This window comes from Tetrao urogallus (genome assembly GCF_951394365.1).
Source record: "Tetrao urogallus genome assembly, chromosome: 7".
Lineage (NCBI taxonomy): Eukaryota > Metazoa > Chordata > Aves > Galliformes > Phasianidae > Tetrao > Tetrao urogallus.
Genome location: NC_136820.1, coordinates 48368046 through 48512224, shown reverse-complemented (window position 1 = coordinate 48512224; position 144179 = coordinate 48368046). Strand labels below are relative to the sequence as shown.

Sequence of the window (144179 nt, the reverse complement as noted above, 5' to 3'; positions counted from 1 at the left end):
ATGCACATCAGGGTGCCCTGCTTAGTTTAGACACTAAGCTTGGAATGAGCCAGTATGGAGTTTGTTGACTCTGGCTGGTACCTGGCTTGATCATTAGCCATAATTTCTGTTTGTCTGTGGCCAGCTGTCTCACTTAACCACCTGGCTCTTCCACAAAGACATCCATCCATCTCTTTATTTCTTTCTGTGACAGCGTGTCCTGCTTTGTGGATATGTTGCCAGCAATAGAATGAAGAATAAGTCTTAACAATTTGAGATTAATAAAGCTCTTTCTTATCCAAACCAGGCAGTCTCCAGTCTGCTGCTTTAAAGACAGACAACATAGGCATCCAAACAATGAAATGGTCAAACTGAAGGATCATAAACAAATCCTTGCTGAACTGCAGTCCACTATGTAACCCATTGTCCAGCAATGTTCTATTTGACCTATTGCTATCACTGCTGCAGCTATGAGCTCATTAAACACTGTACTCATTCACCTCAGATACAGATAAGAGCTTACTTATAAGATTTAGTTCTTTGGATATGACTCCCAGACTAAATTCATTACAAAAAAAAAAAAAAAAAAAAAAAAAGAGGATGTAATATATATCCCAAGTTCAATGGAAAAACTTAAAGAGATTTTTTCATCTCAATGAATGTAGCTGTCTATAATGCTAGAACACTTTGCACAAAGGCTCTGGAGAATTTTTCCAAGTCTACTTTTCTGGAAGTTTTCAGTGGATAATTTACTGGTATTCAGTTAAACTCCAGGCTTTTCTTTTGCCTGGAAGGATTTTGGAAATGCAAAGACAAATATCTGATAAGAGTAGTCAGGCAGACGTACCCAAAAACCAAAGACAAAATAATCTGATCAGTTGGAGACACAATGTGCCATAGATCTTCCCAAAACAGTGCTATAGGGGTTTCTGTTTACCATAAAATTGCCCCAGCACTTGTTGCTACCAGTGTCAATAAAGAGGCATGCTCTTCTCTGAACAGTTAGGAAACATTATCAATTATCGTTCATGAAAGTGGAATTGGGAGTCAGGAATGCTGAATTCATTGAATTATAGATGTCAACCATAGATCAGCCTAAATCATCCTGGAAATATAATCCAGAGTGGTTCAGATGTATTTCACCAATGTAGAAACAAAGAGGCCTGCAAAATTATGGCCTGTTTAATGAGTACTTACTTGATGTCATCAGAATCAATGGGAGAGAACAGCGAGAATACTGGATTGAGGATTGAGGATGTCTGCCACCTCTCATTGCTCTCTTTGGTATATCTGGTTCCCATCCTTCCTGCATTTTCCCTTACTCAGGAAGCTTAGGCACAAGAAGATGATCTGCCCAAGGCCACACAAGAAATAGAGTTGAGTTAATAAATAATTGCCCAGCCTCCTCTCACTGGCCACATAACTGTCACAGTCAGAAATATATTCAGGCTGAAGACAGTGCATGGAGAATCACTTGAACCAGTGCACATGGTTTTCTTTTTGTTTCCCTTGACACTACCTTCTGCAAGAGCAGTTTTGCTACCCGTAGCAAGTGCTCAGGAATGTATTTAGCACTGTAGTGTTATCAATCAGAGCTCTTGCTGGTGAGGACAAGGCAATTCAACCACTGAACTCTAACTAATGCAATAGCTATTGCACTCAGGAACCCTCTCCCCTTTCCCTTACTCCTCCCTGCTCAAACATGCCCACTCTGACAAGAGCTGGGATTTCTCAGCCTGCTGTAGAAAGCAAATGAAAATCCATCAGTACTTAACTGCTTCTTTCCAACCTCAGTTCTCTTAACTTTTGGATAAGATATATTATGTTACAGCCACATATAGATTCTCCTATTTTATACATTCAGGCGTATACACTCCTCTCATGATATCTAATGCACTGCTGAAAGGGGCCTATAAATCCATTTTGAAATCCATCATGTGCTGCTTATTCAGCCCACAGCAGAGCAATGTTTTCCTTGTACCAGCCACAAGGCATCCACACAGACATCCTCCTTCTTTCACATCCAGATGGGGACATTGGCCATAGCCAGCAATGGAGAGATAAATAGAGGTGGACTGTTTTTACTTAGGGGAAACATCCACTGCTTGATATATAGAAATTGTGTCCCAACAGACAGTGCTAGACATGCTCAGAAAAGTTCCAGATCACATGTATCTCTTTACAGAAGCAGCCAGATATTTTGGTCCTACTGATCCCCACCTGGTAAAGGGCTGGGAGAATTATTTATTGGTCCTCCATGTTCTCAGTTCTCTTATTTTGGGCCGGCTGTTGGCTAGTCTGCCTGCTGAGTACCCCTCTGCCTGCAGATCTATTGCCTACAGCAGCCTTGACCAGGCTACAAGAGAAGAAAACTATGATCAAGGGCATCGCTCACTCTGGATATATGCTCTGACCAAGATTTGAATTGTAAAAGCTTTTTTTTAGAGAAGTCCTTTGCTTGACTATGAGGACAAAGCAAGGACAGCTCTTCAAGGGTATCTGTTGGAGTTAAATATTTGTAAAATGCATGAGTGTTTGTGGCTTTACACAGCTGGAAATCATATATCGCCTCACCACTGCTGCCATGTGTTTTGAGTGGAGGGGAAAGGGATGCATTATAATCGTTCAACCCTTTCATTATCCATCCATTCCTTCCTCCATCCTTTACCCTCTTCCTTCCTGACATCTTTTTATTTCTTTCTCTCTTTCAAGAGCTGGCCTGTGAGAGAGCAGAAATGAATATGTAGGATCTTTTGTTTCTCATCCCAGTGTTCAGTCCTCTTGGTTTGTCAGCATCTGTCTACCTACTCATCTGTCCTGAAGAAAACTTTTTTACAGTTTTATCTGCAGTTTCTTTCTCCCTTCATTTTTAATTCACCCCTCCCCATCATAATTTTTGTGTGAAGGAGTTGATTTTGGAACAAGTGTTTTCCATTGCATCTGTCATTATTAGATAACCTTGCATGATCGGGTTCTGCTTTTGACAATGAATTCAAAGCATAACTGTAAAAATAACAGTAATGTCAGCAATAAGAACACAGACAAAAGTTACCACATTTCATTGTGAGGTTCCCAAACATGTATGAGTAATTGAAACCTGTCTGCAGTTAAAAATATAATGAAAGCTTCCAATTCTCTGGCATCCTTTGGGAGCAAATCCACTATATATCTATTGCTTTCTCCTTTCGTCTTATTTTCTCATGCTTCAGCTGTTGCCTTTGTTTAAACCAATGCGTACACTTCTTAGCTTTTTCTTTTTTTCCCCAGTTATCCCAAATCTTAAGACAAAGCCACACTTTGCAAATCCTTACACCAAATGTCATGTTGATTGAAAACTCTCTGATTTCATTTGCAAGTATGCAAATGTTTCAGTTTTATGTGATGGTTGCTCTTACCACTTTTATTTACAACACAGCTTAAGATGCAGAAATGTCATTTCAGGCAGTGTTTCTTCCAGACAGTGGAAGGAAGTATTCACGTCCCTCTCCAAATCTCTTCCAAATTGGTAATGACCTTGCTTAATTCCTTAAGGTCACAATGCCTGGTTATGTGATGCAAAGGACACGATGCAGTGGGATTTAATGTTCTCTCTAATGACCAGCAGCCTTTTGACTGAGATATGAGATTTTGAGATATGAGATGTCCTCTGGCTGCATAAAGTGCCTGTCACCCACTACAGCTCACAACACTTGGTAAGTCATACTCTCCAAACCATGTTTAAATGGGATTGAGGTAGGAAGGAAGAAGCAGAGAGAAAACCCCTTTCCACTACAGCTCACAGCACTTGGTCAGTCATACTCTCCAAACCATGTTTAAATGGGATTGAGGTAGGAAGGAAGAAGCAGAGAGAAGACCCCTTTCCTGTTCTCTCCCAGGCACTTTGTGGAACTGGCTTCGTAATACATCCTTCCAGTTAAACTCTCTTAGAAACACAGAGCAGTGGTAAATATCTCAAAATGAATACTGGGAATGGTCCCTGCCTTGTCCTAACCTCAAATTGTGTATAAGGATTTTATTTGGAAGGCTGACAACTGGCCCAGTATAAAACTGTGCCAGAGGACGTGCTAACAATTCAGACATATAGACCTAGCCATCTTCTGGTTTTTAGGAATATTCCCTAGCATTTTTCACTCAGCAACACGACCACAGGCTCCGTGTGCACGTTGCTCCCTTGTCACACTTGCACCACCAGGTTACATTGCTCATATCTGAATGCACCAGCAAGTCTTTCATCTAGTCAACTTCCCTGCTTTCCTACAACTGAAAGATTAATTGCATCATTCCAGCCTTGATCAATTTGCTCCAGCCTTTGTCTTTTTCTCTGGTTTGAGGAGCCAACCTCTCTGTTGGTGACAACCAGCACAGTCCCATAGATGTCATGGAAGTGATGCTGAGTTATACTTCCTGAGGGTCTGGCCCGAAGTGATCAAACTTCCTCCACAAACTTAGCTTAGTTTTCCTTTACTGGAAAGAAGGTGTCTAAAGAATGTGATGATCTCAGTCACATTCACGCTTCTTGAAGTGGAAGTCTACCCGCATCATCTGATCTCTCCACAGTGTTATAACAGCCTCATGCTGTGCTTTTCAAGATCCTGTGGGCAAACTCACCATCCATGTGGCAAATTAAAGTCTCCAGACACCTGATCCTGAGGATGGAGCAGAGCCAGGGGGCTGTCAGCAGAAACAATATTGTTCAAAGGGTGGGCTCAAAGCAATGAGGTCAGCTGGTGTGCCACAGCCATGAGTTGGCATTTAGTGGAGTGAACACTTCACTCACTCGCTGCCTCTCTCCTAGCCCCACGTCTGCTCTGCAGATGGGAAAGCACATTCCTCTGCAAATACCGATTCGTTCTGCCCTGTCACGCCAACATCAGTGCTGGTGCCTGAGGTTGCTGCTGAGGGATGCAGCCTCCATCTGATTCCTTGATAACCCCTGCTGCTAATGCTCTCTTGGGACTGGGGGCTGCATACTCAGTTCCCTGTGATATTAGAAGCCAGAAAGATATCTTTTTTTGCATCTGGTTTTAATGTGATCCTGACATGAAGGGACTGGAATGCAAATGGCTTTGGGGGGTTATTGCTTTGAATGAATCTCGAACTCTGGTTCTGGGTCTTTGATCCTGGACCACAGTTCTTCACTTCAGTGCTTTCCCAGGAATGGATGACATTTGTTTTCTAATTCCCTGATGAAGAAATAGCCTTCTGCTGTACAGATTGGTCTGAGGCAGTCCGGTCATGCTACATTTTGATCCCTTTTGAAGGAAAAAGCCAGAGCCACTTTTAATCTCCCATTATTGAAGTATAAACCTGGGTTATCTACACCAACACTCAAGTGGTTTCAAACAAATCTCCCTTGATGGATAAAGTTCTCAGTTAGATGGCCAGCCTGTCTCTAGGTAATCAAAATTATCCAAACTCCCTGCTTGAGTTACTTAAAGCAGATCTCTCACTTCATGGCTATTTACTTATAATTTCATCATGGCTGAGGGGCATATGTGTCTCTGTTCTGTCATACAGATAAAGACATCTACAGGGCCACTTGGAGTGCTTTACAGTGATATCTGAATTAGATTGCCACACTATGTTGCCAAGATGGCTATACTAATCACTAGAGCTTTAAACTGGATGGGATGAGGGATGGGGATGTATTGCTGAATGACAGAGAAAAGACAAGAAACACTGTCACTTCGGGAAGCAGCAGGGGAAATCCTCAGATTTGTCCCAAAGGAACTTAGGAGGGCTCCTCCAAGAAGGTAACAGAGCCACTAGCCCAGATGTATATCAATGCATGCAGCATGGGAAATAAGCAGGAGGAGATGGAAACCACAGTGCAATTAGAAAACTGTGACCAAACTTCTATCATGGAAACACAGTGAGATGAATAATCACACAACTGGAATAATACAGTTGAAGGCTAAAAGCTTTTTAGAAGGGACAGGCAAGGTAGGGAGGGGTGGGAGGAGAGGCCAGAAGGGCAAAGGAGATAATTGTCCCCCTCTGCTCTGCCCTTGTGAGGCCACGTCTGTGTACAGGCTTGGAGTCTCCAGTACAAGAAGGATGAAGATGCTTAGAGGGCTGGAGCACCTCTCCTAAGACTAAGAAGACAGGCTGAGGGAGTTGGGCTTCTTCAACCTGCAGAAGAGAAGGCCTTGGGGAGATGTTATTGTGGCCTTCCAGTACTTGAGGGGAGGTTATAAGCAGGAAGGAGTTTGAATTTTCTGTGGACAGATAGTGACAATGGGCCTTTAAACTAAAAAGAGATTAGATTTAGGTTTGATGTTAGGAAGAAGTTCTTCCTGAGAACCCTCCTAAGCACCCGGTAAGTCAGCTGCTCTAGAAAGCTTTGAAAAAGTTTTGCATTCTGCACTAAATGAGAAGAGTTGACACCTTGCCCAAAGGTATCATACTGATGGAAGTATCTCAGAGCTCTGGTTTGGATGGGTGTTAGGAACAATTTCTTCTCGAAAAGAGTGGTGATGTACTTGCACAGGCTGCCCAGGAAGGTAATGGGATCACCATCCCTGGAGATGTTCCAGAACTGTGGAGATGTGGCACTGAGGGAATGTGGTCAGTGGGCATGGCGGGGGTTGGGTTGGACTTGGTGATCTCAGAGGTCTTTTCCAACCTTAATGATTCTGTGTTTCTATGATAATGAGGATACCATCCCTGTATTGACTGGAATCATTTCCTTCTTTCAGTCCCTACCCAACCAGCTAGCTCTTTAGTAGCTGCTTGTCTGATATGAAATCCACTCTTTCCTTGGAAGACAGACTCTTTATCATCTCCAGCCCTGATTTTGCAAGGTGTGTCTTTGCTCTCCCCCATTCGCATCCCCAGCTGCTGGCAGGAAAACAAGCCCAGGAAACCCACCCTTCTCCATGTCAGCCTGCATGGAAGGTTGAGAGGTGATTCATGTCGCCTAACCTCATATAGTCATGGACAAGTGTCAGGCTTATGTAAATGGACATGTGAAATGAGCTAAAATATTCATGGCTATAAATGAGAGCGAGCTCCTCAATTTCCAAATGCAAGCTCAGAGACACTGGGAGCTCAGAGTCACTTTGGAGCCCAGCAGCTTTTCTCCATTCCTTCATGCGAGAAGCCCCTTCCTGTCAGCATGCTGTGCCTTTCCTGCTTTCTCAGACACTGTCCTAAAAACCACCCCTTCAGCCCTCAAAGGGACACTGCTTGCCTGTGTTGCATTTCAGTACAGCTCCTGTCAGAAACACATCTATTGAGTGTAGTGCTTACTTAGTCCTAGCCCTGTTTAATTGGGAAATATTTGTATTTTATAGACTACAAGAAAAAAAAATATTTGTATTACTTAATAAATAGCTTAAATAAATAAATTATGACAGGGACTTGCATCCCCATTTAGCAGATGGTTTGAACTATTCCCAACTTGTGAGCACAATACACTTCTTATGAGCAAGAAATTCTACCCTTTCTGATCACATCTGCTAGTAAGTGACTTCTGCAAGTGGTCTCTTGCCTGCAAGGGAGGGAGATAACAAAGTGTGACATTCAAGCTGAAGACATACAGGAGACTTTGTCAGATTTTTCCACTTTGGTGGGAGGTTGTCATCAAGTTGCTTCCCTTTGTTTTGCTGCATGACAATAATCCTGACCTCTCCCAAAATGCAGTCCCTTCTTTCAGCTCTACCAGGTGGTCAAAGAGAAGATAAAATAGATTATCTGCTCTCATTTCTCTCTTCCTGATACAATATTGCTTTTGTATAGACCTGTTGGAGCGCATCCAGAGGAGGGCCACAAAAATGATCCAAGGGATGGAACACTTCTCCTGTGAGAACAGGTTGAGAGAGCTGGGGCTGTGCAGCCTGGAGAAGAGAAGGCTGCAAGGTGATCTGATAGCAGTCTGTCAGTACCTAAAGGGGATCTACAGGAAAGGAGGCAGACTCTAGCAGGGTCTGTGGTGATAGAACAAGGGGAAATGGCTTCAAGCTTAAAGAGGGGAGATTTATGTTGGATATAAGGAAAAGGTATTTTACAGTGAGGGTGGTGAGGCACTGGAACAGGTTTCCCAGAGACATGATGGATGCTCTGACCCTGGAGACTTTCAAAGTGAGGCTGGATCAGACCCTGGGCAACCTGATCGAGGTGTGGGTGTCCCTGTTGATTGCAGGTGAGTTGGACTAGTTGGCCTTTACAGGTCTGTTTCAACTCTAAGGATTCTATGATTCTGTGATTCTATAAAACATGCTTTGTAAGATCTATGTGATGCTATTAGATTATAGAAAGCCACTGTGAATGTAGATCTGCACTGTAAATTAATATTCATCAGCGATTTGACTCCACGTGACTAGAAAGAATGAATTTGTCTGCACTGAGGAAAGCTGCCGGCAAGATGGAACACAGAAAAAAAGAGACTGAACAAATGCATTTCAGAATTGGAAGTTGTTAAAACAAGAATGTTAAATATAACCATAGAATCATTAAAGTTCAAAAAGACCATCAAAGATTATCTCATCTAACCATCCACCACCAGTTTTGCTCACTAAACCATGCTCTTAAGTACTGCACCTACCCTTTCCATACACACCTCCAGGGACAGTGACTCCAACACTTCCCTGGGCAGCCTGGCCTGATATGTGGTCAGTCTTCTGGAGAAGTTTTTCCTTATATCTTACCTGAATCTCCCCTGGTGCAGCTTGAAGCCATCATCTCTCATCATACCACTATTACCTGGGAGCAGAGGCCAACCCCCCGCCTTGCCACAGCTTCCCTTCAGGCAGAGAGTGATGAGATCTCCCCTAAGCCTTCTCTTCTCCAGACTGAACAATCCCAGCTCCCTCAGCTGCTCACCATCACACTTGTGCTTCAGACCCTTCATCTCTTTACTGCCTTTCTCAGGACAAGCTCCAGGGCCTCCATGTCTTTCCTTAGTGAGAAGCCCAAAACTGAACACAGTACTTGAGGTGCAGCCTCACCAGTTCTGCAGGGCGATGATCACCTACCTCCCTTACAGTTAAATGGAATCATAGAATATGATTATACCTGTAAAAAAATAATACTGTTTAAAAAAAAATTGTTTTCATAAAAACCAAGATGACTTGCAGATGAAAGAAACACTGCAAGAAGTAAAATACATAAACAAGATCATTTTTTGCTTATAGCAGCACTGCAGCATTATCAGTAGTGCTAAGAAAGCAGCTTCACATACTTGGGTTCTGCACTCTATCCCCACCTCACTGTGGTGTCCCAGCTCTTTCCATACTTGTAGAATTCTCTTCCTTCCCCTGCTACCCATCTCCTCCTCTTCACTCTTTGTGCTGCTCCAGATGGTGAGCCAGGAAGACCATCTTTGCTGACTGCCTAGCTTTCATCTCAGGAGAGATGAAGGACTGAAATGTAACCGCCTGCATCTTGTTCTTAACTCCTTTAATCAATCATCGGCATCTATAAGCCCTGCAGATATCTAATCCCCTTCTGTCTGGTATGGCCAGCAAGTTCAACCAGCAACAGGGAGAAGCAGGTAGGCAAATGGAAAATAAGCATGATTCTATCAGCCCAGCTTCAAGCAGAATCCAGGTTAAGATCTAATGAGAGGAAGGGGAAGAAGGCAGGGGGCCAATAATTTTGAAGGCATTAAATGGATAAAGATGATGAGAGAAGCTACATTCCGCAGCTGTCAGGACCCTAGGAATTTGTTTTGAGTATTTTTAGAAAAGACAGACATCGTAATAAAAATAAATGCCCATTTCCAGACATAGATGATCAAGCCTTGAGGAATGATGGCGGGACATTCAATACATATTTGCGTTCTGTAGTTAGCAAGGAGCAGGAAGCTGGATTCATATCACGAGAAACAACTTTCCACCCCACCTGTAATGAAAAATTGTGTTTAGTATTATCTCCTAGAGATATACATTTGCAAGTCAGTAGGCCCAGATAGCTCTCCAGAGAGCTGGCTGGCTGCAGGACTAATGCCTTGGCAGTTTCCTAAGCAAAGCAAGCCGTTCCCCAGACATGTGCAACTGATTTCAGAGGTCATAAATAGACTCCTGACCTCCTGCCTTTTTGCCTGGGCCTGAACCCTAGAAAATCAGACTGGGTGATACTTTTGCCGAGGAAGAGAATGAGGATGATATTGCATATCACAGAGAAGACAAATATAGGACATGTATTAGTGAATCATTATTGTATGTTTGCCCTATTCATACAGTCTTGCCTACGTAAGTGCTGCTGGCCACAGTTGCAGATAGGATATCGTGACCGGGGTAACTTTAGACAAGATCTAGAATGGCAAGTCTTTGGTTTTTATATTAAACCTGGTTTTCTGGATCTCTTTCCTTGTTCATGATGGAAAAATGGCATAACTGACATAGCTATGCATTAATTCATCTGACATTAATTCAGGAAGGCTTAGGGAAGAGACAGTGCAGAATCCAACCAATAAGGAATTCATACATAAAATTACCACTGGTGCCCGTCAGCATGGTTTTAAAGAACGAGAGAAAATGTAATGAGATGAGATCATACCGTGTTTTGATTGAATGAGTCTGGTTGCCAAAAGTAAACGTGCAGATTAATCTGCACATAAAGGTGCCCTTCTGGAAGACAGAGTTGAGAAGAAGAGAAGTTAAGGGACTTTGTGCAAAGACCACTGGATGAAATGATAAGATTAGTGATGTACAAAGAGTTAGAAGAGATGTTCTGCAGCAACTTGCTTGCATTAAAATCAGACATTAGAGTAATTATATTTCTGGATGTCTCTCACCAGGTATTGTATAATTATACAATAATCAGATGCCCACTTCAACTTTTCTGTGTTTACTAATGTGTTATTTTTAACATGATTAATTCAAGGCCTATTTTTCCTTTTTCCTGTAATTCTCCACTGAAATAAATATTGAAAGCTGCCATTGAAAGCCTTCTCCAGTGTCTATTTGTGTTGAAAATACTTCTCCTCAGGATGTTGAGGGATGTGTGTACTTAACCCCATCTGAAAGTCAAATGAGTCCTTGACTATTCTGTTGGTCTAATTTGATTCGCTTTGTTTATTAAATAAGAGCCAGATGGCAAATGGCCTTTGGGCCACTTAGTGATGTAAAAACATGTGTATATTTTATTCATCATTGCTGATCTCCACGGTGCTGCAGAAAAACTGTGGATCAACTTTCGTTCAAAAACAGTAACATGCAGCACAGCAGATCGCATCAGAATCTCTGCTCTGAAAGTCTCCTCTTCTAATAATGTTCATAAGTGCTATTACAAGGATTTTATTAGGATTTGCAGCTACTTCATCAGACTAAAATCTGCCTGGTGTGTTTTACAAGCTCAGACATTGACAACTCCCTCAAATAGCAGCTTCATCTTTGCACCAGTGCCATAACCCCAGATACTGGGTGTTCTGAGTGTCTATCACCCAATCCCAGAGAAAACTTCTGATCCTCTAGGCCAAAGATTTCTGCTCATCCCTTCATCCAAAATAAATTCTCAACAAATTAAAAAGGAACACCACCCACACCGTAACCCTCAACATCGCAGCTCAGTACCTTCCTGACATGGAGGTGTTCAAAGATTTACTCTTCTCAAGCTGAGCAGAGACTTGAATCCCTATTTTTCATTTGTTGGGTCTGCACCCTAGAGACGTGGCTCTCACGACAAAGTGTCACCTCCTTCCCCACCCATTTCCCACAGAGAAATGACTAATGGAATCATCTTCTCAAATGCTTGGGTTAGATGTCAAAGCCCAGGAACTGGGAGTTTTCTTTCTACGATTGTTAACGCTGGGCACGGTGAGGACTCAGTCTGAGCCTGGCTTTTCCAAGTGGCCTAAGAGCCACATAGCAACATCCATGCTATTAAATCAACCAGTACCAAATGTGTATGGAGCCTGGCATGGTTTTGGAGCAGCCTGACCTCTATTCTCCAGACATAGTCTGGGCTCTAGACTGAAGAGCAGTCCCCATATGTGGTAAGAATTGGGCCTTGTTGTTTTGGCAAGGAAAGAGTGCAACACAGGGGCTGTGACAAGCAACTTGGTGTTGGACACAGCCACTTTGTTTTGGAGGACAGTGAGTTAGTGAGCATAAATTCAAGTTGTCCCATGCCAGTTAACCTCCAAGGCAAAGAATATCTCTGTTTGTTTAATGTATAATCCAGACATACCTTTCATAAGCCTTTGTCAAGAAGGTAGATTCTACAAATCCCATCTAATCCCTATAGGGCCAAGGTCCCACAGGCCCTTGAATTATGGGTGCTAAAGTGTTCAGAAAGCACCGTAGGGTACACAGACTTAGAAAAACATCATCTTTTAAGTGCAAACACACCTAATCTTTCACAAAGCAGCATTAGCAGAAACTGTAACAATGCCAATTTTACAGCCCAGTGCCAAACTATTTGACAAAATGCAGAAACCCTGTGTTCACATCCCTTCTTTGCTTATTTGGGACAGAATATGAAGTCCCCATCTTCATTAGAGTGGCCCTGTGCCTCCTGAGAGACTTTTATTATCTGCCATCAAATCTGTTCTTTACGGTTAGAACAATTAACTGCTCATTAATGCAGGGACTGCATCCCAGTCCAACACATGAAACCTTTAGCTGTTATCTCTCTCACCTGTAATTTGCCTGGTTTTTGTATTTTGTTGGGTTTTGTGTGTGCAAACTTCTGTTTGCTTTGGTTTTATTTATTTATTTCCTTATTTATATTTTCCAGCTATGCAAACTTGACTAACGAATGCTGTTCTACAGTTCTAGTGTCGGGACTCAGCCTGGAGCAGGTGCAGAGAATGGTTGTTTGGACACTAAGAATAAAGACTCTGAGTGTTCCGAGGACAACAAAGTACTCTGATATTTCCAGGGCAGCCAAGCCAAGACTGAAAATTGATAAAATTGCTCACGAGAAATACGTGATAGAAAATAAGAAAAAGAGAGGCAAAAATTACTGTTTACTCAGCTTTAGTCACAGCAAATGATCTTTGAGGATTTCATAGGGGTGTGTAGATCTGAAAAGAAAAAAAAAAGAGAGAGAGAGAGCAAAAATATGTTGTTCATCTGAATATCAAGTCTGCAACACAAGTGTCAGTTACGCAGTGTTCTGAGTCTGCTTCTAAATGATAAATCCCGGGTGGGCAGAAGTGTTGGCTGGGTAGGACGCACAATGTTTTAAGACTAGAGGCTGTGGTCACAGCTACATGGTCTGTTAACCTCCTCCAAACAGATCAGAGCACTCTGTCTGTTTTCTTTAAATGGCTTAAAAAATTACCACTGAAAGTGAAGCTGCTTTGCCTTGTATTTTTCTTTTTATAGTCCAGGAAATACATTTATTCTTTGTAATAAAAATGTTTAGACGCGGGCAAAAAAGTTCTCTTTTCAATAACCTCTTCCAATTTTCCAGTAGGAAAAGTCAGACCAAAAAGCCTCAATTGTAAATACTGCTTTCATTTGCTCTTTTTCTTTGTTTTCTTAATTAAAAGCATCAATTTTGGTGCTGTTTCCAAGAAGACTTTGTTAAAAGGTTTTGTTCCCTGAAATGAATGAATAAAGGGGTTGTGATCAGACTGTTGGAACACAAATGTTGCCAAAATGTCCCACATCTGGCACAATTAGGCTTTTATTTGTTAACCACTTGCAATTTCCTTAAGACCCAGATAGACACCACGGGGCAGACTGATGCCAGCCAAAACCAGCAAAATGAAATGGTGTTTAGTGAATTGCTGTTCTAGGCCAACTAATTTTCAAAATTTTGATGAAAATTGTGGAGGGAAAAGTATTGAGAAAATATTGTCCATCACTGTTGGTACGTGGAATGGTTTTCTTTTGGATTTGTCCATGATGATGCACAGAAATGCAAAACAGATTGCAGAGGTATTTGAATATTCTTGCTTCCTTCTCTCCTTTGATTTTCATTTTTGTTTCCATTCAGAGCTTCACAAGACACCTTTTAATGGATCTTCCTGTGAATACACCACTTTCCATCTCCCCATGCCCTCTTTTCTTGTTCTTCTATCAACACATCAAAAGAATTTAAGTTTCCTAACACAACTGGCCATTTCAAGTACATCAGTTATAATTTCCCACAGTTTTTCCTAAAGTCATTGGATGCTAGATAGAGCTGCTATAAAAATGATTTGAATCTCTTGTGGATCTGATGGTGCTGCATCCTCTTGTTCAGGCAGAGTTCACCCACATGGTTGCCACTGAGGTGATGCCATTTTGCCCCACTGAGGGTACAACGCATGGCCATAAATGGTTGCAAATTCTTCTGGATCTTGCAGAATGCAAACTCTGGACAACGTTTTTAAGCTGTTTCAAAGATTAATCAAAGTGAGGAGAGGAGGTAAAATAGACACACAATCCCCAGTCCAAAATTGCAATTCTTAATTATCTACTGTTTGGATTTGCAAATCTGGAGAAAAAAAAAATGTCCAGGGATACTGCAAGGAACACAACTATACAGTTGGAGGAGCGCTGCCAGGAATTCCTTCCTTCAGAAGCCAGTTCTGAATGTAAACCACTGGTGAAAAGCTCATTTCTAGCAATAACAGCTATGTCATGTTTCCTGGAACATAGGCAATGTGGAGTATCATACGAAAAGGAAAACAAACACCGGTTCACTTTCTGAATCACCAGTCATAAATTCTCAGCGAGGAAAAAACACACACACACAACTCAGAGGAAGTTCTTACAGTACCAGAAGAGTTTTCTGTCCCCCTCAATCAGAGCATCAACTGGAGTTACTGTCCCCCTTTTCTGAGCAGGAACAAATCAAGGGCACTGGGAGAGCAGAATAAAACAAAGACAAACCACATCCACCTTCACTTTTCAAAGTGGGACATGTCATAAAGCAAGTCATCACACCCAATTTCTGTTTTTAAAACTCAAGCCTTGCCACTTTGATGGGTCCTTTTTCCTGTTCTGTCTTTTCTATTTTAAGTTGCTTGTGTTGGAAAAAGGATCACAAATCACATGCAACCTCGTGGCAATTTCACACTCTACAAGGTGGCCAAAATTTCACCTAATGTTTTCAAAATACATGGAAGTTTAGTCCTGAACTGGTGTAAATAAACAGAACACAGAAGTGTCTCTGCTTCTCTTTACTGCCAAAGCCACAAAATGCTCAAGACCAGCTCACAGACCCAACTGCATGTAGCACTTGGGGTACGAGGCAGGTGTCTGGCCCCAAGCCAGACAGAGTTGGGCTTCAGACTTCAGGTTAACACCCTTCTTTAGAAAGAAGACAGTGTATGTTGCATCAAGTTATTACACATGTCTAAGACCCCATGGAAATCACATAAAGGCCTATTGGAAACTACTGGACTGAAGGGGAGCAGCACATTCTCTATTCTGTCTCTATTTTGACAGTGAATTCATTCTGCCCTAAGTTAGAGGAAGCCAAGCAGTGCAAACCTGGACAATTACGTGATTAATTAAACCTCAAGAGCTCAGTTTGCTCTAGCAAAAATATCTCAGAATTAGGAAGGTTTACTTGGAGAGATTGCTGGGAATACAACCATCCCATGAATCTCAACACCTTTACCCAGTATCTGCATAACTGAACCCCACGAGCCCTGTTTGGAGCCCATAGCCAACAAGATGCTGCTGTGGGGAAGCAGAGAGTCTCCTCATTGCTTTTGACATCAGATGCCCTCTGAAACTGTTCCAGCAGGCTGAAGGAGCCACTGAGGCTGATCCGTATCATTCCTCAGGCAGCTTCATTGGATGGCTCCCTGGAGAGATGGCAAAAGATCTGTATCTGCATGCTTCATAGGGACAAATTGTTAGCCCTGGTATGAGCAACAATAGAGGCTTTGAGGATCCTGATGACCAACTGCGCCGAAGCATTCCTTCCTGCACACTTACCTTCATTATGCCCTCACTAATCACCCCTTTGCCTTTCAGCAGTGAAATTTTATCACCCTTCAGCAAGGCATCAAACCAGAGCTGCAGAGCGATTGCTAACACTGACCTGCCCTTCTCATCAACATGAAAAGAGAAAGCCTCTTCGGGACTGTGTTGCATTGCTGGGAAAGGATGGAGGGCAGACGTTTGCCGACAGCAAAGGCCAGACAAAACATCTTCAAGGATGAGTATGAGGCAAGTCCAAACCATTTTCTCCCTCCTCTCGGTGTTTCTTTCATGTCCCTTTGCTATTTCTTGCATGCATTTTTTCTTTGCAATAATACCATACGCTCATTCTTTTATCAGTGCAGCTTTGGCAAAACGCTCCATCAAAATCAACTCTTAACAAGAAATCAGGCCTTTGGAGACAGGATTTAAGGCTTGTGAAAAGTGCTTACCTCCTGTGGAAAAATAAAAAAAATAAAATGTGAATCTTAACCTAAAAGTGAGGGAGATGCATTATGGAAATATTTTGGTTAAGACGTACTGCTGTGGTGCCTTTGTTCTTTCCTTATGCTGCTTCTTTCTAATTTGCAAACAGAGAGAGTCAGAAATACTCTCCCTGTGAGAGTGGTTGGGGAATAAAAGCGCAGCTTTTCAAATTAGGAAGTGACTATGTACGTTCCAGAGTGTGATGTACTGATGTGCACCAGGTTTGAGTGCCTTTTTAGCCTTAACTCTTGTTTTCTGTTCTCCCACATGTAAACTGACCACCTCTGAGACCATAGTATCTAGCACAGGTGAAGTCCATCAGGTTAAAGCTCTGATTTTTCCATGTTAACTTTCATTCCAGTCTTTGATATGTCCAGCTACAATATTGACAGCTCCTATTGTCCATTCTTACCCTGAGAGGCAGGTTGAGCTGAAGATCTTCAAAGATTACTTCCAAACAGCACATCCAGATCTGAGAATGTAAAATCACTTATCACTGTTTATTCTCTCAGTGTTTTGGTACCCATATACTAAACAAGCTTAATGATTAATGCAAAAACACCCTCTGCTAAAGACTTCCCTCTTTGACATAAGCACAAGTGAGGCTGATGCATTTTATATATAATTATTGGCAGAATAGATTAGCATCTGCAGGTTCCTCTTTCTTTATCAGCTATAAAGGAAGGTTAAATGATTGAGTCATAGAATAATTTGAGTTGGAGGGGTCCTTAAAGGCCATCTGCTCCAACCACCCTGCAATGATCAGGGACATCTACATCTCCATCAGGTGCTCAGAGCCCTGTCCAGCCTGACCTTGAGTGTCTCCATGGATGGAGCATCCATTGCCTTTCTGAGCAACCTGTGCCAGTGCCTCACCACTCTCATCAGTAGTAGCAATGCTTTCCTATCATAGTGGGAAATGCATATTTCTGCCTATTGGTTATAATCTATTGCCATGAAAGAGATAGGAATTAGGCTGATGTTCCAACAAGCTGTGGATGTTTTTATAGTGGGATTTACAAGCTATAAGGAACTCAAGGAAAATGGCTGAAGTCATAACTTCTTTATTTTACATTCTGAAATATTTAAAATTGTATGGTAAGGAGAACCAAGTTTTTGTTTCATCAATAAATAAAGCAACGTAGCACCAGGATTTTCAGGTAGAGTTTTAAAATGCCTGGTTTCTTCAAGACACACACTATTCAGGGGCTGGATTTAGGTAAAATAAATCCAAAGTAACTATTTTTAAGAAACTCTCATACTTCAGGTGTGGTTGCCCCATCTCTGGAGGTGTCCAAGACAAAGTTGGATGGGGTCCTGTGCAGTCTGAGCTGCTGCCTGACCTTATGGTTGACAACCTTGCCCCTGACAGGGGGTTGGAATAAAATGATCTTTTAGGTTCCTTCCAAACCAAGACATTCTATGTTTCTGTGATTCTAAGAAATTATCATACTACAATGATTAAGTCACATCTGGATTTTATGAAGATGAAGACCTAGAAGTCATATCTAATATTCTAGGTTAAATTTTCGTGCCAGTTGGAAGTGAAACTCTACTTTCCTGCTAGTAATGAGTTAATTCATCTGCTCTTTAGAGCTAGTGCCATACTAGAACATCAAGGAAAAAAAAAAAAAAATTAATTAAACTTTAAAAAAATAACTCAAGATAGGTGCCACTTCACAATGTCTGTTTGCATGATGTCATCCTGATTTGGGAAGTGAGGTATTTTAATAGTCTGGATGCAGCTCATCTTCATACAGCATGCATTCATGACAGCCCCACAGATGTTTAACTGGTATAGGCACCACCAGAGACACAGCAGACCCACTTCTGGTCTACATCACTGTTATGAAGTGGTATTAATTAAAATTTACATCCAACAGATGCTTAATTTATTTTATTTCACTTATTTTCATGGCATATCACAAGGCTTTGAATTCTTCCTTTGCTGGGTTGTCTGGTTTCATATCTGAAGGCAATAAGACCTTAAATTAAGGAATGGACTGTAAGCAAAACAGGGTCAGCTCATGATTCACCCAGACAGACTCACCCTCCTCAGTTCTCACACTTCAGTGTTACAGAACAAGAGTGCCACTGTTTAGCATTCCCCCTAATTCTTTGGCTTCTCACTATTTATACTTTTCAGGATTTATTCCAAGGGTGGAGGTGGTGGTGTTGGGAGATGAAATTGCTCTGTTTTTCATGAAAAGAAGTTCTCGATGGGTAATTTACTACTGTATAATTAAGCTTCAGATTTTGTTTTTACTTGGAAATGTTTTTAAAAGGAAGCCAACTATCTGGTCAGATTTGTGATGCGCAGTTGATGAGAAACAGAAGCCTAAAATGCTGATCAGAGATTCAGAACCAGTTCAATAGAAAGAGGTCTCAGATCCTCTGCAAGAAAGTGAGCAGAGGTTAGTATTTCCAGTAAGCTCCCAGTGTTGTTCCAGTATAAGTACACAACAGTTAAAAGAGAGCTTTTGGCTTGAACAACAGAGGCTTGTGTGTCATAGACAGGGGCTGTGTCTTGCTGGGCCAGGCTCCCTTTTGTGATCCCCAGAGAGAAATAAACTCCAGGGTACAAATCAGTTGTCCTGCTCTGGGCATCTTAAGAAAATCCCACTCCATACACCACTCCCTGAAGGCCATCTTTTGAGATGCTTTGAACCTGGCAGAAATACTTGCATCCTGGAGATGTCTGTTATACTTAGTTAAGCACAGGGAAGGACTGGACAACTACTTGGAGAAAGCATGCTTTGACTGCTTAGGTGACAAGTCTCCTGCATGGAAGGATGCTACTGCTGATTCCAGCAAGATCTTTTAGCTCATTTGTGTTTTCCAGCTTGGAAGGAATAACATAGTAGACTCTGTAAGTGCATTGTTCTGCCTTCATTTCCCTTCCTACAAATCTTAATGCTTTATATTTGTGTCTACTGTAAAGCTAGAGTACTGAAAAACACTGCTCTGTATTGAGTCCCAAATAAACAGAGAGAAAATCTGATAGGTTCAGTACTTTTTCATTTTCAGATCTCCACTGATCTGTCTTTTTTTGTTGTTGTTTGTTTTTGGCCCCATATTTTGCCCAGTTACAGTCTTCCCATTAAATTTAAATATTTAAATCAGAAGTATGAATAACCTCTTGGTGATGAAACACAGTTATCTCTATCTGAACTTCATCTTACACATGCCTAACAAATATGGATTCAAATATGCTGATGTATGATGTAGATGTTAGGGATGAAGCTCTAACCTAGCTTATGGCGACGCCTAGTATCAGCATGAACTACTCTGTGGTCTGATTCAGAAATCACCTTGAAAGTTGGTTATTCCATGTTCATCTCACACAGAGTTATCTTTAAAAACTGTGTAAATGCAGTGCTTTGTGAAGGCCAGAAGAACAAAAAAATCTAAGACATAAACAAACATCTCAATGGTGTGTCTGTAGGCAACGGTATCAGCAAGTCCCTAATTCTTTCATCTTGAAAACATGAACCAAGAAGAAGATTCCTGTAATTCAATTTTTCCTAGATGTTTACTGCTGGTGACACTTAGAGACAAGTTGCTGGGATACATAGGCTTCTATTCTCCTGCATTTCTCTCCAGTGTGTCTGCAAAAGTAAGTGGTTTTGGTTAGCTGGGGCTAGGACTTTTTGTAATGGGAAGTGTTCCATTAGTTGTGTTCCCACAAGCTGCTTCTCAGAAGAGCCCATCAGAGGCTCAGCTGAGGTCTAGGCTTTGCTGGATGAATATCTGACACCTGCCACCCTGTCTAAAAAGACTAAGGAGTATGAAAGAAAGCGTAGCAGAGAGACTTGGTCACGGACAAAGAGCACTGCAGTGCCATAGGGACAACATGACACCTGTCCATCATTCCCAGGTCAGTGTCTCAGTCATGCACATCACTGCATGTGTTGACAGAAGTCCTTTCACCATAACACAGTCCAGCAGCACGGTGTCTGCTCTTTTTCCAAATATGGCTCGAGTAACTTGGGCCCTTGCTAGGTACAAAAATAGCAAAGCAGGCCAGACATCTAGTCAGCAAGATGTTCGTGTTCCTCACCGTGGAACATGGGGCAGCCATTTGTTATGAATCGTCACTGGGAGGATTCTCTTTCAGAAGGTATGTCAGCACGATGGCTTCCCAGGCCACATCTCTTTCCCTGGTATCTGGGGCTTGTTGACCCTGGCACACCACCTGGGAACAGGCAGGAGGCCAGCCTAACAGATTGGCATGTGTGCAGGCAGGGAAGGAAGCTGAGCATCTGGCTTTAAACACCGGGGCTCAGATTTCTTTCTGAGGGTGTTGACAGGAAAATGCATGCCGGGGCTCTGCTGCTGCAAGGATTGCTAAGGGAGTAGGATGGCTCTGAGGGATTTGTTGAGACAATTCTGCTTCTGAGGTCTTGCCTTCCTGCCTCCTGATCATAGAATCATAGAATGGCCTGGATTGGAAAGGACCATAATGATCATCTAGTTTCAACCCCCCTGCTATGTGCATCAAAGAGCCATAAAAAAAGGAACTGAAGGACATCCTTGAAGACAAGGTGGACTTGACCGTGACAAAAGTCATCTACATGAGCTGCAGAAAAGTTTGGATCTGGAAAATGAATTCCAAGACCCTCAGGAAGTGTAATTCTGCACTGACCATTAAGGAGGGTATTACTGCCGGTGGACATCACTCTATGTAACCAAGTGACTTTATCCCCAGGGCTAATAATAGCTGGCCACTGAAAAACCCATCCACTGCATCTTCCCTGAACCAGAAGCAGGGTAAGATAAAAATTGGTAAGATAAAAATTAAATAAAAAAAAAAAAGGAAGGAACAGAAGGGAGGGAAGGAAGGAGGGAAGGAAGGAGGGAAGGAAGGAGGGAAGGAAGGAAGGAAGGAAGGAAGGAAGGAAGGAAGGAAGGAAGGAAGGAAGGAAGGAAGGAAGGAAGGAAGGAAGGAAGGAAGGAAGGAAGGAAGGAAGGAAGGAAGGAAGGAAGGAAGGAAGGAAGGAAGGAAGGAAGGAAGGAAGGAAGGAAGGAAGGAAGGAAGGAAGGAAGTTAGCTAAGATAATGCATTCAACACATCTCTTACACCTTAGACTTGATTTATCTTACCACCTCTCACCAGCTGAAGTCAGGCAGAGCAAACAGTCTGAGCTAGTCCTCTTGGCTAGCAGTCCTCCCACTGTTAGGAAGTCAAAAAGACAAATCCAGAGTTTGATGCATCTTGCATTTACACGAGTGAGGCAAATCATCTCCTGGGGGTGCCTGCACCTTTCACTTGCATACAGAGAGCTCCAATTTAGGTTGCATCTCCTAGGACAACTGACTAGGCAAGCTAGATCCCACTCCATGACTATAATACCCTTTTCCCATGTAGTCAAAAGTAATAATTTTGTAGTGGAATTTGGCAGAATTCAACTTTTTTAAACAGTCTGAGACCCCGAGACAAGAGACGTTAATGGCAATGCATTATCTAGACTTGACTGTTGCAATAATTTTTCTCCTTACGACTCTAAAAGGCTTTCCAGAGCTGCAAAGGAATGACAGAAAGGTTATTTAACAGCAAGAGCTTGGCTTCTGTAGACAGCTGTTTAAATGACATCAGAGTAACCAGCCACATATTGAACCATTTGCTGCCTGTATCACTATGGAGAAAGATAAATGGTATTATCTCTTCCAACATATTAAGAACTGATGGCCATAGAAAGTGTGAGGTCCAGGGGAGGACCCTTTATTGTTGCAAAAATTGTGATGTACTTTCCTTAAATGGATTCATTTGTCTGAGCAATGGCTCCGTGACACGAATAGGTCTGGGAAAAAACAAGTCATAAAAACTATTTCTACTGGGTTACTGATATTTGGGGCAGAAAATAAAATATGTTTATCTCTCAATGGAAATTTTTTTGCATAAAATTCCAACACTAAGTGGTTTGGGTTGGGAGAGAAGAGGATGGAAAAAAAAATAGCTAAAATATTCTATCCAATAAGTAGAAGAATTTTTAATTTGTAGTTGTCAAAAAAATAAATAGAATTAAAAAAATAAACTTTCTGGTGAGATTTTTCAAAGAGTGGAAAACCAAATTCTTCATGTTAAGCAAAAAATTAATGTTGACAAGCACTTTCTCAATTCAACCTAATTATCACAAAAAGAAGTAATATTTTCCAAATCTCTTTTTGTCCTAAACTTTAAATTGGTACCCTCTCCCTAATGACCATCTTTCCCTTTGGAAATGACAAATAGCATCAATACAACTGTCAGAATGACGTTGGCACAGCAGTGGGGGCTGTGGGCATTTTGTGGCTTTCAGAAAGTGAGCCTGGATGGTCCTCGTGGTTTGCACACATACGTAAACTGGTGGGAGTTCACAGATCTGGCTTTTCCTTCTGGCTCTCCCAAACGTTTGTGGTGTAATTTTGGATAAGTTCCAATCCCAAAGCTATTCCTCAGTTTCCCCTTCCTATCAGAGCTGCAGAACTCCCTTTCTTGTGCAGCTGGGGAATTGCATAGATCCCCAAGAATGGGGAGAACAACTGAAACTCAAAGCATAAGGATTTGTACCTACACTGTTAGGGAGATCTGTGAATTAAACCTACATCTTTTCATTCTCTAAAGCAAGAAACTGAATCAGACATGTCTGCAGCTGTATGTGCAATGGCTCGGGGTGGAAACATACTATACATAGTTTAAGAAGAAGACAGATTGTCCCCCAAAGACAGCTTTCTCCTCAGCTTTCCACAGAGCACCAGTGGTTTCCATGAGGTGAGAAAGTCTCAGGGAAAAGGGGTGGTGGACAGTGAAGAAACCTGCTTAATATGCAAAGGCAAGGGAAATGGCATGTAAATCAGAGCTGTCATCCCTTTCCTGACCCGTGCTGCAGCACATACTTCTGTCCGAAAGTATGTTTATACTGGAAAACAGATACATGTCCAGATTGCAAATATATAAGCATAGAAAGCATGGGAAAGAGAGCCAAAACTTCTTCAGTTCGTACCCTGGTTTCTGAATCATCTTAGATTTTATACCTGGGGTGCACACACATATATGTTAGTACAAATCTATGGACACACACTTGTACAGTCACAGATGTGGAGATGCCCAACCTGACCGTGCAGATTTATCTCCAGGCCAGTAAGGATGGTTGCTTCAGAGACAGCGCAGAAAAGTGCTTCAGGCACTGAGGGCATCATGCAGATGTCCCTCCAGACCTTCCAGTCAAGCCCAGCCAGCTTACAGCCAGCACATTTCATTCCCAATGTTCCATCATCGGCTTTAGCACTGTGAGCTGAGCTCTTTCAAAGCTGTCTGGGTGTCTGTACTCCGTGTGTCAGAGCACTTGGGATATTATGCTCCAGACACAACCAGTGCATCAGTGCTCTGGATTGTGAGAATTATTATCCCAGAAGTGCCAGATCTGAGATCCTTGTGGACCTGAATGAATTTAAAGGAAAATGTCTGCTGTTTTCAGGTAGAGCATGGCTTTGAAGGCAGAGGATCTCAGTTCTGTGTATTTGGTATCTGTGTTTGGTAAGATATTGGGGATCTTAAATACGGGCTGCTACTGGACAGCATCTGGCTTTAATTTGTGAGCTGGTTCAAATGGTGGTGATGGTGATGAGTTGGGCATGGTGATGATAGTTGGATGGTTGGACTAGATGATCTTAGTGGTCTTTTCCAACCTTAATGATTATGTGATTCTATGATCCCATGAAATGGACTTCAACCCAGTTTCAGTGGGGAAAATGACAGTGTTAACAGACTATAAGAGCTAATGCACATCAACACTGAATCTTCCAGGGGACAGACTGCTCCTGAAAGGTGGTTGCAATGCTGCTGCAGCCAGAAGAGTTTTAGCTGAGGGATGTTTGCCACCACTTGCCTACGCAACACCTTGTGCTTGCTTTGCCTGGATCAAGCTATGCAACAGAGAACAAACGTTACCTTCCAGCAAGGCTCCTTTGAAAGTGACACTTCATAAACAAAACATTTCCTCCGCAGATTGCTTGTTGATTCCCTTGTATATAAAATAAGCAAATAAACAATAAAAAATCAAAAATAAAAGGAAAATGTAAAAAGGACAGGCAGATCTAAGCGTCAAGAAGTAGAAACAGAGAGCCAGCTGTGTCACACTCCTGCTCAGTGCCTGAATCCCAACAGGTCTGCCTTGGATTTATTAACCATACTTGCTTGCTGCAACCAGCACATCACCACTACGCCCTTCTTGACTGTGGGAATATTTTACAGTCCTCTTTTGGGCCCATCAAGCAAGTGCAAGGGGTGGGAGAGTAAGGAGATCTCCCATTTTCCATGGGAGTAGGATCTGCCCATTGCAAAGCTCCAGAGTCTGTGGACATCCATAGTCAGGGATAAAGAGACGACAAAGTCTGGAGTGAGTTCCTGCAGGAGTGAACTCACACACTGTAAAGCAGCAAGTGCTTAAGGCCAGACCCCATAAATCCACCAAATTAGATGCTGGTGACATTATAGACCTGTTTTGTTAGTTTTTCCAGCTGAGCTGCAGACCACAGAAAATGATTTATACTCCAAGAGTTGGGATGGTGGGGGAAGGGTGAGCAGAAAGAGGGAAAGGGAAAATGGGGAGTGACTCATTCCATTTAATTTCTAATTGATGTCTTTCTTCAGGAAGGAGAAGAAACAGGAAAGAGAAACTTGTTCCTGGTGCCATAAGGATGAAAAACTGGGAGCAAGGGAGAGCAAGAAAGAAAGAGATTAATATTTTGCTTCCAAATCAACATCTGGAGGGGAGCACAGCACCCCAGAAAAGATGGGACACATGCTATGGGAAGGGGAAAATAAAGAGGAGGAGAAGGTATGGATCCAGGGTTCATCACATCAGTTTTAAACCTGGTATAGAGGCTTGTAGGAATGTTACACAGAGGAATTTGGCCTCTGATATAAACCTAGCAGAGGACAACCTTGCGAACGTGAGCCAAATACTTCTTCCTCTTCTTGAAACCTAGGCACTGAGGCCTATGTGGGTGACATGGAGAGCCAAGCTGGAGGGGAAGCAGATGACCTATGCATTTAACTCCACTAGAAAACCAAACAACATGTGAGAGGAATTGCTTGTCTGAGAAAATCTTTAGAAATCTGTCTGGACGCTCTTTTCTCTCACTATTCACATGGCTTTGAGGGATAACAAGGACTAAGCCAGGAGTCAGCCACAACTGCAACTAAACTGAGTTAGTCACCTGCGTGTTACCAACCATGTGCTCAGAGACGGCTGTCCTACAAAATCAAGTTCTTCTAGACCTGCACCACTCCTTCCTTTAGTTTGTTTTCAAACTAAAACAGGGGAGATTTAGACTGGAAATAAGAAATTTTTTCTTATGATAAGGGTGGTAGGGCACTGACACAGGTTGCCCAGAGAGGTGGTGGATGCCCCGTTCCTGGAGATGCTCGAGGGCAGGCTGGATGGGGCTCTGAGCACCTGAGCTATGGGTGTCCCTGGTCATTGCTGGGGGTTGGACTAGGTGACCTTTAGAGGTCCCTTCTTCAAATGATTCTACGATTCTATGATTTTGACATGGTCACCTGTGAAGGGCAAGTGTTCTGCAGTAGTGAGCTGTGAGTCAGAAGCGGTTGGGTCTTTTATTGAATGCAGCTAAGTTGCTTAAGTACTGACTACAATTTGGTAAATTTTCTCCATCAAATTTAAACATTAAGGATGATTGCAAATGTTCCCTTCCAACTATCCTATGATAGAATGTTGTGGGTTTGTTTTAGCTACATAAATCTTTGCATTTTGCAGACTGGATAACATCCTGTGAATTCAAAACGAAACAACAAAAAATGTTTAATCTTGGAATTAGAAAAAAGTTCAATCTTCATTTTCAATTCAGAAAATAGTATATGTTGGTGTTACGTGGCTAAAACTAGATTTTCTCAAACACATGTATATTTTTAAGCAAAATCAAAACTCATTGCTGAGATTTCCTGCTTCCTAAATTCCCATTTATAGCTCTAGACACTGTTTTTCTCAAGCTTTGTAGTAACTATTCGGTGTAGCCTTCAGAAGCTGTCCCTGCACCTACATCTTCCAATGGAGTTTCCTGTGGGTAAATATTCTGTGTCCATACACCCACAAATGCTGTCATTTTTACTAATGAGGATTGCCAATAAAGCTGCAACCCTGCATAATCTGGATTGATACAGACCTCCTTTCTATGAGAGGAATTCGAGATCTTGTATGCTCAAAAAATGGACTACAAATAAAGTAATTGTGAAAGAGGCAAGAATCTGCCTATATGATGTGTTCATATCAAATCATCCAAGCCGTAAAACCGATCTCGAAGCAAATCTTCAGGAATTACTGCTTATAGTGTCTTAGAGATCTTAAATGCAGTTGGGTTCTTCAGTTCATACAGAGAAAATGAAACACTTCTGCTATAAACATAAGGCTCGTGTCCTTCCAGCATATCTGAAAGTTGCATTTGTATGGCACAGCTTCTCTGTCCCTCTGCAGATGGCCAGTGAAGTGATGAAACGAGCAGAACCTTAGTACTGTGTAGCAGTTTTGGGCTATATCTCTGAAATGGGCTAGGAAGCTCAAAGGTACTCTGATGAGGGGCACATCTTCATAGGAAGCAGCTGATAGGATTCCATATCTCTTTCAATCAACTTAGTGAGTCTTCCAAAAGCCATGTTTGTATTTGCTTTCCCATTCACACAGTTGAAGAATCACATAATAACAGGGGTTGGAAGGGACCTCAGGAGATGATCGAGTCCAACCCCTGCTAAAGCATGTACCCTACAGTGAGTCACATTCACACAGGTCAGCATCCATTTGAGTCTTTAATATCTCCATAGAATGAGACTCCAACCTCTCTGAGCGATCTGTTCCTGATTTCTGTTGCCCTTACCGTAAATAAGTTCTTCTGCATGTTAGTACCAAACTTCCAATGTTCAAGTTTTAGATCATTACTCCTTGCCCTATTACAAACTACCAAGAAGAACCCAGCCTCATCCATTTGCCTCCCACCTCCCTTTAGATATTTATAAGCATTAATCAGATCCCCTCTCAGTCTTCTTTTCCCCATGCTGAACAGCCCCAGTTCACTCAGCCTTTCCTCATACAGGAGATGCTCCAGGCCCTTCATCATCTTTGTGGCCCTCAGCTGGACTCCTAGGAGATCCTGTCATTTTTCAACTAGGGAGCCCAGAACTGAAAACAGTAGTCTAAATGTGGCCTCACTGGGACAGAGTACAGGAAGAGGATCACCTCCCTCAACCTGCTGGCCACGCTCTTTTTAATGCACCCAGGATCCCATTGGTCTTTTTGGCCACAAGGGCACACTGCTGTCTCATAGCCAGCCTGTTGTCCACCAGGACACCCAGGTCCTTCTCCTCAGAAATCCTCTCCATCAGACCAGCCCCTAACTTGTACTGATCCATGTGCTTATTCCTCCCCAGGTACAAGACTCCACATTTGCTCTTCTTAAACCTCAGCTTGCACTGATTAAGCCTCAAATCCCCTCATGTCACTCTCAAGAGAAGAAATAGAAAAAGAAAAAAGAAAAAAAAGAAAAGAGAGAAGAAAACAAAAAGAAAGGAGGAAAAAGGAAAAAAAAAAAGATAGAAAAAATGGGGAAAAAAAGGAAAAAAGAAAAATAGGAAAAAAGGAAAAAGAAAAAAAATTATACTTGAAGAATGTTGATGGAAAAAGAAGGACTATTATATCATTCTTCTTGTAGTTGAGGGGGAACTAATTGTTGAAGTCGTGTGCCAAACGGGAAGCAGAAAGTCTTAAAGAAAGTTAGGACTTAAAACACTCCAGAATAACAGACCACTAATTCATACTGTCCCAAAATAAAGATGATTTCCATTTTTTTCAGTCCTATAGCTAAATTTTCTCACTTCTCCAGCTGGGTCTCAAACTCATTTTCTTGTTATCTAGCATTGCTCATCATAGTTAATCACAATCCTAACCACTGCTTAATTTCATGGAAAATACCCAGAAAATCTTTGGAGGCATTGTAGACTATTAGGGTAAACCACAGCTTGGTTCGCAAGGTAGCTGTTCCCACAACAAAACACCCTTCCTGTCATTGCTTTGAAAGTTTAAAGATATTTGTCAGGTTGTTTTTCAGGTAAAGGATTCCTGCCCTCCCTCCAATCTCTTTTCTTTGTACACCTGTTGCAGAATGTGGTTATTTTTTCTGACCAGACATAGTTTTCTACAGTTGAGGTGATGTCATCTGGGCAACATTTCTAAATGGGAAAAGATAGATGTTTGAGGGGGAGTATTGCATCTCATTTGAAAGTGGATATCTAAAAATAAGTCAAACTAATTATTTGCAACCTACAAGTGCAATTTTTTTTTCTGCTCACTATGAAGGGAAGTTGGGGTAACTAGCTCAGTTGGAGACCTTGAAACCATGGATATCTAAAATGGGATGAAATTGATCTCACTCATTAAATTTTCCTGCTCACAATCTGAAATATGCACTGTTGATTTCGTGATATCTATCGGGCTGGCACCTAGGCATGAAGATCAGAATAGGGTACCATGTAGGTAAATAAAAACCATTGGACAAAAGAAGATGTGCTATCTTCCAGTTTCACAAAGAAAATATAAACGTGACCAAATCAACTTTTTTTCCTTATGAGAAAGTTGGAACAGACAGGAGACACAACAAATTTAGTTAGGAGAGATATAATTGGAAAAGCTGAACAGTCAACCATTTAGTAAAAATACACACACACACACAGATGATAGGTATGAATACTAATGTTAAAAAGTCATTGCTTTTTCACCCTGAGCTGAAAGGGAGATAGAAATGCATCTTTTATAAATAAATCTGGGACAATTCAAGGAGCTGAATCATTTTGTGTCCCAGATAAATATATGGTTAAAACCTTCTCCAGGTTAATGCAGGATTGCCACTTCAATCACTGTACTGATCAATATGGACTTCCTGCTAATGGTGGAGCTTTAGTACTTATTGTTTAGTGGGTTTTTTTGCGGGGTGGGGAGGTTAATCTCATCTACCTTTGAATTCAGGTGCCTATAGATGAGTATTAGAACTCCACCAACTTGGAAGGAACTGGGTTGTCAGTGCAGATGTCACAGAATCACCAAACCACAGAATGATTTAGGTTGGAAGGGTCCTTTGGTGGTCATCTGGTCCAACACACCTATTGAAGCAAGCTGCTTGTATTTAATCAGATAAATATCATGCTGTAAGCCTGAAATTCACATGTGCACACCAGCAAGATGTACAATCATAAAATCATAGAATCATTTCTGTTGAAAAGGACTACTAAAGATCATCTAACCAACTCCCCTGCAATGACATTTACAGCTTGATCACTTAAGACAGTCATTCAATACGCAGAGAGAAATGGAACAAGAAGACACGATCAGACCAGAGTCATAAATCACACAGCTATCACCTCTGTTCATGCCATTCTGATAATCAAATACAAAGCCTTGAAAACAAAGATATTGTCTTTCTGATGGCTAAAAAAAAAAAATGTGCCTGAGTAACAAGGGAGAAAAAATAACTGAAACGAGATTTGAAATGTTTTCTTTTCTTGACTGCCATTTTGACACGTGAAGAAAAGAGAACAGCATTATAATGAAAGGAAATAGTTTCTCCTCTGTTTTTTTGTAAATATCTTAATGGAACATTTGGACCTGATTTGAAAGGTTTTGACAAGCTCTTGTTGTGACGTGAGTGTCGGGTTGCCCAGCAATGCCAACCCATACAAGGAAGCAGGCAGGATCCTGCATTCAAAATGGCTTTGGGTACAAATAAGGGCTGTATTCTGTAAGTAGTCCAGAGTCAACGGGAGATTTGGAGATCAAGGAGAAAGCATTAGCCTTTATGAGGTGAAATATTTAGTACCAGCGTTTAAGGACTTAAATATCTTTTAGAGTATTGCTCTTAACTATTATTTACCTAGTGATTTATAGCTTGGTTTTCCATGCAGCAAGAAAGTCTGTTCTTGCTGCAGACTGAAGTAGTTCTGGATGTCTCCTGTTTCCTTACCCTCCTCTCTTCTCTTCATGGTTTCTCTTACATGACTTTGTTTTTATATCTCCCCCCTTGGCAGTAAGTCCAAGGTCCCATAACAGGGGTTTCATCCCCACCTTTGCAGCCATCACACCCACCAGAACTGAAATAATGATCAGTGTGACCTTTCAGGACTTTCAAGGTAATGTTTGAATAAGACACTCGAGGAAAAGAAGAGGGATGAACTTTTAGAGAAACAGATTCAGGATCTCCCTGAACATAGGCAATCAACAGTATTAATTTGTTGGTAATTTTATTGCAGCAGTCTCACACTGTAAAAATATAAACCCAGAAGGATGAATCTTTTCTGTGAGACTTGTCACAGCCAAGAGATCCATGAACAGGACCAAGCTCCTACCCAGGAGGGCAGGTGGAACGGCCCCTTGTTTCACAGCTGCAGGACCTGGATGTGAGGGCATTTCCCTGGGCTCAGTGCCCAATTCAGACCCAGTAATTGAAATCGGTGTGTAGGAGGCATGGGTAGATTTGTTACATTTTCTTGAGATCCATCCTTGCTGTCACAGTAAGCCTTTTCTAGGTATATTCCAGAGCATTCAAGAAGGGGAAGGTATTTCATTGTGCATACCTATGAGAGGAGATTTTGCTGAAAGAAATAATGGATTCTGACATCTTTTCTGAGTACGTAGTCTCTCTCTGCCCAGCTTGCTCCAAGGCAGTGCTAATCCCCACACCTTGGGAACATAAGGCCAATTGAAGGCACATTATCTGGGTGAGTTCACACTTGCAGTGAACTGGCTTTCCCCTGTGGAACATCCTTCCTGTTCCTTGCTGTTATCCACTCAGGCATTGCCTGGTGCTGTGCCTTCCCTTGGAAGAAGTGGAGACCCACCAAACTCCTTTGGAAAGGCTGACCTCTTCTGGGAAGCCAGGATGCAGACACTGCCCTGATATTTTCCTTTCTAGAGACATTTTCTCAAATATGCCTTCTGCTTGATAGCAGTGTGATCTCCAAAGTGTTATGGGCTCACTCTAATTTTAACTTTTCCTCCACACTGCATTTATTTTTAAGTTCTGGGGTGTTTTCTCAACCCATTCCTCTCTATATCATACTCTGGTATCTCTGTTCTCTTTCTTGCCAACTATTTTAGCCCTTTTCCTGCTACTCAGCGTTGATCAACATCTGAAAGTTGTGCTTGTTTCCAATAAATAGATTAGTCCATTTAGTGACACTTCATTGCCTGTGGCTTTTGAGAGATCCATACCCTAATAGAATCCACATCACCTAAGCTGCACAGAGAAGTGTGAACCACAGTCCCAGAAATACTACAGCTGTGTTAGCAGGTGTCCTGTTTCATTTGGGCACAGTGATATGTCCATACCATTTATTTATTCCCTGGTACCTCAAGCCATTACTTTTCTTGTCTGAGAGAACTGAGGCATAAAAACCTTCACAGACATTTGTAAAGAAATCTAAAAATCATGGAATAGCTTGAATTGGAAGGGACCTTCAAGATCATCTTGTTCCACCTCCTGCACCATGGGTTGCTGTTCACTGGATCAAGCTGCCCATCTAAACTGGCCTTGAACACCTGTAGGGTTGGCTCTCAAAATACAGAGCTCTTTTTCACCCTCAGGGGTGTCAGGGATGACCAGATCATGCTGGACCACATGTCCTGTGATGCCTTCTTTTGCCCTCAGTTATAGTCTTGGCTGAATTAGGGTCAGTTTCCTTCCTGTTAGCTGATATGGTGCTGTGTTTTGGATTTAGGAGGAAAATCATGCTGACAACACATCAATGTTTTAGCTGTTGCTGATCAGTGCTTACACTAAGTCAATGATTTCCTTGTTCTGCCCTGCAGCAAAGGTGCACAGGGAGCTGGGAGGTAACAGAACCAGGACAGCTGACGCAAACTGGCCAAAGATGCATTCCATATCAGATGGCACCATGCTGAACAATAAAACTGGGAGGAGTTTTAAATCTCCCAGCTCCTGGGATAATAGTTGGAGAGAGGGTGTACAGTTGATCACGGTAGTTAGGGTTAGTCCTGGCCCTGACATGTGTGCTCTGTGAGGAATGCAGAGCTATGCAGATAATTTTAGGAAAGATGCAGTCCCTATGCAGATCTGGCTGTAGATGCATGGCCAACAGAAAGGCATCTGAAAATGAAATTATCCACTGAACTTGCAGAACCACCTCGTCTTTGCACTCCAAAATAATGAAAGGCAGCATTGCCACAACTTCCAAAGTATTAAATAAATCCTTAGTCACAGCTTAGACAACTCTTTACACTTCAACAACTCTAAGAGCCCAGCTTTAGCATGTCTCGTCTGTTTTATTGTCCCTCTTAAAAAGAAACTATGTAGGGAGACAAGATCCTGCTCCTGGCTTGCTCTTCCTCTCACACTGTGAGCAGTGCCAACTCCTGCAAAGAAGGCTGCAAAAAATCTGCAACCTGCTGGGGCTTGTCCCAGGTCTCTCATAGATACAGACTGCCTCAGATTTAAGGTTTAATGAAAGCCTGAAATCCATTCATGTTAGTGATGAACTGCCTGCTTTTTTTCGAGCCGCGTAAAAGTCACAGAATCATGGAATCATAAAATCATTAAGGTTGGAAAAGACCACAAAGATCATCTGGTCCAACCATAAACCCATCACCATCATGCCCACATGGCTTTGAATCTTGCTGGATTCCTGTCCTTGTGCTCCTTATGGTCTGCTTTCATAGTGTTTGGAAAAGCATTTCCTTTCACAAGTTTTAATTTCCCTGTCTTTTATTTGAGTCTTTGCAATGGAACAAGGTGCTAGTGGTGTGTATACATACCAAAATAAGGTCCTGCCCAAGGAAGTCACTCATTACACCTGATGTCCCTTTCTTCTCTCAAATCCCTTGGCAAAGCCATTAGCTTCAAGTGATATTTTTTGCCTCAAGAGGAATTATCAACCACTGAAATCAAAAGCCAAGAAGAAAGGGCTTTGCAGTTGATTCAAGGTGAATGAGGATATTGAACTGCCCCATCTATGATTCCTGCCCTGCAGGAAGCCAGTTAAGTCCAGCAGTATTTGTAACCCAGAGCTTACAGAGGTTACAGGGGATGGGATGGAATAAGTGACCTTCAGACTTGTCTGTATGGAGAACCGACATACAAGGAAAGCAACTCTTTCCAGGCCTAGGTTATTGACATTAAAACCACAGAACTTAATTAAAAATAAAGGTAATTAAAGCCAGATGGAAGAAAGCTGCTTTTTTTTTTTTTTTTTTTTTTCGCTTTTTTTTTTTTTTCCCCACATACCATGCTATAGACTCATAGCATGACTCATGGGGAGAGAGCAGTAAGTCAAGGTGACTGGGAATGTTCAAGGAGTGATTATCTGGGATCATTAGTGGGGCTGGTGGGCGGCAGCTATAAACTGGGAACAGGTCCTGATGAGGTGCATGGCCTTTAACTCCTCTGGTATGTAATGAGAGCTGTAAATCTCCCCATTACAGCAACAGTGATGCCGGTGCATCCAACCAGCAGCCTTGCTTTAATCTCTTTGTGACATCAGGAGAAGAGGAGAGGGATTCTTGCTGCAGGACTCAAGTCTCCTGAAGTGAGTGAAACAATCCATTTTCATTGGAAATTATGTGCGCTAATGTGAAGGCTGAAAAGTGCCCTTGGGATTAAAATCTGGCCTGAATAGCTTTGGTATGAACCTTGAGGAACTGTACAAGTTTCCTGGGATTTACACCTCTTGGAGCAGAACTTGGAGTTTTGCATCTAAAACCCCTGAGCTTATCCACATCTATTTTTTTTTCTCTCTTTTCTGTAGAGATCAGAGTGTTTCAGAAAGGAGGGAAGACTGGGTGTTCAGTGGTACCGCAGGTGGAAATCTAAGGCTAAGATGACCTCTACATGCAATGTGTCACAATACGAGCTGGATCAAGTCGTAAAATCACTGAATTGTCGAGTTGGAAAGATCCAACCCCCTTGCAAAGAACAGGAATACCTACAGCTCAAATAGGTCCAGCCTGACCTTGAGTTCTACAGGGATGGGGCATCCACCACATCTCTAGGCAACATGTGCCAGAGCCTCACCAATCTTACAGTAAAAAAAAAAACAACTTCTTCCTTGTATCCAAATCCAAATCTCTCCTCTTGTAGTCTAAAACCATTTCCTCTTGTCCTGCTTAGACCCTGCTAAAGAATCTGTCCCCATCTTTCTTACAGCCCCTTTTGATACTGAAAGGCTGCTCTCAGGTCACTTTGGAGCCTTCTCTTCTCCAGGCTGAACTTCCCCAGCAACCTCAGCCTGTCCTTGTAGGGAGGTGTTGCACCCCTGGGATCTTTTTTGTGGTCCTTCTCTGGACATAATTCAATAGGTCCATGTCTCTCCTGTGCTGAGGACACTGTGCTCCAGGTGAGGTCTCACAGCACAGAGCATAGTGACAGATCACCTCCCTTGCCCTGCTGACCACTCTGCTTTTGACACAGCCCAAGATATGGTTGGCTTTCTGGGCTGTGAGGACACAATCCTGGCTCTGTGCAGCTTCCATCTACCAAAGGTCATGCTGCTTCCTAGTGCCTCAGTGTCCTTCATTGTAGATCAGAGCCCCATAAGTTATCCCGAAGGCAGTGGGCTAATTAAGCCTAAGTTCATTTTACCTAATCTTAAATTTGTATTCACTTAATATTAAATTAAACATGTCAGGGAAGGAAATTTAGATGATACGAATCAGAATCTCAGAGGTTATAGATATACTGAGTCTGGAGCTGATAGCAGACACTTCACAGTCTGCCTCCACCAACTATCCTGGCTGTAAGTCTTCTTTTGGGTCCTTGAAATAGCTGGTTTAGAGGATTGGACCATTGCTTCAGTCCAAGTACACTGGGTTCCCTTGTGTATCAGGCCTTGGCTCGCTCATGGGAAGGCCCTAAAGCTGTGCTCCTACAAGTGTCATGCACCAGGTTGCACTTTCCGATTGCCTCCAGTCACTGAGAATTTTAACAGTTAAAAATCCAAAATCCAAGGTCCCAAAGCAGACCTCAGGCATTTCTCAGCCTTCCTGGACAAGTATCCATGCACAGACCTGGTGTAACAGTTTCTGCTTCTGGCAGCAAGAACACTTATGTACTGCAAAGTGATTGCCTACAAATCATTGGCTTCAAATGGACCACATCTCTGAAAGGAATTTCCACAGCTTTTCTGGGCACCGATCACAAGGTTATTAGCCATCTGTGAGCACAGACTGATTATGAGCTCACCACCTCGCCAGGCTATCTCGTGTTGCAGCCGTCTAACTTTCAGACTCAGTTTTTCCCACTTCTGGAGTTGCACGCGCTCCCCAGTGAGTATCTCTGTTAGCGATAAATCAAGAGGTTCAGTTCTATGGCTCCACGACTCTCTGCCTGCTCCAGAGTTTGCCAGATTTAACCCAATATCGAACCTTACCTACTCTTCCATGTCTGCTAAGTGTTGGGTTGTCAATATTCCCTCAGTATTGACTCTGATGTTCAAGCCTAAATGAGACGTTGCAGTTAACTTTTGTTCTTTCAAACCTTTGGATGTAACATTTCCATCTAACTTTTCCCAGTACGTATAGATGCCTCTTTCCCAAACAGGGTGAATGCTTTTTCACAAACACACCGGACACGGCTGGTCAGCCTTGGAAAGCTTTACATTTCTTGTAAGGGGAGTGGAAAAGTGTCTTCTCTTACTGGCCAGCTTTCTGGATAATCCCAGACATTAACAAAAATGCTTTTGTTAAGTTTGTTTTATGATTTTTGAGCTCCCTTAATCTGCAGGATAAAGATATAATTTTTTTCTTGGTTATTCTTAGCTGGCTCGCATTGTTATTGTTTTTCTTTCTGCAAAACTTGAGGCTCTTTGTCATGTAGTTTTAAGCCCTCTTTTATAAACTTTTGGGTGATTTTACATTCCATGAGCTGCACCATTATTTCCTTTCTGAAGAACAAGCCACTGTTTTTCTTTCTGGATACTAGAACCCACTGCCAGTGCCAACAGTGGCATATTTTATGCTGAGAAAAGAGCCAAGATTTAGGATTTGGAGCATCAGGAACTGCAAGGATGAGATCCGATAACAGCAAATGCAAGTAATATTCCTGAAACATGGAAATTGTTCTTTCCTCAACTATTCCCTGAACTGTTCTCTCAACTGTTCTTTTCAACAACTATAGGCAGGAAAAATATGTTCTCATCCAACGTTTTTTCTCAAGTTTATTCTTTCTGCCTTTGTAACTGGGTGCAAATAAACACTACCAGGGTTGTATCCATACTTTCATTTAACAAGCAGCCTGTGATTGGGCTCTGATCATTTCATGCAATTCATAAAGAAATATTATGGATTTCTTTTGCATTTATCCAAAAGGTCAATGCACATCCCTGAAAACACTTTTAATCTAGGCATTATGACAAAGCGTGGCATAATTCAGCTGTTACACCAAATATCTGAGACTGGAAGGTCCATACTGCTAAAAACTGGAGGCCCAGACCTTCTCCCATTCCTGCTGAGCCTCAAGAAAGTCACTGTGCTTCGCAGAGACAAACCTGTGACTGCAGTTTTCCGTGTTCAGCAGTTACACACACTCACCCCTTCCAGGTTAAAAAGTCATAAGATTTTCTTTAAAACCGTAACGTTTTCCTCAAGAGAAAGTCAAGGCTATGGATTTTGATGGTAGCCCTTTCGAGACTTTCTTGGCAACTGTATGAGCTAGGAATTGGCTGTTGGCTTCTGATGAAATCTGAGGATTTCCCCAGATTGTCAGACTCCAAGAGCTGAGATTTTCTCAGAACAGACGAAAAAAAAAAAAAAAAAGCACAAAAAGAAGCATAAAATATTTCCAAACTTCTTGTCAGGAGTAAGAAATATCTGTTTATTGCTTGCTCGCTTTGTTGTCTCTGATCCGCTTTGAAGCCTGAGTGTTTAAAGTATTTAAACACGTGCTTATCTTGGAACATATGGTACCACTGATTTCCATGGGAATGCTGATGCTCTCCCAATGTTACGCACATGCTTCGAAGTGCTGCGTTGGAACAAGGATCAAGGGAAAACCTTGAGCATAAATTCTGCTGTCTGAAAAGGACTGCAGAGACATCCACGCCATGCCACCCACATTTCCACTGAAACTGAGGCTTTTATAAGCATTTTCCACTTTCTATCCTCTTTTTTTTTTAATTTTTTTTCTTCCTCTGCCATATAAATAAATAAATAAATAAATAAAATCTACTTTTGTCCCATTTCTGCATTTTAAAAAAATTATTTACCTCTATTATTTTTATTTTTGACAGGGTTCAAATTTAGGAAATCTTACAGACTGAGTCCTGATTGCAAGAGCATCCTTCCTATATATATTTTTTTATTATTCTAAGGATGCTGATGAAAATAATGAACCCCTTTCAATTGGCTGCAGAGGGTCTTGGTTTGGGCCCAGCTCCTGGTGACACTCACATTTCCACCCAACAATGAAGCTGTTAAATCCCAATCACTGCACAAAGCCACCCTGATGTCTCTGGAGCTCAAGATCTTAGGAGCTTGCTCATTTTTCAGCCCCACTTGTGGATGGATTAACTGTTGAATTTGCAGAGCAGGAATTGACACTAAGCCAAAGACTTAGCCAAAGTCTTTTTTCAGAAATATCATCCTTCCCATATACAACAGTTTGTTTGGCCTGTAGATCCTTAATCCTTTAACTGCAAGCAACCAAGAGGTCTTTTGGTAAACAATATGCTGTCAATTGTAAATGTAACAGCACTTTCTTCCATTCTGCACAACAAAAGGACCAAACTGCTGTTTCAGATGTGGCCCCCATACACCTGGTGAACTCCATTCTTACTGATAATGAACCTTCATCTTTTTCTATGGCCTACATGTTCCAGCTGCTGCCCTGTGTTGGGTGGAAGACCAGAGAAGCAGAGGTCTTCACACCTCAGTGCATGTTCTTCAGACCCAGCATATTCCGGTGGGGCAAGGATACAAAAGGGGTGGCCTCAGAAATTTTGGTAGATATTCAAAGAGAATGAAAAGGAGTGAATCTGCTACACTGAAGGGGTTACTGTGTACACACACCCACAGAATTTGAAAGCTAAGCTCTGCGTGGCCATAAAACCGTTTTGCAGCCACAAGGCTGGAGAAGGAAAGGAGGTATAAGTGATGATCTCCACTGGCTGGCTGCACCTTAGATATAAGTTTGTATCACAGAGGTTTGGGACGTAGGCTTTTGTTTGTTCAGTAAGCAACCACACTGAGCTAGCAGTGGGGAATGCTGATGAAAAGGCAATTGTGCTTCTCATACCAACCACGTGAAACCTGATGGCACTGAAGAGGTGCAGAATTGAGGGCTCCCTTTTACAGGGTCTTCTCCCTTTCACAGCTGCAAGGTTGGATGGTCGCAGCAAATTTACTCAGTTGATTATCCAAGGACTTTCCCCAGGCATACAACTACCATCAAAATCGTGGTAAAGTGTTAGAACAATTCCTGGCACAGTTTTAGTCATGGTCACACATCACCTACCCAACCCACTCCTGGGTGTTCTTCAGGAATTTGAATGCTTCAGGGCCTGAATCCGAAAGGCAGATGGGAAGGGGATGCCCTCTTTCTGGAGGTGAAAGGGTTTAATACAACAAATGCAGATTTTTTCATGTCATGCCCTCAATGCACCTCCTTCTCTATCGGGTTCAGACCAAACCACTTCTGCCAAGCACTTCTCTTAACTTTGGGCCATAAAACTAAACAAGATCTGAAAAGCACAATAAACTAGATTAAATTATGCTTTAGGATAAAAGCATCACGGGAGACTAAAAGGAAGGAACATTGTTCTTGTGAGGAATCATTAAAAAGGACTATTCAGGACGGACTGAAGGGAAATTACAGAGAGCTATAAAATTACGAGGGACAAAGGAAAAGCAAAAAGTGATTGGCTGTTACTGGCATCTTCCAGAGCAAATACTAAAGGGGATCAAATTAAATCAGCATGTGGCATGTCCAGTACTTGAAAAAACTTTGACATTCATTGCCACAAGAATCTGTGGATGCCTACAGCCAGCACAATTCAAAAAGTAGATTTATCTACAGCTCTTACACAAAGAGCTGTAGATAAATTGCCTCTGGCCATGAATTACTGGGAGCTGAGGCATTATTCTGGAGAGGAGCACTACATACCTGTCATTTTGTTACGTTCCTCCCCATAGGAACCAGCTGTTGCCCTAGGTGAGGTGGATGTTTGGGTTGATCCAGTGTGGCTGTTCCTACATTCAGACACGGATTCAAGGAGAGAGACTTATTTCAGTAACTAGCCTTTTAAGTGTAATGCCTGTCACTGGTTTTGCCATACATCCCATACATCTTTGTGGCACACCTGACACAAAACTTCTGACTGAGCCACCCTCGGTGCTCCCTGCTTCTGCCTTTCCAGCTTCATTATCTGTCCAGTTCAGAGACTTCATCTGCCAGCAGCAGCTGATCAGTGTAATCTTTGCCAGTTACCTGAATGCGGGTCCTGGAGAAGAGAGCCCTTAGAACTGGTGGTAAGGCATCTAGTAGGTTCCTCACTCACCTGCATTTCACCCATCATTTCTCCTGCACCCATCACATTAGCACCACAACAGCCCTTCCATTAGGTGACCCACTGCTCATGGCTGCTGATGTACATCAGACATGCAGCATGGCACGATGCTACTCTGCTCTAGAGATGAAGTGCGATGGAACAAAACTGAAGCTCTTGGGGTGGCCACAGTCCTCTGAGGTGGCTTCCAACAGAACCATGCTCAATTTCCATTCACTCGAGGTCTCCAGTTTCTCCATCTGCAAAAGGAAGGGAGCACATCCCATCACAGTAGGGTCTGAGGTCTGCAAAAAGCTGAATTTGGATCTCCCATGTTTGCTGTTGTCCCAGTTCGGATGAAGTTCATCTTGGCAGCCTTAAGAGGAAAGGTTCCTTACTCCATTAGCTCTCCATTGAGCCATCCAGCCTTCCATGCAAGGCTGTTTTATTTGGAAAACATGACCGCTTGTGGCAAACAATATTTACAATTTAACTTTTTTGTTGTTGTTCCGGCTGATGTGAAACTCCTTGGCTTTATAATGCGGGTTTAATAAACTCCACTAAAAGGGTAAATATAGCAACACCCTTTTGGAATTTCTTCCTCTTCTTTTCTTTTTAATTGATTATTTCTCTAGAGGTATAACTTTTAATGCAATGGCAGAGTATCAGCAGTAATTGGATTAAATACAGAGAGGGGCAGGGGGTTGCTGATCTTTTATTTTTCTTTTTTTTTTTGGAGACCTATAAACCATAAATGAAACAAAAGTTACTTTATATTTGCAGACAAGTGTGTGTGTGCGTGTTTATGCATTTCTCTCTTGCTTGCCAACTTTGCCCTTTTTTTCTTCTTTCAAAGCACTACAAGCAATAACACTGCAGATGATAGAACCCTTTCTGTTTTTTCTTGTTTTCTTTCCAAAAAAATGAATAAGCTTGAAGGGCATTATTTTAACTAGGCTCTTGTAATCCTTTAACGGGGCTTGTTGAAAATAAGACCCAGCACTGCCAGACACCACGCAGCAAAAAGCTGCTTAGTGCCAAACTCCTTTGCATCGTAGAAGCTGGGAACTGGCTACTTTTCCTCCTGTTCTGTGTCTGAATATGCTCCTTCTTAGGTCTCAAAGAGACCTGAACACCTGCAACCTGGTCTCTGACCCTCAAGATTGACCAGGATAACAATGTCTCCCTTGACTGAATGCACTGCCTCCAACACAGAGCTGGCAGCTCCAAGGGCTTCACTGAGAGCTTGTAGGGTTGGCGTTACTGTATGAAGTCACGTAGTGATGTGACACTCCTGGCTCCCGCTGGAAAAAGGAGAGGTTTTTTTTGGTCCTGATGGTCTTGTTGAAATGCAAAAGTATGTGGATGGAAACCATATACCAACTGGCTTAGGTCTCAGAGCCAGGTCATAATCTTCGCCCCTCACTGCCTATTCTATTTTTTAATTTTTTTAATTTTTTTTATTTTTTATTTTTTATTTTTTGTTAATACACCCCTGGTGTATTCTACTACAGTAAAATAAATAGATTCTTTCATTCCAGGAATATTCAAAAGAAAGGAAGACGTTTATGACCCAAAGGAACCGGTGCTCTCCAATGACAGTCCTCAAGACACAACAGAGAAGAATACAAAGGCTCTGTCTCAACAGGCTTTTCAAAAGGAGAAGAGAAAATGGCTCTAGAATATGAGATATGGGAAAGAATAGATAAGTGACACTGTCTTTTTCTGAGCTCTACTATCACAAATGTGCCTGGTAGTGAGCTGTGGTATCTCATTGCTTCATCCATCCTCCTGCCTTGTTCTGGTTCTTCACACCCTGCCCACTCCTCCTGGATGTTCCTCTATTAATATAAAGTTAAAAACCAACAAATGTTTTGCATTAGGAGATTTTTCATCAGATGACTGAGAATCTTTTGCAGAGAACAGCCCATCCAATTTCAATATCATGAACAGACTAAGGCCATAGAGAATCAAGCTATCCAGAAACAAGGGGAAAATGGGACCAGTTGGACTTCAAGACCCTTCTCCCTCTTGACATTAGTTTGAGCAGCCCTAAAACACACCATTAGAAAGCCCTCTGCATTTTTGTCTCCATTAAAGGAGCAGAGGGATCACAGAGCAAAATACCCATGCCTTGATTCTCAAAGATTGATTGGGTGATGAGAACAGAGGAGAACATTTCCAGGGTGGCTCTTCACCTCACCCTTGCTTATGAGCAAATGGAAGGGAGCTCTGATGGAGATGCTGTTGGCTTTTCCTCATCAGTCATTACAGTCCAGGAGAGAGGCAGTGACGTGAACACACCCCATGGGCTGGGAAGGGAGAGGGGAAATTGGAGCAAAACACTCAGAAAAGCACACCGTCTGTCAGCTTATCCAGTGACCCTGAAAAGCCAGATGAATGATTCTCTTCTGCAGGTTTTAGGCTTTCTGCAACCGCTTGCACTTTTGTTGGGAAAAGTATTTCCCTCTGTAGGAGTTCTCAGTGGCAAATCAGTCAGATAGTGAAGACTCCAGATGAGATCTTCTGGAGACTGTAAGAAAACTAAATGAAGTGGGAAATAAAAAAAATGGCTTAAAAACACCATCACAGTGTAGTCACACTGGATCAGCTAGCTTATTTTCCAATTTCAGTTGCACATTTAGTGTGGACTTGTCTCTTCACATAGCTCAGATGATTGTTCCCTGCCTCCTTTCATCATAGAAGTTCGTCACCTCCAGTGTTTTGAACCTGAGCAAAGAAAAGATGAAACTTTTCCTTACCTTGTCCCTGCCCTGATCATGGCCCTGGGGAGCTGAGATCTCCTTCTGGACTTTTGAAGACAAAGGAAATGCATCCCTAAGAGCTGGATGAAGTTCTCAATCAATCACATCACAGAAGTAAAATGAGCACTGTTGAAAAAAGCTTTTGCTGAGTAGAGATAAGCTCCCCTCCTTGCTTCCTTCTTGCCAGTCAGTTCAGCAGGTGCTTACATTTTCCATTCACACCTGGAGGGCTCAGGGGGAAAACACGACAGACTGGGGGAGTTACTGCATGCAACTAGGAAAAACAAACAGGGCCTGGAGATAAGGGAAAGTGGGAGAACAGAGAGATAAGAAAAAGAACTAAAAACACTCCTCCTTCCTTTTTCCTCCCACTCCATTTCCTGCTGAGATCATCAGAGCTCACAGTGACCTGCTCTCTGCAGGTGGGTGATAGGCACTAGCTTTCCAACAACCTTTATATTCATGTCAGCAAAGTGAGATTTTCCATGTCCTCTAAGCACACCAGCCCTGGCAGCCTGAATGCACGTGCCCTTATCCAGTGCTGAAATTGAAGAGTCCCATTTCTGTAAGGGCAGGAGATGCCACAGGAATTTTGAGTATCAAGAACAGACTGGTCTCTGAGCCAGGTGACTAAAATCAAACTGTAAGAATCAAATCAGTTGGGCGTCAGCCTTTCAGCCCCGTTGCTGTGTTGAAGAACAAAGATTCTAGGGGTGGATACTGCTAGAATGGGTAAGCATGTACTACGAAGTCATATTAGACAGAGCTTACACAGCTGGGCTTGGCAATCTGCATCATCTATACTGACTTTGCCTACTTAAAATGCCAAGCTGTTCCATTTCCTGACCGAAGCCAGTGCTGTCCCTATGTTCTATTAAATAGCTGTTTTACTTTCCCCTGGTGTCTTGTCTTCCCCTGGTGTTACTGTAAGGAAAAGAGGCACAATCAGTAGAGAGGAAGACTCACCTGTTATGTGTGATGGTGTCAGGAGAGCTGGAATCCAGCTTGCCCAGTGCAATACATAACCTCCATGCAAGCATCAATGTAGACATCCATGGTACAATTCATCTGGGAAAGCAACATTCTCCAAACCCACTGTAGCTGCCTTCAGATACCCAGCTGTTCTCCAACTCTAATCTCAGAGGAACATAGAAATGTGTTCCCTCACTCCTCTATTCTGTTGGGGTATTTGATGAAGCCAATCTTCAGGGCAGATGTGAACCAAGAGGTGAACTGTGCCAACTGAAGCGGTGCTTCAACCCAATCCTACCCCTTTGTGCAAGGTTAGCCATTCCTCTTCCTGTAGCCTGGCCTTCAGAAGCTCTCAGTGATGGGTAAGAATTGGCAGGGAGACAACTCAATCACTTCTACATCTCCAGAAATGTTCCATCTGTCTGACTCCAAGCCAGAGTGACGAGGTGGATTGGCTCCTCCATCATCCAAATCTGCTCTCCCACCCCTGTTTGAAAACCATGACCTTTGGGACCAGAAAGCGCAATGACAGCAAAATTGGCAAGTCCAGCTGTCTACAGAAGGGAGTGCATTTGGCATCCTTGTATGTCTGGAAATGGAGCTGTTTATACAGGGGGAGGGGAAGGGAGAGCTGCCATGTATAAAGTCTCAAATCGATTACTCATATTAATATAGCGTGCTACAGAATAATGAGGGTCCTATTAACCAAGGTGACATAAATAAAACCACGTTAGCTGCTTTACTTCAGAACAAATTGTTTTCCCCTAGGACCATGCTTACAGTCACAGGAATTTCCAAAAAACATTTTCATCTCCGTACAAGTGTGATTTACTCAGGTTACAAAATATACAGTGGTATAAATCTGTCAGAATAAGACAAGAATGAAAGGGAAGATGGACTTACGATTAAAGTGCTGGAGTGGGAATATGGAGATTAGGAAATTTTTCTCTACTACAGATTTTTTTTCCTGGATATCAGACTTCTTATATCACTTACTATTTATACTGCCATATCACGCAGATCCACACATACAAAATGTAAAACCCTTCTCCCCATTTATGAAGTGGGCTCACTAGCTCTATCTTTTTAAGCTGTGAGGCAAGGAACACCTTTACAAGCCACATATTCCAATTATTGTGTGCACTGGCTGAGATGATCAATTTAATTTTGATGAGTTGAAAGGGTTTAAGGACTGCAGAAGAGCCAATATAGTTTAGATAAGCTGTGTTGTTTCGAGCACAGGCATCTGGATCCTATTTGAGGTGCTCTTCCATGGTCTCTACAAGAGCATGACTTAGCCATAGGGCCTATATGGTTGTCTCAAATCCTCTTCAGTGTTGTAATCTCTTCAAAGGAGAGGTGGTTGATGCACTGTCCCTGGAGACATTCGAGATCAGGCTGGAAGGGGTTCTGAGCACTTGATGTGGTTCTAGGTGTCGCTGTTTATTGCAGGGAAATTGAACCAAATGGCCCTTAAGGGTCCCTTCCAACTCAAAGAATTCTGTGACTCTAATTTCATCTTGTTTTCGGTGCTGTTTTTCAGACAACTGAACTATAGCTTGGGCTCTACTCAACGTATCAGGGCTCAGGGAAATTACCAGCACTAAATGTCTATGGGTTTGGGAAAACCCTGGGGTATCTGGGAGGTTAACAAGAAGCATAGATGAGAGATAGGATCTCTAGGAGACTAAGATGGTGTGCTGGAACAGCTGCTGCAGCCAAAGAGCTCCTGAAATGACCTCAAATTCTGATGCATAAGCAGATGAATTGAGCTCTGAGTCTGCAACCCTAACCAAGCAAAGGAGAATTTGCCAGCATGAAGCCTCTCGTAGCTGGGTGATTGAAATATTTGCTTTGGCTGCGGAAAGCTCCTATGACTGATCTGAAATCCTGTTATTTTGCTACCAAGGAACACATCTTATCTACTGAATGTGGGTTCTCCCTTATAAAAACTATTACACTTTGTGTCATGTTTTAATATCCACTGGGACAGAAAAAGAAAGTTCAACTCGATCAAGAACTAGAGAGTTCAAGCCCATTCCTAAGCAGACCTTCTATAGAATGAAATTCTATGTCCAACAGACCCTCTGCCCTGCCTTGAAGGATGGAGAAGCTGACATCAGCACCCAGCACTGCAGCTACAGCTCAGCTGAGTGTCCTGATGATTTAAAGTATATATAAGATCATTTGGGTTTTGTTTTTGCAAATGCTGTGCAAGTTTCTTCCCATCTCTCGCTTCTCTGTCAAAACATTTCATTTTGCATATGCTCAAATCTATTTTTTTCTACACTTGCTCTTTTTTCTTTTCTTTCCTTTGTTATTTTTTTCCCCTCTGCATCACCAAGATCTGTTGGTTATGACCCAAGCTGATGTCATGGTACGTTCTGAATTGTAAAAAACTAATCTGGGAAAGGAAGAGGTCAGAAAGAGGGCAAAAGAAGCTAACACAGGACAATTCCAGAGTGCTTAAAACTGTTTCCAGCCATCCAGGTTTCAGCTCAGGGACTACAGGAAATATATTACACACCCAGAATAATGTGAGCATGGATTACCTGAGGCCACAGTAGGGCACCATAGTGGTTACCAAAATTAAAGCAAGATCATGATACCTCTCCCAGCACATTACTTGCTTAGCACCCATGGAAGATTAATAAAGGGATGCAGCACTTGACTATTGGCTTTCATGTTTTGCTTCTCCAGGCTCACAGCAAAGAAACGGCAGGACCAAATCACAGAGTTGTAGAATCAGTAAAGTTGGAAAAAAATATCAAAACCATCAAATCCATCTGACCACGTCCCACATTTCCACTGTTCTTGAACACCTCCAGGGATGCTGACCCCACCACCTCCCTGGGCAGCCTGTGGCAATGCATCATCGCTCTTTGGGAGAAGAAATTGTTCCCAATATCCAACCTGAATGTAACCATTCCAGGGGGTTTGAATTAGTGCTTCTGGTACACACTGAGCACACTCCTGTTTGAGTGGATTTCTGGTTCCACTTGTTCCAGTGAATTCTTTCAACCACGTCTGTCCCTTATTTCCCTCTCCTGCCTTCCACCTCTGCCCCCACTACAGAGACATAAACACAGCTATTCTGCATCCAGCACTGTACACAATCAGAGCAGGGTGTTAACAACAAACAGGCACCATATAATTAATGTTCCCCTTTGCAGATGTATCCCTGTGAAGCTGGCAGGGCTGCTGCAGTCTTGAGGAGAGCTGACTAGTGAAGAAGCACATTTTTTTCTCTGCTAATAAGACCCCAAGCGACAACTGAGCAATTGAGTAATTATATTGTTTAAGATAAAATTCTGACTCATGCAAAGGACTCTTAAAAAAAAAATCAGTTTGTTGCTTATTGTTGGTTTGTTTGTTTGTTTTTTAATCCTGAGCTCTGCCAAACATCCCATGGTGACCTTCTTTATTCTTTCCTGCTCACGGTTAAGTGGAATGACAACTCAAGGTCAAGAACAGAAAAGAAAGCAATTAAAAGCTAAGTAGAATCAAGTGGTAAGTTTCAAAAGACCAGAGATGACTGAAATGGAATTCTCTTGTTAAATTTGAAACCACAGCTGATCTCTGTCATCCCTGTGCCATAAGAGGGGTCGCAAAAAGAACATTCCAAATTTTTCATGTTTTCCTTAACAAATATGAGGCTGTATCAAAATTCTGGCTTTAGCAAATGCTGAACTTTAACAAGCATTGAATTTTAGTGACATACTAAACTTTGAATCTTGGTCTTTAAAATGCTTTCATACCATGGTGCACAGCCTGATGGTCTTGAGATTGGGCAGCTTGGCTGAGGAGAGCAATCTGCCTCACCTGGTGCATTGAGTCCTGGAGTGGCTCGTAATGAAGACTTCAAAGGAAATGTCCAAATGACCACATGAAGAGCCAAACAAAGACTAAGTTGGCCACAGAGAAGATTTTTTTTTTTTTGTCAACCAGTTTGCTGATGATGTGTACCAGGTACATGCCCAGTCCTACTCATTTTTATGCTGTTTGCATAATTCAGGTGTGTGGCTGTCCCCTGTGGCAAACAACTGCACAACCTAGGAATGTACTTGAGCAACGTGAGTTGCTTGAGTAGGGTAGTAGTCATGGCACCAAGCCTGATGGAGTTCAAGGAGAATCTGGACAACACTCTCAGACATAGAATTTGATTTTTGGGTGTGGAGCCAGGAGTAGGACTCAACCATCCCCATGGATCTATTCCAACTTGGGACATTCTATACTATAAACTCTCCTATGGTGCCAGTCAGCTATGATGCCAGTATGACTGTAGCCAGGGTGCTTACAAAGGGATGACCTAGAAAATACAAAACTATCACAGCCACAACTCACTGTGGATCAAAACAAAGAGCTAGCAATGCATAGGAAAGCCATGTTCCCCAACAGCATCTCCTAGATATCCTATATCCTGAAGGAAACTGCAGTATTTGTAACCCAATGCCAATTTTTCCAAAGAGATTCAGAATTAGGCTTCAAATAACCAAGGAATTGCATATATATTCTCATATTCTATCTTGATTTTAGGTCACGTTGGGGAGCTAAATGATTCGAAGTAATGTGTTAACTTTAACCTGAGCAAAATGTGGAGGAGATTCTTTATGAGTGAATTATTGAGCCACAGCGAAAAATACAGGAAGAAATCATGCTAAGAAAGGACTAAAACTATGAGAGAAAGTGAAATTCTTTAAATGAGCTACTAATGAATGGCCAGCAGACAGAAGCCAGCAACAAGACAGCCCCATGTAGTGACCACTTTCAGCTTGTGGTGACCACTTACTTGGTAGAAATGTGAGCAGACCAGGTTATGTTTAATGCTTGGTTACATTAAATTCATTTGTCATTTTCTTTTGGAAGGATGAGGCAAGAGTTAAGCTCTGGCAACTGACTGTTGATTTTGAGAGGGATAAAATCTCGGACAAAAAAACATCAGTGCTCTGCATCAGAGTTTGATAAGGTACTGCCAAACAGGAGCTTGAGCAGACATCTTCTCCTGGCACCCACAAGGCAGCAAGCAGCCAGAGACAGAATGAGACTAGCCACAGATTGATAGAAAGGGGTACCAGGGAGGAAGGGCTATTGTCCTGGCAATACTGCAATACCACAGCATGATACCCAAAAGCTTAGATAATAATCTCATGTGGGGCTTGACAATACAGGGAGCTCTCACATGGGAGAGCCAGAAAACATTTAGATGAACAGAAGCCTGAGGACATCATCCAGCAGAATGAAGACAATAACTGGCTGGAAATGAGGTCTACCCCAGTGGAGGTGGTCTAAACTGGGAGAGAAAGACTGGTCTGAAGTTCAACTCACTTGAAGTCACACAATACTGCACAGACCATAGGAAACTATGGATATTAAGAAATGAAGAGGGCACTACAGCTTAAATACGAGATTTTTGAGCTGGAGTGGGACCAGTGTGTTGAAAATTTAGTATTAAATGGATGTATAGGATGGGATTGGAATATGGGAAGGAAATTATTCTGGACTATGATGCTAAGAAAGGATATGATGTGTATTTCAGTGCCTTTTTGAAACATATCCAAAATTTAGTGGTATTGATGGGATTGTCTCTTCATTGTAGCATCTTTTCTTCAAAATAGCTGTAGGAGGTTCCTAGTTGCTTGTTATCAACATAGGGAAGCTGTTGTTAACAGCTAGGGTTCCAGTGGGTGAGACTTAAGAAGTGTATCAGAGTTATAAAGGACCAATAAAAGTCTTACACGCAGCAAATGGGAACTTTGCAGCTTTTAACATCTTCTACAGGCTACCCAAGGCTCTCTTACTTCCCTGGTGTTTATTTTTTCAATCACCATTTTGAGGCTGCCAGAAAGGAAGAAAAAGAATTAAGAAAAGATGGAGTAAGAGAAACAAAGGAGAAGGAATATTAATAGGAAAAAAAAAAACAAAAAACCTTACTAAGAATATTAGCAGGTGTTTACAATCAATCGGGGCCTAAACCTCCCAAGTTGCTTCTGCAAATTGCTTCACTTTCTTTATGGGGCAATTTTGTGGGGTGCAGAACTTCGAAGCAATGGAGTTAAATGACTGGCATGGTTTTGGCTCAGGGGCTTTTTTGAAACTTTTGGTTGGATTGGACATTTTCAATGTCTACAAGAAGTACATTTGACTATGTTCTGTGTCCAGTGGGAAACTTTACTTCTGTCGAGCAATAAAATCCTGCTTCACTATGTTGAAACCTCTCTGATTTCAATAGGGACAATAAAGACTTATGAATCTGTTCCCAAGAAACAAAAGTCAATTCTTTATCAACGAAAAGAGCACGTGGTATTTCAGAACTACAGATGTGTTTAGGAGATGGTCGCAGAACACTTGCAAATGTAGCAGCACCAGTTTTAGAAGCAAATTCTTTTGTCTGTGAATTAAACCTTTCCACTGAAGGTTACTGTTGCAAACTATCCTGATGGCTTGAACTAAGTCAATTAACTTTGCACTGAAGCAGATTTAAGGTAGCTCAGCTGGTCTGCTCCCTTCTTGGCACATTCTCAGTGCCATTCTCTCATACCATTCTGGTACATGTATGTGAGCACATCCTTTATGCATCAGTGAACTGTAATGTGAAAGGTGTGAACATTTCTTCTCAGAGTGGGATGCAGAGCCCCGATTTAGGAACCTGTAATCTCTAGGAAGTGCCTGTGCAGAGAAATTCTGGATTAGGTCCCCAAACAACAACACAATGGATGCTGAGTTTTGGGAGCTAGGTGGAAATTCCAATATCTTGGCATTTTTTTCCCCTAACCTAACAAAGAAAACACAGAACATCTACTGGAGTTTACATGAAAGTACTCTCAGAAAAGCTTTAACTCTTGGATGCCAAGCTGATTTTAAAATGCAAAAAAATACTGAACAAGGGAAAAACAATAATTTTTGTTTGTTGAAGCCAAAATCTGTTGCTTCAAAATACAGAATCAAAGAAACCTTTCCCTTTCCAATTGGGATTTTGACTGAAAATATCATCAGCTCATATTTTTAAGACAAGAACCATTCAAAAGCATATATTCCTTTCAACAGAAAATACATTTGGCCTTCCCTGAAGAGCATTTTGTTGAAAACATAGTTTATAGGGGGAGCTTTTTTCCTTAGGTAAGCATCAGCCCATCCTGCTGACAGTCGGTTGTTCTGAACACGTTGCTTACACCTTTTGCACCACATCCTGCTGGGCAATGGGTGAGCGAAACACTCTGTAAGTGTCCTCCTGATCCATCCCTGAGACAATCACAGGGCCAAATGATAGATGAGGAATGTAGCCACTCAGAATTACCTGCCATTCTGAGGTCTGGGGATGAGATAAAGGGATGGAGAAAGGTATATATTTGCAAAAAAAAGAAGAGAAGGCAGAAATTCCCCTTTTTTCCCATCAATTCTTAAAGCCATGAAATGCTATTGGTGGCACATAGCCTCCTCCTATGTAAAATAGGTTTACCTTACATCTCTATAACACTTCCCTCTAGTTTGCACAGGTAGCAGTGATGCTCTCAGTATATTAACACTCAATAAATGGTAAAATTCCTTTTGTTGTGCTTATACTTGGAACTTCCTACAGATTTCAGCACTGCAAGAAGAAGAGTCTCCCTTCATTAGCAACAGATGTTCAAATTTGTACACAGACAATGTAAGGCAGGTAAACTTCACATCACCTTGAGAGATCTGCCGTAATGGGTTTGGAAGTGACACAAAGAAAGACCAGATTTCCCATGTCCTGCTTGCTTGAAGGGTTTATTGGTGACCAAAGGCCAATACATGGTCCCAGATAGACTAATGCAAAATTAGTCCCAGAGCTAATGTCCTTCTTGGGCTACATTCCAGTTCTGGTCCTGGCACAGATGGGTTGACCTTTCCTCTGGAACAACCTGTCTTTCACCATGGCTTATAGCAATAATCTTGATAGTCGTGGTCAAGATAATCTTGAATTCAGGAGATGCATGTATCTTCCACTTGCTTAGCTGCTACCCCTCCTCTCAAAAGCCTTTCCACTCTTCCTGGGGTGGATAAGCACTTCCCAGAGACAGTCAAGCTTGCAAAACGCAACACAAAAGGCAGAGGAAACAGGCTGGAAACCCACAGAGTATCAGTCCCATGTTCTCACCCAATGCCAGCCATTCTCCTATATCCTCAGGGTTGCATGTTTTTCCACATCCTGTTCAATTTATTATTTGCCAGTTCCAAGTATAGCAAATTCACAGAGTGAGAAAAATCTCATTTTGAGTTGGTTTTGGCTTCTCTCTTGGAGCTGGACTCATTTGCAACAAGGTTTTTGTACTTTATTGCAGCAAATGCCCACAGGTTATTATTTCGGAGAGCCATTAGGGAAAAGAATTCAAGGGGGACAGTGGGCTGAAAAGGGGCCAGGAGAAAAAGAACAAAGCTTCTGAAATGCATCATTTTTCACCTTGCCATAAAAACAAATGGCGGAATAGAACCTGAGCTAATAAACACCCATTGGGAACGGGGTAATTTTTTCCCCTTTTTTTGGCTGTGACTGCTGAGGGTTTTTTTCACCTCTTTTTAAATACATGTAAATCATAGGAAAAAATGTATTTCTGTTCACACTTGCAAGGAAATATCTTGGGCCAAATTACATCAGAAATTAAGAAGGAAAAAAAAAAAGGAAAAATAAAAAGAATGAGAAGGCTGGTGAAAATTGTTAAAGTATGGCAGCAAGATAGATAGATGGATAGAGAGGCAGAGATATAGACCAACAAATAGAGAGATGAAGAGACAGACATAGAAAGGAGTAGATATTTGGACCTGGATTTGTGTAAGGTGCTGGACAGGCAACAATCAGCCTTGGAGATGCTGATACAGTGGTAGATCAGAACCAATACTAACATATTGGTTAAGTCAATAGGACACTTTTCTCTTGGTTTCCACAATTGTTTCTCCAAGTACAGTGTGTCTCCCAAGACACAAGATCCCAATCAGCTATCTTTCTTTGACTGTTTTTTTTCCTATGGCAGCATTAGGATCGTGACAAGTTAATTAACTATCTCTTGTTATTTCATTAAACGTATCTTTCTCTAAAGACAACATTTCTGTCATTTCTGCCTCAGTTCAGCAGAAGGTGGGATTGATCTTCATAGTCAGAAATGGTCACCTGAGCCTCTCTGCAGCCAGTGGTGAGAAATAACAACTCATCCTATCTCAGAGTTGCAGCTGTAATTTTGCATACATAAAATTAGGTGAGGAGGACACCAAGATACTTCGTCATCTTCAGGTCATTACTTGCAATAGGACGAGTAATAGGGAGGAATCTCACTCAGAATGGAGACAATGCACTCATTGTTTAACCAGTTGCATATCCATAAATCAAATGCAGATCTTGTGCGGTATAATCGTTCACTGTATCTAAGCAAAAATATCTGATTGTAAACTATGTGCCTTTTTTGAATGATTAAAACTTACAGTTGGAAGAATAAAAAGCATACCTACAGGAGGAAAATATTTTAAAATTTTCTGTTACAATGGAAACAAAATAATCCAAAAAATTAGGAAAAGAAAAGCAATGATATTCACTTCTCTCAACCAATTTCATCAGAAATCACCTTTGGTTTATTCAGTTCTGCGTAAATTTATATCAAGAAAGGCAATCAGGCAGAAAAGCTGAACAAATATATCCCTGGCCCATACTGTCCTGATGGATAGCACTCTCAGTATATGTAAAATCATATATTTTCTTAAACTGAAGGAGTTTTTAGCAAAAATGAAAACTGGCTGGAAGCACAGACAGAAAGGTACATATCTCTCTTGCTCCAGCTTTCCCCTGGTCATAAGAGGCCATGATCTGCTCCAGCTGCATCCCATGGCAATAGCTAGGGTAGGATTCGTTGGACAAGTTGTGGACTTCCTCCATCCAGTAGCAACCATATAAACAAGGTCGGAAGAATCATGCCTTAAAAGTTCCTATTTCTCTCCACTGACTGTGAAGGCAGCCCCAAGTGGTGGTTTCTACACAGGCTGAGATGAATGGGAGATGAGGGGCTGAGTCAAATGCAACCACAGCCATATGGTTGCCTGTAATGTGCTGAGAACAGATGGATCAGCGAGCGATTTACAGACCTAATAATGCTATATGATCCCAGCACCATAATGAAGTAATATTATCCCCGGTTTGCAGATGAGGAAATTGAAGCAGAGAGAAGTGCAGAGCCCAGTCCAATTTCTGGCAAAGCCCAATTATTTGTCTGTCATTACCCGTGATGAAGAAAATCTGGGAATATAATGCAGGCCTTTAGAGCTTCAGCCTGATATAGGGAATCCCAGTCATAAACTACAGCGTTATTCACGGGACCTGGATCTGACGTGGAAAGTCTCTTGTTTTGCTCTGCAGTCTGCTTCATCACAGTAAATCAGCTCAGCACACCCTTCCAGTTCTGGCTTTGCTCTGAGGAAATGCTGGTTCTCTCATGTCTTCCTGCATGAGGGTCTGCTTAATTCTTTAGGGAAATCCCAGAAACTGAAACAGTGAAATAGTCAAGAGTGATTCTGCTATTAAAGGTCACATTGCTGGCTTTTCTGGGTGTGGTTGGGTTTCTACCTTTTCTTGCTTCATTCCATGTTCTAAAGATGTGGATTGCTGGACACATCATGGGCAGTGGAGCCAGTGCTTCCCAACCTGTGTGCATAGAATCAGCATAGAATCATAGAATGGCTTAGATTGGGAGGCACCATAAAGATCATACAGTTCCAATTCCCTGCAGGGTTGCCCTATACCAGGCTGCCCAGAGCCCATCCAGCCTGGCCTTGAGCCTATGGAGCCTTGAGCCAGTTTTGCTGGGCATCTGCAAGCTGCATTGCAGGTCCCCAGTCCCATGGGTTCTCAAGAAATGCAGATTTTTCTATAGCTGGCACTGCCAGAGCTATTAGTTCACCATCTTTCTCAAGGCAAATTGGAAATCATCAGGTGGGGGGTGGGTGAAGTGGTGGCTACTTGCAGCTCCCATTTTCTCCAAGGGCCTCTCCAAGGGCTTCCGAGACCATTTCCTTCCTCTGCTCCTGAGAAAGAAGGCCGTGGCAGGTGAGATGCAGGCTGGATGAATTGTCCTGTGTGGTCTCAGATGGGTCATGGGTTGAGCATCCTATTGAAGAGCACAGAGACGCCTTTTGGGGAACATCTGTGCCAGATGATGTATAAAAAAGCAAAGCTGCTAACAGATACCAAAAGCTCATCGCAACACCAAGCTGAATTCCCAGATAGTTCTGAACTGATGAGCTGTGTGGAGGACTGCTGCAGCACCCAATAAAGCACAGCTCAATGCCCTGAGGCCACAGTAAGACAGAAGAAGGAAACGGCTTCAACACCCTTTGCACTGAGCCCAAACTATCACAGCCCCCTGGCACAGAGCACCACATCAATATAAGCAAATTGAAAGTATTTGGGTGGGCTAACTGTGCTCTGGCTCATTTATTGCCTGGCCTTCTGAACTTGGCTGAGAGCTGGCCGAGAGGAAGACCAAGTTCTGTCTCATGGGTTCCAGCTCGTTTTCCACTGACACTGTGCGTTCAATGACCCAGGTGAGAAAACAAATAGGTTGGATCAGTATTGCACTGCTGGGGCATATGGCCGAGGGGGAACCGTGGGTAACAACAGGAATCACTGTGTCAGCTTCATGGCCTGACTTAACTGCTCACTGTGAGCTCAGTGCTGTCAATCTCCCTTCTTCCATCACTGCTTCAGCCAGCTGACACGCATTTTCAGTCCTCGTGCCTGCATGTTGGGATATGGGTTGATGTTATGCTGAATCTGGTCTAAATTGTAGGCTCCTGTGGGCAGGGATGGTCCCCCTTCTTCTTTTCCAGCTGTGTGGTTTTGACGCTCTCGTAACCATTGTGCAGCCACATGGTAAATCATGAGTAACAGGAGGCTCAGGCAGAAAAGTGAGGAGGTTCCCATCAGATCTGCTCATCGATCCCACTCACCTCGTGGCTGTGCAATTAGCTCCAGCACAAGGGAGCACGTGGCTGGGACTGCAGAGGGGAAGGAGCAGGGCTTCCCTCTTCTGCCAAATTAGGTGTGACACAAAGCCTCTGGTTCCACAATGCTTTAAGTGATGTACAGCTATGGGGATGCTTCTTCCGTTTTCTCTTAATGCTAGCAAGTTCCCCATGCCAGCACTTAACACTCAGGTGACTGCAGGAGGCACTGGATCAAGGTCATTGTGAGGGTGTAGGATATTCCTCTTTGGTATTTTTCCCTGGCTGAGGTTGCAGCCAGGTCAGTTCTTCATCTGGCACCACACAACCAAGCAAGGAGCACAGCGGTCAGGAGCTGCAGAGGAAGAAGACTACCAGTTCTATTGGCAGGACAGACTCAATGCTTTCAAACCTCTTGCCAAACAGCTCTCCAAGACACAAGCTGGCTGGGTTGCAGCAAGCAGATCTGAGGAGCAGAGCAGGCCAGCACAGCACAGAGACTTGCATAGCAAACCAGTTGCTGAAGCGAAGTCAAGGAATTTTGTAGCTTCAGGCAAACTAAGTGCTTCAAGGAGCAAAGGGAGGAGGCAGGTGGATTTACTGCAGATCTGCAACGTGTAGGCACTGAACCTCAGCAGGGACTGTTTGGATGTCAGGTTTGCATGGAGGAAACAGAGCGATGACCCCATTGCAGGGAGAAAATGGGGAGGGGACACAATGTGAAAGAGCTCAGGTCCTTGTGTAATTGTGGCATGACATGAAACACACTTAATGTCTGTTCGCCTTTCTGGTTCTTGCACTTGGAGCAGGAAACCTCTTTTCCAAAAAGCTGCCACACTTTATCCAGCCTACCCTCCTAAAGATTCCAAACTATCTGGGGAAAGACCTACCCTTGATTCAAGCTGAACTAACTTAGAGTTTGCCTTCTTCCCCCTTCCCCCTTCCCTTCCCTTCCCTTCCCTTCCCCCTTCCCTTCCCCCTTCCCTTCCCTTCCCTTCCCTTCCCTTCCCTTCCCTTCCCTTCCCTTCCCTTCCCTTCCCTTCCCTTCCCTTCCCTTCCCTTCCCTTCCCCTTCCCTTCCCTTCCCTTCCCTTCCCTTCCCTTCCCTTCCCTTCCCTTCCCTTCCCTTCCCTTCCCTTCCCTTCCCTTCCCTTCCCTTCCCTTCCCTTCCCTTCCCTTCCCTTCCCTTCCCTTCCCTTCCCTTCCCTTCCCTTCCCTTCCCTTCCCTTCCCTCCCCTCCCCTCCCCTCCCCTCCCCTCCCCTCCCCTCCCCTTTTTTTGGGTCATTCAGACAAAAATAATGGTATTCTCATCTGTTTTGTTCCAATATTATTATGAGCTTCTCAATGGATTCCATATTGAGCCCTCAGTTATAACATTAAACCAGCCAGCTCCAAACCACAAGATGATTGAAACATTCTGGTTCAGCTGCGTGCTCCAGCACGTGACAAATCAAGCTGTTTTAAATGCATCAAAAAATCATGGGATGCATAAGGAATGCAGGTCAAACACAATCACAGAGATCTGAGGTTGATAGGAGTGGCATTCGGAGAGGGCCACAGGGGGAGATGATATCCTGTCTTTCTTTGTGAATTTAAAATAAATTAAGATAGAAAAGGATGTGAAGAGATAGACCTTATTACATTATGGACCACATCGAGGTTGCCTGAGAGAACCTGGACAAATATGCCTTTGCCTTCCAAAATTCATTTAGCTTAAATATGAAGAGCCTACAACATCCAAGAGGATAATTGAAGAATCTGAACACCCAGCAAAGCCTGGAAGACAGGAACAGACAAATCTACAGACCTGCAGATATCCATGAACCACATGGACCTATAGACCTCAGAACTTTGAAATTATGGAGTGTGCAAACTACAGTATGAGACACAAGATGTGTTCTCTGAATCACTGTTTTTTGTTTAAAATTCCCTAGTCTGTAAACTGCTGCTGAAAAAAATATCCATTTTCCTTAAAAGAAAACCCCAAACAACCAGAATTTTGAAAGCTCTCCTTAAAACATGTCAGGAAACACAGCATTGTGTTTCACCTCCATTGGACATGTCAACTTTGGGTGACAGAAATCCTGAAACCTCTGACAAGATTATTAGTCAAAAGCAACAGCAAATTTTTTGGAAAATCATTCAACCTATGGATTTTTACTCTTGTTTTTTGAGACTTTTATAACATATTCTGGTACCACCAGTGTACGTTTTAATTTCAGGCTGTATATTTGACTGTCAGGATAAAACAATGATAGGAATACTGGTGTATTAGTTACAGTGAAGTAATTATCAGTGGTTCTGTGTCCTGCTGAGCTCTCCATCACTCTTTCTGGGACTTCTTACATTGCAGTGTTGATCCTGATCGAGCTGAGTATACACAGGTCCTTTGTAGCTCTTCTGGATTCATTCAAGGCATCAGAAGTGATTTTTTGGCCAGTGTAAACAATAGTAAGGGTGAACTTCAACTCATTTGATGTGGTTTTTGCATTTCAGTAAACCCACAGATTTTCATTTTTTTAATAAAAGCGAGAAATGTAAAAGTGAGTGTAAATGTATATTGCGCTTGCATTATTAGCTGGGAATTAGTCTGAGTGCATTACATCAGCCTGAAATATTAATTTCAGAATTTTGAGCTCCCTTTTGATTTTGAGGCCAAGTCTTTGAAACATCAACTGCACTGAGCACTGATTACAAGGGCTGCTTTGAAAGTAATGCTTCCTATTTTATTATGTTGGTCCATGAGGTCAGAGGTGGATGTTGGTGGGATGGCAGTAGAGGTTGAATCTTCCCAACAAAATACCACTGTATTTTTGTGTGACAGATGGCAGCAGAGGGACAACCTGACAAAATGGCATCTGAAGTGCGTATGAAAGGGGTGGAACTAGATTCCTCCACATGGAAAATATTGCACGTGTTGACATTCATCAACTCTTGCTGAACATTTATGGAGACCAAACAGTGGATGTGAGCACAGCAAGGTGGTGGGTAGTGCATTTCAGCTGTGGTGACAGCAATGTGAAAGATAAGCCACTTTTTTGACAGCTGTCACATCACAAAACGAAGAGCTCGTGTTCATTGTTGGAGAAAATGTAGGGCTAATGGTGGCAACTATATTGAAAAACACTGTTTTGTAGCTGAGAATTTGTGTTATCAAATAGTGTTATTGTGTTCTTTGTAGTTTCTGTGAGAATGAATAGGAGGCATTACTTATGGAGCAAACTTGGGAGACCTTTGCAAGATCTTTCCTTTTCGCTGTGAATCTAAGCTCCTCTGCTTTAGCTCAAAAGCCCAATTCTGCCCAACTTACCTGCTTAGGTTCTAATTATCCTATATAATTTGTAGGCTTAAGGCTGTAGGCTCTTTGTAGTTGAAGAGAGACAGCTGCAACTAGAGGTCAGCCCTTCCCTTTGTAGGACAGGATGAATTGCTCCCAGGGGCTGTTACTCTCCATCCATTCCTCATACAGTAACCCTATAAACACAATAGCTATCATGTTGTTTCTTCAGTTAAGTGTCAACACTGAATCATCGAATCATAGAATAGAATCATGGGATCACCAAGGTTGGAAAAGACCTCCAAGACCATCCAGTCCGACCCACCACCAATATTTCCACGCTAAACCATGTCCCTTAGTACAACATTTAAATGGTTACGAGGTTGGAGGAACCCACGTCCACAGCCCAGCTGTTTGTATCGTCAAGGATCATTCCCCATTCTTCATGACCCAGCACGCAGCAATCCTTCAGGTCAGCAGAAAGATTGAGCACTTTTACTAAAAGTGGGCATTTATGCCTCTGGGGATGGAGGTTTCAGGAAGTGATGCTGAAGTGCCATCAGCCATGCAGTTCACCTCTTGCACTCTGTCAGCCCCAGCTCCACATTCTTTGCTCTTGGCCTCCCTTCTCCCCTATCCATCCCAGCTGCAGCTCATAGTTATGGAAGAGAGCTGGTGTGGAAATTATTTTCTCATGTACCTGGAGACCAGCATAATTTCACATTAGAAGCTAAAATTAAAATCCTATTACAATAAAAGCAACCGGAATCCCGAGGGGACAACATACCAAACATTAGCCGAAAACACCTTCCTGAGCATGCAAAGAAAATCATGAGGGAGAAGGGCATCTGTTACTGAGATCTGAGTGCAAATTCTTTCCACCTGCCATGGGCAGAAAGTCAAAAACCCTTCATTTTCTGCAGAGTGCCTGAGCCGCCCATCTGGATGACACTGTAAACTTCATTAAGTGGTTTCCATCCAGCCTGCATGGATGCTGTTTCAGCCCCGGCCATCAGCGGGGCTGAGGAGGCACCTGGGGATGCTGGTCCTGCTGACCAGCTTGCATTTCCCTCCTAGTGCAGAGAATGATGGAATGCTCTCATTTCCTGAGCAGAAACCACAATGGTTTGTGTTTCTGTAGATTTATCGAAGCAGGTTAGAAAATCATTTGTTGGGGCGACTGCAGCCACTACAGGGAGGGAGCTTGATGCAAAAGAGAAGAGCGTGGCCTTCAGTCAGCACAAGCAAGCTAAGAACAAAAATACAACAATAAATCATAAAATTGAGGTCCTGTCGTGTTCCATGTTAACGATGGGCCTTAAAGTCATCGCTGAAAGTCAGCAACAGAGCAATGGCCATGCAATGCTCAGCAAAGCTGGGAATACACCCTGTACTTCCAAAGTCTTCCAGGAGAAAGGCAGAAATCAAAATGGGCAGATCCGTGTCTCTCAGTCTTCCATAGTATTGCTTATACAGATGTGAAGTCCTTTGGAACCACTGCGGTGGGTCACTTGGCAATTTCTTTCATGCACACTGTCATTTTTTCCCTTTCCTGCTATATAATTCTGAATCTGGGACAATGTCTTAGTCAGATATTGATTGTGCATTCAGTTGTGGCCTTTCAGATTTAGGGTGAGCTTAAAAAAGCAAGTTAGCAGAATAAGTGCACAAATAGTAATCCTTTCTCAATTTTCTCTCAAAGCAATGCTATGTATATGGCTGGCATTAGGCAGACCAAATCCTTCCAGAGAAAGGCTTCTCGTCCCTGTCCAAGTGTTGGTAGAATTTGTTGGATTGGGTGACTAATGCAGTGGGGTGGAAGCAAGGACTTCAATTTTTATTTGGCCATAGCATCGCTCTACACCCCTCCACAAGCTATTGGACCACCCAGTGCCTCTGTTTTCCCATCACCAATTTATCAAAATGATATCTGAAAACCCCACGATGTGACATTTGTGGAAAGCACGATCTGAAAGCCGGGTTTTGTTATTAAATCTCACCCTGAGTCAGCAAAACGCTGAAGATTTAGGGTATGCTTCAAGCGCGTTGGGACTCAAACGCCTGATGAAGTGTCGTGCTGAAGCAAGAGGGATTGCTGAGCAGTGCTAACACGCTCCCAGGTCAACTATTGCACTTAATTCTTTGAGACTGACAAAGTGCAAGTTGGAACAAAGCCGAATTTCACTGCAGGGAGGATGTGGCACTGACTAAAGTGTCCACCTGCAAACCCATCTCTCCATCAGTCTATTACAGAAGGAGCACAGGACCACCAGCATCTTAACTTTGAACCGGTCTCAGAATTAAGGAAACAGAAGAAAGATCTTAATTTTAACACAAATCAACACCCTGATTTGCCTTTGTGGTCTCAAAGAAGTTTGTATGGTTCTGAAAGCAAATCAAATTCCATAATTTTGGACATAGGTTAAAAAATCATATTCTCGCTTAATCACCAAAATTTGGGGCCTGGCATTTTTAAGAAAAAAATATATTACATGATATGTGGGATAAAATTGCTGCATTTGAGAAAACAGTAATTCATAGTCTGCAAAGGCATGCAACGGTCGTATGCAGATGGTGCAGAAGTGTCTGGTTTATTATATTCTTTAAATTCTCTGTTTTTGCTTATGATTATTACTGCAGTGGTCTGTTTTGTGCTTGCATTCAAACAGCATACTGCTTTAATTTATATTTTTATGAATGCATAATAGAAATACGTCTGTGTAGTTCTACAGAGAATGACTTCCACTGAACAAAATACCACCCTACAATCTTCCAGCATTTATCTGTTCAGGAAAGGGCAGTCCAGGCTCTGAGCCTGCTGTTAAAGACTGATTTTTTACTTTATCTTGTTGGTGGTGGGTTATTTTATTTTTTTCTTTTTAATCCATTCATTTGAACATTCATTTGTTTCAGAGCTCCTGAGCAGCTCCTGGGGATACAATGGAGACAGGCAATCAGGTCTGATCACGCAAATCCATGTGCAGAGTTTGGTCCAAAGCATTCAAAATAATGGCCTTCAATGATAAAAGAAAAAAGTCAAACTGAAGTGCTGTCCCTGGAGACATTCAAGGTCAGGTTGGACGGGGTTCTGAGCATCTGATGCAGCTGTAGGCCTCCCTGTTCATTGCAGGAGAGTTGGAGCCAATGGCTTTTAGAAGTCCCTTCCAACTGTGAGGATTCTATGAAGAAGGATGTTGTGTTGCTCATGGATATGCAGAGAAGAGCAATGAAGTTGGTAAAGAGATGAGGAACTGCCTGAGGGAACTGAGATTGTTTAGCCTGCAGAAGAGGAGTCTGAGAGGACACCTCATCACTCTCTGTAGTGACCCATAAGGAAGTTGTAGTGAGGTGAGGGTCAGTTTCTTTCCTCAAATGACAAGTGATAGGATGTGAGGAAACAGTCTCAGATTGTGCTAGGGAAGGTTTAGATTGAACATTAGGAAAAACTACTTTACAGAGAGGATAGTCAAGCATTGGAATGGATGTGGTGGAGTCACCATCCCTGAAGTATTGAAGAGACATGTGGATGTAGCACTAAGGAACATGGCTTAGTGATGAGACTCAGTACATCAAGCTAATGGCTGGAGCTGATGTTCTTGAAGGTCTTTCCAACTTAAATGATGGTCTGATTCTATGATTATCTGATTCTGTTTGGAGGAGGCTGAATGGAAATTGGAAAGATCAGAACAAGGAAGGCAAGGAGAGTAGGGCATCACAGTTCCCTACCTTTCTCCCTACCTATGAAAGAGGAGTGGGATATAACTATCATGCATAGCATTTTGTAGGCAGCTGTGGAAGAAGTGGGTGGTAATTCTGGTGAGCACTTGAGCCTGAAGAAAGACTATTAGTGCCAGTTTCTCCCCACGACACCCCCCACAATCACACAGCGGGACACAGGATGACAACCCATGCCCCTTGGTTACATTTCTAAGATCAAACAGAAGGAATCCTGGCTACATATCAGCCTTGAAAGAGAGATGAACTATACCATAAAGTGATTCTTTCTTCCTGGAATCCCAGTGCAATGGGAACATTTAGCACGCAAAAGAAAGTTCTGCCTCTATAAAATATTCTTGAGAGTCCAGTGAAGCAAACTCTCCTCTTTCCTACAGCTGCAACTGCAAAAAACCTAACATGATCACTAGACATCTGAAGAGTCAAAGCTAGCTCACAAAAGAGTAGCAAATAGTCTGGAGACAAGTATTAGCACTGCTGCTTGATCACATTGCTCTCCTTCAACACTAATTCACAAGTCATCTTTCGATATGCAAGCTTTCCTTCAGTATCAAATGCTGCATGGAACAGAGCAATGAATGGAAAAAAACTGCATCACAAGTTGCAGGAGTCCTGAGCAAAGAGCATGGCCACTTCTTAAGGACTTCATTTTGACTTTCACTGCCACATTCAGAGCTAAGCTCATTCAAACTTATTAATAGCTCAGCTGAGCTTATTGTTGTTCATACTACAGACCTACTTTGCTGAATGTTTACAAATGAGCAGGTGATTTCATGTCCCAGAGGTTTACCATTAAGTATCTTACAGACAGGCAAAAGATCAACTATAACAACCACTTAACCACACAAGAACTGTGGCACAGAACATTTCCATGCACATGGAAGATCACAGGGGAAGTTCCTCATCAAGCTGTACCTGAATATAAATTTCTCTTAATCATCAACTTTGCACACAAATAGGAATTTTGAGGTCTTCATAGAATCACAGAATGGCCAGGGTTGGAAAGCACCTCAAGAATCGTGAATCTACAACCCCCGTCACAGGCAGGGCCACCAACCTCCACATTTAATACCAGACCAGGCTGCCCAAGGCCCCATCCAACCTGGCCTTGAACACCTCCAGGGTGTTCAATACCATGGTCTTGCCATGGTTTGTTCCAATTCCTCCATTCACTGCTAAACTAAAAGTGCAATGTTATGCAGCAAGAGTTTTATGAGTGTATGATAAACATTAAATGATGAAAAGTCTTGTGAGCCTCACCATGTATTAGAAGATGGTCTTTCTCCTGAGAACATCTCCAGGAATGGAGCATCCACAACCTGTCTGGGCAGCCTGTTCCAGCACCTCACCACCCTGTGAAGAACTTCCCCATGAAATTCAGTCTAAACCTTTCCTCCTTGAGCTTAAAATCATATAAAACATTATAGTTTGTCATAGGCTTCCTAGCAGGCAAATCCTTAACAAAGGTGCCAATGGCTCAAGATTCTTAGCTTTTTTGGGATGCCAGAGAGACGAGAAGTTGTTATTGCCATGTTATAAAAGAGCAATTCAAACACTGAGGGAAAGATCCATGCCCAACACGAACAAGACCTCTGTCAGCCAATAGCACTCCTAGAAATGAAATCCTGCCAGACTAAAGGCAGATCTTCCACCTCTCATTTCTCATTTTGATTTCCCTTCTCATTTCTGAAGTGGCTCCATCCCACCCAGCCCAGTGGATTTCCTTCTCCAGAGATCTCAAGTCTTGTTTCCCCTCTGTGTCATGACACAACCCAGTTATCCAAAGCTCACTCCTTTGCAGCTAGCTCCTGAACAAATTTTCAGCCCACAAAACCAGAGTTACACCCAAATCCACATCGTCCTTCTCAGAGGAAAGAGTCCCACTGCCCTTCTTCTTACCTATCATTGTCCCACCCCCAAAAGCATCCTTGTGGCTCAATGCTTCAGCTGTTGTGAAAAGAACCAAGGCAGGTCTTGCCCTGTGGGATTTCCAGAGGGAGCTGGTGTGCTGCATGCTATAAAGTGACAGCTTATAGGCTCAGAATCATTAAGGTTGGGAAAGATCACTAAGATTCCCAAGTCCAACCCCAATCCACCTCATCATGCCCACTGACCACATCCCTCTGTGCCACATTCCCACAGTTCTGGAACATCTCCAGGGATGGTGACCTTGGGCAGTCTGTGATGCTGTGCATTACCACTCTTTCTCAGATGAATTTTTTCCAAATAACCAACCTGAGCCTCCCCTGGTGCAACTTAAGCCTTTCATTACCTCTCATCCTAAAAGCTTCTGATACCATCATCCATTTGTCCGTCTTCAGCCCTTATTTCCCCCAGCCTGCATTATCCAGGATGTAATTAAAGTCTTAGCAAACAATCAAAAAAAAATCAGAATCGCACCCAAACTCAAGTTTCTTAATTTTGGTGTTCAATACTTTTAACTCCCATACTCCAAATCACAAAAGGGTTAAAATCTGCGGGTTTAAAATTAAACCACTTGACACAAGCCAGGCTGAACTTTTAAACCATTAAGCCAACACCGTTCCACTTCAAACAGGAGGCAGCTTGAATGCAGGGTGCTTGTTTTGCAGTCGCTGCCACCTGGCTCACACACAGCTGGCCCAAGCACTGCATTTACCTTGACGAGGCAAAGTGCTCGCCGGTGGCAGCACGAGTTGGGGTGGACGAGGAGATGCTGTGCTGCTGTCACAGGGAGCTGGGCTGGTGGGCAAAGTCCCATTGAGCTGGGATGCACGGATGGGCAAGACCAGCAGCCCCAGCAGGAGCCCGGTGCTGAGCTGCAGACATGCTGGTGTGGAAGCCAAGCGCTATTTACTCTGCAAAGCCCAGCTGTTAAACCGATGACTAGCAGAGTTATGAAATTAGTTTTCCCTATACCAGGCTGAGGTTTGATATTGCTCACACACAGCGAGAGGCAATAGGATACCACTGCCACTGTTAAAAATTAAATACAGCCCAGTTTCTGAAGCTGGCTGGCTTCAACACTTGCTCCATTTCCTTCCATAAGGAGCAAACCAGTGGTTTCAAAGCATTGGCTTTGGAAACAGACAGCTATTATGAGGCTTTAGTTCAATTACTTAATTGCCTGAAAAAGCTCCTTACACCACCCGTCTGAGGGCTGCAGAGTGCCCTGTTTATTACCAGCATTCAGCCATTCCACCGGGGACATTCACTCTCTCATGCAGAAATACGTTTAAGTTGCAGCTATTTCAGGCTCACTCATCACTGCTACAAACAGACACTGGATTGTGAAGTCACATTAAGACACAGCACGATCTTGTTCTGCTCTGTGAGAGCCAAAATGCCTTCTCACGTAAAATCTATTCATAATTGTAATCTCCCTAGCATTACTTCTCAACTTCTCAATCATAGAAACAAAAAAGTTTAGGAAAGACCTCCAAGATCAAGTCAAACCATCAACCCATCCCACCATGCCCACCAATCACGCCCCTATTAATGATGGAGCCCCCAGCTTTACACACAGTAAAAGACATGCAAAGACCTTACAAACCACACGTGTAAAAGGCCTGATTTACCTTAAAAGTCCACTTAACTGCAGGTAACAGTTGTGTCAATGAGGATTTAAGGACAACAATACTGTTTAGCGTGATACCTGCTGCGTCTTCCCTCACTGACATTGTTTGGAAAACATCACTTGGGTCTCAGGCAGGATACTCAGGGGTTTCTAAGCACTTCTGGCTGTAACAGAGACCAAATTATCATACATTAAGATTTGACCAGAGTGAAGTCTCTATACTTGTTTACCATGAGGCTGTTTAAGCATGAACCACCCAAGCAGCCCCCAGTCCATTGTCTAAAAGCTGGAGCAGCTGCTCTACACCAGCCTCTAGGACAGTACCAAGTACCACATACCTTGTTCATCCTGTTCATCCAACTCTGTCCAGCTGATGGTAGGTGATCACTGTGATGGGAATCACCATCCCTGGAGGTGTTCCAGGACCTGGAGAGATGGCACTTGAGGACACAGATCAGAGGGCACAGCGGCGGTGGGTTGGGTTTGGACTTGGTGGTCTCAGTGGTCTTCCAGCCTTAATCATCCTATGATTCTATAATCATGTTGATAACATTCCATCAGCTAATATTTTGTCTATCTTAAAACACAGCCCTATGAGAAGTTTTAGGTTCTGTTCCATAGGAGGAAAAGGGAGAGGATGAAGCACTTGCCATCATAACTTCTTAGTCAAATAAATACAAGACAGAAGATACCAGTCCAATATATTTAATAAATTACAGAGTGAAACTCCTCCAAGCATTTGAAACTCAGCTAGGAGGTACATGTACGCTTCTAGAATGGATCACTGCTTACAAATCATATTACCATTTTGTTTTAGCATGGACACAGACTAACACAAATCACAGACAGGGTATCAGATGCATCAGCTCATGATAAAAATTACATCAGTAAAAATATGGCACAAAGAATGCTAAGCTAAATGTTGTGTAATTGGCATTTGCTTTTGGCAGTCTTGATCTAAACTAATTCAGTGTACAGATCCATTCCCAGTCAGCACCAGGGTCAGTTAACATACATTTTGTGCAAAGTGTGTTTTTAAATTCGTAACATAGTTATGTAAACATACCTTCACAGTAAAACAACAGTGATTTAGGTATCAGGAACAAACAAGAAAGAGAATCCCAGACAATATTTCATTTCACACGACACGGTGTATGTATATATAATCACCATATTCAGCAAATAGGTAAAGTGCATGCCAGTAACAACTTTGACTGTAAATGAAGGACTTGCAGTGCAGAAGCACGACTTCCTCCAACACTAATAAACTAATATGAAGCAATACAAAACAAAGTAGAGTAAGGTCTTGAAAACAACATACTCTACGTGATCTACTGTGCATTTCTTTATAAAGTAGGCTGAATTACTCTGAAACAGGAAATTTTCACATCAGCTATCAGTAGAATAAACAGTTCAAAGCTTCACTACTTAAAAATATTGCAGGTTGTATTTGAGAGCAATACAAGAAGATATTTTTAATACAAAAACACTCCGGGGAAAAAAAGAAGAGATTGCAACAGCTATTTTGAATGAAAATAGCTTGCCAACAGCAGGATTCAATGAAATGGGAGGTGAAAAGCAATCCTGCCTTTCAAATACTCTGTCATAGGCTTTACCTAGAATCCCTCCAATACAGTATCCAGTAAGTTAGGAAAACGTCTCCGCTGTTCTGTAGAATCAGTGGAGCTGACTGTAAACAAAATCTACTAGACAACAATTGGCAAGATTCCCTTTTATTCTAGAAATGCAGAAGAAGTCTTGAAATGTTTCATCACCAGTTAGTGCAAATAAATAATAATCAGAAGGCAGACAGATGCACAACAGCAACATGATATGCAGGTGCCTGTGGTTCCAGCCATTGGCCTCTCAACCTATGAACGTGGAGCAGGCGCACAAAAAGCAGACGATGCTCCCCAGAACACATGAAGTTTTCAGAGTCAGAGAAAAGTGCATGGGAGATTACTGGAAACTGAAGGTAGAGATGCAAAGGTGCACGATGCCTTCCACTAGCCTCCATCAGATGTGGCAGCCCAAGTCCAACAAAGTAAGCAGGCACCACACTAAGTGAATGCTATGTTCGTGATGTTCTGAGGACACTGAATCCATCAGACCTTTACCAAAAATATAAAACCACTATGTGCAAGAGAGCAATACACACAGTGAACTGCAGGAGATGCTCTGAATAAATCCATCCATGAAAAAATACCTTCCTCTACTCCAGAATCAATTCCTTCATTAATTCTGAGGTACAAAGGTGAAAAATAAAGCAAAAGGTGTAGGTGTTCATCAAGGTCAGCAATCCCTCTTTGGAAAGAAGCAGCATATATTTAACTTTGACACTTACTGCTTGTAAGTAAGCAAAATATTCATCCAATGGGAAAGAAATACTTCAGAAAGTCAATGTCTGCACCAATGCATGCATATTAACTAAAATTCTTCCCTTGATTTCCCTGGACGTGGCACAACAGCTGTGGCCACTAATCCTTAATTATTCTTATAAAATTTCTGAGCACATTAAAAATACGTTTGAAATTTACTAAAACTACTCGTTCAGTGAACACCAGGTTTTATCACCACCATTTGCTCACCTCAGCATTAACTCACACACACACAAAAAAGCCTCAATGACTTGTGGTCTGACATCTGGCCCTCAGTTCAGCTATTAACTATTTGCAAGGAATAGAGAATTAATAGGTTGTAATCATCTAAAGTAGTCATGCAGTTCATTTCTCCCTCCTCTGCTGCAGTAAAAAAAACAACAACAAACCTTTCAGAAGCAACAACGTAAAAAGCAGCATAAAAGTTCTTTCAGATGAAATCACATCCCTTTGTATTTACAGATTTTCTGTAGTCAAGGATCCACTCTCATTGTTTCACCGTGATTAAAAGATTTGGCCTTTTTCCATCCTGAAACAGCCAACCATCATCGTCCAAGTCTGGAGACGCGTTCAGAACTCTCAGAAACTTGACATCAACCGTGCCGCGCTCCAGACAACATCGCAAGCAGCTCCCACACAAAGTGTCTACACAGAAACAGTCTTTAAAAACACAATTCCCTGATCCCTTCTTCCTCGTGATGCCGTCCCCACTGGCTCCTGTGGGTGCTACGTCAGCTTCTTTATTCTGCGGTTCTGCTTGTCGATATTCAGCGTCGCACGGTCGACGGAGGTAGTGATGGAATCCAGAGCTTCGTCCTGTCTCTCCAGTTCTGCTTCTGTCTCCAAGGCGAGGCTCTTCAACTTCTTCAGTATCTATTGGAAGAAAAAACTGAGAGCTTTGAGCAAAAAACCACATGGTTCTTTGACAGTGTAACAGAAACAAGGCAGTCACTCATTTCTTTGCTGTGAATGACCACATAATTTGTAGTCATGCCCTGAAGTGCTCTGGACAATTTTCCCTTCTCTACTGATGTAGTCCCTCCATCGTAGAAGACTGCCAGACTGGTCATGCACAGTCTGCCCTTGGTGGAGCTATGCTGTCTCAAATCACCTCCCTGTCTCATGCGTGCCTTGACATGACTTTCAGGAGGATCTGTTCCACAATCTTCCCAGGCACAGAGGTAAGGCTGACTGGTCTGCAGTTAATAGGAACTTCCTTCCTTCCCATTTTAAAATGGGAGCAATGCTTCCCTTTATCCAGACACCAGGAACTTTGCTTGATCACTGTGACTTTTCCAATATGACAGAATGTGGCTTGGCAATCATATCACCTAATTCCCTCTGGACCCTGGGATGTATAAACAGATGAGAAAATGAGGAACAACTGTTGTACCCCCAACATCTCTCTTCCAGGCTCTAAACATTATACAACCAACCAGCCAATTTATGATACACTTAGCAATTTACCAGTTGTTATGTGGGAATGTGAGCAAACACCCTGAGTTACTCCATAATGGCCAAGAAACTCTGTTGTTTGAAAAAGCTGATACTAGTCCATAAAGGGCTGAAGCCTCTAAAGTGATGCATTCCTAAGGGGAGAAGACATCTGTATTGTTACAGATTGTTGCCCAACGCTGACCTATTAGACCTGTTAAACTTCAGCTGTCATTGGTTCACACAACTGATTCCAATAGCAGAGTTACAAAGAGCAGCAATGCATTGAAAGAGGCTGCTCAGGAAAGCAGCAATGTCACCATCTCTGGAGGTGATCAAGAAATGTGTAGATGTGGCACTGAGCAAAGTGGTTTAGAAGGCATGGTGGTGATGGGCTGAGGCTGGATTTGGTGACTTCAGAAGTCTATTCCAGCCTCAATGATTTTATGATCTTCATTTCTTGCTCTGTAACACAGGCTCCTTTCAGCAGCACTCTTAAGGCACGAGTTACAGCACCACCTTTTATTCCCACTTCTGGCTACTCCCTTAATAAACCTGGTGGTATGAACTTGAAGCACCTGCCTGATGGCTGCCTTCCCTTGACTCTGTAAGGGAGATTTGAAAAGCAGACCTATGCCACGTTAGATCAATTGGAAATGCAACCTCTCAAATCCTTCAGATTATAAAGGGGCTGTCTCTGCTATCACTGCTGGTCTACATGATCTGCCTCCCTAGGCATTCACAGGCAGCTCCACACTGCCTGATTAACATGAGCAATTGAATAATAATCCCCAAGGAAAAAAAACAATCAGCTTTAACACTCCACATCATCAACTGTAGTGGTACGTAAGCAGCCACATAATGTCACTGAAGCTACCAAAACTATAGGCTGTGTAGTTCACAATACATCTGTGGCTTTTGGTAAAATAAGAAAAGGAATTATACTCTACACAGCAATTTAAATATTATTTTATTGATTTCATAACTGGCAAACTCAGTTCTTGTTTTCCATAGAACCACAGAGCAGCTTTTATTTTTTATTTTTTTTTAGAGTAAGCATCAGCCCTCAGAAAACTGCTATGAAATGTCAGCAGCCCCTATTTCCACAGATGGGGCTGAATTCCATAGCAATCCCCCTGTTTGAAGCTAGGTAAGTTACTGGTTTGAGAAAAGCAGCGAGGAATATTATATCTAACTGGAATGGCAGGGGAATTTTATGCAGTCAGAATTCTTTGACTAAAGCTGGATGTCAGCCACAATAGTGGGATTTATCTCATAAAATATCTCTCAGCTCTTTCCATAAATCACAAGCAGCTAGAAATACAGCTGTGTGAATAACTGGCTTTGCAATTTGGCTGCCAAAGCAAAAATACAAAGCAAATCATGGATCAAGCCTAATCTACCTTTCTCTGTCCTAACCAAAACTACAAGTGAAGAAAACTCTGCTTCGATCCCAAAGGAAACACTTCAGGTTCCTACCCTGTAAGAGTAAAGCAAGGCTGAATTCCCCAGACTGGAGATAGTAGATGTGTGTAGGATATGCACCAAAAAGAAAAATGACATGATCAACCCTACCCTGTGTGTGATCCAGGAAATGAGGCTGGGATGCAGTCTTGCCCCTCCTAAGGAATTAACTACCTGGATTTGTGAAGTTAGAATGTGTTTCCACCTCAGTCCCTGCTTTGAATTTCTGATCCTTATGCATAAAGTGGACAGTGCCACACAGAATAAATCCTTCCAAGCAACACTGACTGCAGTCTTGCATTCATGTCACAGTATAATTAAGAATGGATGAGATCTCTAAAGGCCTTCTGGTCCACTTCTGGCTTAGAGCAGGGCCAGCCTCCACATTCATCTAACAAAGTGCCTACCAGGTTTCAGACTCCACACCAACAAATCTTCCAATCCTGGAGGTAATTTAGGAGTGAGGTCTCTCCTCTCTTTCAACATGTCCTTGCACACTGCAGCGTGGTAAGCTCAGCTTTCATGATTTATGTCCTCACCCATCCTAGTTTGTGAGATCTGCTGAGGTGAGTGCAGAAGATCAGTGCTTCCTCCATGACACCTACGCAAAGCTGGGTGCTGGCACAAAAAGATGCAGGAAGGGAGTAGGGACACACTCCCCTTTCTACCTCTCCAAGAAGCATACAATTTATTTATAAGTCACAGCTCTGCCAAAAAAAAAAAAAAAAGGCCCAGGTTCACCACGAAAAACATTTTTATTTTTAGTTCTAAACCTGATTACTTTTGATAGGCTTCGCATTCATTAGAGCACACTCAACATTTAAAATACAGAAAAAGACACAATTGTTGAGAACAGAAAAGCTTTTAAGATACGAAAGCAGTAAAATGGAAATTCAGTCAGCTACAGTCTGCTCAGTCCACCTGCCAATTATGCTCTGCTTTGAAACACAGCAGGCAATGACTGCGTGGTTATACTTGCACGAAAAAATAAAAGGCAAGCAGCTCACTTTCATCTGCTCATTCTCTTTGCCTTAAACAGTCTGGTAATAAATCTCTTAACCCTTTAGTCCAGCACAGCTTCGACCATTCAAGATGAGCACTGCTACTCCATGCAAAGGGATCTGAAAGTATTAAGATGCATTTCCCACACAGCCCAATGGTAAAAGTCACTGGAATCTGATATCTGGCCAAAACTGATCACCAGTTTTGCAAAGTGAAATGATGGCAAAACATCTAGCTATCACTGCTTCAGTTCTGTCAGCTGCTCACAGCAGCAGTGCCTTCTGTATATTTTTACATATTTTGGACCATGAACCAACCACAATCTGTTACACAAAGTGGATGGGCAAGTATGATCCCACCAAAGACGCATTTTAAAGGCATATTTCATCAGGCACTGGTAAATCTTACAATGAGACAGCCTCCAATTTGTGTCTCCATATAACAATCTGGAAAGTTTGACTTGTTCTCTGGCTCTGCCACACTTTTTCTGTGCACTTCAGATGAGTTATTGAGTGTTCCCACGTGCAAAATTGTCACGCAAAAAAACAGCAATGCAAGTATGTCCCAAAAACTCAATGCAGCATGCTAAGTCATTGAAAGATCTGCATATGCACTGCTTGTCTTAACAGGCTGTTAATTAATAAAGTTAAAAACCAGAATTACACCCTGTGTCAAGTGTTCAACCACAGCAGACTCATGCCTTGATTTATGAACAGGTGCCCACCTGAGCTATGCAACCCTGAATTCTCATTAAACTTGTGGGAATCTGGGCAATGCAACTGAGACTGTGATTTAACTTATCTGCTCAAGGAGTTCAACTACTGTCCATTCCTCTCTTTTTGCCAAACAAGGGGCTGAGATGATCAGCTAGGCTGCAAACAATTTCCATGCAGACAGAGCTGGAATGACAGCAGAGGACTCCAAGCCCCCAAGATCTTCCTCAGTACTTAATCCTATTACCACCTTGTCACATCACCTGATGTCTAAAACTCAAAGCATTAACCACACAAAGACTGTATGCCAAAGGTGTTACCACAGAGACCTGAACTCAGTTTAGGTCCCCAGATGTCGCCATAACACAGTTATCTAAGGCTTGTGAAATATGATTTAGCACCTCAATACACTGAGCATCCATGAAAATAAGGTACAAAAAGCATCTGAGTGCAGAAAGTATTGCCAACTGAGTATGAACTCTCTGAAATCCTCAATCCATTTCACTTCCCCTATGTAGGTCAGATAAGGGCTGAATGCGAAAGCAGAGTACAGAAAACCAGAAATGGCTCTTGGAGGCAGGCTCCCAGTCCAAATTCACCTGTTAGGAAGCAACTGTCACAGTATTCTGAACTGTGGTGTAAAAAGAGGTTTTGATGATCATAACTTGTAATGTTTTGACACGATGCTTCACCTCTGTGCTGAACGTAATGGAAGAAAGCTAAAATTGGGACAGCACTTAAGACGGTCTAATCTGAAGCGTCATTATAAGCTCAGACCCAGTGAAGTGAGTGATGTGCACTGAAATAAATAAGGGGCCTGTGGACATCCTCTCCTACTGCACCTGGAGGGGAGCTGGGAGGCAGGAAGGAACAACAGCTTGCTATACCACTGCAGTATAATCCACTAAAAGAGATCTGTCAAAGTCTCATGTAACAAGAGTAACTTCCACAACAACAACAAAAAGGATTTATATTGCTGTCAGTGGCTATTAGAACAGCATTAAAAGGCCACGATTTATTACCTTATTCTTTGTGTCTGATTTCCCCATTATTTCTTCCTGGACTGATATGGAAATCTGATTTTATCTGCTTTCTCTGCTACTTGGGAGTAGAGAATCACAGAATGGCCAGGGTTGGAAGGGACTTCAAGGATCATGAATCTCCAACCCTCCTGCCACAGGCAAGGCCAGCAACCTCCCCATTTCATACTAGACCAGGCTGTCCAGTGCCCCCAAGTACAAAGCACTGAGGGTGGCCCTGGTCTCACCTAGACAAGAAAAAAATATATATATATCTATTCAAGCAGTTGTGACAAAGCCAGCTTCACTGGATTCACTATCACCTTTTATTTTGGTACCATGAAACATTTAAGTTACACACAAGCAAATACACAGTAACAGTTGCAAGGAGCTCAGCTCTTTCTCCAGATCGTGCTTTCATAAACAAAATCCAGAGCACAATCATGACACATGGCTGCTTAGATCAGCTGCCTGTTGCTTGCTCTTGGCCATGGAACAAGGCCATCCTATGAGCAAATTTGGAATTTAGCAATTGGAGTGAACAGCTTCTCAACAAAACGCTTTTTCTCTGACCTAACAGTTGTGATTTCCTGACATGATGGCATGATAGAAGGGTAACTAAACACACGAGAGTCTCTGAATGGAGCAAAAGATTGAAACAGAATAATCTAGGAAGTAAATGCTAACGATATGCACTGGGATGTGATGTTTTTCCAGATGTTGTGGAATTAACTTCTTTAATAGTATCTGTCCTCATGGCATACACAATGTGCAGACACTAAATATCAAGACAACAGTTCTTTGGCAGGAAGAGTTTAGGAAATTAGAAAACATTGGCTTGGCAAAACAAATCCAGATCTACAGAACAGAACTACTCCCCCTCCTCTTAAGCTAATATTATTGCATCCCCTCCCACACCCATTGCCATTATGTCAGCCACAGCAAGGCGGTAGGCAGAGGCTCAGCCAGAGACCACAGGAACTGTGCAGGCTTCTTTCTCCATTCTCTATAGCACAGCTAAGGAACACAGCTCACATCACCACTCTGTATTATGTTAAAGACTGCGTTTTCAGCACAAGCATCCCGGTGAGGTCTCTTTTTTTACTCAGGCACCCAGTCACAACCGCAGACCATCCAGCGCTTCCAGCTCTAATGGGAGGAATTTAGCATCATTCAACAATTCCTTCTGCAAAATCACTGTTATTATCATGGCAACTATTTTTTCCTTTTCTTTTTTTTTTTGAAGGAGAGGAGAAGGGACATGCAATCTACTCATTGCAAATCTCCCTTCTCCAATTCAGCAAGTTCTACTTATTAATCATGTAATAAGTAATTAGGTGAACATAGCAGAGCTGTTCTGGGCTTTGTGAATTTGTTTTGGTTCTCGGGTGTTGGCCCTGTTTTGTGTTTTTTTTTTTTTTTTTTTAAATATTAAAAAAAATGCTTACATTACAGACAACTAAAAAATCTCCAATAAAGGAAACTGCTTAGAAAAAAAAAAACACCACTATGGTTAAACAAATGGACCTCCAACACACTTAATGCACCCATGAAACACGATGTGGCAAATGTCATAGACTTCAATGCACGCTAATGCATTGCTTCTGTAACTGTTTCCACTACCTGATCTCTAAATGCTTTGCTGTTGATAGACAAAGCAGGAGCTGAAGTGGTGCAAAGATACTCCCTGAAAGCAGCTGCAACAATGTAAGACAAGTTCTTGCCGCGGGCTGAAATGACTTATAGACTTAAACGTCCCTCTTGGAAGCAGTTACAAGACCTTCCCCTCCCTAACAGTAGGGGCTCAGTACCTAGAAGGCTCTGTGCAGCACTTACCATGATGCTCAACCTTGATCCTCAACCTCTACCACACCTCTGAAATCTACTTTTGCTCATTTTTGATCACACTTTCCTTCTTTGTGTTTACATCTCCTTCCTCTCTAAAGTTCACCATGGAGTTACTTGATTCTGTTTTAAGCTCCGGAGCACTGAGGAAAAAAAAGCAGTGTACTGGAGAATTCCTGGGAACAGCTAGAGAGGAACATCAGTCTGTACTAGATAGGAGGCTTCATCCCCAGTCCACACAGCTTGCTGGAAGATGCTGAACTCCCCGTCATACATATATATCTGCTTCTCTATTCACAGCCAACAGCTTTGATAACATCAAGCACTGACCAAGGTTGTTTGCTGTTCAGCTGTCAAGAACTGGCTCTGGGGAAGCCATTCCTAGAGTCTTTTTTCCTTACAAGATACAGCAAAATGTGTGCCTTCAAAAGCATTACATGACCAATAATCCTTACTATAATAATATTCAGTTTTGGAGGGTCGGGCCGCAAATTAGAATTATAGTGCTGAAAAGCTGACATTTAAGAGAGGAACAACTAGCTCTTCTGAATACCTAATAGCTGCACAAAGTCCATGTACAAATGATTAATGGATTGCTGATATTTGTACAACTCTGATTGAGTAATAGTCTCTCAAAACCCTCCAAAAGGTCAACGCAGCATCAGAAAATGCTTATTTTTTGATAAAGTGACAGATCACAGAAACGAGCTCTTGAAGAGATGAGGAAAAGAGAGAGCAATCAGAACGTGACTAGTTCATTCTGATTCTGAAAAAGCCCAAATTAGATATTTCAGTCAAAAGATCTTGATTATTTTGGTTAATTAAGCAAGTTTGGGTCTAAAAGGCTACATTTATGAGGCATTTTCTAGCAGGAAAAATGAACAGGAGTTTAATAGGCATTACTGAATGTATTTTAAAACTATTAATGAGTGGAACGATGATTAAAAAGGCCTGATTCTCAAGGAACAGGTGCTCAGCAATTACTGGGGAAAAAAAAAAAAAAAAAATCAGGCCAATTCATAGGCTGTCAATTTGGCATTCAGATCCCCTCCCCACAAGTTTACCCCAAATCATTAACTGGTTTAAAAATTATCAGCTTGGTGCAGTATAAATAAATACCAGAATTGTCTCTCGGGCTTCAGTTAATCATCAAAGGATTTTGTTTTAAATAACACTGGCCATTTAACATGGCTGTTAGTCCACCATCCCACACAGAAGATTTCTGCGAAGGTTAAACTCTCACCTACCCAATTATCTTTTGGTTACTTTTCATGATTATCTATGAATATATTGCAAGACGTTTTCATTTTTAGTTGCTTAATTCATTGCTGTGTGCTCACAACACTCATCTATTTTGGAAACATACACAAAACTGAGCAGAGCACTTCTTGACAGAACTACTCCTCACCAAAAGGAGTAAAATAGCAAAGGGAAAAAACACAAAAGAAGCTAAAAACGATCTGCTAATCTTCTTAATCTTCAGATAAAGCAGGTTAAATTTAAAGATTTTCCTTGTGCTATTAACCCTCTCTTTGATACACTTTGCTAATAATCTCCAGTTTGTCCAAAATAGCTAAGAACAAACAGAAAGTTGTCAGTGTATTTTAATCACAGACTTGATGGACTTTTTTTTAAAGTTTAGGGATGTCAATATTTTGTTAAGACACTGACTACTACTTGATTCCATGGAATCTGCTTTAGCAGGAGGGTTGGACTAGATGACTTCCAGAGGTCCCTTTCCAATCCCTATGATTCTGTGACTACGTTTCTGATGAAGGGAGAATAATGCATGTTGCTAAGGATAAAGAGGGAGCAAACCAAGTCAGTTATCTTGACTTATACCTGTTTAAGCTCTTTTGCCTCCTCCTGAGAGATCTTCTCATGCTTCTGCAGTTGAACCTGGTCACTGTCCGTTCCTTCTCTGCCTCCCACTGGAGAGCTGGGCTGCACCACTCCTCCCAAGAGTCCTGTGGCTGAAAGAGAAATTCCCATGGTCAAAGACTGCCATCTCCTGTAGTGACAGGGAACGCTAGTGCAGAACCAAACAGGCTGAACTCTGCTCTGTAGCAGTCTGCAAGAGGACAAGCTCATTCAGATACACCAGACCCATCCTTGCTTTTTGAGCCAAGTTCTCCAAGGAAGGATTCAAGCTGTATTTTGTACAATGCCCAAACTGAAAGTAAACACGCTGCTGAAAGACCATTCTTAAAGGCTGCACCTGAAGAACGAGTTCATTTTGGGCTGTGAGCATGCATATTAACAGACAGCAAGCAGCAGCAATGCAATTCCAATCAGATAAACTAAGAATCTGCACCCGTTGCTTCTTTTTAATTAAAGAATTTAGAAGTGATGGACTACAGACAGAGCCAAAGAGTGAAGCCAGTGAACCCCTGAAGCAGAAGGGCAACACTGACGCTAACAGCCACCCCCAGCTAGGCAGCATGAATGCAGTCCCTGGTGTAACATGCCACCTGTCCTTTATTTAAAGCATCAGCTCCTATTGCACTATCTGATACTGCCCAGTGGGGTAGCAGGGACGTGCTGCAAGGAAAGGTTGTTATTTTTGATGCAGATGGGTTCTAAACACCCAAGACGCACATCGTGGCTCCTAGAAGCACTCCAAACATCTCCAAAGTGCTCCCGCTTAAAGAGGCACTGAGAAGGAAGGAAGCTAGTGCTACCACTGCCACCTGCAAGCAAACAGCCTGACCTGTGCAGGACAACGACAGCAAATCTTCAGGACATCAGGCCAGAAAGCATGTCACAAGTCAGAGCTCCCTGCCAGGCCCAAGCTGGTGCCCAGCTGGCTGGCTGACAGCATCCATCTAACTGCCCTGGGGTAGTGTTACTTCTCCATGAAAACAGAGACAAAATCTAAATCAAAAGTACCAAACCTTAAATCCCTCTCAAGTAATTACTGCAAGCTCCTAATCCTTGGACATACTCACTTATCAGTCTGAAACTCACTGGACTCAGACACCATCAAGGTTTAAGACAAGCAAATCATTCATTGTACTTATGTTACCCTGTGCAAATGCTCTTGGTACTTGGAAGGGGTAGGAACCAGGCACTGAAAAAACACTGCTTATGGTATATTATTGTCACGGACTCCTTCGAAAGGGAAAGTGGTAAGGGAATGACAGACCTTCCTATGGCAGCAAACAGCCAGACAAGATTCTGCATGGTTCTTATCAGCTGAGTGTCCCTACGTGCTAATTATTTCATTAACTCCCATTAAGCTCAGAGGACAAGAATAGGAGGGGAACATGACAAAAGAACATAAAAAAATTGGAACAGGGGAAGGAGATCTGACGATTCTCAGCAATTTCTAGTAACAAACAAACAAAAAAAAAAAAAAAAGGAGAGAATGAATAAAGAGGCAGAAATATTTAAAAAGCAGTAAAGCAATTTTGTTTAGCTCTGTTACATCCAGTTGGCTTGCAGGACTGCTGCCTCCATGAGAGTAACTAGCAAAGTGCTGTAAACTCCTAAGAATGAAAACACAGTCACTGTGGCTAAGCAGGGAAAAGGCAGCAGCTTTGAAAGGGATCTAAAGCTGTAAATGCCAGTCTCCAGCTAAAGGATTAAGACAGCACTGCCCTAGACAAGCACACTGCAAGATTTCTTGTGCCTTTTAGTCTAGGGGAACTGTGATCAGCCATTACTGGTGAGGAAAGTACTGGAATTAATCTATCACAGAAGAGCCTCTGTTACAAAACAATCCTTTCTGCGCTCCCTCCAGCATTTAAACACTCTTTGCAGCTTTGTCAAAAACAAACACACACACACAGAGTCAGGAAAGAGGTACAAAGTAGCTAAAAGTTGTTTCGGTAATCTAGTGTGTATAAGAATAGGAATCTGTGAAGTGCTTACTTGAAATCAAGCCAAAACTCATAGGAAAAACAGTTTTGTTGCAGTCATTTATACAAATGTGCAACATGCACAGCTTTAAGGCAGGACTTGTAAAAGCAGACAGGATCTAGAGAAGATGATGACAGTTGCGGAAATGTTCACATCCCTTAGCTGCACTGCCTGCAGCAGAGAACACTACCAGCCACTTTGCTGCACCTCTGCTTCTCCTGCACACCTCTGAATCAATGTTTGCTATACCTGAAATCACACGCACAGTTTATGCGGACTCAAAGGCAGACGTGCGTAACACAGAATACTCCCCCCTGCTCTTAGCAGCGAATCAGATCAATAATAACCATCGTCACCCGTACTTGCAGCATGTGAACGGCCATGGAAAATAAGCATTGGGTAAAGCACAATCCGTGACTGCCATCTAGTGACAGCGGGCAGGCAGCAAGCCGTCTCCAGGGAAGGAACAAACAAGGGTTTTGGTGGAGCTGCAGCAGTCAGGATTTCCATAACCTCCCGTTTTCTTTGCTGGCATTTCCAAATTAAACAGCCAGAATGCAGGTGGGGGTAGGAGAGCAATATCCTTGACTCACTGACTCAGATGCAAACAGAGCAGAGCAGTGGGGAAATTAAGCACAGTAGGGCTGTACAACCAATTATTTTATGTAACCAGGCTTAAGACCATCAGGAACTGAACACCAATTTGCTGGAATAACTCAGTGCTTAAGAAACCAGCAGGTTGTTTTTCCTCTAAGTTGTTGTGCTGACACTTCAGTGCCAGATGCCCAGAGACTGACTTCCCTAAAAATTAACAAGCTTTTCCAAGCTATGGCCCTCGATGACTCGTCAACAAGAGAACATGATCCTCCCTGCTGAAATCCAGTTGTAGCTTTGTGCTTAGAATTAGTTTTACCTATTGTTTTAGTCTAGCATTTTTCTACTTTTCTTAATTTACTGATAATAAATCCATCCACTGATTTGCTCTTTGGTCACTAACAATTAGGAGAAAAAAAGGATTTGGACACGGTGACAGGACAAAAATTCATCAGCTTAACAAATGAATTTTGGTTTGCATAACAAGATATGAACAAAAACACAACCCTCCCAAGATTTTGAAAGTAGCAATAGCTTAAGGTTTTCATTCTTACTGTTGTGAAGGAGTTGAAGCCCCTCCTGGTTGTTTTTTTTTTGTTTGTTTGTTTTACAGTGATTTTAACTATGCCTTCACCTGATCCGAAACCTAAAATCTCCTAAATCCAAACAATGGAACTTCTTAAATAAATAAGTTTATTTTCACTTATTATGAAATAGAAATGCTGGCTTTTAAGTTATTTGAAAACTCACTGGACTGGGAGTTTGTTGTTTTTATATTAAAACTTTTTATATTAAATACTGCTTCCAGTTGCAAACTGCCAAAGGAAAAATAGTAACAGCACAGGACTCAGAAGCACACACTCAAAAGAGGAGAATGGGTTTCTAACAACCCTTCCCCAGAGTAGCACAATACTGAATTGGTGACCACTGGAAAAAAGAATGACACCGAAGTTAAAACACAGCCCAGTAGTTGAAACTCAAATCAAGCTAATCCTTTCACAAACCGCTGTGAAGTTGGTGAAAACAGCAGCTGAGACTACAGTGTTAAAGACAGCTTGGCATATTCTAGTTGTCAGACCCTCAAGAGACACCGCAGCTTCAGCATCTGGAGTCACATTTTGCTAATGCATTTGGGAGAAAGTAAATCCAACCGTATTCAAACGGTCCCCAGCACTTCTGTTAGCTCCAGCCTCACCCTTGCTCTCTTGGTAAAAGGGCCTGAAGTCAACTAGTAGTTAGTTATGTTTTGTTACCAGCGTGGCCTCACCACTAGGCTGGGGGTAAAGAGGACTTGCATATCCCATTCAGAGTTTGAAAGCCATTTAGAAACAGTGCATACTGGCAATAGCAATTATGGATAGATTGTTTTGTCTGTCACATACCTGCTTGCCAAATGGAAGTGCCAAAATCTACCTGAGGAGACTTCCTGGCACCAACAAATCCGAGGGCATCTTCTAAAAACTGTATCTTCTTGCTAAACTGCATCTCTAAGACAGAGATTGCTTCTGGCATCTTTGCTGACAAGAGCCGATAAGAGGTGTCAGGCTTTCCAATAAACCTCTGACGGACACTGATTTCATACGGTGTGTGAACTTTGATATCATCCACATCCTTCGATTCAAACCGGTGAATGACCTGAGAATTGCAGTCACTGATTTCCAGGCCAGAAGCAAAGAGCGTGAGTTTTCCTGGCTTCACATTTGAGTCTGTTCTGTGGGTGATAATAACTGGAATTCTAATTATGATTCCTTCCTGGTTCTTCAAATCGGAAACTGTGGCAGTTTCCTTTGGCTTCGTTTCCAAGGGTGCTTTCCAGAGCTTGCTGCTAAATGGCCACCAAGAAGGAGATTCGAGTTCCGTCAACAGCCTAGCAAAGAGAAGAGAGCATTAGAAGGAAAAAGCCAGTAGGAAGGCTGTGCTACCCACCAGCTGAAAGCAAATTACTTCATCTATGAACAACTCTTCATATTGATTCCAGCCCTCTGCTATTTTGCTTCTCAATCCTAATCACATCTTACCACAATCCATCCTTTTTCAACAACAGCTTTCCCTTATTTGCCAACACGTTGGAAAGCGATCCCAGAGTCTCACCGTTCAGAAGTGAGAAATCCAGCTTCCCACTGGGTTTATTCAGGCCAATTTACAACCATTTGTTCTTCAGCTAACACTGCCTTTAAGCTCAATATTTCCACTCTTGGGCATCATTGCTGCTGCTTTTTACTACTCCCTTCTACCTCCATCCCATAGGCTGATGCCACCTTTCGCTTTGCCCCCGGTCCCAAATTCCCACTGCCAGCTCAAACAAGCGAGTACAAAGTTCTGAGCACTGGCTCAACAAATGCAGACAAGAAAGGCATTATGTGCATTCTATGTACATTCAGAGGGAAGAATTTGTGAATGCTGGATATGATCCCTCTGTTACATTTTCTGTCAGCTTGGCCCATTATCCTTTCATGTGGTACTGTCCCAAAGATCAATATCACAGATCTCATCAGGTCTATGCCTCCTAGGCATCCTTTCCAGAGGAAAAAAAAAAGGGGGGGGGGAGGGAATAAAAATGAATGAAAAACAGGATTTTGATTTGATTTTGTTCCATTCCACTGCTCTAACAACCCTGCCAATGACCAGGCAGGTGCTACAGTAGATGCTCCTAATGAAGCCAAACTGTAATTTAACAAAACACTGTCCTTACTAAAAAAGACTATTTACTGCCACAAACCCTCGAGACACAAGCCTTATTGGAACGAAATATAAAGTATTTCTGCTTCACTGGTGTTTTGGAAAGTCAGCTTTATTTAACTCACATGGAAAGTACTGCCTGATGAAATACACATCACAATGATGCTCTCAAGATACTGTCTATAATGATTCGATTTCCATGAGAATCAGAATGGGTCTACAGAAGACTTTGCAATTTTAAGATCCTGTGTAATTTGACTGCAAACACAGTTTAATCTGAAAGTGGAAATTAACTGAACCCCTTGTTTACTAGCCAAAGTTATGCACCAGCTCCTAAACAGACCTACTTAAAGAAATCCATCTGCAAGAAAAAGCAGAAAAGAAAGCACCCTGGGAGTAAACCACATAGACAGAGGCAGAATGAATTGCTTTAACAGTATACTCCCAGCTAGTGCATGGACATCATATATTTATGTTGACAGCATGCAAGATGAGCAATGGGTCTGGGAGCTCTCTGCTGCCCTCTGAAAATGCTGTGACACTCCTTAAGGGGGGAAAAAAGAGACACATCGGAAGAGATGTAACAAAGTTCTGCACTAACACAATTTGAAATGGCACAGTGTCACAGATTTAGGGCTGAATTCTGAAACTATGAGGTTCAACTTAAGTTCAGCATGGAGAAAGACTGAAAAAGCCCTCTAAGCACTGCTAGCTCGCAGCATCTCCCAAATTAAAAGCCATGCACCAACTTAGGTGTTGTAACTAAATAGAAACTGACCTGATCTCACTCCTACAGAGCACAGTGCATTTTCTGGCCTCTTGGTTAATGAAAGAGTTACAACGAGGTATTCCAGGACAATGACAGCTTACGCCTGTGTCCAAACCTATGAGAAGTCATTAAATTCCTACTGCAGTATAAGCTTCCCTCATCACATTTATGGTGAGAAAAGAGCACGTGTGTTTACTTACTGATAACAGCTGCAGCGTGACAAATCTAAACCTCTATTTACACTGTGGTAACTTACTCTTGATAGGTTTCAGCCTTAATTTTCATCCCTTTATCCCCTTGCTCTCCCCTCCCTCCTTTCCCAAGGGACCAACTTCCTGGCTGTGCAATGTCTGATTTACAGTCAAGATTTCTCCGTTGTGCAGCCCTGACAAAGGCTCCAGCCAACTTCTCTGGCCTTCCATGGAGGAGTCACCCCCCTGTATCAACAAACCAGTACATCAGTCTTTATACACAAATGAAAATTTGCAACCAGAGTACCTTGTCCTCTCACAGCAATATATTTATAAGGAACCAGTTTATTTTTGGTTGGTGAACATCTGCTAGCACGTCAGGCTCTGTTCTGCTTATCTGCACACAGTTCCACTGAAAGCAGCTGTATATACCCAGGCACACACAAGAACAGAATTAATAATCCAAAAAAACAAAAAGCCCACACATACAGATACAAAGTTAATCAAAGTTTTAAACATATGAAAACAGAAAGAAGAGCCTGGCTTGTTTTATCAAAGACAACCCCACCATACTGGTGTTGCTATTAAAAACTTTAACTAACACACACTGAAATCTGCTCCCTCTTATACCTGCCTGCACAAAATCTTTTACATGCGTACAATGGCCCCAAATTATCTCATCCACGTAGTTATTTCTTAGTAAGTTTCTAAAGTTTGCAAGAGTCAGAGACATAAGATACATCTGCATGTTTAATTATGTTAATAGTCTGAATTAGCCAACATGCAACAATCAAGTGAGCTTTGAACATACCCATTTTCTACACTGTTCAGGAAGATGAAGAAAGATGTCATCTGTTTACCAGAAGGCCCTCGGTCAGGAGTGGGAGGGGGAATGGATTCATTGAATCCAGCTACACACACAAAGTATTCTAAAACAAGTGTTAGAATTCCCTAAAAAGCATGTGAAAGGGAAAGCAGACTGGCTTATGACTCCCAACTTTGTGTTAGCCTGTGATGAAATTGGTTCAAACCCACACAGTTCAGATAAAATAAGCATCACCTAACATTCGGTCAATGTCTTCCTTTATTTTTCCATTTTTAAAATCAAAGCCTTTAGCTCTTCAGATTCACCAGGACAAGCAATACCTCCCAGCACATCTTAACCCAAAACAAAACCCTCTTCCAAAAACAATGAGCAGCTGTTTATTTTCCTACTCTTTGTTTATTGCTACAAAACTTTAAAATCTATTGCTGAAGCTTTCCGTTGCCTTGGCTTTTCGTGAAAGAGCACGAGGAGGATCACCAAAATCAATGTGAAATCAACACTTTCCTTGAGACATATCTTTCTAAAAACAAATGCTTCTTCCAAGAACAACCAGTCTGAACTTCTAGTGGGTTTGTTTCTTTATGCAGGTGTCAGAGCTTCCACAAAGACACTCATAACTACAGATCTTCAAACATGACAGTACTACTAATCTTGTCTGTTTTAGACTGCTGTTGAGTCCAGCTTACACATAAAATAGCATAGAGTAATTCACTTGAAATGGTAATCATTAAATAATGAAGCTGAAACACAGTGACACCAACCACTCACTATTCATGAGTTCTGCTACAGCCAAAGACACACAGCATCTCCAGTGTTCTCCACAGCTCCATTCTGTTACCTAAGTTCAATGCTTAAGACTCTTTTCAAAAACAATTAGTCACCGAGTGCCTGAGATTACCACAAATATTCCATCTACAGCCATTTCCCTGACAGCATTTTCACCACACAGTCCTCACTGCTGCCCCTAACAGCAAATACAAAGCCCTCAGCTACACTTTGCATACAAAAGCAGCTTCAAGAGTTGCCTTCAACTCACAGAAAAAGGAATGCAGTCTAGCTAAACCAAAGATTACTTTGGGGCTGTCACCTGATAACTCTAGGAAACTATTTCCAAGAAGGAAGACCTCCTGCCATATGCATCATTTCCTTGGGAGAAAAAGCAAAACAAACCAACAGAAAAGCCAAACCTTGGTTGTGTTCACTGCGTAACAGCAACGTAGGCTACTCCATGACTTAGGAAAGAAACTAAACTTCTAATATTTCACGCTTATCTATATTCTAGGACACCTGATAAAAACATTAATTACAGAGCGTGCCATTCAGCAGGGGGTATTAATTGGTATCTTTCCTGTAACTAGCTTTCAATTTCCTCAAAACAAGACTTGTTGGAGATCTCTCAAAGATTAACGTTTCTGCCAATCATAAATGAAAGTCAGAAGGGCTTGAAAAGTCATTTGAAAGACAAAGAACACATATGGAAATAATTTATCCAGGGAGAAGAAACGTTAGACAGACAGGAGGAAAGACAGAAATACAGAAGCAACATCAAGATGTTGCTCAACATCTCAATAAGAACTACATCGACGAGAGATCACCACAGGCTTAAACTTTTACTGCAAATCAACACTTTGGTTTCCTAAAGACTTGTGCAGCTCTCTTTTATGGCATACAATCCCACAACCACTACTTAGCTCAGAAGATGCTACAGTACCATACCTGTCTGCCACATCCATATCCCCTTCGATCTTGTTGAGTCCTCTCATGATGTTATCAAACTGCTCGCCCTGGTAATGCAGCACTTTTGCTGTATCCTCCAGCCGTTTCTGAGACCCAGTCAACAACCCAGTCAGTTCCTTTCCTTTTGTTGTCTGCAAGGCTGCTGCTTCTGCTCCTGCACCTTCACTTGACAGCAACCGCTCCCTCCAGAAGTGCTCCAGGATGTTGAACACTGCATTTCTGCTGGGCTGCAAAGAACTGAACCAGTGTTTGGTGTTCTTCTCCAAGATGGTAAGAGAGCTGAAAATTAAATTCGATGATTCCTTCTTGATCTCACTGATACTAGAAAGATGGAAGTTGACCAAAACCTCCCCAGTCTTGTCAGCTGTAAATTTGATCGCAACAGGGGTCAGTAAGAGTCTGCCAGAGACCCATTGCTTGTTGGTGTCCAAGTAGTAAGAACAAGGCCAGCTATGGATACGAATGTCTTCGTTCATCAGCTCGCTGTTCAGATCCTCTTCCACAGCAGCAACACCTTCAAAGCCAGAAAAAGAAACTAGAATGAAAGTGGAAAAAAAAAAAATTAGGCGAGAATTCCCAACAACGTATGAAACCTAACGTTCCAAACACTCAAATAATGAATCCTATCCACAGCTGGTTTCCAGTATGTTCACTATATCCTTCTGAGTACTTACACAACACAGATTTGGAAACTGCTGCAGATAGTTTACAAAATTTGGAAACCATTCCTAACTATTTCCCTCTAAAAAACAAAACAACACCTCATCCTTTCTGAACAGGGCTGCCAGTAATATCATCTGCTCCATAACAGCACTGCCTCCCCTTCTCAGAATGCTCTCATTACGTTTCAGCATGTGATTTATCAAAGCATCAACTTCAAATGAGCACTGCATTAACACACTGGATATTACTCCAAGGGCAGGTGCTTTCTAATGAGATTACTCTGCATTCATGCACCTACGTTCATCATTTTGCATGGAGAAGAACCTACCAATAACAGGAATACACAAAGTTTTCACCAACTTTGAGTCTTTCACATACCCCTTTTCCCTAGAAAGCCATGTAAGTCTCCAATTCCCCTGGAGGTGTTCAAGGCCAGATTGGATGGGGCCCTGGGCAGCCTGGCCTAGTATTAAATGGGGAGGTTGGTGGCCCTGCATGTGGCAGGGGGGTTGGAAATTCATGATCCTTGAGGTCCCTCTTCCAACCCTGGCTATTCTGTGATTCCCCAACTCATCACCATATGAAACATAAAGAAAATCCAGAAAGCATCAACATGAGGCCATCAACACAAACCCATGACAGTGACATGAAATAACAGGTCCTTCTGCTCCTACTCTGAGCAATCAATGCTCAGTTGACATATTCCCAGATCAAATTATAAATACACTCAGATAAAAAAGATGCCATAGAGGTATGAGAAGAGGTGCTTCTGGCCTGGCACGTGGAGTAATTCAATATAGCAGATGATAGCAGAGCAAGCAGCAGAACAGGCAGAGGCTTAAAAGAGCCAAGGGAACTGATTGCTCAGCTCAGAGCAAACTGACAACACCAGGGCAATGGCAATTTCATTACACCTCTGACAGCCCACGTTTTTGAGGAAGCCTGTGATGCTACTTGACGATGCATAGTTTATCCCATAAGACTTGCTCGCTAGTATCTCAAATCCAAGCAGACAAAGACAGAGCTGTCATGTGCTTTAAGGCCTGACCTGGCTAAAGCAGAACAATCTCAAGTTTGGAACAGTAAATTAAATGAAACATCTGCATGTGCACCTCTTCCTAAACTCCCAAAGATATTTCTTGCACCCAAAGAGTCAGATTGTTTCTTACAACATCTCCACAGCGCTAGTTTTCATTGTATTGAGGACCAGTTATGTTCCATGACTTAATTCCTTATGAACAACCATTATATAATGGTGATTTAATTACTTGCTTATTCATTCTTACTCTTCTCAAAGTCTTGAATGTATTGTAGCATAATTTACAGACTGGTGTATAGCATTATCACAAGGTACTCAGTTACTTGGATGACACAATAAATGAAAAGTTAGAGCTCTACAAAACCCCTTGCCAGACTGATACTGTAATTTCTGTAAGTGCAATTGACAACTACATCAGTATGTGTGCAAGAGAATAAAAGTTACTTTGCTATTAAAATCACTGACACCTGAAACTAAATCACATTACAGCTTTGTTAAACAGGAACTACAAGTTACAAACAGAGCTTTAACTGCCTGGATTTGACACTGATTTTGGTTTCTGCAATTCAGTAAAACACTTCAGAGATATCTTCTCCCTCACTGATATCACATATTCAAAGATTTGAAATTGCCACCCACTCAGCACATTTGTAAGACAGCATATACACTTAAACAGCATTCAGATTCTCTCAGAAGTACTGGTAACAGTAATATATAGCCAACAAAAAGTAAACCAAAATAAACATCTCGTATTTCATCCTCAAGCTTCTCACACTCTAAACATATTGCAAAGTTCAATGAAATTCACTGAAACTAACAACACATCAGCAGCCTCCCTACCCATCAAGCGCGTCATGTTTAGGACCTCACCATCACCTCTCCAATTTCAAGAGCATGAAATCTCTACTTATGCCTTTTTCTACTACCAGCATGTTGCATACAACAACAAGCTCTTCCCCTCAGGTGCTGTTTTATAAAGCATTAATAAAAATAATAAAGAAATCAAGGCACTGAAAGATGATGTACATTGCAGAGGATCACAAGAGAAAGCAAGAAGCAAATAGGATGTTTCTTAGCCCTTGCTGCTGGGACAGGCACATTGGAACACTGTCAACTGGGAAACAACTCCCAGTCTCTGCTAACAGCAACAGCCATCTTCACAAAGGCATACCCACAGCAAGGAGAAACAGCTAACAAGCAAGCAGCTCTTTACACTTGTGTAAAATCTCACATAGAGCCTGTTTTCACAGGCTGAGTCTTACAAACTACCACCAACATCCAGTTAAAACAGCACGTTCTCTGAAGCCTGCTCATGACTAGTATAAATGTGAAAACACACACAGTCTTGTAGCTGTGCCATTCAAGTACATTTCTAAGTCATCTCTCAAGCTCCTTACCTTTATCTGTAGCTGCAGAAACCTCAGACAGTTTTTTGGGAACTGCTATGTTCACAAATCTGTCCATCTGTATGTAAAATGTTTTCTTTTTTTCCTCTTCAAAGCCCGAGAGAGCAGATGAAATAAAGCTACATGTATCCAACACAGAAGGTGTGCTTACCCCTGGATCTAAGAGTAAAAAAGTCCTCTCAGACCAGAGGAAGAAACAAAGCTGTCACTTGACTGGTGTATACATATATGTGTGTGTGCGCCTTGGGTCATATGACTTTTGACTCACCTGAGAGCTCAGAGGCTTTGCATGATAGTCAGCTTCTTTCTGTGCCTGAGGCCAGAATTTCCACACAAAAGCCTATTTGCTAATTAAATCTACTGTTTCATTACATTTTTCCCCAACATAATCATGCTTTAAGTAGCAGTGGCTCTGCACAACTTAATCCCCCCACCCCTCCCCTCAGATAAGAAGAAATTTAAACATAGGATAAATGAAAATCCACATGAGGAAAACCAAGGATTATTTTATTCAACAGCAAGCAAAACAGATATCATGGTACACAACACTGCTGCTGTTTAAAAGCATTCAACAGTGAGCTATTAATTTAACACAAGACTTCATGGAGTTTAATTATAACACATGGCAAATTTAAACAGCACCAAACAAAAACAAAGACGTGCACAACCATCTGAAGTCTGCTGGAAAAAAAGTATTATATATTTGCTTTTCCTCTGACACTCGTATACTGCATCTTATATATCTCTGATGGGTACTAACCTGCAATTATAAAACCTTCTGAGCTGCTAGAAATACTGTCATCCTAGTATTTTCATAACTGCACCCTCCTTGAACCAATATTAAGGAAATTTTTATTTGGCCATCTCATAAACCAACTCTTGCTTGTATTTACAAGAGCTACACTCCTTAGAAAGCTCCACTCCTATGCAGTGGAAGAGGAGGAGCCAACTAAAATGAATTCACAATGAATTCTTTCGTGCTTTATGAACAAACAGAAGTTTGCCTATACTTTTGTCCACCCAGCAGATAACCCAGGCAGTTTCTCCCATCAGCACATTACTCACATTCTGCCCCATCTCTGACACAGCAGCCCTTCACAGAGTGCACTACCGCACACAACAAGAACTAGGATCAGCAGCAATGAGATGGGGATTATTTCCAACAGTGTCACCACAACATTGCCTAAGTTCTTTAGCTAATATACGAGTGGTGGCTGATTCTATAAAAAGAAGGTGACTCACCTTCTCTTGCCAAGTGCTGTGAGATCACTTAATGAAATATAAGCATTACTAATTGCCACAGGTGTTCAGAGATGCTGCATACGCCCTGAGAAGATGCTGGCAACTCACAAGCAAATCATCCCTTCACAATGTGCCTACCTCAGAGCCTCCAGAACTCAGTCACAGGTTCCTCTCATCTTGCTAATTAACTGCAAAACTCTTCTCCACATGTCTCTAATGTATTGATGTTTGCTTTTGGTCCTCTTTCATAGTGATCTTATGGATCTCTTCTATCCTTGATGGTTCACTTCCAAACCGCACCATCTCACAAATGACAAATTTTAACAGTTCTGTCAGCCCAGCAACCTTTATTTTAAGAACACTTATAAGGACTTTCAAGTAGTGAGTCCTTTTTAACGAAAGGTTTAACGTGCTGCCCCCACCAAAGTTTGTAACTTCACCATTCCCCTAACGATGCTACAAGACGCAATGCACTCTGAGGTGATCCACCCAGAAATACAACAGGTGAAGATTCACATAACTCTGTACTTTGAGATTCGTCTTCCCTCACTCCAAAAGACCAACAGGTCCCTACTAAAGGACAGCTCAAGGCTGAGAGGCTTCTCCATAGAATAACCCAAGTTGGAACAGACCCTAAAGATCACCGAGTCAAACTCCTGGCTCCACACAGCACCACCCAAAATCAGATTGTATGCCTGATATAAAGCAGCCCTCTTCGAGATCAAAATTCCACCAAATCATCCTGCATCTAATTAAATACAAGCTGTCTCACTTCCCACAACAGCATCTGCACCATCCATATTAGCACTCATCACCTTCCCCTTTGATCTTGACCCTGCCTTGACCCCTCCATTTCAAAACACAGATAGAACGCTGCTTCTCAAGTCCTGCTTCTTTTTCCCCACAGGGTCATAGAATCATTAAGGTTAGAAAAGAACACTAAGATACCCACTAAATCACATCCCTCAACGCCACATCTCCATGGTTCTTGAATGTCTCCTGAGACAGTAACTTCTGGGCAGCCTGTGCCAATGCATTACAACTTCTGAGAAGAAATTTCTCCAAATATCCAGCCTGACCCTTCCCTGGCACAACTCAAAGCCATTCCCTCTAGCTCCATCACTGTTAGTTGGGAAAAGAGGCTAATCCCAATCTTGCTCCACCCTTTCAGACAGTTGTAAAGAGCAATAAGCTCTCCCCTGAGCCTCCACTTCTCCAGACTGAATAACCCCAGTTCCCACAGCCACTCCCCTTAAGACCCGTACTCTAGACCCTTCACAGCTTTGCTGCCCTTCTCTGAATGTGCCCCCGGGCCTCAGGGTCATTCTTGGAGAAAGGAGCCCAAAACTGCACAGTCCCCCACCCTACCTCAGCAGTGAGCCCTTCTTTCTCCCCACCCTTCCTCCCACAGCTCACTCCCTTCTCCTACCCAACTGCCACCTCCAAGGCTCGCTATTCTCTTCCTTACCCTCAGCTGGACCTCTCCACACCCACAAAAATACACTTCCCTCTCTTTCTCATCCCTTTTCCCCGGTATGAAAAAAAGCCTTCCCCTCTCCTTACCCTAAATGTAACATAGCCACCTGCTGACCCAAAAACAACACAGCAGACAGGGGTTAGTACAACACGATCTTAAAGGTCCCCTCATACCCAAGGCCTCCTTTGAGTCAGCGAATAGATGACACCCCTTTCTTTTTATACAGACCTAAGAGAAGACAAAAATCGTTTTATGTCCAACAACTCCATGCCAAGCTCCACTACAACCCTCATCTGTCCTCCTGATGCGGCTCTACGGCAAACCCCTTCAGCTCCCCTCGGCCAGAGACACCTCCTCCGTGAGTTCTAACCCTACCTAAGCAGGTCAGACCCCCACTCCGCTCCTCCATCCTTTCCCACTCCAACCCCCGGCTAAACACCCCTCACCTCCCCGCCTCCTCCATCCCCGCGCAACCCCGGCCCGGCCTGCACTCACCTCGCAGCAGCGCAGCCCGCAGCGACGTTCTGCGCATGCGCCCGCCGCCCGCTTCTATTGGCCGAGCCGAGTGCCGCTGCGCACCCCTTCTCCCGCTCCCCCCCGACCCCTCCCCCCCGGCGCGGAGGTTCCGGGAGCGGCTGAGAAGATCCGTTCCTCCCTTCGCCTCTCGCCCCGCGGGGGCCGGGGGTGAGTATCAGCCTCTCGGTATCCACTCCGCTCTCCCCTCTCCTATCTGCCGCGTGGACAAGCCGTGAGCCCCACGGGGGACGAAGTGTGCGTCGTCCTATGGCGTCCGGGTGCTGCTTGGGGGGAGAAGGGGGGGGTGAGTGCAGAATGGCGGCGCCTTCTGACCGACGGCGCCGTGCTGCCTTCAGAGCCCGCTCTCTTCTGAAGGCTTTCCCCGCGTTGTGGCCCCGCTCCTCTGTGCTCATCCGCCTTCCTCTTTTTTATTAAACCTTTGTAGGTCGTTTGTGTATGTGTGTGTTTGTTTTGATCTATGTTTTGTCGTATTTTACCTCTAGGATCCCCCCCGTTCCCCCCCACACACCCCAACCCCCATGAAGGCTCTGAGGAGGGTGGGCGCTCCCAGAGCCGTTTCCTGTCCTCACAAAGCAGATCCAGCAAGTTATTTCCTTTGTAAGCCCTCTATATTATGTGTGTGTGTGTTCCCAGCGCTTCGTCAAGAACAGATTTCCCACTGACATCAGTATTTCTGCTGTTTTAGGTGACTGGGAAACAGCAGCATCTCCACAACGTGATACCTGGCTTTGTTACATTAACAGTTACAAAGCATGGAAGATCCTGTTTATTCCAGCATGGTGGAATCTATTTGTCCCAGCATAGTGCACAAATTCCTTCTTTGCCTCTGAACGTTTCTATTTTCACATTACCTGACATAGACTGAAAGAATCGAGGCGTGTTTTAAAGCAAAGTTTTTCTACGCTGGCATCTGATCCGAGCTACCTTAGAGGAGCATCCTGCCTGCATGGACAGGGCAACATTTGCCTGTTCCACCGCCTTTTTTCGTGACTACAGCAGTTCGGCTCAGGGCACGTTCTCCACAGGACACGTTGACTTCATTGATAAAATCGAATCGTTCACTTATTCGGACTTTTTTCGGGATTATTTGATTCCCAACCAGCCCTGTGTTTTCTCAGAAAAGTTCACTGATGGCTGGAGCAGCAGGAGGAATTGGGTAACTTGGGGTGGGAAGCCTGATTTCGATCATCTGCTGCAGGAGTTTGGTAAGTCGTGGCATTTTTAATACCTCATTGAAATGAAGGTAAATGGAATGAAGGTAAATGGAAACAAAATTTGTTTTGTTCATTTAAAAATTGAACCACTGGGCAAAACAAAATGATTCTACAAACTTTGTTTCAAAGTTAATGCATCCATTTTCTATGCTTTCTGTTTCACTCAGATTCTAACCTTGAATTTATATCCTTAATGAAATAAAAAGTTTTATTAATTTATAGAGTCCTAGAGTCATTTAAGTTGGAAGGGATCTTTAAGGGCCATCTGGTCTAACTGCCCTGCAATAAACAAGGACATATACAGGTTGATCTGGGTGCTCATAGCCCTGTCCATAACCACACCAATTTGTATACCTGCCTGACTTAACTGTGGGAATAGCCCAACATGTACTGAATGGACGAAAGAAATCATTATCCAGTTATAGTGAAAAATCTCAGAACAAGTCATTAGCCTGTAAGCTACTGATTTATTTAACGTGTATCAATTCTAAATAGTGCAGTTCATTAAGAAGAAACTGAAGATCACTCGAAGGCAGTAAATGTGATCTGAATCATGTTTGCCTAGAACCAGGAGTGAGTGCAGTGCAAGCAATTGTTGCTTTATGAATTTGGGCTGTACGTAGCATGACAGTGTCCAGGCCTTAGAGGTTTGTACAGTGGAGAAAATTAAAGGAGTTCAGTTTCAGCATCACAGAATCATTGTGGTTGGAAAGACCTGTAGGATCATCTAATCCAACTGTTCACCGACCACAAGTATGTATTGCCCATTCAACCAAATTGTCCCAATTGTCCCAAATCAGTTATTCTGTTCATCAGTATTTCTGTTCCCACTTGAGTTCAAAGAGTTTGTATTTCAGGAGAGGCTATAGTACCTGTGGCCAACTGTGATGTCAAGGAGTACAATTCTAATCCAAAAGAGCAGCTCCCCCTCAAGGAGTATATAAGTTACTGGAAAGAGTACATTAAAAATGGCTACCGTTCATCTCGAGGGTGCCTTTATCTGAAGGACTGGCACCTGAGCAGGTAAGAGAGCACTGTGAAAACCCCTGCATGCCATACACAACAGCGAGCCTCAACACTTGTCTTTTTACTGCTCAAGTGTTCAAATGCTGACAGTGCTGTTTGTTAGCACCTGGCCACTGAAATGTCAGTCCTGTACTGCACTGTTCTTGGGTACTGTATACAGCAAGTCTTAAAGAGATCACTGTTTCCTTGAGGAGCTCACATTCTCCAGCACTTGCCTTTCCATTTGTCTTTTAAATGAGCGTAAGCCCTGCAGGAATGATGTGCCCGTACATTTGTCTTTTGTTTATTACTTCTTAAAAAGAAGGGTATAATCCTTTAGTATCCATTTTGTTTTCTGCTAACCTTCCCAGTCATTAAATCTCTTCAGCTTGTGCAGGCTTTCCTTTTACCCTGCTGCTTGTGAGATGCTTGCATTGTCCGTGCTTGGCAAGGACTATTATATCTTTTCACCTAAAACTTCCTCCTTAAATGTGTCCTGTTTCTAATCCAACTTCTTTGTTTTCAGTTCTGTTTTTCACTTTTGAATGTCCTGTGACTTCTAATAGAAGAAATTAGTCAGTGTCCACCTCCCCTTTTCTGTTCACTTAACACAGGTTCCAGGGCTGTGGCTTGCTTCAGAAAATCTGCACGTATGGCTTTGGTGGGAAAAGGGCAGCATGTACTGTGAGGCCAGACACTTGTTAAAATTCTACAGCCTGGCTTCCCTCCTAGCCCTCATATCCTCAATCTGTCATCTGGTTTGACAACCAGTCTTGCAGCCATCTCATCTAAGAGAATGTGTTTATTAGGGTCTGTCTTTGCCATAATTAGGATTCTCCTAAGTAGCTAACCTTCACAGCTTTCCTGGGAGGCAGAAAAGCACACATTGTAAATGGAGCTCGGAGTTGTAAATGAAATAAGGGAGAAGGAAACAAAGTATTAATGACCTGCGAGAGACCTAATAGATCTCTGCTTCTAGATTTTGGGAATTTAGGTGCAATGTGTTATTTCCTCCTAGTCCAATATGTTATCTTTTTAAGAGCTTTCCCAGAGCAAGATGTTTATACAACTCCTGTGTATTTCTCATCTGACTGGCTGAATGAATATTGGGATGCTATAGCTGTGGATGATTACCGGTTTGTCTACATGGGACCTAAAGGTTCATGGTAAGACAGCTTGATTTCTGTCGTCTTTACATACATCTTTTTTGTAAAGGGTATTGTCACACTGTATTTAAGGATATCATTTTGCTGCAGAAGAATCATAGAATGGCCTGGGTTGAAAAGGACCACAGTGCTCATCTAGTTTCAGCCCCCCTGCTGTGTGCAGGGTCACCAACCAGCAGCCCAGGCTGCCCAGAGCCACATCCAGCCTGGCCTTGAATGCCTGCAGGGATGGGGCATCCACAGCCTCCTTGGGCAACCTGTTCCAGTGCCTCACCACCCTCTGTGTGAAAAGCTTCCTCCTCATATCTAACCTAAACCTCCCCTGTCTCAGTTTAAAATCATTCCCCCTTGAAAAAAATGCAGCCATACTGCACAGTGCTGTACCTGAACCCAGCAGTCTTGTTTCTCAAGCAGATGATTAGTTTCTGGATGTGATCTGTCCTTACTCGGCCAGCTCAGGTGTTTTTGCACTGCAGAATGCCCTGACTACAATTTCTACAGAATCTGTAAAATTATCAGCTGCTTTATGAAATGTTCCAGAGGAAAAAAGCCTTGGGGAATCATCAGGCTCTTGTGATTTGCAGAGCCAGCAGAAGCCTTGGAGGGGCGCTAATGAGTTGGTCAGGCATTTTGCAGGTGAAAGATTAAGTTGAGCTTTGGTGGTATTTCCAGTATTCCCAGCAGTTCACATCACAGGATCTGCTATTGTTGAGAAACTTATATGACAGATTCAAAATTAAATGATGGAGAACTACGGAGGATATAAAACACTGCAGTACTGTAGTATGTTGATACAGTGGTCTCTTAATACTTAAAACAGTTAAGATTAAATAAAGAAGACAGTTTGAGATCAGTTTTCCACAGTAAAGGTTGACTTTTATGTGTTCTTGCAGACATGAATTTAGGCACCGTCTTTACTTAAACTTCTGATTTGTCCCACAGGACTCCATTCCATGCTGATGTCTTCCGTTCCTATAGCTGGTCAGCTAATATATGTGGGAGAAAGAAATGGCTGCTCTACCCCCCAGGGCAGGAGGATTACCTGAAAGACTGTCATGGCAACTTGCCCTTCGATGTGACTGCACCTGGTCTTCAGGACAGGAGTGTTTACCCCCGCTACAACCAAAGCCAACCCCCTGTGGAAATTGTGCAGGAAGCAGGGGAGATAGTTTTCATCCCCAGTGGATGGCATCATCAAGTTTACAACCTGGTAAAATAACCAGTGCCAGCATTTTCATAACACAGAGAGATAATCAGGCTTGAATCAGAACAAACTTTAATTGCCACAGCATTTTGTGGATGCTGAAAGTCTGGGCTACCCAAATTTTTTAGAGAGATTCATAGAAGAAAAGTCTCTCAGTGACTACTCAAGATGATGGCTAATAGCAACCTTGAACTCAGAATCTCTGTCACTGTCTGCTAGAAAATAGGGAAGTATAGAAATGGAAGATGCTGTCTGCACTGTTTTCTTATGCACTTCCTATTAGGTGCCGTTAGACATTGAGAAACAGGATACTATTACTATAAATCTCAGGTTCTAATTGTGAATTGTAGATGACTGTTGGAAAACACTAAAACATTTGTCTGCATGATTATAAACCAAAAATAACAACCTTGTTCCCTACCTCCCCCACACCACCAACCCCAACCCCCACATCTTTGCCTCCGTGAAAGGCTTGCTCAGACACAAGAGCTACAGACACTTTCCCATCCAAACAGGGACACTTGAAAGCAACAGCCTTTCAGCACAGTGGTGGTATTGGTGCCAAAGAAGCATTTCCCTTGTTGAGGGACACGATTTTACGTTTTGCAGCAGTGATGTTACAGCTGTTCTCTCACATTTTCCTACGTAGAGATTAATAATTCTTTACACTGTTCCCACAGGAGGATACCATTTCTATTAACCACAACTGGGTGAATGGCTGCAACGTAGCTATAATGTGGTGCTTCCTGCAGGATGAATTAGCAGCTGTCCAGAGAGAAATCAATGAATGGAAGGACCCTATGGATGACTGGCACCTACAATGTCAGGTATAACAATATATTGCTGACTGCCTGACTCTTCACTGGAGGGTCAGGTATTTCAGGGGCACATTGCAACACCTTATTAGAGCTCTGAGACACACAGTCTTTAACCTCATACCTGGAATGAGGATATGATTCCTAAGCATACAGGAACTGGTGACAACTTTGTTTCTTGGGAAACAAAGTATTACTTCAGTATGATAGGGAAAGGCTTGTGTCAGTGCGTATTTGCTATGTCAAGGAGATTAGGATGTTGTCTGAAAACTAATGCTTCAGCAGCTCTTCTTCAATTATTATAGAATCCTAGAATGGCCTGGGTTGGAAAGGACCATAATGATCATTTAGTTTCAACCCCCCTACTGTGTGCAGGGTCACCAACCTCCAGACCAGGCTGCCCAGAGCCACAGCCAAGGTTAACCTATCAAGGTCAGCATTGATGTGATCAATCAGTAGTAGTTACTGTCCCCTTTTAAAAATATAGGTGCTTTTCCACTTAAAGAACAGAAAGTAGAAGACTCTTACACAGGAGAACTGGTTTCAATATCATTCATGATGGAACAGCAAATCCAAAACCAGAAAAATTAAGGTGAAAGTGTCAGCCAGCTTGTGTCTCCAAAGATGATGCTTTCAGAAGGCGTAATTAATGAGCAGTGTTGTATCTGGTATGTTCCCAAAGTCTTAAGTGTGAAGCAGATATAAAGTTTATTTCTAGAGGCTGTTACTGCTGCTAGATTGATACCTTCCAAAAATAGTTTATAAAAACAAAGCCATTTAGTAGCTCATAGAAACGGTGTGTTGTTCTGGGGGCTAGTGAAGTTTCAGGTCAGGTAAGGAATTTGAGTGCCATCAAGGAACTGCAACAAATAATGAGCTATTAAACATGGTTACTTGTAATCAGTAGTTAGTAGCTTGATCAAATCAGTCCCTGTAATTCTTACTGTACACAAAAAAGTTGCTTCCATTTCAGTACTGTTTTTTCCCCTAGCTGATCATGAAATCTTGCACCGGTATAGACTACAAGGAGTTCTACAATTTCCTCAAAGTTATTGCAGAGAACAGGATTTCTATCTTGGAAAACGGCCTCGATGATGAAGCTTCAGCAAAGAACACTCCGAAAGCTGCCATTTCCACCTTGGGTATGCTCCATGCAGTGTTTGATTTAAAGAGGACTGTGAAGGTGTTAACATCTTTGAGTGCTAATGAAGATTTCAAGAAGCTAGACCTGACGTCGCTTTCTCCACCTCCGGAGGCACTGCTCCATCACTTGAAAGCAGCAATAGACACAGCACTCCTCTAACTTCCTACCTATTCTCTTATTTGTAAAATGAACCTTTGGGTAAATTGGGTGTTTGTAGAAGAATGACTCCTCCCTGTTTAATAGCTGTTGCAATTCATGTACAAAGAGCCTTCCTATAGAGTGGGGAGAGAGTATATTCCTAAGATGACTGAACAGTTTTTAAATTTACAGCATTGGAGTATCTGGAATAATTAGGAATAAAACTCTTAGGTAATGGAGGGGGGGGGGGGAAAGCGTTGTACTCTGATAAATGAAGGCCTGCTGATGAGTATGAATTCAGGGAAAGAGGAACAGAAATTCTCTGTGGAAGAGCTTACATGTGGCAGAGCTAAACACTGGGACTGCAGTGGTCTGCAGCATACTGCTTCTGCTCAAAGCACTGTATGCAGACAGCCAACCTGCACTGCAGGCTCCAGCTAAATCATTGCAGATCACAGCTAAATCACTTTAAGACCTGTCCTGTTTCCAGCTGTAGCTTAGGCTTTTTATTGCTTCCCCTGAAGCCTAAGCTGTCTCAACAGCTGTATCTTGGATATGGAAAAGCTGACTACTGGTTTCTTACACAGCGGTATCTCTAAAGCTAAAAGTCTCAGGTATGCTTGGCTTTCAGGTTGCTCCAGGGCCTGCAGGACTAAATTTAACATACAAGGAAGAAGAAGTCCTGCTAGCAACTCTATCATTAATAATTTAACAATGTGAACCACTCAAGCTCAAAAGAGGCTTGAATGTACTCCCTCATTTCTACACACTATTTCAAGGCACAATATTTTATCAAGCAGAGAGACTTGATGAGTCAGGGAAGCTAGCAAGTAACCTTGTACTATTTATCTCCTTAAAAAGCCATGCTTTTAACAACAAATAGCACTACTGCATGGTTACAGAGCACAATTTGCTACTGAATGCTACCCTTGTGCTAAAGAGCATTTCTAGTGAAGTATTCCTCTTGCTTTTACTGGTTGGCAAGAAAGCCTAGAAGCACAAATGGCTGCATACTGTTACCTTACGTTGCCCCTTTAGGGCTCACTTGAATTATTGATCAAGAACTTCCTGAATTTTTAAAGAGAGAGTTGGTCTTAAGAGCAACAAATAAACTTAGTAGGAGTCATCAATAGGCTGAAAAATCTCCTTATTTTCTAGATAATCCTGTGGACTTTGTACATGCTTGCATTTTGCATGTCCTATTTTGTAGTGAGTAGAAGTTCAGCATTTTGAGTAGGAAATGGTACTTGAAAATAAAATCAATATCCAAAGCATGGAAAAAATGCAGTATAGAGAAAACAGACTTTTTAAAATACAGTTGTGACTACATATCTGTGATTCAGCCTTCTGGCACAGTGTTTATTTGAACTGAGAAATAGCCAGTTTTAGGCAACTGAAATGAAAAAGTTCACAGCTGTCACTTCTGTGCGTTTACATTCTCAAAGACAGGGAGCTGGAACTTCTCCATATAAGAGTGAGATCTCAAAGATAAGAAACAGTATTTTAAAGCTGATGATCAGTGTACTGGTAGGAAAGCATGGTTTTGGTCTCGTGTTCCCCAGTCTCACTGCATGCTATGTAACTGGTATTGGCATCAACCACTTTAAACCCATGGAATCCACTGCAATTTTATAAAGGTTTTGCTTAGCTGAATGTTGCTTTTCACTTCATGTCAATGCAAGTCAAGCTTTTACACTGAAACCACTATCTCAGCATATCAGAAGACAGGACAACGTGGTAGGGTAGCTAAGAGGTGTTGAAATGAAGGAAGGTGAGTCACTGCCACTCAACTCACTTTCTTTTCCCTTGCACTGTCTCAGCACCACAGCATCTTGAGACCTGAAGACATGGTGACAGCTCTCCTTTTTAATGCCTGCTAAGGCTTAGGAGCTCAATGTGAGACAGTGAGGAAAAAGAGTTTAATTGCAGCCAATTAGCCTGAAGTTTAAGCTACATTCTCCATACTGATTCTGCAGGGAAAAGGGTTTATTGGTTCAGTCTCTCTTACTAATTTGCAGTTCAAATTCTTCCATCCCCATGAATAATGAAGGCAGTAAGAGAGCCATAGATCTTTGAAAGTTAAAAAGAAATAAAGGACATTCTCACAAGAATCTGAAGACAGCAATGAGGTTGAAATAAGAAAGTATGCAAGCCTGGAATCTCTCAAAAATGAAACAGTTTTATTTAAATACAGTTACTGTAAAACATACATTATGATACTCTTACACCAATATATTAACTGTTGTAACCAGTGTACTATTTATTAAAGCATAATACTTATGACAAACAGGAAGAAACAGTCTGTAGAGTTTTGATTTGTTTTCCCGAAGTCACAGACCTGGACAATTTAAAAGTCAAAAAGGAAAGGTAAAAAAAATGCACGTTAAAATCTAGTTCAAAAGAGCCTTAGCTCTAACATACAATTCACACATTAGTACTTTCATCTGAGAGTAACAGCACATCAGAAATCCCTTTACCTTTTTTAAAGGCAGAATAAAAACTAGCCCAATTCTAATCTGATTGTGCCCCGCTGGTGCCAGTGGGAGTTCTGTCAGCACAAGGCTGTGCATCTAGGAAAACTAATGCTTTTGCAGCTCTGTCAGTGCAGGAGGCCAAATGTTTTTGTGTGTTCGCTCACCAATATTTGAGATCTCTTAGCTTTTAGGGACACAAAAGCCCCTGCAGAATTAGAAAGCAGCACCAGCATTTTCAAGGTGCGAGCGTGATATCCCTGAGATTTAATAGGAGTCTGCAAAGTATAAATTTACATTTAGAATTATCTTCAAACAGAGAAGTTAGTCAGTAGCAGCATTACGGTGCAATGGAGAGGTACAGAATTTGGCAAAGGGAAGAAGAAGAAGGATCTTCCTCTTAGGGATGCAAGAAGAGCCATCTCACTCCAGGAACAGTTTGTTCAGGAGTACAGAGATAGTCTCTCTTATCCATCCCACATTTCTACCATCCAGGGGTCTTATTGCGATGACTATTCAGGCTTTATTTAGTAGAAAGTGGTCAAATGATCTCCTTTTATGTCTGTTTACCAGTACAAAACAAGCACAGCAACTGAGAAAACAGCTAAATGGAGTTTCAAGGGAAAGAGGTGTATTGCTGTTCTGAGGACAGTGAAATCAACAAGGGCAAAAGAAACCTCCTCCACTTTCCAACACAAGCTGAGGTTGCATAGAAGGCTTTCAGCTCACAGCACTTGCATGTCTGTGCTTGATAATTGTACACAGTCTAATAGAAAACCCAGCAAGAACCCCTCATCTGAGAAATAACCGTCCTTTCTTAAAGGCAGCTGGAGCAGCAGTGATTGGATTGCTTCTTCATCCAACAGTGTTCGGTCAAAGCGTGGCAGGGAGGAGCCTCCCTGCTGGTTCTGGGGCTCAGGAGGTGTGAACCACATGGCAGTTCTCTCTTTGGTGGAGTCTCATCTTCTGTATGTGTTCATAGCATGACTGGGCAAGGAAGAGAGCAACCCATTAAGGAAAAGTTTTGGAGCTTTGGAGCCAAGTTTTTGTCTCTTACACAGAGTGAAGCTACAGTGCCCCCCAAGGCAAGATAAAAGATTAAGTCCGCATATTATAAATTAATGATAAAAGTACTCTCTTGACTAGAAGGAAAAATAACCTGTGCTAGGCATATAAGCTGCCCTCTAAAATTAAATGAGAGTAGAGAGCATCAGTGTTTCTGCCATTCAAGAAGGGTTTCCCTACAGCACCTTGTAACTGCTGCTGTGAAAACTCATTTTCTTACCTCCAATGCTGTTAATAGAAAGTCGTACAATCCTCCTTGATTGGTGGGGTCCATCAAGTCTCTGATCAGATGGATTTCAGCTCCCAGGTGCTGTATTCTGAAAAGAAACACCACAACTAGAGCAAATCTCTGGGCAACAGCACTTACAGACACGTGCCTGAAATCTGATTATGGAGAGACAGATCTGGAAGTCCATTGCTCATCCCTTGTGCAGCACCTTGGTCTTCCAAAAACTGAGTTCCTGAAATATTCTGGCATGACAGGATCTCAGCAAAGATGCCCAGTCATTAGAAAATGTCAGGTCCTCCATTTTGTGCACTCAGTCTCTTCCTCTCCTCCGTCATCTACAATCAAGAAAGCTGCCTAGCATACAAACCTGGATCACCCTACGGAATTGTAGCAAAAGAGAGGAAAAAAAGCTTCTGGGTTTCAAGATTCAGCTCCAAGTTTAAACATTTCACCCTTTTTTTGGGCACCAAGAACATCCAAGTCAGTCAAGGACTTGGACTCAAACTTGCCAGAATAAAGAAAGTGTAGTTTCACTCTACTGGATGTAAGCAGGTTCCTGCAGTTCCAGTAAAAGCAGCACAGACACAGCCTCTTTGGCAGAAATCTTATATCTACAGTCATTCCTACATGAGAAAAACCTAATTACTGGATGGTCAGTATTCAAGACTTTTCTAGTCTCCAAACTGAACCACAGTGCCACACTGAGAACAGGAAAGTGAAAAGATTTCTCACAGGTTTATGAGGACAGGGAGTAGTAAACCCTTATCTGTTCACTCTCAAAATATAACACCAACTAACCCATCAGCCTTTCTACAGCTCTTTCAAACCCCTTGAAAAAGAAATTAATAGAATGAACATCTGCAGGAGGGGTGGCAAGGTAAGCAGAGCACATTGCTTGTACATTTGCACTGCAATGGAGGTGATCAGACTTCTTCCTTCTGAAGATCTGTTCTTCCTTCACATCTCTCTCTCAACCCAGTGTGCAGATAATTCCTGTGACGGCCTTCAAAGACTTCATATTCCTATTTTTTGTATAATAATAACCTTGGATGCCAGTCAGACTGTATTTCTTATGACAGCCCTGAACCATTCTCTTGGACAAGAGATGGACACCCAGGAAATCCCTAACCATATTATATCATGACCAACACTACTAGACCTTTGGTCAGACTGTAGGACGCAAGAACCCAAATGCATCTCAGCAGAATGCACATTAAAAGACAACCCCCAACTTTTTCATTAATGTTATTTTGCTTGGAATGTAGAGATGCCCTTTCTTGGATTGAGTCAATACACAGCCATGGGACTGAGAAGTGAAAAGCAGCACTTACTTAGCTCGTGATACAACATACATCAGGAGGGGCAAGAGGTCATCCATAGGGAGCTTGTAGTCTTTCTCCACCACTCGGGACACAGTGCTCTCTATCTCCTCATATGTCTTCTGGAGGATCAGCAGCTTTTCCCGGGGATCCACTGTGGTGCTATCAGTGCAAAAACAGCTGTGTCAAAGATGTTTTCACTCACAGGTCAAGAGATAAAGCAGTAGCACTTAACAACATAAAAAAAAAAAGACACCAAGCAGTCCTTCCCACTACAGAAAAGAATACAGTGATCATCTCAAATGGCTGCACCAAGAAAAAAAAAACAGCAAGGTGGTACCAGGAGGCATCAACAGGGTCCAGGTGAACCTCGAGTCTTCCCAAGTCATGAGCACCTTAATGCCACCTTTCATTTTACCTGAGTCACTCAAGTAAAACTTTAGGGTGTGGACTGAATCTCTTTGGGCAACTCTATCAAGAAAACTGCTCTTGCAAGGGAATAATACAGGTAACACATTTACAAGGTTGCCCACTGCATCCTGAAAGGTATATGCTGACCATGCTGCTTTCCCCAGTGAAAGCCAAGTCACCATGGCTTTCATGACCAGGCTCTAACCACAGCTAGAATACACAAGGACCTGAGAATTTCCATCCGATGTCACTCTCCACACTTTCCTGTACCATTTTATCTTCATTCCCATGTGTTGCTGCAGCACTATTCCCTAAACTGGCCCTCAAGCCAATAAATCAAGCAGAGCTCCTTAAATCAATCTCTGCTTTTCTAACTTCAACATCTTGGAACACCATACTGGCCAGATATTCCTCACACAGCACCATCCATGTGCCCAGAGCAAGAGGTTCTATCATGACCTGGAAAATTTCTATGGAAGAAAGAAAGAGAGCGAGAAGTTAAAGATGGTGACTTACATCAACTTCTGCAAACACTCCGTGGCAGATAAGAAACACTTGTCTTTGATCAGGGACCGTCTCTGCAAAAGAGACAAAGAGTTGTGCCTGTGTCAGAGCATCTCTCCAAGAGCCACCCCATGCCTCCTCAGTGCTGGACATATTTACTGCCCAAAGAGGGCAAAATAAAGCTGTTTTATACAGTGTCACTGCTGAGAACTGGAACTGTAGACATTTAAGTATGTTCCAGCTCAGATGTCTTTGAAATAGCCACTAAGCAGAACACTACAAAGCAATCCTATGCAGAATGCATATTCCCACCCAAGGCTATTGATATGCAGTAGTTGTAAATCATAACTAAATCATCACACATCAGCTCGCTATGATTTCTGAGTGCAGGACAGGGCCTTTGTGCTTACTTAGGTGAAGCTCTATCATTGGCTGGCACCAACATGTAGCTCCACATTATCTCACTAACATGCTGAATTTTGCTTTTAGGGCTACCTTCTTACCTGGTTGGTTGTCAAGGTGAGGTCTTTAAGAGGCCAGAGGTGTCTGTAATAAGATTACAGAAATGAATGGTTTAGAAGGCAGATACCTATGTCTCAACTCCATTCTTAGTCAGTATTCATTGTTAATATCTCCCATTGAAAGCCTTACAGGTGCAACATGTTGAGTTCTCTACTCTCAACCACATGGCTACAGAAAAAAAATAATAGCTCAGACTCACTGACCTCAACAGAGGGTTGATTTTATTTAGATGGAAACCTAGGAAAGACTTCAGTGCCAAAGCTAACAATGGATCAAGAAACTAATACATTAGTTTTGCTATACATTCGTTCCTTTAGTGCCATCAGAGCTTACCCTAGCTGTTAGCTTCACTGCTGATATCAGTAGAATGCATCCTGTAGTAATAAAAGGTCACTTACTTCTGTACATCCAGAAACTCTAGCAGCTTGATGTCAGGAAATAGACTTAGGTCCACAATCCCTTGACAGTAGAGGTCATCTTCCCTTTCATGATAGAGCATGTAGAGCATGAAAAGCTCAGGGTAGAAGCAGGGCAAGATCAATGGAAGGACCACACTGTATGCCTTCTGGTCGCTACAGCAGAGAGAAGAACAGGTTAGTCCTATAGTGAAGTCTATAATCTTGATATGACTAAAAACTACACAGCTACACAGGAGCCAACATAAGAAACAACTCCTAAGACTGCAAAATCTGCAAAGAGCACTTGTTATTCCTTAAGGAAGAAAGAACAAATTTCATAGGTAAAGCCTTTTTCCAGCTGCTTACCGTTCCATCAACCCTTGGAATTCACCCATCCCACACAGGGATGACTGCAGATTACAGAGAAAAGAAATCCAGACCAAGTTTGGATAGCTACAAAACCAAAAAAAAACCTCTACCCACCCCCAAAAACCCAACACTTTAGTGTCTCCCACAATTACTCCTAGCTTCCTATTCTAAGAATGTTGTGTCTTCTGCCTTTTCTGCCACATTTCCTGCACCATGCTATCTCCAAACCTGACTTTTTCCTCATCTGATGCGAGTTATCTTGCAAGACTGTTTTCCATGCACCTCCAAATCCCCACACTTTTATTCTTCTACAGTACACAATTAGGAGAAGTTGCTCTCCTGCAAATCACTGAAAGGTTTGAACTCATAGAGAAAAGTGTGAGAAGTAGACCTGAGTCAAATGCACAAAGGCAATCATATTAGCACTTACTGCATTTTAGAAGACACCTCATAGGTTCAAGCAGCCTAAGGTTAAACAGTCCATGGTGACACATACCTTACCTCTCCATCCACACATTTCATAGGTAGTTGACTTTTCTGTTCCAGTGCCAGATGAAGCAAGCCCCTAAAAATAAGCAGAACAAAGTTATATTTGTCTGAAGACTAGTTTATGCCTGTAGTCACTCTGTTTTCTTCTACATTGGAACCAGTGTTTAATAGAGCTTTACAGAATGATTTCTGGCTCCGGGAGCCATTCTCTATTAGCAGGCTAAGTATCACAATTCAAAAGCATTCTCCATTACCAGCAGAAGTTGCCAGAAATGAACAAGTGCTTTAAAATATAACTTCTGTTCAAGGAACATTTGGATTTTGTGTTGAGGGACATGGTTTAGTGAGTACTATTGGTGATAGGTGGATGGTTGGACTGGATGATCTTGAAGGCCTTTTCCAACCTTGGTGATTCTATGATTCTGTGAAATCTAGGACAATCACTCCAGAAATCCTAATTAGTCTTCATTGAGAACCATCTGTTCTTATTCCTACTTAAGAGAAATGAGGTTTCGTTATCAGTCACATGATATAGTTCTCTAATCTATCTATGAACATTAGAGTATGGTCATATCCTACTCTGAAACAGTAGTTTGGGCTTATCATGATACTTCAAAGCCAAAATTGCCTAATAACAAAAAAGGACTGGGGAGATATTGCCTGGTTTTGGCATAGATCCATCACTGCAGAAACCTTAGCCAGGTGCACAGCAGAGCAAGCTGGTTCTCTCTCCCACGCTGCACCTGAAATGTCTTGAGTTGTGAATGAAGCTTTCCAAGGTATGCATTGAGCTCAGAAACTCGTGAAGGTTCACATCAACCACTGCTAAGGTCATCAGCCCTGTTGTACTGTTCACAAATGCAGTTTCACTCTACTACTCCATTTCACAGCACAGACATACAGCAGATGAACTGAGTCAAATCTGACTAGTTCCCATCAGACTGCTCTAGGACAAGTAACCCTTGCTGGCAGCCTTCCTCAAGTACTCAAGGCTACACTGATAAGAAAAGAGCTTTTATCCAGTTTTTTTAACGCAACATCTTATTCAAGTGTAGTTAGAAGCAGAGCTAAAAAAAATATTCAAGCAGCAACACAGCCCCAGTGATACCTTTGATCCTGTCCTTATGTACCCATGGGCACAAGCACATGACTGAACAACCTCCATTTGGAGTTACTGCCCACACCAGCCAAAACTCAGTGACACGCTCACACTGCACGTTCTTAACTCCTGTTGAGTTGAGGCACGTTAAGCTGAAATCATTTTTCACTCAAATATAGATATTGAGTACCACTGTTTGCATGCCTCAATACACATTGCTACCTTGTTACTTATCTGGCTCATATTTGTGCTTATCTAAATAACTGTATTATAAGTGACTGCTCATTAAGCAGCCATATCTCAATGATGTTTAGTCACTTTAAAGCCATACCCCTTGGGTCTGTGTACTGAGCAATGGATGTAACACACTTCCAAGGCCCATAAGAACTTAGTTAATGCAAGGATCTCTTTATCCAACACTGTTTTGAAGCAAGTCTCCCGAAAAATGTGATGCAAAATAAAACTGTCCTGACATAAAGGAATTATCCCTATGATGTATTTCATACACTCGCTGGAAATGTCTCAGACCACTTACTGGTAAAACTCCCATATTTTCTTTGCATAGTACTTGACTTCCTCTTGTGCCATGGTCAGCAAGTGTCTGTTGGCCCCAATCCCAGAGTAAGTTGCCTGAAAAGCTATTGTCAAGGCCTTCAGCAGCTTTCCCAGTGGATGTAGGGAAGATTTCAATGCCTGATGATAGAGAAAAATGAAGTTTTACAAGCCACCAGTAGAGGAGAAATACTGAAAAGCAACCCAGCTTTCTTTTGTCAGCAAAGGAGAACAAGCCTGGAAAGACAGATTATATTTTTGGTCTATTTTAACTGCTAAAAGCCCACTCTCCTTCCATTATCAGAAATAAATACGCTTAGCAGAACTCGCTGCTGCAATGACCTTTGCTGTGATATGCAAAAAAGGGCAAAGGCTTCAAGGTAAGCTTGGGTGAGTGAAAAACAACTTTAGAGTTCACAGAAGTATATCAATCATTTCCAGCAACTGGTTATTTCCTGACACTGTTTGAGAACCAAGAATAAAGCTTTGTCACCACTTCCCTGACCTGTACACCTGCATATAAAATTAACGTCCACAAAACATGGAAGGAAACCCTCTTCTTCACAAACTTAGATATTCACACACATTTAAGACAAGATTCTTGATGTTGCTGACTGTACTGCTGCTGCTTTCTATGAGCACGTAGAAGTTGCTAGGACTTCTGTCTGTATTCAGTGGACAGACAAATCTCTTTAAACCTTACCTTCTCTAAATAGCTCTGTAGTGATCCCAGCTCATGGTGCTGGACAAGCTCTTCAAGAATATCTTCTGTCTTCCAGGAAACATCCTCAGACCCCCTGAAAATATGGGCAGGTGAGGGAGAAAAGCCATGTAGGCCAAATCCCTATTGGTACTGCAGGTGGGACACCAAGGGGGTTAATAGAATGAAATGAATTGTTTTGTCTACATAAATGGATCCTCTGTTGCAATGATGGCATGCAGTACTCATACCTTTGGCAGAAGAGGTATTCCTGAGATTTCCGGAGCTCCTTGCTTGTTTGTATGTGGAATCCTGTAAAAGACTCCTCCATTTCTTCTTTGCAGCCCGAATGGATGAACTCCAGGAACTGGTCGTAGATTCCCTTCCACCTCTTCTCTACTGGGAACTCCTTGAGGCCCAGCTGACTGCACAACATGACATGGCAGAGGGCTTTTTTGAGGGAGGGTGCAATCATTTCAGACTTCGCTTTTTAAATATGGAAAGTACTCCAGAATGAGAGATCAATGCAAGAACTATGGGAGCAGAGAAGGTCACTAGTGCCCAATTGGTGATTCAGACAAAACAACTTCAGTCTGTTATCCTGAATTCAGCCTAAGAGAAAATAATTCATGGTGCATGGAACACTGGTAATTTCAAACTTTGTTGATTAATTGATCACAGGGTTTCTGCTCCACTCAGGAGTATTCCTAAGGATAGAGAGACTTTGCTACCTCTTTCCTTTGCTACCTTCTTTGCTTTTCTATCTCTAAAGTATCAACTGGAAATATTCAGATAGGAGCACAGAGGATCAGAAGAGGAGAAGGAGATATATTTTAGCAACTCAGCTTTGCCTGTATAGCTTCAGGCCTGTCGGTGCATGTGCCAGTGTATATGCAGAGAAATGTGTGCACACATCAACAAATCACTTCCCAAACTCTCTCCAGACTGAGGACGGGAGTATCGATGGCCAGTGGGAAGACAAGGGCTGAGCATCTGTTTTCTGCTTCCCATGTGACATTGAGATTAATGATAAGCTGTGCTCTCCTCTCCTCCTCCCTTCCCTGTATAAACACTAGATTTCACCCGCTTTTTCAGGCAAGGACTGCCTTCATCCCTGTAGGGACTGATCCAGGGGTCTTTCAAGTGTTGTCAAAATACAAGCCACAACCCAAGAAATCAGCTGGTTTTGCTCACGCTTTGGTTATTCTCTCATCCAGCTGCTCGTTTGATGTATTCAGGATACCTTGCGTCTGAAGGCCTTGGCCCGATTTATTAGTAAAGGTGCCCTCCAGAATAAAGCCATTAGCAAATGACAGCTTTCCCTGAAAAAGAGAAATACGGGATTACTGTGCCAAGATCTCATTAGCAAGAGGAAACAAGCTGGACTAAGCCCTCAAAATTCTCTTTTCCACAGAGTCAGCTCCTGAAATGGTGACTAAGAACAACTTCCAACACTGATGTGTACATTTTTAGCATTCAAAGCAGTAGTATCATTAAGGTAACAATCACTGGAGTAAACACATCCCCCATATTGAGTGATACATGAAGGACCGTGGGGGTGGAAGACCACCACAATCACAAAGAAAGATTTTTGTATTATATTTGACAACAAGAAGCCAGTATCTTTGAGTTATAAAATCTTCTGGCTTGAAAGACATGAACTGAAACTTCTCCTCTATTTTTCCACTGCTTGTTAAAACCACAAGCAAGTTTGGCCTCAGAGATAGAGGGAAACATAAGATAGTCACCATAAAAGCTTTCAGAACATTTGCTGCTACCAAGAAAAACCTTAAATTCTCTGGGGCCAATACAGGAGAAGGCAGGCAGTAGCTTGATTGAAACTTAAAAGGATTTAATTAAACCAAATTCAAAGTCAAACAATATTGAAACAAATCTGTCTTCCAAGGCAAACCAGAAATCCTTACTGCTAATAACAGGAAGTGTTCTATCTTCACATAACAAGCAGATTTTTCTAAGCCAACCACTCAAACTAAACATTAATTTTGGAGGAAGCTGCATTTAAACACTACAATCAGTCTCTGCAAAATTCACCCCAACGCCTCTAGCTGAAGAAGATTACGACAAATGCTTCCTCCCCTGACAAGTCAGTAAATGATGGGGCTGATTTGCAGTTGTTACCATCACTCATCAGTTGTTAACGTCAGTTCAGTCTGATCTGACCACACACTTCCCGTCAGACTTGCCATACATTCCTGTAACAAGCTGGAGGACTCGTTTTCCCTGCAATAATGCAATTAGTGAACACTTTGACTAGATACTTTGGTTAAAGATCAACTGAAAAAAAATGCTGGACGTGTGAACGCAGCGGCCAAATTGTAAAATCAAACTTCCAAGATCATTCAGTGTTAACACCCTGGCTATGCTAGCATAACACTGGTACTGTAATTGCGTTTTGTTCTCCGCACCATTTCCTGTGCTCCTGAACCACTATAAAGGCTAAAACATTTATTATGAGAGTACAGCATCCTAACTGCAACTGTAAAATGCGGCTAGAAGTCTCCAAAAAAACAGCAGTAACAACTAAAAAAACCAAACCCTCAAGTTAAAAACAATACAATGCCCAAAGCCCTTGCCCCACGCTGCTTGAAATCTCCCTACTGCAGCTTCCATTCTGTGAATGAGGGATAACAGAAGAAACAAAGCAAGATATAAGAAAAAAACAACACAATAAACTGTTATTTCACCTCAGCCTTTCCATACAGTTGCTTGCTTTCTATGAAACTAATGGATTCTTCAGTGTTCATACTCCCTCCCTCCAGAAAATATGTGCTCACCTTTCCAACAAATGTAAGATCTTGCGTGAAGTTTCCTTCATAGACTGAGTCATCTTCCAAGAGCAGGATCCCAGAACCCTTCATTTAAAAGCAAAAGTAGTGAATTCATGATGCTAAGTTCACACTTACTACAGTTAATCTAGAAATGACCACTGGCTCAAACTTCCTTATGGGCTGCAGATTCTGAGAATCCTTCTGAAAGCCCAAAAAGTCATATGCAACTTTAAAGAGAAAAGCAAGGAGGTGGTCTACAGACAGCCCAGTAGGCATCACAGCGTGGAGGAGATGTATTGAGTAGCCAGGTGGTTTTAAATGACTGTACTAATACAATTATTTCCCTAGAGCAAGGAATGAAAGGCAGTTTACTGATCCAGAGTGGTCACCAAGAATTGTGATATGGATGAACTCATGATCTTCCCAGTCCCATGACCTTCCAGTGACTCTAACCAGCTGTGTCATTCTTTGTAAACATGTTAAGAGAAAAGAGGAAGGCGGCTGCCATGTAGGATTAACTTTGTCCTTTGCTGTGCAGTCAACAGGGCATTAATAAGCTTCTCCTAAGCACTCATAAAATGACTCGCTCCATTGCCTCCCAGCTCCCACGGCTGCTTACAGTAGCATGCATTTCAGGGAAAGAACACAAAGATGCAGAACAGACACAGGATAACTTATGCCAAAGGGGTAAATACTTCTCACTAGGGCTTGGCCCAAGGTTTGAGCCCGGAGGTTTAAGTGTACCCACACCAGTCAGAAAATGTGGTCACTTTTAAAGCTGTAATACATTTTCCACTGGAATGGTTTTCTTGATGGAAAGTGCCCTTTTTGGCAAAAACAAAAGGTTTCCAAGGGAAGCTTCTTGGCCCTTCCAATTTTCCACTAGGAAAACTGAAGCGATTGCTCCCCACTCGGAAGCCTTGTGAAGTTAAAGGAGACTTTGGCAGCTGGTAGTTCAAAAGACAGCTTTAGTTCGGTTCCCCACAGATGGAACTTGAATGGAAAGCCTTTCCAACGGTTTCCATGCTAAAGATTTTGTCCTAATTTGTTGTAAGAGGAGGGAAGTTGTTTGCTTTAAGTGCGCATTTTTCATGAGAAGAAATACTTTTACTTCCAAAGCCAGCTCTCCCATGACAGTTCCTCACACCAACATCTAACTTTCAATGTACTAGAAAGACAACTTAACATAGGTATGCTCACATTGGCAAAGTAAAGACTTAATTTCCAAATATAATATTTACCAGCACAGCTTTTGGAATGTGAGTTCAGTTCTATAATTGGGACCTGATGAACAGCTGAAAGGCTAAACCTACAAGTGTCTTAGCATGAACAAAAGGTGACAGCCTCACTTTTTGTTCCTACCTGTACTTCATGAAGGTGATAAGAATCACAAGGCTTTATCTAGGCTTTGTTCTTCAAAAAACAGTACTGTAGTAAAATATCAACGCTTAATTTTCCTGCCTTCTGTTTTCCCTTAGAAATTAACTATAAAATGAAAGCTTAATCTAGCCTTGGAGGCTATCCCATGGAGGGATTCCATGTTGCATTACCTTGGTAGTCCACTGAAAATAGATACTCACCACCATTTTGTCAGCATGAAATGTCCTTTGATAGCAGACACCTGACTGAGTGACTACAATGCCTTGTCCATGTCTGTGATCATCAAGCCATGTCCCTATGTATCTCTCTCCTCTGAAAAGCAAGAGAAAAAAGATGAACTTCCTCCTTGATTCACTACATTTTAGTCAATTTGATGCATCACATACAGAGGCTAGGTTTACCCAATACAGTGCTCCATGAAGAATAAAAGCCAGACATTGCACAATTGCAACTCAGATTCCCCAGGAGTTCAAGCTGTATAGCAGAGGCTGAACACATTCCCCCCCTTCATCCTCAATCTCCCCTGTCGGAACATGAGGCTTTCCTCATGCCAACAGATGGGGAATACTGTCAGGCACCTAAAGCCATTTCTGATCCATGCTGCCTTTACCTGTCCTTGTCTTCCCACACTCCATATCCATTCTTCTTGTCATTTTCCCACTCTCCCGTGTATTTAAATGGATGCTCAGCTGAGAAGTTCTCCAGTATACCAAACCCTTGACGCACATCGTCTTTGAAGTAGCCTTTGTAGACCATATCATTCCCATACCTGCAGGGAGCAGAACAGACTAAGACAGTGCATATTTGATAGCCACTATAGGAGTAGGAAGACAAGAAAATGAGTAGATTAGGCTAATCTTCCTGCTAAACACTGCACATATTTGACCAGCAGCTCTGGAGCTTGCAGTGGTTCACTATTTGGAATGTGCATCACCCAATTCAATCACTCCACAGATAGCTTTCAGTATTATCTGAGGACATGCCACTTAGGCCTGCAATTGTCTTGGGAGAGGCTGCTCAGTCCTTGACCTCCTGCCAGCCAGGTTCCAGTGATTGATTACTAATAAATCCAGGGTGGGAGTAGGTCAGACCAAGCAGGAAGCCAGAATTGCCTTCCCCTTCCTACTCCCACCAACCACCCCTTCTCCTGGGATCACCCTCAGAGAAAAAGAGCTTCTCAGAGCTCTAGCCATGCTGGACAACAGATTTTGCTCACTGCTACAGAAGAGAAAACACTTAAGCTAAGCAGAGCTGTCATCTTTAATGGTCAATATGCTTTCATGTTTTACACTACACAGTAACACAGCACCGTTCAGTTGGCTTTAAGTTCCCTAGTGGCTTCTACATGTGCTATAAGCTGTGTTTTATTTGTAAATAAGGCATTTCATGTCCTCGTTTATGTCCTCTCTGTAAAGTTTAGTTCAGACAGCACAGTCAGATGAGAGAGAGCAAATGCTGTGCGGGGCTGACTGCATACCATGCACTCTCTAATCTACAACAACAGGAGCAAACGCCAATGACAATCTCACTTACAGGACACAGAAGATGTTCTGTTGGGTAGTTACAATGGTTTTAGCTTGTGGGTAAGCTCTTACTATTCTAATATTCAGGGCCGATGGAGAAGCCATACTACCCATCTCCAAAACAAAAGCAAACCAAGCCAAAACCAAAAGCCGCTCAGGCCTGAACTAACTATCCTGGGTTTTATACTGCAACTGCGCCTTCCACAGAGATGTGGAAACACTTCAGCCATTGCACGTGGAGTTCCCTTTTCCCCAGAGTCCATCTTTGGCTTTTACTTACTCACAGATTCCATAGCCTCTCATCTTGCCCTCATACCAGTGGCACTTATAGCAGTCGTACCGGTCTTCAGATCGACGAGGGACGAGGCATATTCCAAACCTTCAGGGTGCACATGGTAGAGATCAGCATGGCAACAAGTGACTCAGTTGTACTGGATCAAGTTTAAAAACTAAGAATCTGCTAACGAGATTTTGTATGGCTGGGGCTAGTTTTACCTCTGACACTAAACTAATGAACTGTTTTCTTAACCTCAACTCAATAAATGTGAGGTTTTTATTTTCTTTTTAAAAATATCATCTATTCTGGCACTCATTTAGTAATAAGATATCTTAAAAGTCCTACTTTCAGAAAGTTATAGGAAATAACATTTGAATTTTGTAGTATGGTTTCTTTCCTTTGGAGAAAAAGGGATTTAAGAGAAGTTCTAAAAGATACTTAAAATTTACTTTCCAAGGTACTTCATATGAACTATTTCATCTAGATTTAGAGCTCAAAGCTGATATTCATCCAATTAGATGAAGATATCTCCATCATAACAGATCCTCTCTGCACTCTCTCCTTTTCTTTTGATAGTCATTGGCAATTCACTCACTAAGTTTTAACATACTAAGTCTATTACAGGTGTCCAAAATCAGACAAATAAACTGGGCTGTTAGAGTATGTTCCTGTATGTTCCTCAGCCAAGTAAGCAATCAAAGTAGTTGAGTTTTGTTTCTTTTTTTTTTTTTTTTATTAAGGCTTACCCATGCTCCAAGCCCTCTTTGAAATCTCCAACATGGTTGCGACCATCACGCCATTTCAATGTCCCCCTGCATTGTGAAGCAAGCATTACATAAAGGTAATCACCAGCATCATTCACAGTTGAACATTAATCATCAAGGCACAACCTAGAGATTGCTAAATCAAAACATTTCCTCTGGGGACAGAAAGAGAGAAGTTCTTCATGCACCTTGGACTGTACTGAAAAACCTTTAATACTATAAGGTTTTCACGCCCTAGAATAAGCTGGAAGTATCTTCTTCCAAATTCCCTTATCTCAAAAGCATTTTTTAGAGTTGCTGGGTCACTCATTTAGGACAATGTACATGATCCTTTTGTAATTACAGTATAGTATGTGATTAGGCCAGCTGAAGTTCCAGCATGGCACATCCCTGTAGGCAAGTCAATGACAGCATGGCCCAGAAATTCACTCTAAGAGATGCTATGAAAACAAAAGAGACAAGCTCTGGCCTAAAGGGATCATATCTTTCCATCTGTTTTGTGCTGGGGTTGTAGAAATGATTACATGAGATAACAATGCAACAATGAGACTAGAACAGTCAGTGCAATGCGTGCTCAAATCATTGCACAGATAATACACGTCTGTGAATGAGTTTCCTCCAGTTCCTCATCTCCCCCTCCACCCACACCCCCTCCCTGTTTTAAATCTTGCATCAACCCAGACACAGCTGTCTGCCTACAACCAAAGACAATACAAGATGGTGCAGTACCAAAGCCATGACGCATTGTCTTGACTTTCATCAAGATGTTGTTCTAAACACCTACACAAGACTGACTTTTTCGGGTATTAGCACACAGCAAAGTGGGCAGATCAATTTACATACATTTAAAATACATCTCCTTTTGCTTTGCTAGGAGCGCAAACCAAACAGAATGCTAACTCCAGCCACAAGGACAGTTTAAGCTATTCTCAGTGGGACTGTCTCCTTCCTCCACTTCAAGGCATCAGAATTACTGGGACAAAATGGCAAAGTGCATTAGTTATTGCTGGAAAGCCCTGATTTGCACAACCACAGCCTTCTGCTCGTGTGCTTTGCCATGCTGGTCTCTCCCTCAGAGGAAGACGAGCCATCAAGGCCAGCTTTGATCTCCTGTAACCCTGTATTAGTAGCAAGTCCCATGTAGGAGCAATTTCAGCAGTGGGAAGGAATGCCTAGCATCCAAGCAATTAGTCAGTTCTGCCACAGGTTTCTTGGGATACTTCAGTTAAGTCACTTAATCTGAAGCAACGGAGATAATCCTTCTTCCCAACACTTCTCCAACCCTAAGACATTAAGAGACATAGTGCAAGGAAAGTGCATCTCTGTGCCTGCACACAGTGGCTTTCTAATCTCCGTTGGTAATGCGTGTGTTGGGTAAGGTGGAGTTTATGTAAAGGATTGCCTCAGGCTTAGCTCTACTCCAAACACCTATTTAATGCTGATTTGAAGCAAGGCAGTAGCTGTTCCAGAAAAGCTTTGAGATCAAGCTTTTGATTCCAGAAATTCTGATTATTTTACGGCTCTTTTAAAACAAGTCACTACACTCTTACGGCTTCAACAGAAACAAACTGTGTAAATAAAAAAAAATATAAATCCGTGTCAAAATTAGGAAGTATACAACTTCCATAACAATCTGTTTTAGTATCTTCAGATCTATCTTTCCTCAAAGAGATTTTAGTTGGGACCATTCAAACCTTTCTTCCACAAATAGCTCCTTTTTGGCCAAGCTATTTCTTAAACTTGGGTAGGTGTAGTGAGCAATTCTCATGTTCTAATAGATTTTCATACCACAGGGAAAATTTTTTTTGCTTCCTTACAAGCAACATTTTGATAATTGCTTTTTTTTCTTTTTTTTTTTCCTCCCCTTTGTCATGATGATAGGATTTTATGCCTCGGGCTGAAATTATAGTAATAAACATTAGCTCAAGTCTAACTCCTAATTATAAGCACAACCCAGTGCAGTGCCTTCAATGCGATCATTACCACATTAGGGGCAGCCTCTACAATTTACTACATAAACCAGTGTAATTAGCAAGACATCTACTATACAGTAAATCAGATGGTAGGCCTCAAGCTTTAATCAAGCCCTGAAAGCAATTAGGTATGTCTCAACTGCCCTTTGAATTTGTCCTCGACACCAGATTTCTCTGTGGAAGCAAGTGATGCATGAACCAGAGAAACCAGCACACCCTGGGAGACCACCAGCCCATAGTTTGTGTTCCTGGCAATCAGAATGGGATGGAATATTTCAGCCATGTCCACAGCCATTCTGCAAAGACCTCAGCAGAGGAGAGACACAGACCTGCTGAAGCACGTCCAGAAGAAGGCCACAAAAATGATGCAAGGGATGAAACATCTCCCTTATGGGAACAAGAATCATAGAATCATAAAATCACGATGTTGGAAAGGACCTACAAGATCGTCTAGTCCAACCGTCCCCCCATTACCATTGCTACAGCAAAAGCTCAGAGAGCTGGGGCTATTCAGTCTGGAGAAGGCTCTGGCAGACCTGTTAGCAGCTTTTCAGTATCTAAAGGAGGATATAAGAAAAAAGGGGGCTGACTATTCCTCATCCTTGGAGACATTCAAGGTCAGGCTGGACCAGGCTCCAAGCAACCTGATGGAGCCGTAGATGGCCCTGTTGATTGCAAGGAAGTTTGACTAGGTGATCTGTAATTATGACTGTCCCTTCCAATTCAAACAATTCTATGATTCCATGATCTATACACATCCATCTGTGCATCCACTGGATCAGTGCATTAGTGTTGCATCATGACATCAGCCCAGAAGCTGACTGTATTCTGGGCCATATCAAAAGAGGAGTGACCAGCAGGGTGAGGGAGGTGACTGTCTCCCCCTGCTCTGCCCTCGTAAGGCCCTATTTGGAGTAATCAAGGCCAGGTTGGACGGGGCCATGGGCAGCCGGAGCTGGTGTGTCATTGGAACTAGATGATCTTTAAGGTCCCTTCTAACCTAAGCCATTCTATGCTTAGGCCATCTTTGCATAGCCATACTTGCATGTTCTTGCCCAGGAAAGGGGCAAAAAGGGCTTCTTACTTGCCATGAGGCTTTCCCCACTGCCATTCACCCTCATAGGACGCGCTTTTGAACTTGCTCTCCAGCCTGAAGACGTAGGTGAAGAAGCGGCAGGATGAGGGCTCAGTGCCTTCTCCAGTTTTACCCCACAGGGGGAAATCTCGCTTCCCATTCAAAGCCTGTCGGATGGCTTGGTTCAGCTTCCATTGCCAAACAGCCTAGAAACAGAGGAAGAGGAGTGCTGAAGGGAAGAAAACAAAATGACTCCCTACAGCAAGACATAGAATCACAGAACATTCTGGCTTGGAAGAACCTCCCAAACATCACTAAGTCCAGCTCCTGGCTACATGTGGCACCACCCAAAACCAAATCCTATGTCTGAGAGTGGTGTCCCAATGCTCCGTGAGCTCCAGCAGTTCGAGGTCGTGCCCACTGCCCTGGGGAATTGTGCCATGCAGGGGGGGCAGTCCCTTCCCTCACCCAGCAGTGGTTCAATTAACGAAGAAAAAAATTAAACAAAGGCCACAAAAATCACAGACAAAAGGTTTCAGCTACATCCAAGCAGCTGTAGGGTCCAATAATCTGTCTTCTAATTAAGAATTACGCTGCTTAATGATACGGAATCATAAAGTGGTTTGGCTTGGAAGGGATCTCAAAGACCATCTGTATGTCAGCTTCCACTTGGTAAGCAACGTTCTGATCCCACTACAGAGGTGCCATTCTCTCTATGCTATTTCCCTATTTCAGAGCTTGGTACATGGTATCTTCAGGTGGAACAGAAAGGCCCTGACCACTGCTAACCTTCATCTGTGGATCTTTGGCGGTGAGAACAAACGTTTCTTCTGGGGTTACAATGCGGAGTCCATACCTGTGAAGCAAAAGACATTTTGGGGACTATGAAAAACTTCAGTCAAACAGAAGTTCATTTCTCTTCAGGAGCTAATACTGTTTTTGCAGCCAATTCTTCTTTCTGAGGAAGTAATCAACTAGTAAACCCATCTTTGTTCTCTATGTCTGCAGCTAAAACCATTTCATTACTAATTTATTTCAATATATCAGCAAATACCAGCAGTCCAAGTCCAAGCTCCTGCAATCCCATTTGAGAAACACTGCAGTTGCCTGTGGCCCCAGAGAAACCCCACTAGGTAGAAGGAAGCTGATACAAAACTTTGAACCATCCTTTCAGTTTCACAATCAAGTAATTAAGTTGAAAACTTCCCCCACACGCATCTCCCAGAGGAGAATTTCCCACTTACGGTCCCGGAGCTGATTTCTCCCTGCAGGTTTCATCTACCCACACAAGCTTCAGATCAAAGCTCTGAAAGCTGTTTCCCTGGAACAAAAGGGAGAAGACATTATGTTGATATAAACACTACACTTCACCCTTGCCATGTCAATCCATTGAACGGGAGGGCAAGATTGGCAGCACAGTAAATACCCTCCTTTATAGTCCACGTATCTATCTGACATTACAGTGACAAACTTCAGAGACTGAAAGAAAAAAAAAAATGTAGGAGAAAGAAGGGAGTTATTAGCGTATCACTTCTAAGAGGTGGTCCACAAGGCCATGGTTACCATTAGCAGTAACAGACCTTCTGTTCCAAGGTGCCTTCTTAGATGATACTTAGTTCTACAAGAGTTTCCTCCCTATTATATGACAGCATTCCCATCTCTGCCACACAGCCCTCTCTAGTTTCGCTTATGATCTATCTAGTGTATAGATACCAGATGACAGAGCCACAAACAGCCTAGGAGGACATTTGTGGAGTCACTGTTTTAACTGGGAAAACACCAAACTGAAGAAATAGTTGAAATGTTAGGTTATTGTTCCCCTATATTCAGCACTCGTCAGGCCGCACCTCGAATACTGTGTCCAGTTTTGGGCCCCTCACTGCAAGAAAGATATTGAGGCCCTGGAGCGTGTTCAAAGAAGGGCAACGAAGCTGGTGAGGGGTCTGGAGCACAGGCCATATGAGGAGAGGCTGAAGGAGCTGGGAATGTTCAGCCTGGAGAAGAGGAGGCTCAGGGGAGACCTTATTGCTCTCTATAACTTCCTGAAGGGAGGTTGTAGTGAGCTGGGGGTCGGCCTCTTCTCTCGTGTCATTAGTGATAGGACCAGGGGGAATGGTTTCAAGCTACGCCAGGGGAAATTCAGGCTGGACATGAGGAAGTATTACTTTTCAGAAAGGGTGGTCAGGCACTGGAATGGACTGCCCAGGGAGGTGGTGGAATCACCGACCCTGGGGGTGTTCAAGGAAAGACTGGATGTTGCGTTGAGGGACATGGTTTAGTAGGAGCTATTGGGAATAGGTGAACGGTTGGACTGGGTGATCTTTTAGGTCTTTTCCAACCTTAGTGATTCTATGATTCTATGATTCTACGAAGATCATGTTTAATATTACATCTCCCTTCAATGTCTCAAGTCCAGGTGCTTACATTATACAGCTGCATTCTGTAAGGATGTAGTTGAACAAGATTGGGTATCAGCATCATGGAGTTGCCACGAATTAATTGCTAATGTATCTACCAGAAGGTTCAGACTTCCAGCACCATAGACATCATCTGCAGTCTCCAACTAGCAGACCAAGACAACCAATTCAATCCCAGTTCAGTTATGTCTCCACATGCCTCAGTAACAGTCATAGCAGCAGATGAGACATAGAGGGAGGGAACCGTTGACTGAGGAGAGATGTCTACAATGCAGATATCTCTGTGTTGGATGGTTACCCTCAGCTCTCATCCTAGTTAATGGCGTTGAGGGCATGATTCAACTCATCCTAATTTTGGCATCTAAAACAGGCCAGATGAACCACACCCAGAGAATGTGTGTTTCTCTCCCCTGACTATAAAGGGAGCCTGGGGGAGAATTTGCTCAGTCTTAAGAAATCTACAACATAAAGATGAATGAGGTATTCGCCATCCCATTTCCTCAGGTCTAGACCCTGACAACCGAGTCGCGTGGGTTTGCTCAGCATTATCACAGGGATTCATGAGTGAAAGAGCCCAAAAGACATCAGATCACATGGAAGTTGTGTTTTGACACCTGAGGCACTGGCACATTACTAAAGAGCGAGCAGAGAGAGGTACATATGGAGAGCCAAGCTAGATTACAAGTGCCATCAGTCAGAACAAGCAAAGCTGGACTTAACATGCTGCAGAACAGCTTTGAACAAATGCTATGTGTTCATCCAAGACACTCCCTGTCTGCTTCACACCCTAGCCCTAAATCCCTGAGATAGCCCCAAGAACAACTACAGCTTCTGCTCCCATGCCACCAGCAGAGTGGACCAAGAAATATCACATTTAGTCCTGTGTGCAAGTGTTAACAGTGCAAGACCTTTGATTCATCAAGAATGAGCAAGATTCATCTTTGAATGAGCAAGAACAAAAACGAACAGATTCATACATAGGCGTGGGCTTGGGTTATCATCTATGTTAGCTGGGTAGTACACATTCACTAGGGAAAAAGATATGCAGATGCTCTTCTATTCCTATTCCACTAGGCTTTCTTCTTTTACTATCTAGTGCAAACCACAGGTGCATGGATCTTAGACTGTTTTGAGAACAGCAAGTTCTGCTGCAGTTTCAGTATTTCAGGAAAGTAAATTTCAGTATCATTCATCCGTGCTGTTCTTCCAATCTCCCTTCAAGTTTGGAAAATTCACCTGAATTAGTACAAGGACATCATCAAAGAGCAAGATTCGGTCTGATCGATTTGTACTGGCAGAGATGGGAAGATTTTTGCTGTCTTCCAGCAGCCTCCTTTCAGGAACACACAGCATGTCCTGCAAAACATCCACAAATATCAAGGTTGTAGACCAAAAGCATCAGGAAATGATTTGCAAGAGGACATGCAAATCAAGCCAACAGCTTTTGCAGATGCCAGCTGATAGTAGATAGAACAAGACACGGGGCTCAACTGCCACAGAGCTAGTGACCATACAGTTTCTTCAAGGCTTCCATGCTGTCCTGCTCTTCTGGCTTCCAAACGAAGCCTCAAACACATGATTTATATCAAATTTCCTCCATGGATAAACACAAGTGGAACAATGCTAAGGGAGAACCCAATCAAGCCACACTAGGTATCTGCAACTCACCGTGAATTTGTAGCCCAAGGATTTCCATAAGGTCTTGGTAAAACAAGCTTCATCCAGGACTTGGCTAATGAAAGACTTCAGCTTCACATATTCCTTTACAGCGCTGGTAATAATGTCCTTTTCAGTGCCCTGATAAAGAAAGACAAGGCTTGACTGATGCTTCAGGCATGGGCGGACAGAACATCTACTCTCTAGGCTACAGCAGCAGAAAAAAACCTCTGCAGTACTGAATTCAAAGGATTAATCAAAGTTAATCCTCCAAACCCACTTGCAAGGAAAGCCTCCCAAATCCAACATTATCCCTGCCACCAGCAAATGTGTGAGACCTAAGGCCACTTATGTGTCCCTTAGCAGCTCTTCCCTATGATAAGCAGCTTGAACTATGCTGGAGGGCTCACTACTCACCACTTTGAGACCTTCAGGCAGACTCTGCCCTACCAGTGCTTGTTTAACACCACTGGAAATCATCTTCCTCTCAGCCTCCTTTGGTTTCTCTTCCGCCACCACAAAAGCCCCACGACCTCTACATGAATTTTTAACATAAGCCAGCAAAATAACATCACATAAAGCTTCCCACCTCTTTGAGAGCCTCATTCAGTTTGTTGAGGAGCAGTATATATTGCTCGACGTGGTCGCGGATAGGTTTGTGAAGGACGGTGTACAAGGCCAATGACATGGAGGTCTCAGAGGTGAAGTCTGTGAGGAACTGTTTCAGCACAGTCTTATGGTGCTTCCAGGCTTCGCTGCATGGTGACATATGAAGAGTGAGGTTCATTAGCTAACTGTTCTGCAAACTGCTGCTACCTCGTTTTCCAAACCTATTTGTTCTGCCTCCGGCTCTGCTGTCTTTGCAAATAGGAATCACACACACAGATGTACAGAGCATGGCATAACTTTCATGATGGTTTGCACTCTCAGTGACTCAGATGAAGTGACTGTAAATCCTCTCGTGCCCATCACTCATCCTTTCAGTTGCTATTTTCCATGAGACTCTGACAATGTCTGGAGCAAACAGTGGAAATTCCCTGCCAGATTCCCACAGAATCCATTCTCAGGTCCCTCTCCTTACATGAATTCCCAAATTTACTGAATTCCACTCCCCAAAATCTTTGAGCTATGCATAGCAGCAGGGAGATGCAAGGATATCTGTAGACTGTTCCTAAAAAAGTGTTTTTGAGCTCACTGACCTTTTGCTCTTTGTGGCATGTTCGAAGCCATGGACTACGACATAGTTGGCAAAAGTGACAAAATACCTGTTAGCAAAGGAAAACACAGAGTTAGAGGTAAACATTAGCAATGAAGTTTAAGTGACAGAAAGAAGAAGCTTTGCCTGGAAATCCAATATCAGATCCACCTTTCCAAGGCAGGTAGAGAGACACTGCTTTGTACCTCTCACTCTGGCTCACTTCTCCTTGTCCCCTATGTCAATTCCTTGGTGTAACTCCTTCACTGACTTCTGCACTAGCATTGTTTTAGGAAGTTTAAGTCTTGGCTTTTAGCATCAGCAGAAGTGAAGTTGTGCAACAGCCCTGGAGAAAAAAATCTGCGAAGGCTAAGCTTAAGGTATCAGTTTCAGATGTATGTGCTGCTTCTGCTTGAAGTAAAAACACACGACTTACTGATGGTAAATTTAAGTAGAAGTGTCCACGTCAATGTATTTCATCTCTCACTAGAGGGAGATCAAGCTGTACTTTTTGTCAACAAACACCAAGTTTTCTTCCAGTAGTGATTTCAAACAAGTCAAGTATTCTGTCCAGATTTAATTATCATTTGTTAAATTTTCAGGATTGTGTATTTACTGCTGATTTTCAGGCCCCTATGTAGAGCTCTAGCTTACTCCTATACCACTCCAAAAAGGAGAGACAGCATAGGATTAAGGCTGCATGGAGAGAGTCAGCAGAGGAGGGCAGGAATCAGCACCAAAAAAAAAGGTTTAATTGCAAAATGAGAGGAAAAGAGATCTTCAGATTATTTCCTCCTTGGTGTCAGCTGAAATCTCAGCACAAGTTTTCATCTCCTATATGCCTTTTTAAGACAACGTAATTTTAATTCACTTAATCTGTTTCCAAGTGAACTTACACTGCTTTAAACCCCATTCATATAAAGGCAAAGTTTATTGCACATAGCTTTCTAAAATGATGCTGTCCAAGTAAAAACAAATCAAAAAGTAGCCCTTTCCTCCTCCCTCTATCCAAATACCCATAAACAAACAAAACCAAGACTTGAAGAACCACTATCTCACTATCTTCCCTCACTACGTTAAGGAGGGAAGATTTAGGTTAGCTATCAGGGGGAAGTGGTAAGGTGCTGTAACAGACTGCCCAGAGAGGCTGTGAATGCTCTGTTCCTGGAGGTGTTCAAGCCCAGGTTGGATGGGGCCCTGGGCAGCCTGGTCTAGTATTAATTGTGGAGGTTGGAAGCCCTGCCTGTGGCAGAGGGGTTGGATCTTGATTCTTGGGGTCTCTTCCAACTCAAGCCATTCTGTGATTTGATTCTGTCTCCCAGAGGTACTATGTCCATCTGCCATCCTTTGCAGGTCTGCCTAGATGGCACAGCCCATCAAGCAAGAGCTTGGCCGCATCTGTGATGAATGAAAGACTGAAGACGTCCTGATCTTTATGTCACCTCTAGTGCCCATAACTCATTTTTCATGGTATGACATCGACACACAGGTTACACACATTCTAGTGATATTGGCAAACTTTTTGCACTGCAGATAGACAGAGAGCAGATACGTAATTGATTATACAAGCAACTCTGAGACAGTACGTTACTCATCGTGCTCTCATTGTGCTCCATCCACCATTTTCTATCATACCTCTTGCTGACAGAAAATAAACATGGCAAAAAACTGGCAATATGAACCCTGTCTGATGACATCTTCCCCTCCTCATCCCCATGAGATGGTATACACAGATACTGAATGCAACCCCTTCTATACCCTTATGACAGAAAACAAACAGGACTGAAGATATTAAGTGCATCCCTTTTGCACCAGCCTACCATGGTTGGCAGAGTTAGTTGATGAATTTGGTACCTCATTCTTCTGTACTTACTGAATATACAAGCTTAGGAACAGGTCTCCTTTCCAGACAATGTAAATATCCTGAATGCAGAATGACTCGGAAGTGCTGCACTTTTGCTTCACTATCCTGTAGTTCTCTTCTGTGAGGTTCCAGAGAGCTTGAAACTGATCATTCAGCAGCAGAAAGAGCTTAAAGTTCTCCTTTCCTTTCTGGTCACTAGGCTCTTTAGGAGAGAAATGGGGAAGAAAAGGCTATCAGAAAGCCTTGAATCCAGGAAATCTTGTGGAAGACACTGCCTTTATCTTGTACTCAGGCCAATTTATCAATGTAAAGCACATACAGTATTACAGGAAAGTAATTACAGGGAAGAATGAGGTGCTAATTATTTAGGGTTTGGTTTCTACGAGTAATTGCACGAAGTATCCATCCGAAGGCCTTTTCCCTTCCATGTTCACGGGGAGTGTGGTCACAGCAGTCTGCAAGGCTCAGACTCAGCTCAGACAAGAGCACTGGAAGAAAATTTGGGGAGGTTTTGCCCCTGGACCAAAGGATTGATCCCAATCTCCTTGGAGGTTAAACCCAGAAGGAAATACAGCATAAGATAGAAACAAGTTTCTGGCCTAATCCAGTCTCACCACTTTTGGCCAGGTGAGCTTGTGAATATTTATGAGGTTGTTACTTAAGTGCAGCTGCTCTGATTTACTGCCAGCTTAGAATGTGCACCCACCCACAAGTTCACCTTCAAAGCCAGGTTTGAAGATGGACCAAGAAAGAAGAGGCAGAACGAGCACAATTTAAGGGTCATACCTATGTGACAAGTAGTACTATGCTGGAAAGCAGCCTTGGAGATTGCATTACATCTGGATTACAACCCTAGGGATTGGAAAGGACTTCTAGAGAGCACCTAGTCCAATCTCCCTGCTAAAGCAGGTTCCCTAGAGTACATGTTCAAGAAAGGGTCTAAGTGGGTTTTGAGTATCTTCAGAGAAGATTTTGTCACTCCCAGGGCAGCTAGTTACAGTGCTCTGTCACCCTTATAGTAAAGAAGTTATTTCTTGTGTTCATATGGAACCTTTTACATTCCAGTTTCTGCCCACTACTCCCTGTTCTGTCACTGATCATCACTGAAAAGAGCCTGGTCCCATCCTCTTAACACCTACCCTTAAGATACAGATGAGCATTGATCTGATCTCCTTTTAGCCTTCTTTTCTACAGACTAAACAGCCCCAGGACTCTCAGCCTTTCTTTATAAGTGAGATGCTCCAGATCCTCGTCATCTTTGTGGTCCTTCATTGGACTCACTCCAGCAGTTCTGTCTGTCTTGAACTGTGGAGCCCATTGAACACAGTACTGCAGATGTGGCATCACCAGGGTGGAGTAGAAGGAGAGGAGAACCTCCTTTGACCTTCTGGCCACACTTTTAATGCACCCTGCCTAAAACAACTTCTAAAACCAACATGAATCACAGTCTTGCATGAAGAGTAGTAGACATCCTTAAGAACAGTCTGAAAAAGGAATAGCTCTACCTCAGCCCCCAGTGAGTTCTCAGTCGCTGTGTTTCCAGGGTAATTCCCTTCATGTATGCACCAGTTAATCAAAGCAAGAGCTAGAGACAAAGAATATCTTCTCTGACCTACCTGACTGCAGCAGAGGCTTGAAGATGAGGGCATCCATCCGTGCCAGGCATGCTGAAAAGTTTTCTTCCACTTGGAGCAAAGATGCAGTAGCTTCAGCTGCGCACATGTCCTGGGTACGACACAGAAGGCACACATCAGCTCCTTGCACAACTATCCATCTACCCATAGCTGCAGTGCTCACCTCAAACATTCAGCCTTTCCTGCTCCAGACAGCTGGCAGAGATATTAACTGTCCTCAAAAGGCATTTCAAAGCATTAGAAGAGGAAACAGAAACCCAGTAGCTCAAGACGAGGTGGTGTCATAGACCACTGAGATAGCAGCCCACCCTCCTGCTGCCCCAGTTGGATATCATCTCACAGAGATCATGATATGTCTCTATGTGCAGGGATGACCACAAGCTTCTTGAAGCACCTCCATCCCACTTGGTGCCAGATCCTGTTTCTCAGAGAGAAATCCCCGTAGTACAAGGCACAAAAGATAAAGCAGAGCATCTCTCACCAGCTTTCTACCCTTGTGCCACACTCTGCGCCTTTTGGAATTGTAAGCAATCGTATCGAGCTGCAGAGCCTTGCCAGCCATTGCAAAGTGTCCAGCCCTCTGAGGGAGCAGAGCTCTGGCGTTGCTCCTTCCTCAACAAGACACTATGGTTAAATGTCACAACTCCTGTGTCACGCAAAGGACGGCTTCCCTAAAGTGGAAGTGGGCAGAACTTACAGAGACAAAATATGAAATTTAAGAAATAAATAAGAACCACTACGTGAGCACACTCTGGTAGCTTCCTCCTTCCCAGCCTTATGACCCAAAAGCAATCTATCAGAGGAAGCGAGCATGAGCCGACTAACAGCACGTCATGAGGGACTAATGGGGGGGGAAAAGCCCTGATGATGAAAATAGTATGGATGGAGACAGATGAAACAACACTAGCTTGGAAGCTATTTACACTTAATGGGAAGAATTACTTTGAACACCTGACCGTGGACAATAAAAAGAGGTTACCAAGAGGTCACTAGGTGAGGTGGGACTGTCTCATTTTTGAGATTCATTTAGAGGCTGGACTCATTGCTAAATAAGAGTTCGAGTTCCCCAGACTTTCAAAAGCCTCCTTAGGAGCTCCATTTCTATGTCAGTCTGGGACTTGGATTGAAATGGCATCGCAGAATAAGGGACGCTTTGCAGTTCAGATGGTTAGCTGGTCTGGTTTCAAGTGGTTGCTCAGGTCCAAACACAACTAACTGCACAGATGAATGACTATTTTCTCCTTAGTAACCACTGCCTCTTAAATTACATTTTCTGAAAAAAAAATTGGAAACGTTAAAAAGATTCCATAATCTTATTAGATTGCAAGTGTTCATACATCAAGCTCTGCATGACCACAAGGCTATTTTTTGCAGGAACACTGCTGACTCGTCCCAAAGGAAAGCTCTATGCATGCAAACAGGTCAAAAGCCAGAATCCAGACTCCTCCTGGCCGCTCCCATAGAGAGCAACAGAGCCAGGAACAAAGCAGAACAACAGCCAGCCCTCACCCAAGAGCACCACGAGGACAAGGCAGACAGATTTTTTTTTCCCCACCATCAGTAGAACCCCGTCTTGTAGGGACAAAGATAAAGTTGCTTCACATAGGTAATAGCGAGCATTTAAGCTTGAACATGTTTTCAAGCTTGACTGATCAGAGGATAAAATCAGGCTGATTACGTGAAAGCATTTATTTTCCAAATGCTTCAATAGAACAGCAGCAAGCAGTCAGTGGGGTAGCATTAGAATCCTTGAACAAGCCTGCTAGGACTGGGGCATTTTCCCCATCTGGTCTTTGTTCTGGGCTTAAGTTGCACCAGGGGAGGTTCAAGTTGGACATAAGGAAAACTTTCCAAAATAGTGGTGATGCAGTGGCACAGCTGCCCAGGGAGGCGGTGGGGTCACCATCCCTGGAGGCGTTCATAACCGTGGAGATGTGGCACTGAGGATGTGGTCAGTGGGCATGGTGGGATGGGTTGAGGTTGGACTCGCAGATCTTAGAGGTCTTTTCCAACTGTAGTGATTCTAGGATTCTTTAGAAGGGGTTTTATTCTGGGAGAACAAAAAGATAGGTGATAGATGCCAGGCTCAGAAAGTCTTTCCCAAACCGTCCTCCTATCAAAATAGCCAGAGAAACCACCCAATCACACACAGTGGAAAACAAAAGACTTGACAAAAGGGTGTAGATACACACAGCTTCACTCAGTGGGAACACGAGCAGTTGGGCAGGAGGCTGAGGGGCACACATGCAACATCACAGCTCCAATCTAAGGCTAATTTAGTTACCTTTTTCCAATGGAAGAACTGGAGGGATCCTCCCAGATGTCCAGAGGGGACTTACTGATCTACAGCATTGCCTCTTTCAACCATGAGCTGGTCTCACACTCTCGCCCATCTGCAATCCCAGTTCATTAAGGATCTATCACCTGCCACATCTTGAGCTGGGCTAATTCCAGCCCAAACGTTTGGGATCGTTTGCTGAATGATCCCAATGCAGCACCATGAATGAATGCAGCACCAATCAGCTTTCAAAACACCTTTTCTGCAACCACAGAAAGACCTAAATTACCACATCACATCACTCACTAAGGTAAACATGAGTTCCAGCCATCATTTCCATGCTTTCCCCATCAGTTCTACGAAAACAGCATCTGTACATTTGTTCTAGTAGGCAAGTTCCAGTCAGGCAAAAGGGATTGGAAATTCATCACCTGATGAACAAAACCTATGTTGACTCAGGCACAGGGCACAGAAGAACCATGACTGTCCGGAGGTCACATTGCACATGTGCTTACATGAAAAAGTGAACAACTGCGACCCTGCTGGGTGATGAGAGCACTCAGCAGAAATCTGGGGCTGTCACATCCTCCTCCCTTCTTGGGCTCAGCTCTCACACTACTCTTTGGTTTTGTAATTCTGTGTTACAGGAAAGGCCAGCAAGCGTGAGCAGAACTACTATGAAGCCCATTCAGAAGGCTTCTGTCTGCTCTTCTTGCATGGCTCTGCTGCTGCTGGGGGAAAAAGACCTTCAAGGATGGTGCATTCCTTGGGCAGAATTGCAAGATGTACACATCCAAGGAAGGGTCCAAGCACAATAGTTGCTAATAGAAAGAAGGAAAAAAACCAAACCCACAACATCTACAGGAATTGCTAGATCTCTATAACCCATGGTGTTCTTGTACTGTCTGCAGAGCAATGCAGCGGGGGAAGAACAAAGGGTAATGGAACAGATAATATCAACATAAGCAGTTTCCTGACCATCTAATGGATGGAGCAGCCTGGGTCATTGGGAGGAGCATTCGTCCTCGACAGGATTTGTCCAAAAACTACTAAATGCATATTACAACAGGAACACACATCTCTCAAGAAACCACAATGGGTAGTTACACCCAGCTGGAGGAAATTGCAAGATGAGTGGGTGGAACAAAAATAAAAAGTTATTTTGGTGAATTGTTGAGCTCCATGTTCAGTTTTCTGAAAAGAAAGAAGAATCTCTTTCTGTTTTGAAGTCTGTAGCTCCAAGGCAACTGTTCCACCATGAAATGCCTGGAAAGCCCCATACATGTCAGATGGGGCATAAAATTTCTCCTGGAAACACATCCAGTCAGAAAACTCAATCACTTCTTCAAAATTAAGAAACAATTTGAATCTTCACACAGGGACTATTCATTTTCCACCTTCCTTTTGTGAATCCCCTTTTGTATCGAAGATTATCAGTCAACAAAAATAAAGATTTCTCAGGTAGAAATAGCATGGCACAAACAGTAGATTTATGCTCAGAGCATTTTAATACTGAACTGCCTGGAATGGGAATGCCATGACCATGTATGTGGTCTCTCCCCTTCTTAAACTGTTCTCTTGCTCTGCAGCATTCTTCCTAAAGGATATCGAGATGAAGGCCTTCTAATCTCCCCATCCTTGCAACAGAGCATGAACGCTTAATCCTGGACAGACAAACGTCTCTGCACTTGGCAGCAGTATGCAGCATGGAGCATCTGAAAGCTCTCTTGTCCTTTCAGCTTACAGCCCTAAGGGATGCACATTACAGAACAGAATAACACACCTCTGCACTAAATCTGTCAGGAGCAAGCTCCTTTCTCAAAAATTATCAGATAAACCTAATCAAAAGTTTGTCACGCTGAGTTTATACAGACCAACACTTCATATCACATCACAGTGATGTTTTGAGACAAATACCCGGACCTTACACTGGAATGACCACAGACCTAAATGTTTCCTCGCCTCCATCAACTCAATAACTGTATCGTTATGATTAGCATAACCAAGTTTTTATCTTATTTTTCGCGGAGAGAGCTGAGGAAGAGATAATGGGTCAGCATTAAGGGTTCATTTTTAGGGGTTGGAGGAAAGGAGATACATGTTTTGAGCTTGGACCCTGGACCCCAGCTTCTTTACAAGGTTAGTTTTTAACCTAGATCTTTTTCCCAGCTTGATTTAAAGTACCACCACATGAATGTGCTCACAAGCACAATGGGATCTCCTTTCATTAGCAGTGACAGCTCAGAGTCCATGAACTCACAAGCTCGTTAGGCTGTGGGGACAAACTCTGGTGACCGTGCTGAGACACTGTTCCTCTTTTAATCCCAACCTTGGCTGCTTTCCTCTAAAGACCAAGCTTCCCATGCAGCTAATTGCATTTCCAACTGCCATCTCCCTCACGTGTCCCTGCTCCAGCTGAGTCTGCTTTCAGGCCAGCACAAAGACCATTCTGTCATGCAGAAAAACAGCTCTGAGCTTTGTTTAACCAACACCAACACTGGAGTGAATGCTGCTGTTCAGAGTTTCTCTTGTCAAGCCCCATGATTAATTATCATCCAACTTACTGGAGCCACCTCATAGCCACCAGAAACACACAATGTGCAAGTTAAGAGAGAATTGGGAATTAGTGAAGTAAAAAGACTATAAAAGTAGAGAGACAGCAACAGAGGTGGTAGTTATTAGGATTAGGCTTTAGCATGGAATACAGGGAATGTGCAGATGCCAGCAGAAGTTTGTCTGTGAAAGAACTCAGGGGTCTCAGTTCAATGTTTTCTTAAGCTGAGGAAATTATTGAGCAGCACAGCAATAAAAGCAGGTAGGCACAGTTCACAATATCATTTAACAACCACAAGAGAATAACGCATCCCACCAAGACTCTCACCCTCAACATGAGACCCTTGGGCTGTTGGTCCAGGCTCCCATGCAGCAAACATCTGGAGCACAGCACAGCTCGCTCTGCCTTCAAGCCATGGGGCCAGCTCTGGACAACCAGTAGGATGTCTTACATTGCTTACCTTGCCTAATTAAACCGTGGAACACACTGCCACGAGAATCTGTTGTTGCTATGGATGTATATACATGGCATTCGAAAGTAGCTGAGTGAGTAGCTAGGAAAAAAATGAATTAAAAGCTAATAAAAACAAAGGCATCAGCTCCAGCTCAGGAAGTCTCTGAGGAGGCAAGTGCATATGGAAGAACTGTTCTACAACTCTTTCCAGTTTTCCATGCTGTCCTTCTCCAAACATGTTCTGCTTTACCAGAGGTGAGGTAGCCCGGATTAACACCGCTGATTTTATGCATTAGTCATAAAATCATTTGCTGGTCACCTCCATGGGAGAACCTCAGGCAATAAGAATAATATAAAGTAGTAAAAACAATATAAAGATAATAATATAAAGTAGTAAAAACACAGACCAAGTTAAAATCTCATCAGATTTTGGGTAATCGTGGATAGCCAGGAGCTTAAAAAGGGTCAAACATGCATTGAACTTTCTCTGCATAAAATCGTGTAATTGACTGTTTTCTGCCCAAGAACAACTTTTGTTTTCCCCGTGCAGACTTTTGTCTCAGTCCATCTTCAAAAAAGGAAGCTATGAGTGGGGGAGGAGAGAATGTTTCTTTTTCTCTTTCCTCCTCCCCCCCCCAAAAACAGGGAATGCAAAAGCTCTGCATAAACATCAAATGACCCAAGTCTGTTGGTTTTTTTTCCTTCCCCAAACCCATACTGGGAGGAGCTCATGTCCTTTCCTTAGGAAGCTCGCTCCTGAGCCCAATAAAAACAATCACAAACCTTCAACTGACTTCAAAAGGACAAAACCCATCTGCCCTCACTGGTTGTGTACAGACTGAACCCACCTCAGATACCCTTTGTAACCAACAAAGATTTGAGTCACATGAGAAGCTCAACTTAATTAAGACTGAGATAAGTGGGCCTTTGAGCATACCTGGTCTCTTTTCACTAGCTACAGAATTAAACACCTGCAATGTGACATTTTACTTGTTAAAAGCTAACGCTGGAGATCCCTCTCATGACAATTAGGGACATCATTCAACTTTTGCAAATAACAAGACAAGCATCCTAAGTCTGATAAGGCTTGCAGGTGAGATGATGTTTATTTAGTGCTTTAATCTGCCTTGGTCCTATGCCTCCCATTACTGTTATCACTTGCAAGCAGTGCATGCAAGTGGAAGCAGAACTACTCTGACCCTGTAGTTGGTAAGCAACACAAAATGACTTGGTGTTATTCAATCAAACTCCACATCAAATGTGAAGTAACAGCAGGTTGTCTGGAGGCATGTAAGGAAATTAAATCATAAGAGACGACTCAATTTTCCAACAGAGTGAGATTACTATGGGAAAGCAAGAAGGCTACAGTTATGTACTATGTTAGTGTCACTTCTTTGATAGCAACTTTGGAACTGGAGCTCCACTTTCTTGGCCCTATACTCTCAATGTGCTTACTTTGCTTTTCCTAAGCAAATGGGCCCAAAATGCAAAAGAAATGAGGGAGGTACTCCACATGTTGGTTTTAGAGTACACATTATCATCTACATCAAAGCAGTACTGAGTCAGGCCCAGAGTATCAGAACCTGAATCACAGCCTGGAAAACAACCCAGAGGCACAAACACGGCGTCCATCACCTGGGACAACAGAAAAGCCAATGGTACAATTGCTTAATGATGAGATAGAGCTCAGTGTATAGTAGCACCATCATCCTGCTCCATGCTTTTTGCTCAAGACCTCCAGAACTTGAGCAGGAGCAGAGGGGTTTTCATTTCCCCTGTGCTTAAAGACAGATGACCATCATAACGTTGCCACAGCAGATGACTGACCTCATGGGCTTCACCAAATACTGATGAGTGAACCTACAGCCCCATCCACGAACTAATGCCTTCTGACTCCCTACATGATGCTCCTTCCATCTTACAGACATTTTCTTACTCTACGATTACAAGGCCCAAAAGCTAATGGGGTGCCACAATGAAATACTTGCTTTCAACACCTCACTGATCTGCCCTGCTAAGTGATACATAAAAAGCCTGAGGACACAAAACCTTTAGAGTGGCATCCCCAGTTGTCTGCCAGAAATAAGAGCAGAGTTAAGAGTCCATACACAGGAAGAAGAATGAGTCAAAAAGTCTTGCCTGGATTAATGTCATCCCTGCACTCTCCCCTAGTGCTCAAGGCATTAGCAAAGACTTAGTGCTGTAGGAAGCTCCCAGGGTTTAATAAGAGCCTTTGGGTGCTCTTGGAGGGCAAATTACAATGTGAAGGCAGGACAGACCTGCAGTCACAATGCTTCCTAACCTCTGATCATCATTCCGAGACGCCACAGCTCACTGAGGTGCATTCAGTGCCAAAACCCAGGTCTTTTGATGACCTGAAGAGCTGGCCAGAAGCCCTGGCAAAACTGTTTCACAAGAAAATTCCTATTCGTTGAGCCCCAAATACTTTGTATGAGCCTCTCACACTTGGAGAGGAATGTAAACAGTTCCCTACCAGTCTGGCATTAAAAGCAACAAACACAGGTTGGCCTCTTTCTGAGGTCCACTCCCAGTGTGATCCCCCAACAACCAGCTGTTACACAGAGAATTCTAAAGGATGCAAACCTTACCTGGTCCTAGAATCTGTTTATGAGTATCCCTCTCTAATACGCTTCTACTGTTTGCCTCCAGAACACACTGCCAAACTGAAAGCAGGGTCTTGACACACAGTTCTGCCTGTTCTCCTTGCAAGTCCTTGCAAGAAATCTTATATTGCAGCTTGTTGGGAATTGAAGTCATTGCAGTAGCAATAATGAAAGTACCTCATTTGGGGAGCAGCTGCTCAAGGAAGCTTCCTGGCCACAGGAAATTTCCACAAAGTTGCATAGGTTTGGTTCAGGTCCAAATTAAACAACATCAAAGTTCAAAAACAACAAACCCACCCTCCTGTGCACTGAAGCTCCTCCTCTTCTGCCTTTGAACATCTTGTTGTTTGTTATTTAATAATAATTTTTTAAAAAAAGACAATGAAAAATAAAGCACAGAACTCTTCAGAGCGTTGAATCACAGAATCACAGAATGGCCAGGGTTGGAAGGGACCTCAAAGATCATGAATCTCCAACCTCCCTGTCACATGCAGGGCCACCAACCTCCACATTTAATACTCGATCAAATTCATTCATTCAGGAGTTGCTGCTCTTCTATCACTGGGCATTTGACCCAGACTTTTCTATCAACACCTAAGCTATCTCCAAGTTTCCCTCCCTTGCAGAAATCTGAGAGCTTCACAGCCTCCCTCTCCATGACTAATTAGTTGGGTATTGGTTTCTTTACTCTGCTGGGTGAGCTGTGCAAGCCCAGCACGAAGGCATGGTTTGCAGCCTAATTTCATCAGGCTTATGTTGCTTGCTTGCCTGGCAAGAGAGGAGAATTCCTCCCCACTTTCAGGAAGAAGCCCCAGCACAGAGCATCAGACAGGGGGAAAGTGCTCTGAAGCATCACCTGATGGAAAACGAAAGGTGAGAGCAAGCAGAGGGTTCTATGGCTCTGGATCACACTAGGAATTAAATAACTTAAATACGATGTGCCTTCTTTATGCAGGGCAGCACTAGATGAAACAAAGGGCTTCATGCAAGCACACTCCAGGAAAACGCACTCCGTGCCTGTGGTCACCTGCACGGTACAATTCCTACCCACAGAAAACATCCCCCAACTTTACGCTGCTTCAGGAGCTTTTATCCTAAAGACAACGCCACCGTAAGGCAGATCTCATTGATCTCACACCCTTCCTGCACCACACGGCTACGCATAACCCACAAGATTAACGAGAGCACAACCAACCAACCAGCAACGATCGCAAAACCCCGAAATAACCCTACGTACCTTGCACAAGGCGGCCAATTAAAATTCCCCTGTGCTCAGTGCTACGGCAGCAGCCGCTCCGAGCTCCCGGCCCTGAAATACCCACAGCCGCCGCTCTCCCCTCCCACCGCTCCCTCCCACATCCAGCAAAACACAGATCTGGGCCTGTTCATTAAACGAGACACCCACAGGGCCTGGGGAGAGTTACGAAACCTGCATAAAATGAGATTTCTACAGCAATTGATTGTTACTTGCTTGCTTTTTTTTTTTTTTTTTTTTTCCCCTCTCCTTTTTCAAGACTCTATGAGCACGTACATATATTGGGGAAAAAAAAAAAAAATACAAACAGGAAACTGAATGGAAATCGACAGAATATGCTTTTTTTTTTTTTTTTTTTTCTCTCCACCCTGTGTGCAGTGACAGTGCTCAGCTTTAATCCCTTTTTACCTACGTTGCATTTCCATAGCTGTTTGCCAAGCTCCTGTACTTCCATCCCTGTTCTGCCGGTCTCTCTCCTCATGCAACTTCTGCACTTGCTGGAGGAGCACACAGGAGGTATTTCTCTGGGAAATGGGACACAGGGACATTTCCTGCTATTCAGAGCTGGCAGTGTGCAGCAGACACTGCACGTGATGTGCACGGACTGCCCTCCCAAGTAGTGGAAATAGTGCCCTCCTTCTTCCATAAAATAAATTGAAAGAAAAAAAAAAAATGCTGGGAGAGGAAGAAGAAATGGGGGAGGGAGGAATCAGGGGACAGTGGGGTAGAGAAAATTAGGCGGTGGGAGGGTGGGGGAAGAGGAAAAACAGGATAAAAAAGGAAGAAAAGATGGGGAAAGAGGAAACAGAAGAAAAGGAAAAATAAAAGGGGAAAAAAAAAAAGTGGGGGGGAGAAAAGGAAAAAGAAATAGAAAAAACAAACAAACCCCAACCAAATTCTGACTCCATCAGAAGGGTCCAGAGTACTCCCAGCCACGTATCAGAGCTCTAACTGCATCCCATGTCCTGAACATAAAGCCCTGCTTCTTTTTCCCCAATCAATCTGCAATTAGCAAACTCCCACAAGCGCTTTATGAATGCGGCCGCCTCCACCGCACGCTCGCTCTCCCCGTCAGGAAAAATACAAATATGCCGCACGACAAAAGCCCCCACACCCTCCCCATCTGCTTCAGAGCACAAACAAAGCTCCATTATTTCCCAGCATGTTCCGACTCAGCTACTTGCCTCTTCCCTGGCTTTACGACCTCCAGGACTCTTCCAAGCTACTGGAACTCACAGTAGGCAGAGGGATGAGGACAGTCCAGCTTTGTGTAGCGAGGATGCATGGGAGGCAAGAGGTGCCTCGATCACCTTTTGTTCAGAGAGGTTCTTGCTGCGTTGATTTCCTTCCTACTTTTCCAGCCTCACAGGATGTTTTTGGAGCGGGACGTGCACATAACTCACTGTTCTGCCTCACACAATGGTTTGTAAGACACAGAGAGACAGAGCAGCAACCCCTATACACCCAATACTGGGAAGGATGCAGCCAAGGGAATGGAAAGGGTGAGCAAGCGATGAGATCACTGCCAGCCTCCGACCTGCTCTGCAAGCTGAGAAGGCAAGGAGCCGGTGATCAAGGCTTCAGCAATAACTACAGACCTTTCTCTGCCTACCCCAAATTGGGAATTAAATCAGATTTCCCACATCCAGAGGAGGTGCTCATCCATCAGGGACTGGATGGCAGGTGGACACCTTGTCACTTGAGACAGATCTTTACAAGATCTTTGCATGGGTGTTTATGTCCAGGAGGACCTTCCAGCCTCCTGATCTTGAATGAATGGAGATTTCTCCATGACAGTGTTTATGACAGTGCCTACCATGCAGAATGGGTTTCAGAGGCTGCAGTGCTAAGCATTTCCTTTCCAGCATTGGTTTGTGGATCTCCAGCAGAACTGCACGTAAGGCCCAGGAGCTCTGCTCCCTTCAGGTTCACCCCATTGAGTGCATTTGGACCTGGATATCAAGCTCAGCTTTGTGACTTGGCCAAGTGTTCCTTGAAAACCTGTTTTTCACCCTTTATGCCTTTCAACTCTAATCTAGTAAAGATGCAGTGAGAACCTGTGCTGACATATAGTGATACAACCATTTGCTTTTGGACACTTCTTTTTCTTTCACTTGCACTTCCTTATGCTCCTGCTCATTTCATGCCCTTCCTCATCTCCAGCTTATCCACAGGCCTGATAACCCTCAGGCCTTCAGGTTCCCTTGAGAGATCCTGGCTGTCTAATCTGCTTTCTTCCTTCTCTGAGTAGCTTTGCATCCCTGCTCCCTCTGTCCACAGCACTGAGATAAGAGCTCCACCTTCCAGACCCAGATATTTCCCACTATCAACTACCCCCACTGCATGGACAACTCAACAGGTGGTGCAGCAAATACTGGATTGCCACAGTTTTTACAGCAAGAATTGACTTTGTTTCACTATAAAAATCCCCAAACGACAGTGATTTGCTCCTATTTGAACAACTGTTCTAGAATGAGGATTGTCCTAGAATGAGGATTGTCCTAGAATGAGGATTGTCCTAGAATGAGGACTGCTGACTGCCCTGCAGCCACAATCAGGGCCTTCAGCACATCCCCAGAGGTTGGATGGGGGGACAACCTGATCTGCTGGGGGGCAACCCAAAAAACTTTTTTTCAAGGGAAAAATACACAAATTACAAGGTAAACTTGATAGACTTTCAATAGCAAAACCCAAACCAAACCAAAAATTGGAGACATATTGAAAGCCAGAGTCTTTGAATGAAAAAAATCTTCAGCTGGAGCTTTGTGAAGCCTATTCTGCTTACAATTTTCACTAAGTGAAATCAATATTTTCCACTGAAGTCCTTAGAAATCTTCTCTATGAGGTTTAGGTCTCCCTCATTATCCAACCAGATTATTGTTATTGAAATCATCTCTGGCTATTTGCAGTCACAGATCTCAAAGACAGACTGATATTAATTTCCACATGGGAGCTTAGGGGATACCACTAGCATTCCTCTGTCCACAGCCAGCAACAACATGCACTCCAGGCTTTGTATTTTGCTCTTCTGCTCAACTACAGTTTTACAGCTTTGTTTCCTACACTTGCAAGTGCCTGTCTGGGGAACATGGTTTAAAGAGATGTAAAATTATCACTACAAATAGCTAATAAGGAATCAGAAAAGAGACAGTTGCAGTGTAATGGTACCAACAGACATGCTTTCTCTAAGAGGTCCAGGTTTGATCTTAATTGGATGGAACAGCAAGATGGCATTCAGCCATCTATGTCAATTAAAAGCCTTTGGTCATCAAGAAAATACAAAACTGGCTTGGATCAAGAGAACTATGAGAAGTTCACCTTGTTCCTTGTGCTTTGAGTTTTTAGCCATGGAAGCAGAATCGTCCACCAAATCTCACCAACTACTGAGAAAATCTTTTCTTCAAATCCAGCTTCCCTGAAACGAGTGGCATTTTCCATCAAGGAGGGGTTTTTCGTTCCTGTTTTTCATTGCTTTGGCCTATTTATAGCCTATGTTCCTCTATTGAAATTGGGCACATTTTGAGTTCTGGGGCTAATGGCACTGTATATGCTGAGTCAGTGCTGCTGGCTGGCACATCTTTCTGTCACCAAGGCAATACCACCCCATGTTACAAAAACCAATCATTCTGGAAATAGCCGCCTTGTGACTCACTCAGTTACAAGAACATCCTTGACGATGCCAGCTCTGATAGAAGGTTACTGAAGAATGCCCCAGAGCAGCAACACAGTCTGCAGCCTTCGATTCTCACAGTGCCACTCAGAAAAACCTCATCTCCTGCTGAAGCTGAGCAGCAGACACTGTTGGAACGTATGAAAAAACATTTTTTTTCCCCCAAAAAAGTTCTTCTAGCATAAATGTCAGTATCAAAAGGTTTACTTTTCCCTCCAAAAAGCTGTTAAAAAAAATTAAAAAAAAAAAATAATAAAAAATCAACAGCTTTGCTCACTTCTCAGTGCATCTTAAGAGTTTCAGATGCACATCAGCATCAAGCATAAAGAGGACTGAGTTGAGAGATGAGGAGGAAATACAAATCAAAGATGGAACCAGGCCCATGCTCCCAGCTAGCACCAATGCTTTATCTCTGCCTAGCTTCAGGCCTGGACCAGGGCTGTCTGAGGCTTCAGGAGGGATGGGGGCAATTGTAGTTGATGGGACCTTACTGGGTCTTCATACTCTAACATAGTGATGGATTTCTGATCTAACCACATTCACTTTAATTCCTGTGCCTTGCAAGGTATCTGTGTGTGCCATTGGGAAACTGTGCATGGAAACAGTAGCTAGATGTATGCAATTATTCATATCTCATGCAAAAGAACTTTTGCAACCTTCATGATTATCAAATTTGTCCTGGTTGTTTTCATTGAGGGAACTCTTAGTTGTTTTTTTTTTTTTTTTTCTTTAAAGTGTGAGGTAGGCATACAATGCAGGTGTGCTTAGAAAACAGCCAGAAAACTAGGATTGACAATGAGCACAGACATGTTTTCTACACCTGAGCAGCCATTCACTGGTAAACGAGTATAGAAACCAATCACTTGTAGAAATTCTCAAGTCACATCAGCATGCACAGTAGCAAATTCAAGTAACATACATTGCAAACTTCTATACTCTCCACCAGAGATGGAGCTGATGACAAGACAAGATCAGGGATAGATTGCAACAAAAGTGGCCAGAAGCAGGACCAGCACAGAACAAACGTAAGAGAAGGCATGGAAAGGTTATTTTAAAAATAATAATAAAAAAAATAAAATCACAATCCACATAGAGATTATTTCCTTACCATACTCATTTCCTTCCATAGAAAAGCTCTATGAAGAGTTAAGAGGCTACAACATCTTCTTACAACCTCTAGTTTCAGTGTCTCCTAGACAGAGCTCAGATTCAGATCAAATATCATGGTATTGATCCTACAATGACTCTCTGCTTGAAGACTTAAGAGAGTTGATCCCTACAAGCATGCACAACCTACTCTTTTTAGTTTTGCTTAAGCAGCTATTTCCCCAGCTGCTTACATGACTTTTGGTAAGTCTGTCCCACCTAGTTCTCACCATTGGCAAGGCATAAGTTCTAACACCAGTAAGGACTCACGACCAACGACTAGTAGAAGTGTGGTCATCCTAAAAGCATGGACAAGGCCCTGGACAGAAAGCTGCTTTGGTTAAGTGAAACCCATCACCAACCTGAATCTCTTGACGGTAAGTAAGAGCTAGTAAGTGGCAAAAAAAAAAAAAAAAACAAACAGGAACACACTGGCCATCAGCATAATGGACTAAACGTTGGTCATGATCCAAGGACCAAAAAAGTACCCAAGAATGATGTGTTAGTCACCTTGTGCCTGTTAGTCAAGCTGTACCAGTTCTTTAGCCTGTTGAACAAACACCACCTGCAACAAGGTGGTGCTGAAACTGTTCATCATCAGCTGCACCAGTCCACAGCCTGTAGCACACAGCACTGCAGATGAACCTACAAAGACAGAACAACCAGATGGCCATGGGGGTGATAGCAACCATGTCAAGGTGTACCTCTCTCCATGTGTCTGTGGTACTTACCTCTGCTCTCAGGGCAGAGGGGCCAATTGAGATGTCAGTTTGTCTTGCAGTAAGTGCCCTCAAAATGTCAGGGTGCTACATGGCTCTCAGGACCTTTGAGGGCCCAGATAATTTGCAGACACTTTGAGAAGACAAGGGGCACTTCTCCAATTGTATCAAGCCACTCATCATGTCCAAAGACAAGCTCAAGTGCACATGTAACATCATGCGGTATGATGTCCCATTGCCAGCCAACCAAATCAGAAGAGGCATAAGAACTCTATTTGGATGATTTTTTCATTATTATTATTCTTTTTTTTTTTGTAACAACAAACAGAAACGATTAAGTCTTCTTTAAATAAACCCATAATGCCCACTTAGCTACAGGAATGAAATGTGACTCGTGATTCAAAACTATTTATTGCTCTTTAGTAGTTCATCCAACTATGGCCTCTTGCTAAAGAGGAAAACAAACACTGGCCTCTGGCAGCCAGTCCCAATTACATAAGAGCTGCTGTAGGTGCAGAAAGCACAAAAACAGACAAAAAGAGACCCACACAGCACCTGGATGTCACCTTTCAGCTCAGAACTCTATCTATGCAAAGTCATTTGAAACTGTGAGACTTCCAGTCATTAGTTAGGTGGATTGATAAGTTTCCAGAAAACCATACAATACTAAAAAAATTAAAAAAAAAAAAAAAAAAAAAAAAAAAAAAAAAAGAACCCAAACACATTGCTCTTTCGTTGTAGAACAATAGCATCCCTTCAGGCTCTTAAAATAACATGCAATTTGTCTGAGTCAGGTCAGAGAAATGGTACTGGTTAGATAAGCAGGTACTCATAGCCTGTGTCCTCTTGGGCTGCAGAACTGCCCAGCTGGGGAATGGTGCAGGGGTATCCCATGCTTGCCTATAGAGAACAGTGACTTTTACCTGTGCCCTTCCAAACAATCTGAGCAAGGTGTCACAACACTGGCTTCAATACCGGGACCTTCCTCCCACTCCCTGGCAAGCTCTGCCTCATGTATTCAGTTGGTGGATCAGAGGAATCCGATAGCCAGAGGCATCTGGCACATGGAGACATGAAAGGGGAGCAAAGATGCATAGGTACACAGATATGGCAGCCTTGCAGAAGGAGAGTGCAGAAAACTTAATTGATTTCTGCTCTTTCTCAATGCATGGAATGTTTCTGACTTGA

General features: G+C 42.6%; 3 protein-coding genes across 3 annotated transcripts; 1 reads left to right on the top strand and 2 right to left on the bottom strand.

The window, feature by feature from the left end:
* Positions 1-69159: 69159 nt before the first annotated feature.
* SNAP47 (synaptosome associated protein 47) lies at positions 69160-89733 on the bottom strand (the record flags this gene model as incomplete). The annotated part of the gene is made up of 5 exons (XM_079538107.1): positions 69160-69306; positions 77753-77883; positions 81748-82232; positions 86547-87102; positions 89667-89733. 5 exons carry the CDS (start codon positions 89731-89733, stop codon positions 69160-69162), a joined length of 1386 nt encoding a protein of 461 aa, XP_079394233.1.
* Positions 89734-93877: 4144 nt separating this feature from the next.
* JMJD4 (jumonji domain containing 4) lies at positions 93878-99638 on the top strand (the record flags this gene model as incomplete). Its single annotated transcript, XM_079538342.1, has 6 exons — positions 93878-94136; positions 95003-95168; positions 96191-96316; positions 97259-97526; positions 98201-98347; positions 99327-99638. 6 exons carry the CDS (start codon positions 93878-93880, stop codon positions 99636-99638), a joined length of 1278 nt encoding a protein of 425 aa, XP_079394468.1.
* A 3365-nt stretch (positions 99639-103003) lies between these two features.
* ALS2CL (ALS2 C-terminal like) lies at positions 103004-128854 on the bottom strand (the record flags this gene model as incomplete). The annotated part of the gene is made up of 26 exons (XM_079538666.1): positions 103004-103075; positions 103374-103470; positions 104714-104863; positions 105629-105690; positions 106120-106162; positions 106537-106710; positions 107402-107470; positions 109029-109186; positions 109749-109842; positions 109997-110170; positions 110940-111067; positions 112541-112618; positions 114115-114226; positions 114525-114683; positions 115718-115816; positions 116461-116526; positions 119536-119732; positions 120316-120382; positions 120771-120847; positions 123180-123299; positions 123612-123740; positions 124189-124354; positions 124799-124864; positions 126668-126860; positions 128275-128383; positions 128774-128854. 26 exons carry the CDS (start codon positions 128852-128854, stop codon positions 103004-103006), a joined length of 2940 nt encoding a protein of 979 aa, XP_079394792.1.
* Between the last annotated feature and the right edge of the window lie 15325 nt (positions 128855-144179).